The sequence below is a fragment of the Malus sylvestris genome, chromosome 13 (genome assembly GCF_916048215.2).
Source record: "Malus sylvestris chromosome 13, drMalSylv7.2, whole genome shotgun sequence".
In the NCBI taxonomy this organism is placed as follows: Eukaryota; Viridiplantae; Streptophyta; class Magnoliopsida; order Rosales; family Rosaceae; genus Malus; species Malus sylvestris.
Genome location: NC_062272.1, coordinates 29,746,193 through 29,884,314, shown reverse-complemented (window position 1 = coordinate 29,884,314; position 138,122 = coordinate 29,746,193). Strand labels below are relative to the sequence as shown.

The window sequence follows — 138,122 nt, the reverse complement described above, 5'->3', positions numbered from 1 at the left end:
AACCTAGGGTTTTAATTTCTGTTTTCCTTTAAATAAACCTCCTTGTTGCAACCACAAAACATTCCACACACATCCAGACAACTCCATTCACGCCAGATTTCATCTCTCACCTTTGCCGTGCCCAACCTTCACCCAAATCCATATCTTCTGACCCCAAACCTTCCTAGCCGTGCCATACACCCATCCTAGACACCTTCCCACCATTCTCCATCATCCAAAACCCATCCAAACCATCTTCATACCTTGTGCCGTAGCAAGAAGGAAGAAGGAGTGCTCTTGAATGTGCTTGCTAGTCTCTTGCAGATTGCTGGAACTTTTAGGTGTAATCTTTCTTATGTTTTCAATGTTTCAATTCAATCAACTTTGTGTTGTGAGTATGAGGAACTAAACCCCCTTAGTTGGGGGGTGATTCGAAACCATGCACATGCTTGCAATATGATTTGATTACATTCAGTTGTTATTTCATAAGTTGTGGATTCAATTCGTTCATCTACTTGATTGATAACTTATTTGTGTATGTTGATTGATAGGAGCATATTTATGCGCCTTAGTTAGCTAGTTCTTATGCATCTTTGTTATGTTTTCTTCGTTAAAGTAGTCTTTTAAGCTACTTTCATGTGTTTTCAGGTTTAAAGGACATATTACATGAAATGATGCAATTTGGAGCTTTTGGAGCAAAATGTGAGATTGGATTAAAAAGGACATGCTTGGAACACAAGGTTGGGATGGAATTGAAGAGTTGAAGATTTGAGGTTTCCTACTTGAAGTAGGAAAGCTAAGCCTAAAAGTTTCCATTTTGGGTCGATCTTTCCTAAATCGGAATTGGCAACCAAAGTTTCTAAAAGTTGGAAGTTTCTATTCTTGGAGGTTTCCATTTTCGAGAGTTTCTATTCTTGGCGTTGGGCTTTTAGATGACCTAAACCCAAATTTCCTTGTGGACCTTCAACCCATGCCGAACCCTAGGGCCTAATCATCTAAAATCTGCCATGTTAAACCCTAGTCCATTCCTCCTAAACCCAAGCCGCACCTTTCCACCTAGAAGCCCTATTTTACAAACCCTAAACCCTAGTCCACTTAAGTGCCGCACCTAACCCTAGCCCATTATTAAAAATCTGATTTCATTAGGGTTTCTAAGTGCCTATATATACCACCCTTACACCCTAGCCGCACACGCTCTCCCTCTCCATATTCAGAAATTCGTCAAAACCCTATTCCCCACTCTGCCGCAGCCTTCATCCATTCCAGCCACCATTCTCCACCTCTATACACCATCCTACACCTCCATACACCACCCACACACCTTGCCGCACCCCCATACCATCCTAATTCCCTTCCTACATCAAAAATCACATCCAAAAACCCCCAAAACCATCTCTGCCGCAGCAAGGAGAAGAAGAAAGAGGAGCTTTCTGTGCAGATTTCAAAGTGGACTTCTTTGGCATTTTAGGTGTAATCTTTCTTATGTCTTCGATGTTTCAATTCAATAAACTTTGTGTTGTGAGTATGAGGAACTAAACCCCCTTAGTTGGGGGGTGATTCGAAACCATGTACATGCTTGCAATTTGATTCGATTACATTCAGTTGTTATTTCATGAGTTATGGATTCAATTCGTTCATCTATTTGATTGATAACTTATTTGTGTATGTTGATTGAGAGTGCACGCTTAGTTTTCATGCATGAATATGATGCTAGATTATGAGGGAGTTTCACCTAATAGTTACAATCTTATAATCACAAGTAGAGAAGATCGCTTGAAAACGATCGCGTTGAATGAATTCTTAGCATAAGTTTCATGCAATTCATAGTAACAAATGCTTCGTCAATGCTTATGTTTTTCATAGAACGTAATGATTCTTGCTTGTATCTCTATTATGCAATTCATGTAGGGAATGTTTTGGGTTGTCGTATGCAATCATCCAACTTAATAACTTGTGGAAAAACTGAGGGTTAATTAGTGCAATTCACGGTTAACTTGGGGCGTTGAGTATTCATAATTTATCGGAAGAACAACTGAAAATCGTTTTGTTTGCAAGTGTGACATGTGTGGAGAAGAACCTCCTAACTAGCCTTTTATCCATCTATTTCACCAAAATCGTTTTTACAATCTGTTTAGTTTCAAGTTTCTGTTTTGTTTTCAATTTTAGTCCAAAACAATTCCCCCTTTAATTTGAAGTCTTAGATTAGTTAGAAAGTGTTTTGATTTGTGTTTCTAGGTATTTTGATTCAAGTTTTCATCAAATTTCGTCCAAATTAGTGTAGGTGCTCAAAACTGCCCAGAAAGTGGTTTTTAGGCAGTTTTGAGCCTTCTAGTTGCTGTTTTAAGTTTTAGGTTTGTTTAAGTGTTTTAACTTTTAGTTTTGCATTCTTTGAGTCTAGTTTAGTGTTTTTAACTTTGTTTTTGAGTGTTTAAGTCAGTTTCCAAGCGTTTAGCAATCCCTCCTAATCCCCGGTCTAGAACGATCCCTACTTACATCTTTGCTACAATTTGACAAAAAGAGGGTTTAATTTGTGTGCTTTATCTATTTCGCATCATTGATTGAGAGTGCACGCTTAGTTTTCATGCATGAATATGATGCTAGAATATGAGGGAGTTTCACCTAATAATTGTGTATTTTAATTGCAAAGAAACAGGAAATGACCCTTTCCCTTGCACGGCAAGGAAGAGGAAAGGCAACGAAAGGGAAGGAAAAGGTGGAGAGGTGCGGCACTACCTTGAATGGTGCAAGGAATGTGTAATTTGTGTCCTAGAATGCTTAAAAGGCCTTCAAAGTTGCTGGAACCTAGGGACAATTAGGATTAGGAAAGGTCAAACCAAAATAAGAAACCTTGGCTTAACTTTCCTAATCCTTGTTCTTCTAGGAATCCTCATGTGATTAGGAATCCATCTTCAATTAGGAATCCTTCGTCAATTAGGAATCCTTCGTTGATTAGGAATCCTAATTTCTTCAAGTCTTCAATTCATCCATTCCTTTTGCTCCAAGCATGTGATAATCATTCCAAGCTCCATTTTGCTCCAAAAGAATCCAAAATGCACATGATTGCATACTTTGTCCTTAAAACCTGAAATTGCACGAAAATAGCTTAAAATACTAAAACTACTAAGTACTAGCAACGTAAATGCAAGGAAACAAGCTAATTAAGTGATAGGAGCATATTTATGCGCCTTAGTTAGCTAGTTCTTATGCATTTTCATTATGTTTTCTGAGTTTAAAGTAGTCTTTTAAGCTAGTTTCATGTGTTTTCAGGTTTTAAGGGCATATTACATAAAATGATGCAAATTGGAGCATTTTAGAGCAAAATTGAGCTGGAATGGAGTGTATGCATATGGAGCACAAGGAATGGACGAGTTTGAAGGTCAAAGGAGCCTAAGAGATGAAGAAATGAAAGTGAAGAACAAAGAATGCAGAAGTGGAAACCAAAGTTTCTAAAGTTGGAAGTTTCTATTCTTGGAGGTTTCCATTTTTGAGAGTTTCTATTCTTGGCTTTGGGCTTTTAGATGACCTATTAGACTTGGGCCACACCTTTCCCCTTTCTAGAAACCCTTTGCCTTGCCTTGCAAGGCATTCTAGAAGGCCCATCCTTTACCCTATCCATCCAGCCGCACCCTAGGCCTTTTCCCATTAAAAATCTGATTGTTTTAACCTAGTTTCTGATGGATTTGGGCTTCTAGAAACCCTAATCTGATTTGCTAGGGTTTTTAAGTGCCTATATATACTCATTAAACCTTTTGGCCGAAAATATCAACTCTCACATTCATAAATCACGCCAGAAATATGTCCCACATCTCTGCCACAGCTTCCGACCACCATTCACCATAATTCCTACCTAAAAACAACCCTAGCCGCACCACCCATCAACCCTAGACCTTTCCATACCATTCCCCATCCATTCTACACCATAAATACCACCCAAAACCTGTTCTAAACTTCTCTGCCGCAGCAAGGAAGAAGGAGAAATCGTTGATGCGCTTGCTACCAAGTTGGAGCGTTCTAGGTGTTTTCTTTCTTTGGATTTTAATTTCTAAATTTATGTATCGTTGCTTTGCGAGTATGAGGAACTAAACCCCCCCTTGGCTAGGGGGGGATTCAAAACCATGTTTATGCTTGCTATATGATTTGATTACTTCTAATTGCGTTTCATAAGTTGTGAATTCAATTTACTTATCTATATGAATTAAAACTGGTTTGTGTATGTTGGTTAAGAGGGCCCGCTTAATTTGCATGCATGAATTTGATGCTAGGATATAAGGGAATTTCAATTAATTGTTATGAACTTATATTCACAAGTAGTAAAGGTTGTTGATCACAATCGTGTTAAGTAAATTCTTGGCATAAGTTTCATGCAATTCATAGTAACAAGTGCCTCGTCAATGCTTATGGTTTTCATAGAACTTAATGATTCTTGCATGTGTCTCTATTATGCGCTTTCATGTAGGGAACTTGTGGGGAGTGCTTTGGATTGTCGTATGCAATTCGTCCAATTCAATAACTTAAGGAAAATCTGAGGGTTAATTTAAGCGGACCTAATTAACTTGGGGCGTTGAGAATTGATGGTTTATTGAGAAGCAATTGGAAATCGTTTTGTATGCAAGTGTGACATGTGTGGAGAAGAACCCCTTAGCTAGCCTTCCATCCATTCACTTTAACCAATTTCGTTTTAAAATCTGTTTAGTTTAGTTTACTTGTTTTGTTATTAAATTCGTCCAAAATCAATCCCCCTTTACTTTGTTGAGTCATATTAGTTAGAAATCAATTTAGTTTGTGTTTTTAAGAGCCTTGAGTCAAGTTATACCTTAATTTCGTCCAAATTAGTTTAGGTGCTCAAAACTGCCCAGATTGTGATTTTAAGACAGTTTTGAGTGTTTCTGGGCTGTTTTGAGTCGTTTGGTATGTTTTGGTGTTTTAAAGTTTAGTTTTGCATTCTTTGAGTCTAGTTTAGTGTTTTAAACTTGTTTTTACGTTTTTGAGTCAGTTGCAAGTGATTTAGCAATCCCTCCTAATCCCCGGCCTAGAACGATCCCTACTTACATACTTTGCTACAATTGATAAAAAAAGGGTTTAATTTGAGTGCTAGTTAATATCATATCAAATTTTGGCGCCGTTGCCGGGGATTAGCAACTTTGCTAATCCCTTGGATTGTTTTATTTCTGTTTTAATTCGTTCCAGATTCTGAGTTTGTTTTGTTTTCTTGTTTTAGGTACTAGTTTATGACTCGGAGTTCTCATCCGGCTCGTGAACACATCTTGGACTTTGACAACGATTTTGAGCGAGAGTTGAGACGAAAGAGGAAGAATCCCGAACCTAGTGAATCAAGTTCAAATTCAGAAGCCGAAGTTGAGTTTGCAGAAGAGGAACCCACGGCAAGAGTGGGTGAAGTAGAGGCAGTTATGGCACAAGACAATCGTACAATCAAGGAGCTTTCGGCTTCGGGATTGGACAATGCCGCACCCCTACGCATCCAATACCCCGCGGCTGCCCAAGGAAAGACCGAAGAATTCGAGTTGAAGTCAAGTTTGCTACACCACATTCCGAAGTACCATGGGTTGTCCATGGAGGATCCTAACAAGCACTTGAAAGAATTCAAAGTGGTGTGTTCAAGCATGACCCCCATCAATGTTGATGGAAGTATTTTGAAGATGAAGGCCTTTCCCTTTTCTCTCTTAGAAAAGGCGAAAGATTGGTTGTATGAATTAGCTCCCGGAACTGTCACATCTTGGGAGAGCATGAAGCGGGCCTTTTTGGAGAAGTTCTTCCCAACTTCTCGAGTCATCCTCCTACGGAAAAGGATAAGTGGAATTCAACAAGATGTAGGTTGATGTGAAATATATAAGCACTCAAATTAACCCTCTTTTTATCAATTGTAGTAAGTATGTAAGTAGGGATCGTTCTAGGCCGGGGATTAGGAGGGATTGCTAAATCACTTGAAAACTGACTCAAATACGTAAAAACAAGTTTAAAACACTAACCTAGACTCAAAGAATGCAAAACTAAACTTGGAAATACCAAAACAAACCAAAAGACTCAAAACAGCACCAAAACACTCAAAACTGCCTTAAAAACACAATCTGGGCAGTTTGAACACTAGACACAAACTTGGACGAAATTAGGTTTTAACTTGACTCAAAACACTTAAAAACACAAACTAACTTGACTTCTAACTAATATGACTCAACAAAGAAAAGGGGGATTGATTTTGGACGAATTTAAAAACAAAACAAAACTTTGTAAACTAGAACAGATTTTAAAACGAATTTGGCTTAAATGAATGGATGGAAAGCTAGCTAAGGGGTTCATCTCCACACATGTTACACTTGCATTCAAAACAATTTCCAATTGCTTTTCAATAACCCATGAATTCTCAACGCCCCAAGTTAATTAAATCCGCTTAAATTAACCTTCAGATTTTCCTAACGTTATTGAATTGGATGATTGCATACGACAACCCAAAGCATTCCCCACAGTCCCCTACATGATTGCATAATAGAGATACAAGCAAGAATCATTAAGTTCTATGAAAACCATAAGCATTGACGAAGCACTTGTTACTATGATTGCATGAAACTTATGCCAAGAATTTACTTAAGACGATTGTGATTAACAACCTTTACTACTTTTGAATATAAGTTTATAACAATTAGGTGAAATTCCCTTACATTCTAGCATCAAACTCATGCATGAAATTTAAGCGTGCACTCTCAACCAACATACACAAATCAGTTTTAATTCATATAGATAAGTAAATTGAATCCACGACTTATGAAACGCAATTGAAAGTAATCAAATCATATAGCAAGCATAATCATGGTTTCGAATCCCCCCCTAGCCAATGGGGGTTTAGTTCCTCATACTCGCAAAGCAAAGATACATAAATTTAGACATTAAAAACCAAGGAAAGAAAACACCTAGACGATCCAATTTGGACAGCAGGTGCATCCACGAGTCTCCCTTCCTCCTTGTTGCGGCTCTTGGACTTTGGACAGGTTCTTTGGGGTTATGGATGATGTAGAATGGATGGGGGATGTGTGATGGTGTTTAGGGTTGATGGGTGGTGCGGCTAGAGATGATTTAGGGCAGAAAATATGGAATATGGTGGTGGAAGGGTGCGGCTAAGAGCAAGGAATGATTTCTGGCGTGAATTGATGTGTATGAGAGGTGGTGATCTGATCTAGGGGTTTATATGAGTATATATAGGCACTTAAAACCCTAGGGTAATCAGATATGGACTTGGATAACCCAAATCCACAAGGAAATAGGTTTAAACAATCAGATTTTGCAAAGGAAAAGGCCTCCTAGGTGCGGCAGGTAAGGGATAGGGTGGATAAGGCTTCTAGAAAGCCTTGCAAGGCAAGGAAAACAAGTTCTAGAAAGGGATAGGTGGGGCACCTTATGTGTGCAGGGATAGGGCTTCTAGAAATCTAATTTTAAGCATTCTAATCTAGTTAGGAACCCCACTTTGCAGCTAAAATATCACTCAATTCAGATTTGGATAAGATAGGATAGGATAAGGTTTGTTTGGATAAGATAAGCTAAGATAAAGTTATGGATGATGTTTTGGATAAGATTTCTTCACTTGAGCTGATTTTTTGACTTTAATTCTCCTTCGTCAAGTAGGAAACCTTGCTTGAGTAGGAATCCTCATCCTTCTAGGAATCCATCTTTGACTACGAATCAATCCTTAGCTAGGACTCCTCCGTTCATTAGGAATCCTTCTTCAATTAGGAATCCTTCGTTGATTAGGAATCCTTCTTCAACTAGGACTCCTCAAATCTTCAAATCTTCATTCTCGTCCATTCCCTTTGCTCCAAGTATGTGACTTCCATTCCAAGCTCTATTTTGCTCCAAAAGGCTCCAAATTGCATCATTTTATGTAATATGCCCTTAAAACCTGAAAACACATGAAACTAGCTTAAAAGACTACTTTAAACTAAGAAAACATAACAAACATGCATAAGAACTAGCTAACTAAGGTGCATAAATATGCTCCTATCAAAGGTGAATCTTTTCCTACTTATTATGAACGTTTTAAATCTCTTGTTGCCTCTTGTCCACAGCATCAAATGAAGAAGGAACTTCTTCTACAATACTTCTACGAGGGGCTTCTACCAATCGAACGTCAAATGCTAGACGCCTTAGCAGGAGGAGCCTTGGTGGACAAGACCCCCACGGCAGCAAAGACTTTGATTGCCAATCGAGCGTTGAACGCTCAACAATACGAAGGTGTTGGGCAAAGGACAAACCCACGGCAACACCAAGTGAATGAGGTAAGTGCCATCTCCGAACTTCAAAATCAAATGGCTAACCTTACTACTCTTCTTTCTCAGGTTGTGGAAGGACCAAAAGTACAAAATGTAAGTGCTTGTGGCGTGTGCTCCATGCAAGGACACCTTACGGACAAGTGCCCACAATTGATAAAGAATGGAGGGTGGGAGACCCTCAATGCCTTGGGTCTTGGGCAGCCATATCAACAAAGAAGTGATCCCTTCTCTAATACCTACAATCCCGGTTGGAGAGATCATCCAAACTTCAAATGGCGAGAACCCCAACAAGGCCAACAACAAAGCACATTTAGGTAACAACCCCCGGGTTTCTATCAAAAGCCATTTGCACCCATACAACCTCAAGCACAACCTACCCAAACCAATTCAGGTTCGTCCATTGATGATGATCAGATTTTTCAATTACTAACTTCTATGGCGCAGGGTATGCAAAATTGAGACAAAAGGATGGATGAGTTGGAGAAGCAAGTAGGGCAGATTGCGGAGTTCATGGGCCAATTTCGAGAGCAAGGCAAGTTGCCAAGTTCAACCGTTGTCAATCCGAGGGGAGGATTCGAAACTGCCAAGGCCATCACACTAAGGAGCGGGAAAGAAGTAGGAACTGAGCCACAACCATCGAAATCTTCCCCCAAGGAGGACAAGAAGTTGCAATTTGAGGAGGAGAACCAAGCAAAGGCCACAACAAGGGTAGAAACACCCTTGCCGCAACCACCCAAGCATTCCAATTCGGCCACCATAGGTAAGGAAGGTTCAATTCAAGTTAATTCTAATGTCATTCCTCCGAATGTACCGTTTCCTAGCAGATTTTTTCAAGCCAAGAACGAAGAAGAGGAGAAAGATGTTCTCAAGACATTTAGGAAGGTGCATGTCAATATCCCACTCCTTGATGCTATAAAGCAAATCCCGAAGTATGCCAAGTTTTTGAAGAAGCTTTGTACAACAAGGAAACGGATTCGGGAGAAAGAGGTGGTACACGTAAGTGAGAATGTATCTGCATTGTTGCAAAGAAAGTTACCACCTAAATGCAAAGATCCAGGTAGTTTCACTATCCCTTGTGTTATTGGCAATACGAGGTTTGATCATGCTATGTTAGATTTAGGTGCATCTATAAATGTCATGCCATATTCTGTTTATGCATCTATGAATCTAGGAAAGCTTAAAAATGATGGAGTTATTATTCAATTAGCTGATCGATCTAATGCATATCCCAAAGGAGTGTTGGAAGATGTTTTGGTGCAGGTAGACCACTTGATTTTTCCTGCAGATTTCTATGTGCTTGATATGGAGGACTCAACCCACTCTCCACCATCACCACTCTTACTTGGACGACCATTCATGAAAACGGCTCAAACCAAGATTAACGTGGCCAAGGGAGCAGTAACTATGGCCTTTGGTGGTGATATGATTAACTTTAGGATTTCTGAATTGGTTGAGAATACTAATGATGTTCGTTCTTGTTGTGCTATTAATGTAATTGAAAATATAGGGCAAGAATGTTCAACACTAGTCAAGAAGAATGTACCACAACCCACCATCGAGAAAGGAATTGGAGTGAACAACAAAGAGTGCACGGCCCCAACCTTGAAATCACCAAATCTGGCCGCGTGCAACACTTGTGCATCTGTCCATAGTGCTACCACTTCTTTGCCGTACAAAGGTAAGCCACCTATTCCAATTTCGATTCCCATTTCAACTAATAGGTTGTTACCTTGTATGGTGCAGGTACCTAATTGAAGTCAACTTGGTGAGCATCGTCCGGCTGCAAGACGTTAAAGAAAGCGCTACTTGGGAGGCAACCCATGCATTCGACAAAGGAGGACCTAGAGAGCACTCCAATTCCAGATTTGCGTTCCTAAACCCTGCTCTTTGTTGTTATTTCGTTTCTGCCATGTTAGATTGTTTAGTTGCTGTTTTCTTTGTTTGTTGGTTATTTGTGTTAGTTTATGCTTGAAACATTGAGGACAATGTTTGATTTAAGTGTGGGGGGGTAACCAAAGTGTTTTGATACAAATTCGTAGGGTTTTATCACCCATAATTTCAAATGTTGTTCCTTGCTGTTTTTAGGTGTTTTTAGGCTGTTTTGGTGTGTTTGAGTATGTTTTGACATAAAAATTCGAAAACCCCATAAAAATTTGAAAAAAATGTTTTGAAAAACCCAAAAAGAGTCGTTTCAAAGTTGTTTTGTGTGTTTGTTTGTGTCTTAGGGTACCTTCCAACACAATGATGAGGATTCGGTTTTTAATTGCATGACTGTTAAAGAGAGTTGTAAACATGGATGAAAGTTTGATTTACTCTTTTGTTTATGCTTGGTTGTGGTTATAACTTTTGGATTCACATGTAATCATGAAGGAAAAATCAGTTTTTGTAGCATGCTTGAAGGAAGGAACTCAAACTAACGCTACAACCTTGTGAGACTTGAGCCTAAACGTTTATTTGGAGAGTTAAAATCTGTGCATTATTGTTTTCTAAAGTCGTTGCATGATCTCATTATTCTTTGCTTGGTCGCTACTTAGAAAGCGTTTCATCATTTAGTTCCAAATGCTAGAACTCATGCCCATTTCATTCAAAGCATGCTATTGATTTGCATAACACATATTCAAGATGAAGTTGTGTAGTTACCACCACCAAAGCCAAATTGCCGTGTGCCCTACCTCATTTTTATGTTTAAGTTAACCCCATTGAGCCTTTTTAGCCTACATTATTTGTTAACCCATGTTATCCTCACCTAGCCTAGATTAGGACCATCCATACCCTTGTTCTTGAAGCATAGTAAAGCATGATTCAAATTGAATTCCTTTGGATTAATGTTTGGCAGAAAGCAAGTGTGGGGGAAGAGATTCTAGTGAATTTGTGTGCCATAGGCACGGCTTGAAAGAAAAAAAAAAGAAAAAAAAAAGAAAAGTGTGAAAAGTATGAAAAAAGAGTTGAAAAGATGTGAAAAAGAGTTCTTAAGTATTGTTTGTTGAAGAAAGGGTCCAAAACATTGAATTCGACCCTAAGTATTGCTTTATTCTTCCCTTTGTGTTCAAAGTTGATTTCTGCAGTCTAAGTGAATTCTAAGTTTCAATTTCATTACTTTGCTTGCTATTGCTTTAAGAACGTTTGTTATCCCTATCCTTCATTTGTTAACCAATACCCCAAGCCCCATTACAACCCTTGACTTCAATCTTGAGTGTTATATGTTTCAATTTGTGGAGTTTGAATTTGGTATGAGCATATGGTGTCACTGGTTCTCGCATCTAAGTAGTAGCATTCCATTCATGAGATCATATCCAAACATGCTTATTAACTCCAGAAATTGCTTTCTTTGTGATACATATATGTGAGCGTTCGTTTTCATATCTACATCAATCTTCTCACATATAACTAGTATAGGGTCTATAGTTAGAAAATATGAGTGAAAATTGAGTGCATATCTTGTAAGGAATTGAGTGATTTCTCTAAGGCATGTTACTACATTCAAAACATTGTTTAAATTGGTTAATTGTGAACTAGTAAGTGGTGACTATGATTAAGTATGTGGTCAAGTGTAAAGATGACTCAAATATGTGGGGATGATAATTTTTAACATGTCATGTGCATTGGAAATCCCTGAGGCAAATGTTGGAAGGTTTAGGTTGTGTTTTATTTGTTTTGTTTCGTTTTATTTCTTTGTTTTGCTCGAGGACTAGCAAAAGCTAAGTGTGGGGGAATTTGATAGGAGCATATTTATGCGCCTTAGTTAGCTAGTTCTTATGCATTTTCATTATGTTTTCTGAGTTTAAAGTAGTCTTTTAAGCTAGTTTCATGTGTTTTTAGGTTTTAAGGGCATATTACATAAAATGATGCAAATTGGAGCATTTTAGAGCAAAATTGAGCTGGAATGGAGTGTATGCATATGGAGCACAAGGAATGGACGAGTTTGAAGGTCAAAGGAGCCTAAGAGATGAAGAAATGAAAGTGAAGAACAAAGAATGCAGAAGTGGAAACCAAAGTTTCTAAACTTGGAAGTTTCTATTCTTGGCTTTGGGCTTTTAGATGACCTATTCGACTTGGGCCACACCTTTCCCCTTTCTAGAAACCCTTTGCCTTGCCTTGCAAGGCATTCTAGAAGGCCCATCCTTTACCCTATCCATCCAGCCGCACCCTAGGCCTTTTCCCATTAAAAATCTGATTGTTTTAACCTAGTTTCTGATGGATTTGGGCTTCTAGAAACCCTAATCTGATTTGCTAGGGTTTTTAAGTGCCTATATATACTCATTAAACCTTTTGGCCGAAAATATCACCTCTCACATTCATAAATCACGCCAGAAATCTGTCCCACATCTCTGCCACAGCTTCCGACCACCATTCACCATAATTCCTACCTAAAAACAACCCTAGCTGCACCACCCATCAACCCTAGACCTTTCCATACCATTCCCCATCCATTCTACACCATAAATACCACCCAAAACCTGTTCTAAACTTCTCTGCCGCAGCAAGGAAGAAGGAGAAATCGTTGATGCGCTTGCTGCCAAGTTGGAGCGTTCTAGGTGTTTTCTTTCTTTGGATTTTAATTTCTAAATTTATGTATCGTTGCTTTGCGAGTATGAGGAACTAAACCCCCCCTTGGCTAGGGGGGATTCAAAACCATGTTTATGCTTGCTATATGATTTGATTACTTCTAATTGCGTTTCATAAGTTGTGAATTCAATTTACTTATCTATATGAATTAAAACTGGTTTGTGTATGTTGGTTAAGAGGGCCCGCTTAATTTGCATGCATGAATTTGATGCTAGGATATAAGGGAATTTCAATTAATTGTTATGAACTTATATTCACAAGTAGTAAAGGTTGTTGATCACAATCGTGTTAAGTAAATTCTTAGCATAAGTTTCATGCAATTCATAGTAACAAGTGCCTCGTCAATGCTTATGGTTTTCATAGAACTTAATGATTCTTGCATGTGTCTCTATTATGCGCTTTCATGTAGGGAACTTGTGGGGAGAGCTTTGGGTTGTCGTATGCAATTCATCCAATTCAATAACTTAAGGAAAATCTGAGGGTTAATTTAAGCGGACCTAATTAACTTGGGGCGTTGAGAATTCATGGTTTATTGAGAAGCAATTGGAAATTGTTTTGTATGCAAGTGTGACATGTGTGGAGAAGAACCCCTTAGCTAGCCTTCCATCCATTCACTTTAACCAATTTCGTTTTAAAATCTGTTTAGTTTAGTTTACTTGTTTTGTTTTTAAATTCGTCCAAAATCAATCCCCCTTTACTTTGTTGAGTCATATTAGTTAGAAATCAATTTAGTTTGTGTTTTTAAGAGCCTTGAGTCAAGTTATACCTTAATTTTGTCCAAATTAGTTTAGGTGCTCAAAACTGCCCAAATTGTGATTTTAAGACAGTTTTGAGGGGGCGTTTGTTGCGCCGGACTGTCTTGGACTGGACTAGCTGCAGGGACTAAGCTGGACTGGCTTAGACTAGACTAAGCTGGACTAACTTAATGAAGCGTTTGGTGCAGTGTCGAACTAAGAAGCAGAATAATTAATAAATTATAATATTATTTTATTTTATTCATATCAATTAATATTTTATCATTAATTTATATTTTTCTTTTAGGATATTTCTGCCTTTCTCTCGAAAGGTCTATCATTTTCCATTCCCTCTCCCTTGTTTTCTATCCCTTTTTCTCCGGCCAACCGTCCCTCTCCCGTCTCTCTTTTTTCCCCCTATTTCTCCATGTTTTCTTCTTCAAAGGAGGAAGCCAATTCTGCACCTGATTTCATTTGGATCCAAAGATCAACATGTATTTCTTTTTGTTTCTCACATCTCTTTTACTCAAAAATCCCAAATCAAGTTCTAATAGAATTTATGATTTCCATCTCCAAATTCGATTTAGTTTATGCCTACGGATTTATGGAGAAGAGCATTACAACCCAAGGTAATAATTTTCTGGGTTTATCGCAGATTATGGTGTTTTCTGTATTTGGGATTTAATCTGATTTGGTGGCTGGAGAACAGCTCATGTACAAAGGAGAAGGCCAGATTTGGTGATTGGGTTCGTTGGATGATGAGGGCGACGCCACAGACGACGTAGGCGCTAGAGACGGGATTAGCAATCCTCCAGTTTTGGACCGGCCTCGCTAAGAATAGCTAGGGAAGGTTTTAGTCGGAGCGAGTCCGACTTAACGTCATTAAAGATAGTCCTTGTTTGCGCCAAACACGGGCTAGGACTCCTATCTAAGGCAGTCCAGTCCAGTGAGACTTAAAGAGTCCAAACAAACGTGCCCTGAGTGTTTCAGGGCTGTTTTGAGTCTTTTGGTTTGTTTTGGTGTTTTAAAGTTTAGTTTTGCATTCTTTGAGTCTAGTTTAGTGTTTTAAACTTGTTTTTACGTTTTTGAGTCAGTTGCAAGTGATTTAGCAATCCCTCCTAATCCCCGGCCTAGAACGATCCCTACTTACATACTTTGCTACAATTGATAAAAAGAGGGTTTAATTTGAGTGCTAGTTAATATCATATCATTAAGTCGCATAAATATGCTCCTATCAGATATGCCCAAAGTGCATCATCTAACCGTAAGCTCCAATCCTTCCTTGTAGGCCCAACGGTCTTCTCTATAATTTGTTTGATCTCACGGTTGGAAACCTCGGCTTGGCCATTCGTTTGAGGATGGTAAGGTGTAGAAACACTATGGTTGACATTGTATTTCCTCAATAATGCCTCTATGGTCCGGTTGCAAAAGTACGATCCTCCATCACTTATGATGACACGTGGCATGCCAAATCTTGCAAAAATGTTAGTTCTAATAAAATCTGCAACCACTTTAGAGTCATTAGTCCGGGTGGCTTTAGCTTCCACCCACTTCGACACATAATCAACCGCAAGCAAAATATACATGAAACCATACGAGGAAGGAAAGGGACCCGTAAAATCAATTCCCCAAACATAAAAAATTTCAACATTAAGGATAGAAACTTGCGGCATTTGATCCATAGCACCTATGTTACCCATTCTTTGGCATTTATCACATGTTAAGCAGAAAGTTCTAGCATCCTTAAAGATACTAGGCCAATAGAACCCACATTGTAACACCTTAAGTGCTGTTCTTTGTGTGCCAAAGTGACCACCACATGCATATGTGTGACAAAAACTTAAAATTGAACGAAATTCAGAATCATGCACACATCGACGTACAATCTGATCCGAGCAAAATTTCCACAAATATGGATCATCCCACACATAAAACCGTGCATCATGCCTAAGTTTATCACGTTGGTGCCTAGTGAAAGTGCTTGGAATTTGTTTTGACACCAAAAAGTTCACCAAATCGGCATACCAAGGCTCACTAACCTTTATGGACAGCAATTGTTCATCGGGGAATGTCTCAACAATGGGTAGGGACTCCTCATTATGCACCATGCGGCTTAGGTGGTTGATAGGAGCATATTTATGCGACTTAGTTGGCTTGTTCTTGTGCATTTATGTCGTGTTTCCTTAGTTATTTTAATGTTTAAAGTCATTTTCGTGTGTTTTCAGATTTTAAGGACAAAGTAGGCAAGAAGATGCATTTTGGAGCAAAATGGAGCTTGGAATGCATGTCACATATTTGGAACCAAGGTTTAGACGAAATTGAAGACTTAAAGAGGTTAAGAATGTGAAGAATTAGTGTACAAAGGATCAAGAACTCAGCCACAAAAGGACACACATCCTTGCCGTGCAATCCACATAGCATTCCCTTTGGATTCCCATGCATGCTTAATCATCCTTGTCCCCTAAAATATTTCTGATTTCATGCCTCAATACACTCAATTATCACACTCAATTGCTGCATACCTCTTGTTCCCTTCACCCATCAGATTTCACAACCATTCCATGCACCAATTGATGCTCCATCATCCACATTTGGGATCCAATGCCTTGTGCAACACATGTTGCAGCACCTTTAACTAATTTCTGAAACATTTCACCTCCCCTTTTCATTTCCATGCAATGAACACAATCATTCATGCTCCCTAGCTGAAATACCACTCCAATTTACCCTCCATACTTTGCATCATTGCTCCATTTTCATCCTTGGACCATTGCACACCACAAATTCACCCTCCTTGCTGTGCATTTCCCCACTGCCTAATCTGATTCTCTAGGGTTTTTGGGGCCTATATAGACATGTTTACAACCCTTGGGAAAGGGTTGAAGCTCCCATATTCATCATTCATGCAGAAAATTCGTCCATACTCACCCTAGGCAGCAAAACACCCCAAAAACACCATTCTAGTGCCCAGAAAACATAACAGCCACTCCACCTTATTCCACCATCTTTGCCGAGTTCTCTACCACCCTCCAACCATCAAACACTCCTCCACACTCACCCTAAACCTTTCCATACCATTCCCCATCCATTCTACACCACAAAACTACCCAAAACCTGTCCATAACCCAATCTGCCGCAAGCAAGGGAAAGGAGGAATCTTGGATGCACTTGCTGCCAAGTTGTAGCATTCTAGGTGTTTTCTTTCTTTGGATTTTAATGTCTAATTCATGTAATCTTTGTTTTGCTTTAAGTATGATTGGCTAATTTCGTTTTTGGCTAAGGGTGTATTCAAAACCATGATTATATATGTGAAATGAGTTGATTACTTCCAGTTATTGTTACATAAGTCGTGAATACAATTTGCTTAACCATTTGATTTAGAACTTATTCTTGTATGTTGATTGAGAATGCACGCTTAATTTGCATGCTTGAATTTGATGCTAGGATATAAATTTGTTTCACCTAATCGTTATGAATTTATATTCGTAAGTAGTGAAGGTCGCTAGTCACGATCGTGTTAAGTAGATTCCTGGCAAGAGTATCATGTTTTTCATAGTTACGAATGCCTTGTCGATGCTTATGATTTCCAAAGAACGTAATGATTCTAACTTGTGTCTTTATCATGCTGTTCATATAAAGAACTTGTTAGGAATAATTTGTTTGCGATGCATATTCATCCAATTCAATGATCCTAGGGAAATCTGAAGGTTAATTTAAGCGGACCTAATTAACTTGGAGTGTTGAGGTTCATAACTTATTGAATTGATAACTGGAAATTGATTTACGTTGCATATATTTCATGTGTGGAGAAGAACCCCTTAGCCATTCCATCATCCATTGATTCTTCATAACTTTGTATTACAATCTGTTTCTCTTACAATCTGCCATTTAAGTTTATTTTCGTCCAAATCAAATCCCCAATTATTTTGAATTCCTAGATTAATTGGAAAGTGTGTTGGTTTATGTTTTTAGGTGTTTTAGGTCACTAGGAAACCAAAATTCGTCCAAGTTGAGTTAGAGTCCCAAAACTGCCCAGAAAGTGGTTTTTAGCAATCCCTCCTAATCCCCGGTCTAGAACGATCCCTATTTACATACTTTGCTACAATTGATAAAAAGAGGGTTTAATTTTGTGTGTTAACTTATTTTTCACATCAGTGGTCAGCCACCACGTTCTCACTTCCCTTCTTGTCACGAATCTCAATATCGAACTCTTGAAGTAGCAACATCCAACGAATTAGCCACGGTTTGGCTTCCTTTTTAGTGAGCAATTACTTCAAAGCTACATGGTCAGTGAAAACAATTACTTTAGTCCCAATTAAATATGATCTAAACTTATCTAAAGCAAAAACAACGGCAAGAAGTTCTTTTTCCGTAGTGGAATAGTTCAACTGCGCATCATTCAATGTTCGTGAGGCATAGTAGATGACATGCGGCCTCTTGTCCTTCCTTTGTCCCAAAACAGCTCCTAACGCATAATCGGACGCATCACACATAAGCTCGAAAGGTAGGCTCCAATCCGGTGGGACAATGATTGGTGCCGTAGTCAACAACTCCTTGAGTTGGTTGAATGATGCCGTGCATGCCTCATTAAACTCAAAAGTTACATCTTTTTGTAGGAGTCGGCAAAGAGGTTGTGCCACCTTTGAGAAATCTTTGATGAACCTACGATAGAAACCTGCATGACTGATAGGAGCATATTTATGCGCCTTAGTTAGCTAGTTCTTATGCATTTCCATGGTGTTTTCTTAGTTAAAGTAGTCTTTTAAGCTAGTTTTATGTGTTTTCAGGTTTTAAGGCCAAAGGATGCAAGAAGATGCATTTTGGAGCAAAATTGGGCTTGGAATGATTATCACATAATTGGAGCCAAGGTTTGGACAAATTTGAAGACTTGAAGATGATGATTCCTACTTGAACAAGGTTTCCTAGTTGAAGTAGGAAAGTGCTTACATGAAGGAGGATTCCTAGTCGACGAAGGATTCCTAATCGACGAAGGATTCCTAATCAACGAAGGATTCCTAATTGAAGATGGATTCCTAATCACATGAGGATTCTTAGAAGAACAAGGATTCCTCCTCCAACAAGGATTCCTACTTGAAGTAGGAAAGTTAAGCCAAGGTTTCCTACTTTGGTTTGATTTTTCCTAATTGTCCCTAAAAGTTTCCGCAATTATGAAGACTTTCTAAGCATTCTAGGACACAAAACAAAAGCCTAGAACCCTTTTGAACCCTTGCCGCACCCCCCTTTGCATTTCCTCTTCCTTATTTCCTGTTTTTATGCTTTAAAACACCTTCCTTTTGTGTTTTAAACCCTAGCCGAATTTCCCTTGCCCTTTCCTTTAATTTTCTGATTTATTTCCTAATTCTAGAATCCTTAGACTTAATTTCTGATTTCCTAATCAACCTAGGGTTTTAATTTCTGTTTTCCTTTAAATAAACCTCCTTGTTGCAGCCACAAAGGATTCCACACACATCCATACAACTCCATTCACGTCAGAAACCTTTCCCCTACCTTTGCCTTGCCCAACCTTCACCCAAATCCATATTTTCTGACCCCAAAACCTTCCTAGCGTGCCATACACCCATCCTAGACACTTTCCCACCATTCTCCATCATCCAAAACCCATCCAAATCATCTCCATACCTTGTGCCGCAGCAAGAAGGAAGAAGGAGTGCTCTTGAATGTGCTTGCTAGTCTATTGCAGATTGCTGGAACTTTTAGGTGTAATCTTTCTTATGTTTTCAATATTTCAAATCAATAAACTTTGTGTTGTGAGTATGAGGAACTAAACCCCATTAGTTGGGGGGTGATTCGAAACCATGTACATGCTTGCAATATGATTTGATTACATTCAGTTGTTATTTCATAAGTTGTGGATTCAATTCGTTCATCTACTTGATTGATAACTTATTTGTGTATGTTGATTGAGAGTGCACGCTTAGTTTTCATGCATGAATATGATGCTAGATTATGAGGGAGTTTCACCTAATAGTTACAATCTTATAATCACAAGTAGTGAAGGTCGCTTGAAAACGATCGCGTTGAATGAATTCTTGGCACGAGTTTCATGCTCATCATAGTAACGAATGCCTCGTCAACACTTATAGTTCTCATTGTGCTCCATGATTCTTGATTGTATCTTTATTGTGCTCATCACGTAAGGAACCTTTGAGGAATGCTTTGAATTGTTGTATGCGCTTTCCCATCCAATTCATTAACTTAAGGAGAACTTGAAGGTTAATTTAAGCGTATCTAATTAACTTGGGGTGTTGAGTTTCATAATTTATTGGAAGAACAACTGAAAATCGTTTTGTTTGCAAGTGTGACATGTGTGGAGAAGAACCTCCTAACTAGCCTTTTATCCATCCTTTTCATCCAAAAACGTTTTACAATCTGTTTTGTTTTCAATTTTCGTCCAAAACAAATCCCCCTTTATTTTGAAGTCTTAGATTAGTTAGAAAGTGTTTTGATTTGTGTTTCTAAGTGTTTTGATCCAAGTTTTCATCCAACTTCGTCCAAGTTCTTGTTAGGTTCTCAAAACTGCCCAGAAAGTGGTTTTTAGGCAGTTTTGAGTCATTAGGTTGCTGTTTTGAGTTTTATGTTTGTTGAAGTGTTTTAACTTTTAATTTTATATTCTTTGAGTCTAGTTTAGTGTTTTAAACTTCGTTTTTACGTTATTGAGTTAGTTTTCAAGAGTTTAGCAATCCCTCCTAATCACCGGTTTAGAACGATCCCTACTTACATCTTTACTACAATTTGACAAAAGAGGGTTTAATTTGTGTGCTTATTAATTTACGCATCAATGACCAAGAAAAGAACGAACCTCTCTAACTGATAGGAGCATATTTATGCGCCGTAGTTAGCTAGTTCTTATGCATTTATGTTGTGTTTTCTTAGTTAAATTAGTCTTTTAAGCTATTTTCATGTGTATTAAGGTTTTAGAGACAGAGTGAGCAAAAGGATGCAATTTGGAGCATTTTGGAGCAAAATTGGGCTAGAATGGAGTTCATGCAACTGAAGCACAAGGGATGGACGAATTTGAAGGATTGATGAAGCTAGGAATGTGTTTTGAAGTTAAAGAATTGAAGATACAAAGATTCCTAATTGAAGTGGGAAAGTGCTTAATTGAAGATGAAATCCTAGTTGAAGATGGATTCCTAGTTGAAGTTGGATTCCTAGAAGATTGAAGTTTCCTACTCAAACAAGGTTTCCTACTTGAAGAAGGGAAGTTGAAGCCAAAGAATCAGCTCAAGTGAAGAAACCTTATCCAAAACATTATCCAAACCCTATCCTATCCAATCCTATCTTATCTTATCCTATCCTAATCCTATCCTAATTTAATTCCAGCTGCATGGGGGATTTATTTTCAGATTAGGACACATTAAAATTGGTTTCTAGAAGCCCTTATCCACTCCTACAAAGGTGCCACACCTTATCCCTTGTTTTTTCTAGAAATCAGCCACAAAACAACCTTTCTAGAAGGCCTTATCCCTTGTCCTACAAAAGTGACGCCCCAAACCTTTCTAGAACTTCTAGAAACCTGATTATTCCTTTCCCCCTTGGTTTCTAAAAGCCTTAGCCTTTTCCTTCAAGGACTGTGTGTTATTATCCTATACAAATTAGGCTTTTAAATCCTTTTCCTTTGCTACATAGGGGCTGCGAATTTCAGCCTATAAATACCATCCTTTGCTGCACCATTTAGTCACCATCCTCTACCATATTTTCACTACACCATTCACCCAAACATACCTTGTGTGCCGTGAGTTTGCAAGGAGAAGAAGGAAGACAACTTGGAGCCGTGCATACCATTCAAGGAGCTTGGATTGTGGAGCGTTTCTAGGTGTTTTCTATCTTTGTTTTAATGTTTAAATTTATTTATCTTTGTTTATTTGCGAGTATGAGGAACTAAACCCCCCTTGGCTAGGGGGGGATTCGAAACCATGATTATGCTTGCTATATGATTTGATTACTTCTAATTGCGTTTCATAAGTTGTGATTTCAATTTGCTTATCTATGTGAATTAAAACTTATTCTTGTATGTTGATTGAGGGTCGACACTTAAGTTTGCATGCATGAATTCGATGCTAGGATATAAGGGAATTTCACCTAATCGTTATGAACTTATATTCACAAGTAGTAAAGGTTGTTGATCACAATCGTGTTAAGTAAATTCTTGGCATAAGTTTCATGCAATCATAGTAACAAGTGCCTCGTCAATGCTTATGGTTTTCATAGAACTTAATGATTCTTGCTTGTATCTCTATTATGCAATCATGTAGGGGACTTGTGGGGAATGCTTTGGGTTGTCGTATGCAATCATCCAATTCAATAACATTAGGAAAATCTGAAGGTTAATTTAAGCGGACCTAATTAACTTGGGGCGTTGGGAATTCATGGTTTATTGAAAAGCAATTAGAGATCGTTTTATATGCAAGTGTGACATGTGTGGAGATGAACCCCTTAGCTAGCCTTCCATCCATCCATTTAAACCAAATTCGTTTTAGAGTCTTTTCAATTTACAAAGTTTTGTTTGGTTTTCAAAATTCGTCCAAAATCAATCCCCCTTTAGTTTTAAGTGTCATATTAGTTAGAAACCCATTTAGTTTGTGTTTTTAGGTGTCTTGAGTCAAGTTTAAACCAATTTTCGTCTAAATTCTTCCCTAGTGTCCAAAACTGCCCAGAAAGTGGTTTTAAGGCAGTTTTGAGTGTTTATTTGCTGTTTTGAGTCTTTTGGTTTGTTTTAGTGTTTTAAAGTTTAGTTTTACATTCTTTGAGTCTAGTTAGTGTTTTAAACTTGTTTTTACGTTTTTGAGTCAAGTCCAAGTGATTTTGCAATCCCTCCTAATCCCCGGCCTAGAACGATCCCTACTTACATACTTGCTACAATTGATAAAAAGAGGGTTAATTTCAGTGTCAACATAATTTTCACATCACTAACCGAAGTCGGAGAGGGTAAGTGACGTACAAGATCTATTTTTGACTTATCAACCTCAATACCTTTTTCAGAGATTATATGACCTAAAACTCTGCTTTGTTTAACCATGAAATGACATTTTTCCCAATTAAGAACAAGGTTAGTTTCAACGCAACGTTTTAAAATCAAGCTAAGATTATGCAAACAACTATCAAACGAATCACCAAAAACGCTAAAATCATCCATGAAAACTTCAATTATTTTCTCTAAATAATCCGAAAATATGCTCATCATGCATCTTTGAAATGTGGCAAGTGCATTACATAAACCAAAAGGCATGCGACGATATGCAAATGTACCAAAAGGGCATGTAAAAGTGGTTTTTTCTTGGTCCTCGGGTGCTATGACAATTTGATTATAACCATAATAACCATCAAGAAAACAATAGAAAGCATAACCCGCTAACCTCTCAAGCATTTGGTCAATGAACGGCAATGGGAAGTGATCCTTCCTTGTGGTGGCGTTTAGCTTCCTATAGTCGATGCACACCCTCCAACCGGTTTGAATGCGTTGGGGAACAAGTTCATTCTCGGCATTAGCTACCACTGTCACTCCGGATTTCTTTGGTACGCATTGAATAGGCGAAACCCACCTACTATCCGAGATTGGATAGACAACTCCACAATCTAGAAGCTTTATGATCTCTTTCTTCACAACTTCCATCATAGGAGGGTTGAGACGGCGCTGAGCCTCTCGAGATGTTTTAGACCCCTCATCCAAAAGTATGCAATGCATGCACGTAGTAGGGCTAATTCCCTTGATGTCGGCCAATGTCCATCCAATTGCTGTCTTGTACTCCTTTAGCACCATCAGTAATTTACTCTCTTCTTGTGCCGTGAGTGAGGATGAAATGATGACGGGCAATGTCTCATCCTCTCCCAAGAAAACATACCTCAAGTGACTAGGCAATGGCTTAAGTTCAAGTGTGGGTGGCTGCACAACTGAGGGAAGCATTTTATTAGCCGAAATCGAACTTAAAATAGGGTCCAAAAACTTACCAGTTTGTGATGGCAATGACTCAAGGGCAGCCACCATCTCAATGATATCTTCACTAGGGGGCACGACAATGGAATCCTCATGCATGCCGTGGGTTTCCTTGGTGGCTGTTTCAATGTTTTTCATGTTCTTTCCTTGTGCAATGACCAATTCAAGTGCATCGTCCTTCAAATTGTCAAAATGGTCCTGTGCCAAAGAGTCAATTATATCAATAGCAAAACATGAATGATTTTCACTAGGAAACTTCATAGAATCAGAAAGATTGAAATTAATCACTTCCCCATCAAATTCCATCGTTAAAGTGCCATTAAACACGTCAATCTTTGTTCGAGCCGTTTTCATGAATGGCCTTCCAAGGAGGATGGGTAATGAAGGGGTATGGTCCGATTCATCCATCTTAAGTACGTAGAAATCCGCCGGAAAGATCAAATGATTAACCTGCACTAAAACATCCTCCAAAACTCCCTTTGGATAGGCATTAGATCTATCAGCCAATTGTATGATTACACCATCATTTTTTAACTCTCCTAGGTTCATAGATGCATAAATTGAATATGGCATGACATTTATAGATGCACCTAACTCTAACATGGCAGATTCAAACCTAGTATTACCAATGACACAAGGAATCGTAAAACTACCCGGATCTTTGCATTTAGGGGGCAGTTTGCGTTGCAAGATGGCTGACACGTTCTCACCTACTTTCACAACTTCCTTGGTCGACATCCTCTTCCTCGTGGTGCAAAGTTCCTTCAAGAACTTGGCGTACTTCGGGACTTGCTTGATTGCATCCAAAAGGGGTATGTTGACTTGAACTTTCCTAAATGTCTCTAGAATGTCCTTTTCAGCTTCTTCTTTCTTTGTTTGCTTGAACCTATTTGGAAAAGGAACATTTGAAGGAAAAACATTAGTAGGAACTGGATTTGACACGTTCTTACCTCTATTGGACAAATTGGATGACTTAGGATCACATAGGGCTTGCGGCAAAGGTGTTTCCACCTTTGCCGTGGGTGGTTTTTGTTCTTCCTCTTCAATCATCAACTCCTCCACCTCGTTAGAACGTGATTTGGAGTGTTGGGGTTCAGATCCTACGTGCTTCCCACTTCGCACAGTTATAGCTTTTGCAGATTCGAATCCACCTTTTGGATTGACCACGGTTGAGCTAGGCAACTTGCCTTGCTCTCGAAACTACCCCATAAACTCGGCAATTTGCCCCACTTGCTTCTCCAACTCGTCCACCTTCTTGTCCTTAGTTTGCATGCCCTGCGCCATAGAAGTTAGTAAATTAAAAATATGATCATTATCAATAGAAGAACCTGATTTTTGGGCGGGTTGTGCTTGGGGTTGAATTGGTGCAAACGGCTTTTGATAGAAACCAGGGGGTTGTTGCCTAAATGTGCTTTGTTGTTGGCCTTGTTGGGGTTCTCGCCATTTTACATTTGGATGATCACGCCAACCGGGATTGTAAGTATTAGAAAAGGGGTCATTCCTCGGTTGGTGTTGGTTGCCAAATCCCACGGATTTTGAGGGTTTCCCAACCTCCATTCTCTATCAATTATGGGCACTTGTCCGTAAGGTGTCCTTGCATGGAGCATACGCCACAAGCTCCCACGTTTTGCACTTTTGGACCTTCCACCACCTGAGAAAGCAAAGTAGTAAGGTTAGCCATTTGATTTTGAAGTTCGGTTATGGCACTTACCTCATTCACTTGGTGTTGTCGTGGGGTGCTCCTTTGTCGAACACCTTCGTATTGTTGGGCATTCAACGCTCGATTGGAGATTAATGTCTTGGCTGCCGTGGGGGTCTTGTCCACCAAGGCTCCTCCCGCCGAGGCATCTAGCATTTGACGTTCGATTGGTAGTAGCCCCTCGTAGAAGTATTGTAGAAGAAGTTCCTCCTTCATCTGATGTTGTGGACATGAAGCAACAAGAGATTTAAAACGTTCATAGTAAGTAGGAAAAGATTCACCTTCATCTTGTTGAATTCCACTTATCCTTTTTCGTAGGAGGATGACTCGAGAAGTTGGGAAAAACTTCTCCAAGAAAGCCCGTTTCATGCTCTCCCAAGATGTAACCGTTCCGGGAGCTAATTCATACAACCAATCTTTCGCCTTTTCCATGAGAGAAAAGGGAAAAGCCTTCATCTTCAATATGCTCCTGTCAACATTGATTGGAGTCATGCTTGAACACACCACCTCGAACTCTTTCAAGTGCTTGTTAGGATCCTCCATGGACAACCCATGGTACTTCGGAATGTGGTGTAGCAAACTTGACTTCAACTCGAATTCCTCGGTCTTTCCTTGGGCAGCCACGGGATATTGAATACGTAGAGGTGCGGCATTGTCTAATCCCGAAGCCGAAAGCTCCTTGATTGTACGATTGTCTTGTGCCATGGCTTCCTTTACTTCACCCACTCTTACCGTGGGTTCCTCTTCTTCAAACTCAACTTCGGCTTCTGAATTTGAATTTGATTCACTAGGTTTTCGATTCTTCCTTTTTCGTCTCAATTCTCGCTCAAAATCGTCGTCAAAGTCCAAGATGTGTTCACGAATCGGATGAGAACTCCGAGTCATAAACTAGTACCTAAAAACAAGAAAACAAAACAAGGTCAGAATCTGGAATTCATTAAAACAAACTGAAATAAAACAATCCAAGGGACTAGCAATGTTGCTAATCCCCGGCAACGGCGCCAAAATTTTGATGCGAAATATATAAGCACACAAATTAAACCCTCTTTTTATCAATTGTAGCAAAGTATGTAAGTAGGGATCGTTCTAGACCGGGGATTAGGAGGGATTGCTAAATCACTTGAAAACTGACTCAAATACGTAAAAACAAGTTTAAAACACTAAACTAGACTCAAAGAATGCAAAACTAAACTTTAAAACACCAAAACAAACCAAAAGACTCAAAACAGCAAACAAACACTCAAAACTGCCTTAAAAACACTTTCTAGGCAGTTTTGACGCCTAACACTAAATTGGACGAAATTGGGTTATAACTTGACTCAAGACCCCTAAAAACACAAACTAAATTAATTTCTACTTAATCTAACACTTTAAAATAAATGGGGAATTGGTTTTGACGAAAATTGAAAACAAAAACAAAACTTGTAAATTGCACACATTCTAAAACGAATTTGAGAAAAGTGAATGGATGGAAAGCTAGCTAAGGGGTTCTTCTCCACACATGTCACACTTGCATACAAAACGATTTCCAATTGCTTTTCGATAAACCATGAATTCCCAACACCCCAGATTAACCGTGATTGCACTAATTAACCCTCAAATTTTCCTTAAGTTATTGAATTGGATGAATTGCATATGACAACCCAAAGCATTCCCCACAAGTTCCCTACATGAATTGCATAATAGAGAGACAAGCAAGAATCATTAAGTTCTATGAAAATCATAAGCATTGGCGAAGCACTCGTTACTATGAATTGCATGAAACTTATGCCAAGAATTTACTTAACAAGATTCATGTAGAGATGTATGATGCGTTAAAAGTTAACACACAAATTAAACCCTCTTGTTGTCAAATTGTAGTAAAGATGCAAGTAGGGATCGTTCTGGACCGGGGATTAAGAGGGCTTGCTAATAACCTCTAAACTAACTCAAAAACATAAAAACAAAGTTAAAAACGCAAAACTAGACTCTAAGACTCTTAACTAGACTTATATGACTCAAAACAAGCTAAACAAACTCAAAACAGCACAATACTATCAAAAAGACTCAAAACAGACTCTAAAGAGTTATTTCGACGAATCCTAGCTTTAACTTGACTCAAAACACTCAAAAACACAAGTTTGGATAGATTCAAACCTAATTGACAAAATAAAGTAAAGGGGATTGAATTTTGGACGAAATTAAAGTAAAACAAGTAAACTAAAAACTCAAACAGAAAGTTGGATGAATTTGGTAAATTGGATGGTTGATGGGCTAGCTAGAGAGTCATTCTCTACACATGACACACTTGCATACAAATCAATCTCCAATTGCTTTTCAATAAACCATGAACCTCAACACTCCAGATTAATTAGGTACGCTTAAATTAACCCTCAGATTTTCCTTATGTCATTGAATTGGACGGGAAGAGCGCATCGCAATCAAATTATTCTACAAAAGTTCCCTACATGAAAGCCCATAATAGAGATACAATCAAAGATCATTAAGTTCTATGAAAACCATAAGTATTGACAAGGCATTCGTAACTATGAAAGCACATGATACTCCTGCCAGGAATCTACTTAACGCGATTGTGACTAGCAACCTTCACTACTTGTGAATATAAGTTCATAACGATTAGGTGAAACTCCCTTATATTCTAGCATCAAATTCATGCATGCAAACTAAGCGGGCCCTCTTAATCAACATACAAGAATAAGTTTTGCATCAAACAGTTAAGTAAATTGCATTCACAATTTATGAAATCACAACTGAAAGTAATCAATTCATAGTGCAAATATAGTCATGGTTTCGAAATTCCCCTTAGCCAAAAGGGGTTTAGCCTCTCATGTTCACAGCAAAACAAAGAGAAAATAAATTAAACATTGAAAACAAAGGATGGATTACACCTAAAAACGCTCCAACAATCCAACGTCTTGAATGACAAGCACGTCCAAGGGTCCTCCTTCTTCTTCTTTGCTGCGGCACAAGGGTTGTGAGAATGGATGAGTGGTGAATTATGGTGGTGGATGGATGTAGGTGAATTATATGGTGAAGGGTGGAACGACTGAAAAGAAGAGAGGACAGCCCTAAAGGGTGCGGCACTATGTATTTATAGGGGAGAAGGCACAGTTTTTATGTGTTTTAGGGAAAGAAATAACTTAGCTGTTTTGTCCTATAATTAAAAGTCAGAAATCAATGGAAAATAGGCAAGTAAGGTGTAGGAATTAAAGAGAATAGGAAAGGAAATTCGGCAGAGAGTGTAGGATAGATTTAGGAATGTGTTTTGAGGCACAAAATAGGTAAGAATCCTCTCCCCTTGTGCGGCAAGAATTGAAACAAAAGGGAATGTAATTTTGGGTCAGAAAATAGGTAAGAAAGAGGGATATGTGCGGAAAAAGGGAGGATCAAAACAGGAATGTGGTTTTAAGAACATAAAATAGGAAATGAGAAGATGTTTTGTGCGGCAAGGAAGGATCAAATCATAGAGAGGTGCGGCATGGACTTTTAGGGCATGTTTAGGACTTCTAGAACAAGTTATTAGGTGTCTAAACATGATTTGGAAACTCCTTTGTCGCTGGAACTTACGGACATTTAGGATTAGGAAAGGTCAAACCAAAATAGGAAACCTTGGCTTAACTTTCCTACTTCAAGTAGGAATCCTCATTTGTGTAGGAATCCTCATTGTTCTAGGAATCCTTATTCAATTAGGAATCATTCTTCAACTAGGAATCCTAGCATCTTCAGGTTTTCAATTTCGTGCATTCCTTTTGCTCCAAGCATATGCCATCCATTCCAAGCCCAATTTTGCTCCAAAAGGCACCAAAATGCACTTCTTTGCCACTTTAACCCTTTGGACCTACAAACACATGGAAATAGCTTAAAATACTAAAATAACTACGTACTAACAACATAAATGCCAAGAAACAAGCTAACTAAGTCGTATAAATATGCTCATATCAATGTACGGGCTAGCTTAAATACCATAGGTACTCTATGCATAAGTAAAACTAATCAACATTGTCAATTGAATTAATCAATGGATAGGTAAGTGAGAAGGTACTTGGTATTAGTGGTAGATTCGGTGTCTAGTGTACATCTTAGTTTTCAAGAAGTCTTTTCCTCATTATAGAGGGAAAAGAGAGAGTCACCCAAAATGGGGAACTCTCTCTTTCTTTTTACTCTATAATGACTGGCCACAAAGGAAAAGATTCACTAGCATCAATCTTCCTCCAAACTCATATGTGCTCTTTACATCTGGTCTTTGGTCTGGAGACTTAACGGTCCCATTCTTTTGATACTTGGATATCCAATTGATATCAACCAACAAGGAACAAGAAGAGCAATGGAATGAAGACGCCACTTTGGGCGATCACCTTAGTGAAAAAAAAGGGTTCTTCAATGGTATAAAATAACTGTCTTCCATTTCTCTATGATTTAAGTGGATTCTTGGTTTACCATCTACTAAGCTTTGGATGTCAAGGGAAAATGATTTGATGTTTGAGTTCATGTCATTATGCTTCCCCTTTTAATTTCAATTTTATTGCATGAGATACTCAAATGATCCTCTTCTAGACAATTTTTTTTTCCTTCATAACACCTCTCCTCTCCTCCATTGTTTTCTCATTAGTGCTAATATATATATAAAATTAGTTCCTTGTTACCTTTATTTTCACAAAGATATTCTTCAAGGAGTGTGCTATCCACACACCTCTTTTTACTTCATACGCACCCTCTTAATTTGCGGCCGTCGAAACGACTGGATTAAAGAAGATTAAAAAACATAAATTAACAAGGGATGCGTGAGAAGTAAAAATAGGGTGTGGATAGTACACGCCATTCTTCAAAGGTTTAAAACTCTCTTTAACATATACATCGCCAAATTTTCTGCACACTTTATTGAAAAAAATGGAAATGAAACACCAGAGAATCATGCTTATTATTGATATAAAAAAATGATGAAACAATTTTATTCTTCTTTACACTTAAAAGAAATTGAATGAACAAAATAATAATTAGCCTACTCTTGCTCCCACCTGAAGATGATCAGTAGTGAGATTTCCTCTTTCAATTTTTCTTTTATCTTTTGTGCATGCTTGACATGGATGCTGACCCTTCCTGCGTATTCACAGAAAAAGAAAATAAAATGAAAGAACCTACTTCAGTAAATTACAAAATAAAAGAGAGTAAATTAAACCACGAAAACATGCTCCTTTAAGTGGTGAAATCACACTGGAACATGGGTGGCATGAATGAATTGAGGTCGCTGAAGATAACATCGTCTCCATCAGCATAGCTGCTAGAATCTTGGCAGTCAAAGTAATTCTGTATGTCATCGGGAAATGTGCACTGTGACGTGCCCAACTCTGGCTGCGATGTCATGGAATCGGTGGCTGTTGTCATTTCCATCATCTCCTTGAACTTCGATGACTGAAGAAGGAGACCTAGGGCTGATGTAGCAGTGGTTGGTCTAGGCTGAGCTGTCGTCATGATTTCTCCGGGACTGTATGCAAGGTTCTGAAAGAAGCCAAGTCCACGACCTTGATCATTAGGGCTTCGAGTGACACTTGGCAATTTAGCCTCAATAGCAGTAGGGTTAGGCCGACCGGTATTGTCGTCGTTGTTCGGACCATTAGGTTTTAGCCATTTGATGTAACGGCTGAGGTCAAAGTTTGTGACAGCATTGAGCCCACGGTACTCTATAGCCGCCATGTCATATGCTGTTGCGGCTTCTTCTTGGGTAGCTGGTAACATTTAAGATACAGGGATAATGTCAGTTTAATCATTATTTATCTATTAACGTAAAGTTATTTTCGTATATGTAAGATTCAATAACAAAAAAGTTCCTATGTATTTAAGTAGATCGCTATATACGGGGACGGATTTGTGGCACCAATTTTTTTACACAATTTTTTATAAAAGTTTTTGTGAAGCTCACTTCATAATATAACTTAATGATCTAAATTGTCTATCTTCAAGAATATCATTCATAAATCATCCTTGCAAAAATAGTTTAACGATCTAAATCGTCTATCTTTTGGTAGACATGATCTTGAGGGAAGACCTAAAAGATAGACGGTTTGAATCGTTGGAATACAATACAGAGTGAGCCTAGCAAATGAGGACTCACCAAAATATTTACATGTATTTGATGCAATCACGATTAACAGATAGATATAATACAAAATATATAATTTCCCCACCTGCTTAATTTATTGCATATGTTTATTTATATTGTTTTTTTATCTACATTAAGGGGTTGAGAAAGTAGTCTAAACCTTAAAATGGGCTAACAATAATATGGTTCAAAATCGAATTTAAGACCTCTCACTTACAAGTGAAGATAAATACTATTAGACCGTAATATTAAGTGACGTGTTTATTTATGTTGTTGAATAAAAAGATTAATTATCTGTGATCAAAGAAACAAAAAAGTTGTCACTTAGTACTACCATATGTCCCGAGATAGAGGTACTTGTTCCCAAAGACTCGTCCAATTCGAGCTTCCCATCTTCCGTTGTGATGATGTCTGCTCATAAATAAAATAAGAGCAAGGAAAATAAAAAAATCATTCTAGTATGTATACCAAAAAAAATTCGGACTAGGTCTTAATTTATACCTTGCAACACCTCTATATTTGGAAACTCCCCGAGAAAAACCACTGCTCTTCCTGCAAATTCATCACAAAACAAATAAGAGCTCATTAATCAACAGTTGTTTATTATTCTCAAGTCTACTAGCCTCAGATGTTGAAGATTAGTTACCTTCTCAATGATCCAATATATTCCTCTCTTGATTGAGCTTCCATTTCTTTCAATTCTTTTGGATATGTCGACAACTACATTAACCGTAAGTGATATTATTTCTTAGTTAATTTCTTTCTTGATTTCCATTTTGTAAGATCACCCAAATAATATAATTAAGGATAAAATTAATTTACCGGAAAGTTGAGAATGGTATCTTGACCCCAGTACTTAAGTGCTGCTAAGTCATAAGCATGTGCTGCAGCTTCCTCATCATCATATGCGCCTGGAAAAGGATCGATTAATATATATATATATATATATATATATATCAATCAAATGAGCTTCAACAATATATATACACTACTGATTTTTCTCAGTTGGTCAAGTATCACACACACACACACACACACATATATATAAGATTGCACATAAATTAGGTGTATACGTAGTACCAATTAACTTAAATAAAACCTACCAAGGTAGACTGAATTTGAGTGCAATTCCATTCCAAGCATTCAATAGCACCAACACAAACAAAACCAAGATCGAAAGACGAAATGGTATAAGAAACCACATCAGTAAATCAGGCATGCATGTATTAAGTATAAATTCAACGACGTAGATGAAAAGTTATATTTAATTAATGGAGATGATAAGATTGTAAATACCTTGGCGGCCCTTCTTGTTTTGTGATTCATTCCAGCAATTCTTATCCCACAAATGAGCCTCGTATCGGCCAGTCCATCGGTGTCTGAATTGATAATCAAGCACGCAGCAAACCCATGCCATTTAGGGAAAAAAGTTCAATTACTGAGCAAAAGGAATTCATACAGAAATTAAACAAATATACAAATATGATTAATTGGTTTTTTGTGCAGGTACTTAATTAATCACCTGGTGACCCCACGATAAATTGAGCTACGTTGAGGAGGGGAATCCCTTGGGACACTTCTCCTTGTTCGTTTGACCTTTGTGATAGCAGTGTTATTAGCTGCAGTAGCATTATTGTTATTGTTTGCATTGGGTTTCTGGTTTTGATGAGATAACTTTGCCATGAAACTCGTATTGTACGTCTCGATTGATCGGTCGACCAAAAAAGAATAATAAGAGAAGAAGAAGGAATGTTAATGGTTGGATAATTAGCTATATTTGAGAGATTGATATGACTAAGTCCTCCATGTAAGAGGCTTATAAAGGGATATGAATAAGCATGGAGATCAGAGAGAGAGAGAGAGAGAGAGAGAGAGAGAGAGAGGGATTGGAAGAGTGTGATGAGCTGTGCCAATTCAGAGTTTGCCGGCTGTGGAGATTGTTTGTTATGGCCGTCTTTAACCGGCTTTATCTCGTATCTTCTACCTTGTCCCAACCTTAACTTATATGTTATGTTCTATTGCCATCATATTTATTTAAAATCTAAAAAGTATGTTGACATGGTAGAAACTAACACATAAATTAAACCTATAATATGCAATCATAGTATGAGTAAGTAGGGATCGTTCTATTTCGGGGATTAGAAGGGATGCAAATCAACACAAATTAAACTTATAAAACTGAAAATTAAGTTAAACTAACAACAAAACAAGACTGGGAAGTTTTTGGACAAATTTAACTAAAACAAAATTAAATGGCAGCAAGATAAAATTGTGAATGAAAGGATAGCTAAAGGATTCTTCTCCACACATGAAACATATGCATACAAATCGATTTCCAGTTATTCTTTCGATAAACCATGAATGACAATGCCCCAAATTAATTGTGAATAGCACTAATTAATTCTTAGATTTTCCTAAGTTCATTGAATTGGACTCAATGACGCAACCAAATTATTCTTCTCAAGTTCCCTAACTATGAAAAGCATGATAGAGATACATCTCAAAGATCATTAAGTTCTATGAAAATCATAAGCATTGACAAAAGCATTTGTAACTATGAAAAGCATGATATTCTTGCCAAGAATTTACTTAACTCAATCATGACTAGTGACTTTTACTACTTACAAAAATAAGTTCATAACGATTAGGTGAAATTCCCTTATATTCTAGCATCAAATCCCTGGATGGAAACTAAGTATGCATCCTTAATAAACATACAAGAATAAGTTCTCTACAAAGCAGATAAGTAAATTGCATTCATGTTTTATGGAACAATAATTGGATGTAATCAATTTATATAAAACATATGATCATGGCTTCAAATTCATCTCTAGCTAAAAAGAAACTTAGTTACACATATTCATCATAACTGAAAAGTAATCTAAAATAAACATAGAAACTTAAAACAAAGATAGAAAGAACTCTGAAAATTTCAGCAATTTCAATGGATGAATGGTAGGCATGGCAACCCCTAAATCTCTGCAGGAATTTCATATTTATAGGGGGAAATGGCTGAATCGAAGGAGGAAAGGGTTTTGGCATTTTTGAGTTATTTTAGGACTATAAAAATCAAGTAGAAAATGTTGGAATGTGATTAGGATTCCTCCTTGCAGCTGAAGATAAGATAAGATAATGTTGGATAAGATATGATAAGATAAGATAGGGTAGGATAAGATAATGTTCCTCTCCAACTAGGATTCCTCTTTCTTGTGTAATTCCTTGCCTTCCAAGCCTCAACTTTAATTTCTCCAGATTTTAGCACATGTTTAGCACCATTTAAACACAAAAAACGTTCAGCCCATATGCTATCCACACATGCTATTCAATCCAAGTCCAAAACTGCTCCAAATTGCTCCATTTAGCTATTTATTGTCATCTTTACCAACTGGACCTACAATAATACGAAAGTAACATAAATTACCAAAATAAATGGAAATTAACGAAGTAAATGCAAGGAAATAAGATAACAAGATAACAAAGTCGTATAAATATGCTCCTATCATATGCAACTAATCCTGTCTTAATCAATAGGATGATCTCTACCCTCCTCCTCCTCTCTCTCTCTCTCTCCCTCGCTCCCTCACTCCCTCCCACACGCTGGTATGTAATTTGGTATGAGAACTTGACACAGACCACCTATTGAAATATCCCACATCGACCTATCTCTGAAAAAAAAAGTTTAAATATCCCTCCCTTGCACACGTCGATATGTAATTTGGTATGACAACTTGACACAGACCACCTATTGAAATATCCCACATTGACCGTATCTCTGAAAAAAAAAGAAGAAGAGTTTAATATCTCAACCCCACTCCACTAATACCAAGGCCTTTTGTAATAAAACCCCACACCTGATGGATTGTGCAAGTGGTAATTACCAAGTTGGGAACAATATCAGTGTTGTTGGTGATGTGAAAATTACTTGACACACAAATTAAACCCTATTGTTGACAATTGTAGCAAAGATGTAAGTGATGCAAAAATTAACTTAGCACACAAATTAAACCCACTTGTTGACAATTGTAGTTGATAGGAGCATATTTATGCGCCTTAGTTAGCTAGTTCTTATGCATTTATGTTGTGTTTTCTTAGTTAAAGTAGTCTTTTAAGCTATTTTCATGTGTTTTCAGGTTTTAGAGACAAAGTGAGCAAAAGGATGCAATTTGGAGCATTTTGGAGCAAAATTGGGCTAGAATGGAGTTCATGCACATGAAGCACAAGGGATGGACGAATTTGAAGGATTGATGAAGCTAGGAATGTGTTTTGAAGTTGAAGAATTGAAGATACAAAGATTCCTAATTGAAGTGGGAAAGTGCTTAATTGAAGATGAAATCCTAGTTGAAGATGGATTCCTAGTTGAAGTTGGATTCCTATAAGATTGAAGTTTCCTACTCAAACAAGGTTTCCTACTTGAAGAAGGGAAGTTGAAGCCAAAGAATCAGCTCAAGTGAAGAAACCTTATCCAAAACATTATCCAAACCCTATCTTATCCAATCCTATCTTATCTTATCCTATCCTAATCCTATCCTAATTTAATTCCAGCTGCATGGGGGATTTATTTTCAGATTAGGACACATTAAAATTGGTTTCTAGAAGCCCTTATCCACTCCTACAAAGGTGCCACACCTTATCCCTTGTTTTTTCTAGAAATCAGCCACAAAACAACCTTTCTAGAAGGCCTTATCCCTTGTCCTACAAAAGTGACGCCCCAAACCTTTCTAGAACTTCTAGAAACCTGATTATTCCTTTCCCCCTTGGTTTCTAAAAGCCTTAGCCTTTTCCTTCAAGGATTGTGTGTTATTATCCTATACAAATTAGGCTTTTAAATCCTTTTCCTTTGCTACATAGGGGCTGCGAATTTCAGCCTATAAATACCATCCTTTGCTGCACCATTTAGTCACCATCCTCTACCATATTTTCACTACACCATTCACCCAAACATCCCTCATTGTGCCGTGAGTTTGCAAGGAAAAGAAGGAAGAACTCTTGGAGCCGTGCATGCCATTCAAGGAGCTTGGATTGTGGAGCGATTCTAGGTGTTTTCTATCTTTGTTAGAATGTTTAAATTTATTTATCTTTGTTTATTTGTGAACATGAGGAACTAATTTCTTTATAGTTAGAGGGGAATTCAAAGCCATGATCATATGTTTTATATGACTTGATTACCTCCAGTTATGATTTCATGAATCGTGAATGTGGTTTACTTATCTATTTGATTGATAACTTGTTCTTGTGTGTTAATTAAGGATGCATACTTAGTTCGCATGCATGAATTTGATGCCAGAGTATAAGGGAATTTCACCTAATCGTTATTAACTTATATTCATAAGTAGTAAAAGTCGCTAGTCACGATTGTGTTAAGTAAATCCATGGCAAAAGTAACATGCGTATCCCATAGTTATGAATGCTTCGTCAATGCTTATGATTTCCATTGAACTTAATGATCTTTGATATGTGTCTCTATCATCCGTATTCCATAGTTAGGGTCCTTGATAAGAATAATTTGGTTGTAATGCGTATCCCATTCAATTCAATGAATCTAGGGAAATCTGAGAATTAATTGGTCAATCTAGTTAATTTGGGGCATTGTCATTCATGGTTTATTGAAAGAGTAATTGGAAATCAAGTCGTATGCATATGTTTCATGTGTGGAGAAGGAACCTTCTAACTAGCCTTTCACCATCTTAATTTTCATCAAAACGTTTTTGTCAAAGTTTGTTTTCAAAGTTTCTGTTTTCAAAGTTAAATTCGTCCAAAATCAATCCCCCTTTACTTAGTTGAGTCATAGTAGTTAGAAATCACTTTAGTTTGTGTTTTTAAGTGTCTTAGGTCAAGTTAAAACCAATTTTCGTCCAAGTTTGTGTCTAGTGTTCAAAACTGCCCAGATTGTGGTTTTAAGGCAGTTTTGAGTGTTTTTGGGCTGTTTTGAGTCTTTTGGTTTGTTTTGGTGTTTTAAAGTTTAGTTTTGCATTCTTTGAGTCTAGTTTAGTGTTTTAAACTTGTTTTTACGTATTTGAGTCAGTTTTCAAGTGATTTTGCAATCCCTCCTAATCCCCGGTTTAGAACGATCCCTACTTACATACTTTGCTACAATTGATAAAAAGAGGGTTAATTTGAGTGTCAACATAATTTTCACATCGGTAGTATGAATAAGTAGGGATCGTTCTTAAACCGGGGATTAGGAGGGATTGCTAAAACACTCTACACTGACTTAAATATATAAAAAGAGGCTAAAAACACTTAACTAGACTCAAAACAAGCTAAAAACGCTCAAAACTGCCTAAAAACAATAATTAGGCAATTTCTAACTCTAACACACTTTTTGGACTAATTTTGGTTTTATATTGATTCAAAACACTTAAATATACAAACTAAACAGATTCTAACTAATTAGACACTCTAAAGTGGGGGTTTGGTTTTCGTGAATTTGAAAACAAAACAAACAGATTGTAAACTAAGCAAAATTTGGACGAATTTGGGGTAAAACTATGGATGATAGGCTAGCTAGGAGGTTCTTCTCCACCCTTAACACACTTGCAAACAAAATGATTTCCAGTTGCCTTTCAATACCCATGAATCCTCAATGCCCCAGATTAACTGTGAATTGCACTGATTAACCCTCAGATTTTCCTAATTTCATTGAATTGGATGATTGCATACAACAACCCAAAGCATTCTTCACAAGTTCCCTACATGAATTGCATAATAAAGATATGAGCAAAGATCATTAAGTTCTATGAAAATCATAAGCATTTGATAGGAGCATATTTATGCGCCTTAGTTTAGCTTGTTCTTGTGCATTTATAGTGTTTTTGCTTATCTAAGTAGTCTTTTAAGCTAGTTTTATGTGTTTTCAGGTTCTAAGGGCAAAATATGAAAAAGGATGCATTTTGGAGCCTTTTGGAGCAAAGTTGAGCATGAAATGGATGTCATATGCTTGGAGCCAAGAGGATGGACGAAATTGAAGATTTGAAGATGATGTTTCCTACTTGAACAAGGTTTCCTAGTCGAAGTAGGAAAGCGCCTAAGTGAAGATGGAATCCTAGTTGAATTAGGATTCCTAGTCAAAATGGGTTTCCTAGTTGAAATAGGATTCCTTGAAGATGAAGATTCCTACTCAAACAAGGTTTCCTACTTGATGTAGGAAAGTCAAAATCCAAATGGTCTCAAGTGAAGCAACAAAGAAGTTTTCCAAGTCCAAGAAGGAAAAGGAGTCCAAGATGAAGAAGGAATGACAAAGACAAGGTTTCCTAATCCTAATAGGCAAAGTTTCCAAGTGCAATGAGGAATCCTTATCCATTTAGGGCACCTTATCCATTTAGGATACCTCATCCTTGTTCTAGAAACCCTATCCATCCTTGCCGTGAGTTTTCCTTGCATTAGAAGGTTTCTAGAAGCCCTAATCTGCCCTATCCTCTAATGCCGCACCCTAGGCCTTCTAGAAAACTGATTTCCTTGCCTTGCAAGGCCATCTAGAAGCCTTATCCCTCTAATCCATTCCTGCCGCACCTAGGAGGACCTTTCCTACCCAAAATCTGATTGTTTTAAGCCCTTTCCTGATGGGATTTAATCCTCCAAGTCCTAATCTGATTTGCTAGGCTTTTAGGACCCTATAAATACATGGTGCCGCACCCATTCATTCACACCACCTCTCATACACATTCATTCATTCCAAAAAGTCAGAAATTCGTCCAAACACCTCTCCACACCTTTGCCGCACCATTCCCATCCCCTAAACACTACTACATCCATCCTTAACCATGTATCCATACATCTAAAGTCCCAACCTGTCCCTAAAGTCCTTTGCCGCACCAAGGAGGAGGAGAAGGAAGCTCGGAAGTTCATGCAATTCAAGTTCGCGTCGCTGGAATTTCTAGGTGTTTCTTTTCCTTTGATTTCAACGTTTAAATTCAATTCTCTTTGTTTTGTGCGTATGACGAACTAAACCCCCCGTTGGCTAGGGGGGGATTCGAAATACATGTTTATGCTTGCGTTATGATTTGATTACTTCTAATTGCGTTTCATAAGTTGTGAATTCAATTTACTTATCTATGTGAATTACATTGATTTGTGTGTGTTGGTTGAGAGTGCACGCTTAATTATCATGCATAAATTGAATGCTAGGATATAAGGAAATTTCACCTAATCGTTATGGAATTATATTCACAAGTAGTAAAGGTTGATGATCTCAATCGCGTTAAGTAAATTCTTGGCATAAGTTTCATGCAATCATAGTAACAAGTGCTTCGTCAATGCTTATGGTTTTCATAGAACTTAATGATTCTTGCTTGTATCTCTATTATGCAATCATGTAGGGGACTTGTGGGGAATGTTTTGGGTTGTCGTATGCAATCATCCAATTCAATAACGTTAGGAAAATCTGAGGGTTAATTTAAGCGGACCTAATTAACTTGGGGCATTGAGAATTCATGGTTTATTGAAAAGCAATTGGAAATCGTTTTGCATGCAAGTATAACATGTGTGGAGATGAACCCCTTAGCTAGCCTTCCATTCACCCATTTAAATCAAATTCGTTTTTACAATCTGCTCTAATTTACAAAGTTTGTTTTGTTTTAAATTCGTCCAAAACCAATCCCCCTTTGTTTTAAAGTGTCAAATTAGTTAGTAAGTGTTTTACTTTGTGTTTTTAAGTGTTTTGATTCAAGTTAAAACCCAAATTCGTCCAATTTGGTGCTTAGTGTCCAAAACTGCCCAGATTTTGTTTTTAAGGCAGTTCTGAGTGTTTTGGTGCTGTTTTGAGTCTTTTGGTTTGTTTTGGTGTTTTAAAGTTTAGTTTTGCATTCTTTGAGTCTATTTTAGTGTTTTAAACTTGTTTTTACGTTTTTGAGTCAATTCCAAGTGATTTTGCAATCCCTCCTAATCCCCGGTCTAGAACGATCCCTACTTACATATATTGCTACAATTGATAAAAAGAGGGTTTAATTTGAGTGCTAGTTAATTTTCACATCAGCATTGACGAGGCATTTGTAACTATGATTTGCATGAAACTTATGCCAAGAATTTACTTAACGCGATTGTGACAAGCAACCTTCACTACTTAAGAATATAAGTTCATAACGATTAGGTGAACTCCCTTATATCCTAGCGTCAGATTTATGCATGAAAATTAAGCGTGCACTCTCAACCAACACACACAAATCAGTTTTACTTCAAATGGATAAGTAAATAGAATTCACAACTTATGAATCACAACTAGATGTAATCAAATCATATTGCAAGTATGAACATGGTTTCGAATTCCCCTTAGCTAAGAGGGGTTTAATTCCTCATACTCACAAAACAAAGATTATTGAATTGAAACATTGAAAACAAAAGAAAGATTACACCTAAAACGTTCCAGCAATCCTAGCTCAAATGGCAAGCCCGTCCAAGGGCTCTCCTCATTCCTTCTTGCTGCGGCACAAGGTTTGATGGCGAGTTTTGGGGGTTATGGATGGTGTAGAAGGATGGGTTTATGAAATCTGGTGAAGGATGGATTATCTCAATGGTGTGTGGCAAAGGCTTTTTATTTATAGGAGAAGGAAAGGCAAAGGGGACAAGGAAGGGTTATGACACAAAGTGAAAGGGAAAGAGAAAGTTATGACACAAAGTGAAAGGTAAAGGGAAAGTTATGACACAAAGTGAAGGGGAAAGGGAAAGTTATGACACAAAGTGAAAGGCAAAGGGAAAGTTATGACACAAAGTGAAAGGTAAAGTGAAAGGTAAAGGGAAAGTTATGACACAAAGTGAAAGGTAAAGTTTGATGCAACAAGGGGACACAGAAGGGAACACATGGCTCCAAATTCTTCCCTCCTTCATGACTTAATTCCTTCATCTTCTTAGCACATTCCTAGTCTCTTTTGGTCTTCAAATTCGTCCATCCACCTTCCTCCATGCATGTGTTATCTATTCCAAGCCCAAAACTGCTCCAAAATGCCCCAAAATACACTTTCTTGCCACCTTAGCCCTTTGGACCTATAAATACACGAAAATTGCTTAAAATAATAAAATAACTAAGAACTAACAACATAAATGCCAAGAAACAAGCTAACTAAGTCGCATAAATATGCTCCTATCAGTAAGTAGGGATCATTTTAGACCGGCGATTAACTAGGGATGCTAATCAACACAAATAAGACTCAAAAACACTAAACTAGACTCTATAGACTCAAAACTAACTCAAAACACTCAAAACAGTAACAAACAATAAAAAAACTCAATTCTAGACCTAACAAGTGATTTTGACGAAAATAAGACTTAACTTGACTCAAAAGACTAAAAGAAAATAGATTATGACTCAACTAACAAGACTTAATGAAAGGGGGATTGTTTTTGACGAATTTAAAACTTAGAACAGAAACTTTGCATAAAACACCTTATAAAAACGAATTTGGTGAATTGAAAAGGGTGGAAGGCTAGTTAGTTAAAGGATCCTTCTCCGCACATGACATATGCAAACAAACTAATTTCCAATTATTATTCCTTTAAACCATGAATGACAACACCCCAAGTTAACCGTAATAGCACAAATTAACCATCATATTTTCCTTATTTTATTGAATTGGACAGGATACGCATCACAACCAAATTATCTTTCTCAAGTCCTCTAACTATGAAAAGCATGATAGAAAGACATATCAAAGGTCATTAAGTTCTTTGAAAACCATAAGCATTGACGAGACATTCGTAACTATGAAAAGCATGATACTCCTGCCTAGAACTTACTTAACACAATCATGACTAGTGACTTTTACTACTTGTGAATATAAGTTCATAACGATTAGGTGAAACTCCCTTATACTCTAGCATCAAATTCATGCATGCAAACTAAGTATGCATCCTCAATCAACATACATAAACAAGTTTTAATAACTCAGATAAGCAAATCACATTCAAGAATTAAGAAACAATAACTGGATGTAATCAATTCATATAAAGCATATAATCATGGCTTCGAATTCACCTCTAACTAAAAAGAAATTAGTTCCACATGTCTTTAGAAATTGAAATAAACATTAAAACCAACATTGAAAGAAATTTAAAGATAGAAAGAACCAGGAACGTCCCAGCAACTTTAATGGCAGATTTGAACCCTCCTTGGATTGCAAGCCACGGCACAAAGCTCCTTCTTCCTTCCTTGCTGCGTTACTTGATGAATCTCTGGGAAATTGGCGTGAATTGTGGTGTAAAATGAATATGGGGGTGGTGGTGATTTATGCAGCACAAAGGATGTATTTATATGGCTAAAGGGTGATGCGAAATAGATAAGCACACAAATTAAACCCTCTTTTGTCAAATTGTAGTAGAGATGTAAGTAGGGATCGTTCTAGACCGGGGATTAGGAGGGATTGCTAAACACTTGGAAACTGACTTAAAAACTCAAAAACAAAGTTTAAAACACTAAACTAGACTCAAAGAATGCAAAACTAAAGGTTAAAACACTTAAACAAACCTAAAACTCAAAACAGCAACCTAATGACTCAAAACTAAAAAACCACTTTCTGGGCAGTTTTGAGAACCTAACAAGAACTTGGACGAATTTGAGTGAAAACTTAAATCAAAACACTTAGAAACACAAATCAAAACACTTTATAACTAATCTAAGACTTCAAAATAAAGGGGGATTTGTTTTGGACGAAAATTGAAAACAAAACAGAAACTTAAAACTAAACAGATTGTAAAACGTTTTTGGATGGAAAGGATGGATAAAATGCTAGTTAGGAGGTTCTTCTCCACACATGTTACACTTGTAAACGAAACGATTTTCAGTTGTTCTCCCAATAAATTATAAATACTCAACGCCCCAAATTAACCGTGAATTGCACTAATTAACCCTCAGTTTTTCCACGAGTTATTAAGTTGGATGATTGCATACGACAACCCAAAACATTCCCTACAAGTTCCCTACATGAATTGCATAATAGAGATACAAGCAAGAATCATTACGTTCTATGAAAAACATAAGCATTGACGAAGCATTTGTTACTATGAATTGCATGAAACTTATGCTAAGAATTCATTCAACGCGATCGTTTTCAAGCGACCTTCACTACTTGCGATTATAAGATTGTAACTATTAGGTGAAACTCCCTCATAATCTAGCATCATATTTATGGATGAAAACTAAGCGTGCACTCTCAATCAACATACACAAATAAGTTATCAATCAAATAGATGAACGAATTGAATCCACAATTTATGAAATCACAACTGAATGTAATCAAATCATATTGCAAGCATGTACATGGTTTCGAATTACCCCCCAACTAAGGGGGTTTAGTTCCTCATACTCACAACACAAAGTTTATTGAATTGAAACATCGAAGACATAAGAAAGATTACACCTAAAACGCCCAACAATTCCACTTTGAATTTCTGCACGTCAAGCTCCTCTTTTCTTCTTCTCCTTGCTGCGGCAGAGAAGGTTTAGGGGATTTTTGGATGTGATTTTGGTTTAGGAAGGGAGTTAGGATGCTATGGTGGTGCGGCAAGAGGTATGGGTAGTGTATGGACGTGTAGAATGGTGTATGGAGGTGTAGAGTGGTGGCTGGATTAAAGGAATGGCTGCGGCAAGGAGGGGGAAGTGGCTGGTGTGATGGAGAAGTGGCGGCTAAGAGATATTAGGGTGATGGTGGCTGCGGCAAGGTGGGGAAATAGGGTTGGATGAATTTCTGAATTGTGCATGTATGATCCCTGCGGCAAGGTGTGTGGAAATATATATATAGGCACTTAAAAACCCTAGCAAATCAGATTAGGGTTTCTAGAAACCCAAATCCACCAGAAAAATAGGTTAAACAATCAGAATTTTAGTGAGAAAAGGGCCTAGGGTGCGGCAATTAAGTGGGCTAGGGTTAGGGCTTCTAGAAAGCCTTGCAAGGCAAGGAAATAGGTGTTCTAGAAGGGGAAAGGTGCGGCTGGATAGTGGGAATGTGGATAGGGCTTCTAAAAAGCCCAAAACCAAGAGAAACTAAGCCCTAACCCACGGCAAGGATGAGAAAATATTCTAACACCTTTCTTTGTGTCTTCCAACGCTTCGGAACCTTCTAATGTTGCTCAAACGCAAGGCCATTCCGGTTTAGGAAAGATCAACCCAAAATGGAAACTTTTAGGCTTAGCTTTCCTACTTCAAGTAGGAAACCTCAAATCTTCAACTCGTCAATTTCATCCCAACCTTGTGTTCCAAGCATGTCCTTTTCAATCCAAGCTCACTTTTTGCTCCAATAGCTCCAAATTGCATCTTTTCATGTAATATGTCCTTTAAACCTGAAAACACATGAAAGTAGCTTAAAAGACTACTTTAACGAAGAAAACATAACGAAAATGCATAAGAACTAGCTAACTAAGGCGCATAAATATGCTCCTATCAAATTCCCCCACACTTCAACAAACAATACTTTGGAACTCTTTTTCCCAACTTTTCAACTCTTTTTCCATACTTTTCATATTTTTTTTTTTTCATTTTTCTTTTCTTTGTCGTGCCTATGGCACACAAAATCACAAAAGAAATACTTCCCCCACACTTGTTTTCTGCCAACATAAATCAAAAGGAATTCAATTTGAATCATGCCTTACTATGCTTTAAGAACAAGGTATGGATGGTCCTAATCTAGGCTAGGTGAGGAAAACATGGGTTAACAAATAACGAAGGCTAACAAGGCTCAATGGGGTTAAAAACCTACAAATCACAATGACATAGGGCACACGGCTTTTTGGCTAAGGTGGTGGTCACTACACAACTTCATCTTGAATGTGTGTTATGCACATCAATAACATGCTTTGAATGAAATGGGCATGAGTTCTAGCATGTGGAACTAAATGATGAAACGCCTTCTAAGTAGCAACCAAGCAAAGAATAATGAGATCATGCAACGACTTTAGAAAACAAAGAATGCACAGATTTTAACTCTCCAAATAAACGTTTAGGCTCAAGTCTCACACGGTTGTAGCGTTAGTTTGAGTTCCTTCCTTCAAGCATGTTACAAAAACTGATTTTTTTCTTTTATGATTGCATGTGAATTCATAGGTTATAACCACAACTACGCATAACAAAGAGTAAATCAAACTTTCATCCATGTTAATCACTCTCTTTAACAGCCATGTAATTACAAACCGAATCCTCATCATTGTGTTGGAAGGTACCCTAAGACACAAACAAACACACAAAAACAACTCTATTTGGGTTTTTAAAACAAAATTTTCAAATTTTTATGTGATTTTCGGATTTTTGCATCAAAACACACTAAAACACACCAAAACTGCTCAAAAACACTTAAAAACAGCAAGGAACAAGTCTCCAAGTTAAGGGTGATAAAATCCCACGAATTTGCATCTAAAACACTTAGTTACCCCCCCCCAACACTTAAATCAAACATTGTCCTCAATGTTTCAAGCATAAAATCACACTAAACAAAAAGAAACACACAAACAGCAACTAAAACAACTAAAGAAGCAGATTCGAAAGAAACAACAAAGTGAAGAGTTTAGGAACGCAAATCTGGAATTGGAGTAATTCCTTGGTCTTCCTTTGTTGAATTGCATGGGTTGCCTCCCAAGTAGCACTTTCTTTTACGTCGTACAGCCGAACGAAAAGCCCATTCATTCTCCATTTGTGCCCACGGCACCCAAAGAAATATCATCCACGGTTTGTTCAACAAAGTTCTCATAATATGGCTTCAAACGGTGTCCGTTCACTTGGAATTCATGACCTGTTTTGAGACTTTGAATCTGGATGGCACCATAAGAAGATATGTTAGTAATAACAAACGGTCCAATCCACTTAGAACGTAACTTACCGGGAAACAAACGTAAACGGGAATTGAACAATAGCACTTTCTGCCCAATTGAGAATGATTTCCCACGGATCATGTTGTCATGGAAAGCTTTGGTCTTTTGCTTGTAAATACTTGCATTATCGTACGCCTCGTGCCGTATCTCATCAAGCTCATTCAATTGCAATCTCCTTTGACTTCTTGCTTCCTCGAGGTTCATGTTAAACTTCTTGATGGCCCAAAGTGCTTTGTGCTCCAATTCAACAGGAAGATGGCACGCCTTGCCATAGACAAGTCGGAAGGGGGACATCCCAATGGGTGTTTTGTACGCCGTACGATACGCCCAAAGTGCGTCATCAAGTCGTAGACTCCAATCCTTCCTCGTTGGCCCAATGGTCTTCTCTAAGATTTGCTTGATCTCACGATTGGAAACCTCGGCTTGCCCCTTAGTTTGAGGATGGTAAGGTGTAGAAACCTTATGGGTGACACTGTATTTCCTCAATAACGCTTCAATGGTCCGATTGCAAAAGTGTGACCCTCCGTCACTAATGATCACTCGTGGCATTCCGAACCTCACAAAAATGTTAGTTCTAATAAAATCTGCAGCCACTTTAGAATCATTAGTTCGGGTGGCCTTTGCTTCCACCCACTTCGACACATAATCAACCGCAAGCAAAATATATGTAAAACCATACGAAGAAGGAAAAGGACCCATAAAATCAATACCCCAAACATAAAAAATTTCAACATTTAGGATAGAAACCTGCAGCATTTGGTCCCTAACACTAATACAACCCATTCGTTGGCATTTATCACATGTTAAGCAAAAAGTTTTAGCATCTTTGAAAATGCTAGGCCAATAAAATCCACATTGTAACACCTTAAGGGCTGTGCGTTGTGTGCCAAAGTGCCCTCCACATGTGTGACAAAAACTCAAAATTGAATGACATTCAGAATCGTGCACACAACGACGTATAATCTGATCGGGGCAAAATTTCCATAAGTACGGATCATCCCACACATAAAACCGTGCATCATGCCTAAGTTTATCACGTTGGTGCCTAGTGAACTCACTTGGAATACGTTTTGACACCAAAAAATTAACAATATCGGCATACCAAGGTGCACTAACCTTAATGGACAGCAATTGTTCATCGGGGAATGTCTCCAAAATCGGCAAAGACTCCTCATTATGCACCATTCGGCTTAGGTGGTCAGCCACCACGTTTTCACTTCCCTTCTTGTCCCGAATCTCTATGTCGAACTCTTGAAGTAGCAATATCCATCGAATAAGCCGTGGCTTGGCCTCCTTTTTGGTGAGCAAGTACTTCAGAGCTGCATGATCAGTGAAAACAATTACTTTAGTTCCAATTAGATATGATCGAAATTTATCTAAAGCAAAGACAACGGCAAGGAGTTCTTTTTCCGTAGTGGAGTAGTTCAATTGTGCATCGTTCAACGTCCGTGAGGCGTAGTAAATGACATGCGGCCTCTTGTCCTTTCTTTGTCCTAAAACAGCTCCTAAAGCATAGTCGGACGCATCACACATGAGCTCGAACTGTAGACTCCAATCCGGTGGAACAATGATGGGTGCCGTGGTCAACAACTTCTTGAGTTGGTTGAATGATGTTGTGCACTCCTTGGTGAATTCAAACGCCACTTCTTTTTGTAGGAGTCGGCAAAGAGGTTGTGCTATCTTCGAGAAATCTTTGATAAACCTACGATAAAATCTTGCATGGCCAAGAAACGAACGAACCTCTCTAACCGAAGTCGGAGAGGGTAAGTGACGTACAAGATCTATTTTCGACTTATCAACCTCAATACCCTTTTTCAGAGATTATATGACCTAAAACGATGCCTTGTTTAACCATAAAATGACACTTTTCCCAATTAAGAACAAGGTTAGTTTCAACGCAACGTTTTAAGATCAAACTTAGATTATGCAAGCAGCTATCAAACGAATCACCAAATACGCTAAAATCATCCATAAACACTTCAATTATCTTTTCTACGTGATCAGAAAATATGCTCATCATGCATCTTTGAAATGTAGCAGGTGCATTACATAAACCAAAAGGCATGCGACGATATGCAAAGGTACCAAACGGGCATGTAAAAGTGGTTTTTTCTTGGTCCTCGGGTGAAATGACAATTTGATTATAACCAGATTAACCGTCAAGAAAACAATAGAAAGCATAACCCGCTAACCTCTCAAGCATTTGGTCAATGAACGGCAATGGGAAGTGGTCCTTCCTCGTGGTGGTGTTTAGCTTCCTATAGTCAATGCACACCCTCCAACCGGTTTGAATACGTTGAGGGACAAGCTCATTCTCGGCATTAGCTACCACCGTCACTCCGGATTTCTGTGGTACGCATTGAACGGGCGAAACCCACCTACTATCCGAGATTGGATAGATAACCCCACAATCTAGAAGCTTTATGATCTCCTTTTTCACAACTTCCATCATAGGAGGGTTTAGACGGCGTTGAGCCTCTCGAGTTGGTTTGGCCCCCTCCTCAAGAAATATGTGATGCATACAAGTCGTAGGGCTTATACCTTTGATGTCGGCCAATGTCCAACCTAAGGCAGATTTGAACTCCTTCAAAACTCGAAGCAATTTCTCCTCCTCTAGTGCCGTGAGGGAGGAGGAAATGATGGCAGGTAGTGTTTCATTTTCTCCCAAGAAAATGTACTTCAAATGGCTTGGCAAAGGCTTGAGTTCAAGGATAGGTGCCTGAATTATGGATGGAAGCAATTTGTTAGTCGAAATGGGAATGGACTCACGGTTAGTATACTTACCATCAAGCTTAGGTGAGGACTCAAGGGCAGCCACAACTTCAATTAGTTCTTCACTAGGGGCCACGGCATGGCCTAGTCCATGTATGTCGTGGGTTACTCTAGAATCTGCCCCCTTGGTTGTGAGTTCCATGCCTCGTGTAATGACTTTTTCAAGCGCATCGTCATTCAAATCGTCGAGATATCCCTGCGCCAAAGAGTCAATTATATCAATAGAAAAGCATGAATGGTCCTCACTGGGGTATTTAATGGAATCAGAAAGATTAAAATTAACAACTTCCCCATCGAATTCCATGGACAAAGTTCCACTATACACGTCGATCTTCGTCCGGTCCGTCTTCATGTATGGCCTTCCAAGTAGAATGGGCAGTGAAGAAACATGGTCCGATTCATCCATTTCGAGGACATAGAAATCCGCCGGGAAGACTAAATGATTAACCTGCACAAGCACATCTTCCAAAACTCCCTTTGGATAGGCGTTAGATCTATCGGCCAATTGTATTATTACCCCATCATTTTTCAATGCTCCTAAGTTCATAGATGCATAAATGGAATATGGCATAACATTTATAGAAGCACCTAAATCAAGCATGGCAGATTCAAATCTAGTATTCCCAATGACACAAGGAATGGTAAAGCTACCTGGATCTTTGCATTTGGGAGGTAGTTTGCGTTGCAAGATGGCAGACACATTCTCACCTACCTTTACCACTTCCTTAGTTGACATCCTCTTCCTAGTGGTACACAACTCCTTCAAGAACTTAGCATACCTCGGAACTTGCTTGATTGCATCTAACAAAGGTATGTTAACTTGAACTTTCCTAAAGGTTTCAAGGATATCCTTTTCTGCCTCTTCTTTCTTCGTTTGCATGAACGTACTAGGAAAAGGCACATTTGAAGGGAAAACATTAGTATGAACCGAATTTGACACATTCTTACCTTTGTGGGACAAATTGGTGATAGGAGCATATTTATGCGCCTTAGTTAGCTAGTTCTTATGCATCTTTGTTATGTTTTCTTCGTTAAAGTAGTCTTTTAAGCTACTTTCATGTGTTTTCAGGTTTAAAGGACATATTACATGAAATGATGCAATTTGGAGCTTTTGGAGCAAAAAGTGAGCTTGGAATGAAAAGGACATGCTTGGAACACAAGGTTGGGTTGAAATTGAAGAGTTCGAGATTTGAGGTTTCCTACTTGAAGTAGGAAAGCTAAGCCTAAAAGTTTCCATTTTGGGTTGATCTTTCCTAAATCGGAATTGGCAACCAAAGTTTCTAAAGTTGGAAGTTTCTATTCTTGGAGGTTTCCAATTTCGAGAGTTTCTATTCTCGGCTTTGGGCTTTTGGATGACCCATCTTTGCCTCTTGGACCTATGCCGCACCTAACCCTAACCCTAGCCCACTTAATCAGCCGCACCTAGGCCTTGTTCACATGAAAAAAATCTGATTACTTACCCTAAGCCCATGCCGCACCTAATGTTCTAGAAACCCTAGTTTTTGGTGGATTTCCTAACCCTAGCCGCACCTAAACCCTAGCCCAGTTGTCTAATCTGATTTCTTTAGGGTTTGGCTGCCTATATATATATGTTTTACCTCCCTTGGCCGAATCACAACCCTCTCCATAATCCAGAAATTAATCCTTCACGCCAGAAACCATTCCCCATCTTCAACAGAACCTATCCTTCATCATTCACCATATTTTCTGACCCAAAAGCACCCTAGCCGTCCCATACACCTATCCTACACACTTTTCCACCATTCTACACCATCCATAACCCCCAAAAACCATCACAAACCCCTGTGCCGCAACCAAGGAAGAGGAGGAAGGTTCTTAGATGTTCCTGCTGTGCAATTTAGATTGCTGGAATTTTTAGGTGTGATCTTTCTTATGTTTTAAATGTTTCAATTCAATAAACTTTGTGTTGTGAGTATGAGGAACTAAACCCCCTTAGTTGGGGGGTAATTCGAAACCATGTACATGCTTGCAATATGATTTGATTACATTCAGTTGTTATTTCATAAGTTGTGGATTCAATTCGTTCATCTATTTGATTGATACTTATTTATGTATGTTGATTAAGAGTGCACGCTTAGTTTTCATGCATGAATATGATGCTAGATTATGAGGGAGTTTCACCTAATAGTTACAACCTTATAATCACAAGTAGTGAAGATCGCTTGAAAACGATCGCGTTGAATGAATTCTTAGCATAAGTTTCATGCAATTCATAGTAACAAATGCTTCGTCAATGCTTATGTTTTTCATAGAACGTAATGATTCTTGCTTGTATCTCTATTATGCAATTCATGTAGGGAACATGTAGGGAATGTTTTGGGTTGTCGTATGCAATCATCCAACTTGATAAATTCTGGAAAAACTGAGGGTTAATTAGTGCAATTCACGGTTAATTCGGGGCATTGAGTCTTTATAATTTATTGGAAGAACAACTGAAAATCGTTTGTTTGCAAATGTGACATGTGTGGAGAAGAACCTCCTAACTAGCCTTTTATCCATCTATTTCACCAAAATCGTTTTTACAATCTGTTTAGTTTCAAGTTTCTGTTTTGTGTTAAATTTTCGTCCAAAACAAATCTCCCTTTTATTTGAAGTCTTAGATTAGTTAGAAAGTGTTTTGATTTGTGTTTCTAAGTATTTTGATTCAAGTTTTCATCAAATTTCGTCCAAATTAGTGTAGGTGCTCAAAACTGCCCAGAAAGTGGTTTTTAGGCAGTTTTGAGCTTCTAGTTGCTGTTTTGAGTTTTAGGTTTGTTTAAGTGTTTTAACCTTTACTTTTGCATTCTTTGAGTCTAGTTTAGTGTTTTAAACTTTGTTTTTGAGTTTTTAAGTCAGTTTCCAAGTGTTTAGCAATCCCTCCTAATCCCCGGTTTGGAACGATCCCTACTTACATCTTTGCTACAATTTGACAAAAAGAGGGTTTAATTTGTGTGCTTATCTATTTCGCATCAAATTTTTGGCGCCGTTGCCGGGGATTAGCAATTTTGCTAATCCCTTGGATTGTTTTTGTTTCTTTTATTTCACTTTGTTTCTGACTTTGTTTAAGTTTCTGACCTAATTTTGTTTCTTGTTTCTTAGGTACTAATGTATGACTAGAAGCTCTCAACCGATTCGTGCAAACATCTTGGATTTTGACGACGATTTTGAGAGGAAGTTGAGAAGAGTTAGAAACCAGCAAGAACACCATCCACCCAATTCCGAATCTGACCTTGAAGAAAACGTACAAGAAGAGGAGGAGGAAGCCACGGCAGGGATATTTGAAGAAGTCCAAGGCATGGCCATGGACAATCGTACACTCAAGGAGCTTTCCGCCTCGGGTTTGGATAATGCCGCACCCTTGTGCATTCAATACCCCATGGCTGCCCAAGGTAAGACGGATGAGTTTGAATTAAAGTCAAGTTTGCTTCATCATATTCCTAAATACCATGGCTTGTCCATGGAAGATCCTAACAAACATTTGAAAGAATTTGAAGTAGTTTGCTCTAGTATGACTCCCGTCAATGTTGACGGAAATATCTTGAAGATGAAAGCTTTTCCATTCTCTCTGATGGATAAAGCCAAGGATTGGTTATACGAGTTAGCTCCCGGCACTGTCACTTCTTGGGAGAGTATGAAGAGAGCGTTCTTGGAGAAGTTCTTTCCAACTTCTCGCATCATCCTCCTCCGCAAAAAGATAAGCGGAATTCAGCAAGAAGAAGGTGAGTCTTTTCCTACATATTATGAACGATTTAAATCACTTGTTGCTTCTTGTCCACAGCATCAGATGAAGGAGGAGTTGCTTTTGCAATATTTCTACGAGGGCCTCCTACCTCTAGAACGTCAAATGCTTGATGCTTCGGCGGGCGGAGCATTGGTGGATAAAACACCCATGGCTGCCAAGGTCTTGATTGCTAATAGAGCGTTGAACGCTCAACAATACGAGGGTGTAGGCCAAAGAGGACCCTCACGGCACCAAGTACATGAGGTAAGTGCAACTTCCGATCTTCATTCACAATTGGCTAATCTTACTTCTATTGTTTCACAGATGGCCGAGGGAATGAAGATGCAAGGACCTGTGGTATGTGGCGTATGTTCTATCCAAGGACATGTCTCCGAAAAATGTCCTCAACTCATCGAGAATGGCGGATGGGAGAGTGCGAATGCCATTGGGTTTCAAGGCCAAAATCAGTCAAGGCACGATCCATACTCCAACACGTATAATCCGGGGTGGCGAGACCACCCAAATTTCAAGTGGAGGGATCCCCAACAACCTCAAAACCAAGGAGGCTTTAGGCAACAACCCCCGGGGTTCTTTCCCAAAACCTACGGCCCACCCCAAAATCAAGCCCAATCCGGCCCAAGTGCCTCAGGTACGTCTCTTGACAATGATGCACTTCTTAAGATACTAACTAAGTTGTCTAATGGGCAGGAAGATCAAGCTAAGGCTATGCAAAACCAAGATAAAAGGGTGGATCAACTTGAGAAACAAATTGGGCAGATTGCCGAGTTTGTAGGTAAGTTTCGAGATCCCGGACAACTTCCTAGTTCCACCATTCCAAATCCGAAGGGAGGGTTCGAAAGTGCCAAAGCAATCACCCTAAGAAGTGGTAAGGAAGTTGGGGCAGTTCCTACATCAAAAACAGGTCATAACGAGGATGAAATTTTGCAAATGGAAGAGGAGGAATCAAGGTTGCCCACGGCAAAGGTGGTTCCACCTTTGCCGCAAGCTCCTAATGTCCCAAATCTGCCCACTTCGTCCCACAAAGGTAAGAATGTGTCCAATTCAGTTCATACTAATGTTTTCCCTTCAAATGTGCCTTTTCCTAGTAGGTTCATGCAAACGAAGAAAGAAGAGGCAGAAAAGGATATCCTTGAAACCTTTAGGAAAGTTCAAGTTAACATACCTCTATTAGATGCAATCAAGCAAGTTCCGAGGTATGCTAAGTTCTTGAAGGAGTTGTGTACCACGAGGAAGAGGATGGCGACCAAGGAAGTGGTAAAGGTAGGTGAGAATGTGTCCGCCATCTTACAACGCAAACTACCTCCCAAATGCAAAGATCCAGGTAGCTTTACCATTCCTTGTGTCATTGGGAATACTAGATTTGAATCTGCCATGCTTGATTTAGGTGCTTCTATAAATGTTATGCCATATTCCATTTATGCATCTATGAACTTAGGAGCATTGAAAAATGATGGGGTAATAATACAATTGGCCGATAGATCTAACGCCTATCCAAAGGGAGTTTTGGAAGATGTTCTTGTGCAGGTTAATCATTTAGTTTTCCCAGCGGATTTCTATGTCCTCGAAATGGATGAATCGGACCATGCTCCTTCGCTGCCCATTCTACTTGGAAGGCCATTCATGAAGACGGCCCGGACGAAGATTGACGTGTATAGTGGAACTTTGTCCATGGAATTCGATGGGGAAGTTGTTAATTTTAATCTTTCTGATTCCATTAAATACCCTAGTGAGGACCATTCATGCTTTTCTATTGATATAATTGACTCTTTGGCGCAGGGATATCTCGACGATTTAAATGAAGATGCGCTTGAAAAAGTCATTACACAAGGCATGGAACTCAAAACAAGGGGGGCAGATTGCATGCATGCCCACGGCATACATGAGTCATCTTATGCCGTGCCCCCTAGTGAGGAATTACTTGAAGTTGTGGCTGCCCTTGAGTCCTCACCTAAGCTTGATGGTAAGTATACTACCCGTGAGTCCATTCCCATTTCGACTAACAAATTGCTTCCATCCATAATTCAGGCACCTATCCTTGAACTCAAGCCTTTGCCAAGCCATCTGAAGTACATTTTCTTGGGAGAAAATGAAACACTACCTGCCATCATTTCCTCCTCCCTCACGGCACAAGAGGAGGAGAAGTTGCTTCGAGTTTTGAAGGAGTTCAAATCTGCCCTAGGATGGACATTGGCCGATATTAAAAGTATAAGCCCTACAACTTGTATGCATCACATATTTCTTGAGGAGGGGGCCAAACCAACTAGAGAGGCTCAACGCCGTCTTAACCCTCCGATGATGGAAGTAGTGAAAAAGGAGATCATAAAGCTTCTAGATTGTGGGGTTATCTATCCAATCTCAGATAGTAAGTGGGTTTCGCCCGTTCAATGCGTGCCAAAGAAATCCAGAGTGACGGTTGATATGATATTAACTAGCACTCAAATTAACCCTCTTTTTATCAATTGTAGTAAGTATGTAAGTAGGGATCGTTCTAGGCCGGGGATTAGGAGGGATTGCTAAATCACTTGAAAACTGACTCAAAAACGTAAAAACAAAGTTTAAAACACTAAACTAGACTCAAAGAATGTAAAACTATAACTTAAAACACCAAAACAAACCAAAAGACTCAAAATAACACAAAAACACTCAAAACTGCCTTAAAACCACTTTCTGGGAAGTTTTGAACTCTAAACAAGATTTTGACGAAAATAGGTTTTAACTTGACTCAAAACACTTAAAAACACAAACTAACACACTCTCTAACTAATTTGACACTTGAAAACAAAGGGGGATTTGGTTTTTACGAAATTGAAAACAAAACATAAACTTGTAAATCAAAACAGATTTTAAAACGAATTTGATTGAATTGAATGGATAGAAAGCTAGCTAAGGGGTTCATCTCCACACATGTTATACTTGCATTCAAAACGATTTCCAATTGCTTTTCAATAACCCATGAATTCTCAATGCCCCAAGTTAATTAGGTCCGCTTAAATTAACCTTCAGATTTTTCCTAACGTTATTGAATTGGATGATTGCATACGACAACCCAAAGCATTCCCCACAAGTCCCCTACATGATTGCATAATAGAGATACAAGCAAGAATCATTAAGTTCTATGAAAACCATAAGCATTGACGAAGCACTTGTTACTATGATTGCATGAAACTTATGCCAAGAATTTACTTAACACGATTGAGATCATCAACCTTTACTACTTATGAATATAAGTCCATAACGATTAGGTGAAATTTCCTTATATCCTAGCATCAAATTCATGCATGCAAATTAAGTGTCGACCCTCAACCAACATACACAAATCAGTTTTAATTCTTGTAGATAAGTAAATTGAATTCCCAACTTATGAAACGCAATTAGAAGTAATCAAATCATATAGCAAGCATAAACATGGTTTCGAATCCCCCCCTAGCCAAGGGGGGGTTTAGTTCCTCATACTCGCAAAGCCAAGATACATAAATTTAGAAATTAAAATCCAAAGAAAGAAAACACCTAGAACGCTCCAACTTGGCAGCAAGCGCATCCAACGAATTCTCCTTCCTCCTTGCTGCGGCAGAGACTTTAGAACAGGTTTTTGGGGTTATTTGTGGTGTAGAATGGATGGGGAATGGTATGGAAAGGTTTAGGGTTGATGGGGGTACGGCTAGGGATGATTTTCGGCAGAATTTTGGGACTTTGGTGATGGAAAGGTGCGGCAGAAATCAAGGTTTAATTTCTGGCGTGAATGGTTATGTATGAGAGGTGATAATCTGATCTAGGGGTTATAATGAGTATATATAGGCATCCAAAACCCTAGGGTAATCAGATTAGGGTTTCTAGAAGCCCAAATCCACCAGAAATTAGGTTAAAACAATCAGATTTTTAGTGGGAATAAGGCCTAAGGTGCGGCTAGGGTTAGGGTTTAGAGATGGGCCTTCTAGAATGCCTTGCAAGGCAAGGAAATCAGATATTCTAGAGGCCTAGGTGCGGCTAGGGTTAGGGTCCACAAGGAATTAGGGTTTAGGTCATCTAAAAGCCCAAAACCAAGAATACAAACTCTCGAAAATGGAAACCTCAAAGAATAGAAACTTCCAACTTTAGAAACTTTGGTTTCCAAATCTGAATTCTTTGTTCTTCACTTTCATTTCTTCATTTCTTAAGCTCCTTTGACCTTCAAACTCGTCCATTCCTTGTGCTCCATTAGCATACACTCCATTCTAGCTCAATTTTGCTCTAAAATGCTCCATTTTGCACTTCTTTGCATACTTCGTCTCTAAACCTGAAATTGCATGAAAATGACTTTAAACACTAAAATAACTAAAGAAAAACAACATAAATACTTAAGAACAAGCCAACTAAGTCGCATAAATATGCTCCTATCAACGGTGGTAGCTAATGCCGAGAATGAGCTTGTCCCTCAACGTATTCAAACCGGTTGGAGGGTGTACATTGACTATAGGAAGCTAAACACCACCACGAGGAAGGACCACTTCCCATTGCCGTTCATTGACCAAATGCTTGAGAGGTTAGCGGGTTATGCTTTTTATTGTTTTCTTGATGGTTATTCTGGTTATAATCAAATTGTCATTTCACCCGAGGACCAAGAAAAAACCACTTTTACATGCCCGTTTGGTACCTTTGCATATCGTCGCATGCCTTTTGGTTTATGTAATGCACCTGCTACATTTCAAAGATGCATGATGAGCATATTTTCTGATCACGTAGAAAAGATAATTGAAGTGTTTATGGATGATTTTAGCGTATTTGGTGATTCGTTTGATAGTTGCTTGCATAATCTAAGTTTGATCCTAAAACGTTGTGTTGAAACTAACCTTGTACTTAATTGGGAAAAGTGTCATTTTATGGTGAAACAAGGTATCGTTTTAGGTCATATAATCTCTGAAAAGGGTATTGAGGTTGATAAGTCGAAAATAGATCTTGTACGTCACTTACCCTCTCCGACTTCGGTTAGAGAGGTTCGTTCGTTTCTTGGCCATGCAGGATTTTATCGTAGGTTTATCAAAGATTTCTCGAAGGTAGCACAGCCTCTTTGCTGACTCCTACAGAAGGAAGTGGCGTTTGAATTCACCAAGGAGTGCACGGCATCATTCAACCAACTCAAGGAGTTGTTGACCACGGCACCCATCATTGTTCCACCGGATTGGAGTCTGCCGTTCGAGCTCATGTGTGATGCGTCCGACTATGCTTTAGGAGCTGTTTTAGGACAAAGAAAGGACAAGAGGCCGCATGTCATTTACTACGCCTCCCGGACGTTGAACGATGCACAATTGAACTACTCCACTACGGAAAAAGAACTTCTTGCCGTTGTCTTTGCTTTAGATAAATTTCGATCATATCTAATTGGAACTAAAGTAATTGTTTTCACTGATCATGCAGCTCTGAAGTACTTGCTCACCAAAAAGGAGGCCAAGCCACGGCTAATTCGATGGATATTGCTACTTCAAGAGTTCGACATAGAGATTCGGGACAAGAAGGGAAGTGAAAACGTGGTGGCTGACCACCTAAGCCGAATGGTGCATAATGAGGAGTCTTTGCCGATTTTGGAGACATTCCCCGATGAACAATTGCTGTCCATTAAGGTTAGTGCGCCTTGGTATGCCGATATTGTTAATTTTTTAGTGTCAAAACGTATTCCAAGTGAGTTCACTAGGCACCAACGTGATAAACTTAGGCATGATGCACGGTTTTATGTATGGGATGATCCGTACTTATGGAAATTTTGCCCCGATCAAATTGTACGTCGTTGTGTGCACGATTCTGAATGTCATTCAATTTTGAGTTTTTGTCACACATATGCATGTGGAGGGCACTTTGGCACACAACGCACAGCCCTTAAGGTGTTACAATGTGGATTTTATTGGCCTAGTATTTTCAAAGATGCTAAAACTTTTTGCTTAACATGTGATAAATGCCAACGAATGGGTGGTATTAGTGCTAAGGACCAAATGCCGCAGGTTTCTATCCTAAATGTTGAAATTTTTGATGTTTGGGGTATTGATTTTATGGGTCCTTTTCCTTCTTCGTATGGTTTTACATATATTTTGCTTGCGGTTGATTATGTGTCGAAGTGGGTGGAAGCAAAAGCCACCCGAACTAATGATTCTAAAGTGGTTGCAGATTTTATTAGAACTAACATTTTTGCGAGGTTCGGAATGCCACGAGTGATCATTAGTGACGGAGGGTCACACATTTGCAATCGGACCATTGAAGCGTTATTGAGGAAATACAGTGTCACCCATAAGGTTTCTACACCTTACCATCCTCAAACTAATGGGCAAGCCGAGGTTTCCAACCGTGAGATCAAGCAAATCCTAGAGAAGACCGTTGGGCCAACGAGGAAGGATTGGAGTCTACGACTTGATGACGCACTTTGGGCGTATCGTACGGCGTACAAAACACCCATTGGGATGTCCCCCTTCCGACTTGTCTATGGCAAGGCGTGCCATCTTCCTGTTGAATTGGAGCACAAAGCACTTTGGGCCATCAAGAAGTTTAACATGAACCTCGAGGAAGCAGGAAGTCAAAGGAGATTGCAATTGAATGAGCTTGATGAGATACGGCACAAGGCGTACGATAATGCAAGCATTTAGAAGCAAAAGACCAAAGCGTTCCATGACAACATGATCCGTGGGAAATCATTCTCAATTGGGCAGAAAGTGCTATTGTTCAATTCCCGTTTACGTTTGTTTCCCGGTAAGTTACGTTCTAAGTGGATTGGACCGTTTGTTATTACTAACATATCTTCTTATGGTGCCATCCAGATTCAAAGTCTCAAAACAGGTCATGAATTCCAAGTGAACGGACACCGTTTGAAGCCGTATTATGAGAACTTTGTTGAACAAACCGTGGATGATATTTCTTTGGGAGCCGTGGGCACAAATGGAGAATGAATGGGCTTTTCGTCCGGCTGTACGACGTTAAAGAAAGCGCTACTTGGGAGGCAACCCATGCAATTCAACAAAGGAAGACCAAGGAATCACTCCAATTCCAGATTTGCGTTCCTAAACTCTTCCCTTTGTTATTTATTTCGAATCTGCCTATTTAGTTGTTTTAGTTGCTGTTTGTGTGTTTCTTTTTGTTTAGTGTGATTTTATGCTTGAAACATTGAGGACAATGTTTGATTTAAGTGTGGGGGGGTAACTAAGTGCTTTAGATGCAAATTCGTGGGATTTTATCACCCTAAACTTGAATACTTGTTCCTTGCTGTTTTTAAGTGTTTTTGAGCAGTTTTGATGTGTTTTAGTGTGTTGTGATGCAAAAATCCGAAAATCACATAAAAATTTGAAAAATTTGTTTTAAAAAAACCCAAAAAGAGTTGTTTTTGTGTGTTTGTTTGTGTCTTAGGGTACCTTCCAACACAATGATGAGGATTTGGTTTTTAAGTGCATGACTGTTAAAGAGAGTGATTAACATGGATGAAAGTTTGATTTACTCTTTGTTTATGCTTAGTTGTGGTTATAACTCATGAATTCACATGCAATCATAAAAGAAAAAAATCAGTTTTTGTAACATGCTTGAAGGAAGGAACTCAAACTAACGCTACAACCTTGTGAGACTTGAGCCTAAACGCTTATTTGGAGAGTTAAAATCTGTGCATTCTTTGTTTTCTAAGTCGTTGCATGATCTCATTATTCCTTGCTTGGTTGCTACTTAGAAGGCGTTTCATCATTTAGTTCCAAATGCTAGAACTCATGCCCATTTCATTCAAAGCATGTTATTGATTTGCATAACACATATTCAAGATGAAGTTGTGTAGTGACCACCACCTTAGCCAAAAAGCCATGAATCCCCTATGTCATTATGTTTTGTAGGTTTTAACCCCGTTGAGCCTTGTTTAGCCTACGTTGTTGTTAACCCACATTATCCTCACCTAGCCTAGTTTAGGACCATCCATACCCTTGTTCTTAAAGCATAGTAAAGCATGATTCGAATTGAATTCCTTTTGATCTATGTTGGCAGAAACCAAGTGTGGGGGAAGTATTTTTCATGAGGAATTGTGTGCCATAGGCACGGCAAAGAAAAGAAAAAATTCGTGGAAAAAGAAAAAAGTGTGAAAAGTATGAAAAAACAGTTTGAAAAAAAAAAAAAAAAAAAAAAAGAGTTCCAAAGTATTGTTTGTTGAAGTAAGGGTCCAAAACAATGAATTCGGCCCTAAGGAGTTCTTTAAGTCTTCCCCTTGTGTTTTAAAGTTAATTTCTGCAATCTAAGTGAATTCTAAGTCTCAATTTCATTGCTTTGCTTACTATTGCTTGAAGAACGTTTGTTTTCCCTATCCTTTCCTTGTTAACCAACAACCTAAGCCCCATTACAACCCTTAACTTCTACCTTGAGTGTTATGTGTTTCAATTTGTGGAGTTTGAATTTGGTATGAGCATATGGTATCACTGGTTCTCGCATCTAAGTAGTAGCATTCCATTCATGAGATCATATCTAAACATGCTTCTTAACTCTAGAAATTGCGTTCTTTGTGAAACATATATGTGAGCATTCGTTTTCATATCTACATCAATCTTCTCACATATGACTAGTGTAGGGTGTGGAGTTAGAAAATCTGAGTGAAAATAGAGTGTATATCTTGTAAGGAATTGAGGGAATTCTCTAAGGCATGTTACTACATTCAAAGCATTGTTTTAATTGATTACTTGTGAACTAGTAAGTGGTGGCTTTAATTAAGTATGTGCTTGTGTAAAGATGACTCAAATCTGTGGGGATAGCAATCTTTAACATGTCATGTGCATTGGAAATCCCTGAGGCAAACGTTGGAAGGTTTAGGTTTGTTTTGGTTAGTTTGTTTCATTTCGTTTTCTTTCTTTTGTTTGTTTTGCTCGAGGACTAGCAAAAGCTAAGTGTGGGGGAATTTGATAGGAGCATATTTATGCGCCTTAGTTAGCTAGTTCTTATGCATCTTTGTTATGTTTTCTTCGTTAAAGTAGTCTTTTAAGCTACTTTCATGTGTTTTCAAGTTTAAAGGACATATTACATGAAATGATGCAATTTGGAGCTTTTGGAGCAAAAAGTGAGCTTGGAATGAAAAGGACATGCTTGGAACACAAGGTTGGGTTGAAATTGAAGAGTTCGAGATTTGAGGTTTCCTACTTGAAGTAGGAAAGCTAAGCCTAAAAGTTTCCATTTTGGGTTGATCTTTCCTAAATCGGAATTGGCAACCAAAGTTTCTAAAGTTGGAAGTTTCTATTCTTGGAGGTTTCCAATTTCGAGAGTTTCTATTCTCGGCTTTGGGCTTTTGGATGACCCATCTTTGCCTCTTGGACCTATGCCGCACCTAACCCTAACCCTAGCCCACTTAATCAGCCGCACCTAGGCCTTGTTCACATGAAAAAAATCTGATTACTTACCCTAAGCCCATGCCGCACCTAATGTTCTAGAAACCCTAGTTTTTGGTGGATTTCCTAACCCTAGCCGCACCTAAACCCTAGCCCATTTGTCTAATCTGATTTCTTTAGGGTTTGGCTGCCTATATATATATGTTTTACCTCCCTTGGCCGAATCACAACCCTCTCCATAATCCAGAAATTAATCCTTCACGCCAGAAACCATTCCCCATCTTCAACAGCACTTCATCATTCACCATATTTTCTGACCCAAAACCACCCTAGCCGTCCCATACACCTATCCTACACACTTTTCCACCATTCTACACCATCCATAACCCCCAAAAACCATCACAAACCCCTGTGCCGCAACCAAGGAAGAGGAGGAAGGTTCTTAGATGTTCCTGCTGTGCAATTTAGATTGCTGGAATTTTTAGGTGTGATCTTTCTTATGTTTTAAATGTTTCAATTCAATAAACTTTGTGTTGTGAGTATGAGGAACTAAACCCCCTTAGTTGGGGGGTAATTCGAAACCATGTACATGCTTGCAATATGATTTGATTACATTCAGTTGTTATTTCATAAGTTGTGGATTCAATTCGTTCATCTATTTGATTGATACTTATTTATGTATGTTGATTAAGAGTGCACGCTTAGTTTTCATGCATGAATATGATGCTAGATTATGAGGGAGTTTCACCTAATAGTTACAACCTTATAATCAGAAGTAGTGAAGATCGCTTGAAAACGATCGCGTTGAATGAATTCTTAGCATAAGTTTCATGCAATTCATAGTAACAAATGCTTCGTCAATGCTTATGTTTTTCATAGAACGTAATGATTCTTGCTTGTATCTCTATTATGCAATTCATGTAGGGAACTTGTAGGGAATGTTTTGGGTTGTCGTATGCAATCATCCAACTTGATAAATTCTGGAAAAACTGAGGGTTAATTAGTGCAATTCACGGTTAATTCGGGGCATTGAGTCTTTATAATTTATTGGAAGAACAACTGAAAATCGTTTGTTTGCAAGTGTGACATGTGTGGAGAAGAACCTCCTAACTAGCCTTTTATCCATCTATTTCACCAAAATCGTTTTTACAATCTGTTTAGTTTCAAGTTTCTGTTTTGTGTTAAATTTTCGTCCAAAACAAATCTCCCTTTAATTTGAAGTCTTAGATTAGTTAGAAAGTGTTTTGATTTGTGTTTCTAAGTATTTTGATTCAAGTTTTCATAAAATTTCGTCCAAATTAGTGTAGGTGCTCAAAACTGCCCAGAAAGTGGTTTTTAGGCAGTTTTGAGCCTTCTAGTTGCTGTTTTGAGTTTTAGGTTTGTTTAAGTGTTTTAACCTTTACTTTTGCATTCTTTGAGTCTAGTTTAGTGTTTTAAACTTTGTTTTTGAGTTTTTAAGTCAGTTTCCAAGTGTTTAGCAATCCCTCCTAATCCCCGGTTTAGAACGATCCCTACTTACATCTTTGCTACAATTTGACAAAAAGAGGGTTTAATTTGTGTGCTTATCTATTTCGCATCAATTGGGCAGATTTGGGGCCTTAGGGACTTGCGGCAAAGGTGGAACCACCTTTGCCGTGGGCAACCTTGATTCCTCCTCTTCCATTTGCAAAATTTCATTCTCGTTATGACCTGTTTTTGATGAAGAACCTGCCCCAACCTCCTTACCACTTCTTAGGGTGATTGCTTTTGCACTTTCGAAACCTCCCTTCGGATTTGGAATGGTGGAACTAGGAAGTTGTCCGGGATCTCGAAACTTACCTACAAACTCGGCAATCTGCCCAATTTGTTTCTCAAGTTGATCCACCCTTTTATCTTGGTTTTGCATAGCCTTAGCTTGATCTTCCTGCCCATTAGACAACTTAGTTAGTATCTTAAGAAGTGCATCATTGTCAAGAGACGTACCTGAGGCACTTGGGCCGGATTGGGCTTGATTTTGGGGTGGGCCGTAGGTTTTGGGAAAGAACCCCGGGGGTTGTTGCCTAAAGCCTCCTTGGTTTTGAGGTTGTTGGGGATCCCTCCACTTGAAATTTGGGTGGTCTCGCCACCCCGGATTATACGTGTTGGAGTATGGATCATGTCTTGACTGATTTTGGCTTTGAAACCCAATGGCGTTCGCACTCTCCCATCCGCCATTCTCGATGAGTTGAGGACATTTTTCGGAGACATGTCCTTGGATAGAACATACGCCACATACCACAGGTCCTTGCATCTTCATTCCCTCGGCCATCTGTGAAACAATAGAAGTAAGATTAGCCAATTGTGAATGAAGATCGGAAGTTGAACTTACCTCATGTACTTGGTGCCGTGAGGGTCCTCTTTGGCCTACACCCTCGTACTGTTGAGCGTTCAACGCTCTATTAGCAATCAAGACCTTGGCAGCCATGGGTGTTTTGTCCACCAATGCTCCCCCCGCCGAAGCATCAAGCATTTGACGTTCTAGAGGTAGGAGGCCCTCGTAGAAATATTGCAAGAGCAATTCCTCCTTCATCTGATGCTGTGGACAAGAAGCAACAAGTGATTTAAATCGTTCATAATATGTAGGAAAAGACTCACCTTCTTCTTGCTGAATTCCGCTTATCTTTTTGCGTAGGAGGATGATGCGAAAATTTGATATGATATTAACTAGCACTCAAATTAACCCTCTTTTTATCAATTGTAGTAAGTATGTAAGTAGGGATCGTTCTAGGCCGGGGATTAGGAGGGATTGCTAAATCACTTGAAAACTGACTCAAAAATGTAAAAACAAAGTTTAAAACACTAAACTAGACTCAAAGAATGTAAAACTATAACTTAAAACACCAAAACAAACCAAAAGACTCAAAATAACACAAAGACACTCAAAACTGCCTTAAAACCACTTTCTGGGCAGTTTTGAACTCTAAACAAGATTTTGACGAAAATAGGTTTTAACTTGACTCAAAACACTTAAAAACACAAACTAACACACTCTCTAACTAATTTGACACTTGAAAACAAAGGAAAGGGGGATTGATTTTGGACGAATTTAAAAACAAAATAAAACTTTGTAAACTAGAACATATTTTAAAACGAATTTGATTGAATTGAATGGATAGAAAGCTAGCTAAGGGGTTCATCTCCACACATGTTATACTTGCATTCAAAACGATTTCCAATTGCTTTTCAATAACCCATGAATTCTCAACGCCCCAAGTTAATTAGGTCCGCTTAAATTAACCTTCAGATTTTCCTAACGTTATCGAATTGGATGATTGCATACGGCAACCCAAAGCATTCCCCACAAGTCCCCTACATGATTGCATAATAGAGATACAAGCAAGAATCATTAAGTTCTATGAAAACCATAAGCATTGACGAGGCACTCGTAACTATGAATTGCATGAAACTTATGCCAAGAATTTACTTAACACGATTGTGATCAACAACCTTTACTACTTGTGAATATAAGTTCATAACGATTAGGTGAAATTCCCTTATATCCTAGCATCAAATTCATGCATGCAAACTAAGTGTCGACCCTCAATCAACATACAAGAATAAGTTTTAATTCACATAGATAAGCAAATTGAAATCACAACTTATGAAACGCAATTAGAAGTAATCAAATCATATAGCAAGCATAAACATGGTTTCGATTCCCCCCCTAGCCAAGGGGGGTTTAGTTCCTCATACTCGCAAAGCAAAGATACATAAATTTAGAAATTAAAACCCAAAGAAAGAAAACACCTAGAAGGCTCCAACTTGGCAGTAAGATCATCAATGATTTCCCTTTCCTCCTTGCTGCGGCAGAGAAGTTTAGAACAGGTTTTGGGTAGTATTTGGGGTGTAGAATGGATGGGGAATGGTAGGGAAAGGGTTAGGGTTAGGGTTGATGGGGGTACGGCTAGGGATGATTTTTGGGCAGAATTTTGGGATTTTGGTGATGGGAAGGTGCGGCAGAATGCAAGGGCAGATTTCTGGCGTGAATGATTGTGTATGAGAGGTGGTGATCTGATCTACGGGTTATAATGAGTATATATAGGCATCCAAAACCTAGGGTAATCAGATTAGGGTTTCTAGAAGCCCAAATCCACCAGAAATTAGGTTAAAACAATCAGATTTTTAGTGGGAAAAAGGCCTAAGGTGCGGCTAGGGTTAGGGTTTAGAGATGGGCCTTCTAGAATGCCTTGCAAGGCAAGGAAATCAGATATTCTAGAGGCCTAGGTGCGGCTAGGGTTAGGGTCCACAAGGAATTAGGGTTTAGGTCATCTAAAAGCCCAAAACCAAGAATAGAAACTTCCAACTTTAGAAACTTTGGTTTCCAAATTTGAATTCTTTGTTCTTCACTTTCATTTCTTCATTTCTTAAGCTCCTTTGACCTTCAAACTCGTCCATTCCTTGTGCTCCATTAGCATACACTCCATTCTAGCTCAATTTTGCTCTAAAATGCTCCATTTTGCACTTCTTTGCATACTTCGTCTCTAAACCTGAAATTGCACGAAAATGACTTTAAACACTAAAATAACTAAAGAAAAACAACATAAATGCTTAAGAACAAGCCAACTAAGTCGCATAAATATGCTCCTATCAGAAGTTGGAAAGAACTTCTCCAAGTACGCTCTCTTCATACTCTCCCAAGAAGTGACAGTGCCGGGAGCTAACTCGTATAACTCCTTGGCTTTATCCATCAAAGAGAATGGAAAAGCCTTCATCTTCAAGATATTTCCGTCAACATTGACGGGAGTCATACTAGAGCAAACTACTTCAAATTCTTTCAAATGTTTGTTAGGATCTTCCATGGACAAGCCATGGTATTTAGGAATATGATGAAGCAAACTTGACTTTAATTCAAACTCGTCCGTCTTACCTTGGGCAGCCATGGGGTATTGAATACACAAGGGTGCGGCATTATCCAAACCTGAGGCGGAAAGCTCTTTGAGTGTACGGTTGTCCACCGCCATGCCTTGGACTTCTTCAAATATCCCTGCCGTGGCTTCCTCCTCCTCTTCTTGTACGTTTTCTTCAAGGTCAGATTCGGAATTTGGTGGATGGTGTTCTTGCTGGTTTCTAACTCTTCTCAACTTCCTCTCAAAATCGTCGTCAAAATCCAAGATGTTCGCACGAATCGTTTGAGAGCTTCTACTCATACATTAGTACCTAAGAAACAAGAAACAAAATTAGGTCAGAAACGTACCCAAAGTCAGAAACAAAGTGAAATAAAAGGAACAAAAACAATCCAAGGGATTAGCAAATTTGCTAATCCCCGGCAACGGCGCCAAAAATTTGATGCGAAATAGATAAGCACACAAATTAAACCCTCTTTTGTCAAATTGTAGTAGAGATGTAAGTAGGGATCGTTCTAGACCGGGGATTAGGAGGGATTGCTAAACACTTGGAAACTGACTTAAAAACTTAAAAACAAAGTTTAAAACACTAAACTAGACTCAAAGAATGCAAAACTAAAGGTTAAAACACTTAAACAAACCTAAAACTCAAAACAGCAACCTAATGACTCAAAACTAAAAAACCACTTTCTGGGCAGTTTTGAGAACCTAACAAGAACTTGGACGAATTTGAGTGAAAACTTAAATCAATCATGACTAGTGACTTTTACTACTTGTGAATATAAGTTCATAACGATTAGGTGAAACTCCCTTATACTCTAGCATCAAATTCATGCATGCAAACTAAGTATGCATCCTCAATCAACATACATAAACAAGTTTTAATAACTCAGATAAGCAAATCACATTCAAGAATTAAGAAACAATAACTGGATGTAATCAATTCATATAAAGCATATAATCATGGCTTCGAATTCACCTCTAACTAAAAAGAAATTAGTTCCACATGTCTTTAGAAATTGAAATAAACATTAAAACCAACATTGAAAGAAATTTAAAGATAGAAAGAACCAGGAACGTCCCAGCAACTTTAATGGCAGATTTGAACCCTCCTTGGATTGCAAGCCACGGCACAAAGCTCCTTCTTCCTTCCTTGCTGCGTTACTTGATGAATCTCTGGGAAATTGGCGTGAATTGTGGTGTAGAATGAATATGGGGGTGGTGGTGATTTATGCAGCACAAAGGATGTATTTATATGGCTAAAGGGTGATGCGAAATAGATAAGCACACAAATTAAACCCTCTTTTGTCAAATTGTAGTAGAGATGTAAGTAGGGATCGTTCTAGACCGGGGATTAGGAGGGATTGCTAAACACTTGGAAACTGACTTAAAAACTCAAAAACAAAGTTTAAAACACTAAACTAGACTCAAAGAATGCAAAACTAAAGGTTAAAACACTTAAACAAACCTAAAACTCAAAACAGCAACCTAATGACTCAAAACTAAAAAACCACTTTCTGGGCAGTTTTGAGAACCTAACAAGAACTTGAACGAATTTGAGTGAAAACTTAAATCAAAACACTTAGAAACACAAATCAAAACACTTTATAACTAATCTAAGACTTCAAAATAAAGGGGGATTTGTTTTGGACGAAAATTGAAAACAAAACAGAAACTTAAAACTAAACAGATTGTAAAACGTTTTTGGATGGAAAGGATGGATAAAATGCTAGTTAGGAGGTTCTTCTCCACACATGTTACACTTGCAAACGAAACGATTTTCAGTTGTTCTCCCAATAAATTATAAATACTCAACGCCCCAAATTAACCGTGAATTGCACTAATTAACCCTCAGTTTTTCCACGAGTTATTAAGTTGGATGATTGCATACGACAACCCAAAACATTCCCTACAAGTTCCCTACATGAATTGCATAATAGAGATACAAGCAAGAATCATTACGTTCTATGAAAAACATAAGCATTGACGAAGCATTTGTTACTATGAATTGCATGAAACTTATGCTAAGAATTCATTCAACGCGATCGTTTTCAAGCGACCTTCACTACTTGCGATTATAAGATTGTAACTATTAGGTGAAACTCCCTCATAATCTAGCATCATATTTATGGATGAAAACTAAGCGTGCACTCTCAATCAACATACACAAATAAGTTATCAATCAAATAGATGAACGAATTGAATCCACAATTTATGAAATCACAACTGAATGTAATCAAATCATATTGCAAGCATGTACATGGTTTCGAATTACCCCCCAACTAAGGGGGTTTAGTTCCTCATACTCACAACACAAAGTTTATTGAATTGAAACATCGAAGACATAAGAAAGATTACACCTAAAACGCCCAACAATTCCACTTTGAATTTCTGCACGTCAAGCTCCTCTTTTCTTCTTCTCCTTGCTGCGGCAGAGAAGGTTTAGGGGATTTTTGGATGTGATTTTGGTTTAGGAAGGGAGTTAGGATGCTATGGTGGTGCGGCAAGAGGTATGGGTAGTGTATGGAGGTGTAGAGTGGTGGCTGGATTAGAGGAATGGCTGCGGCAAGGAGGGGGAAGTGGCTGGTGTGATGGAGAAGTGGCGGCTAAGAGATATTAGGGTGATGGTGGCTGCGGCAAGGTGGGGAAATAGGGGTGGATGAATTTCTGAATTGTGTATGTATGATCCCTGTGGCAAGGTGTGTGGAAATATATATATAGGCACTTAAAAACCCTAGCAAATCAGATTAGGGTTTCTAGAAACCCAAATCCACCAGAAAAATAGGTTAAACAATCAGAATTTTAGTGAGAAAAGGGCCTAGGGTGCGGCAATTAAGTGGGCTAGGGTTAGGGCTTCTAGAAAGCCTTGCAAGGCAAGGAAATAGGTGTTCTAGAAGGGGAAAGGTGCGGCTGGATAGTGGGAATGTGGATAGGGCTTCTAAAAAGCCCAAAACCAAGAGAAACTAAGCCCTAACCCACGGCAAGGATGAGAAAATATTCTAACACCTTTCTTTGTGTCTTCCAACGCTTCGGAACCTTCTAATGTTGCTCAAACGCAAGGCCATTCCGGTTTAGGAAAGATCAACCCAAAATGGAAACTTTTAGGCTTAGCTTTCCTACTTCAAGTAGGAAACCTCAAATCTTCAACTCGTCAATTTCATCCCAACCTTGTGTTCCAAGCATGTCCTTTTCAATCCAAGCTCACTTTTTGCTCCAATAGCTCCAAATTGCATCATTTCATGTAATTGATAGGAGCATATTTACGCGCCTTAGTTAGCTAGTTCTTATGCATTTATGTTGTGTTTTCTTAGTTAAGTTAGTCTTTTAAGCTATTTTCATGTGTTTTCAGGTTTTAAGGACAAAGTAAGCAAAAAGATGCAATTTGGAGCATTTTGGAGCAAAATTGAGCTAGAATGGAGCTCATGCACATGAAGCACAAGGGATGGACGAATTTGAAGGATTGATGAAGCTAGGAATGTGTTTTGAAGTTGAAGAATTGAAGATACAAAGATTCCTAATTGAAGTGGGAAAGTGCTTAATTGAAGATGAAATCCTAGTTGAAGATGGATTCCTAGTTGAAGTTGGATTCCTAGAAGATTGAAGTTTCCTACTCAAACAAGGTTTCCTACTTGAAAAAGGGAAGTTGAACCCTCTTTTTGTCAAATTGTAGCAAAGATGTAAGTAGGGATCGTTCTAGACCGGGGATTAGGAGGGATTGCTAAACACTTGGAAACTGACTTAAACACTAAAAAACAAAGTTTAAAACACTAAACTAGACTCAAAGAATGCAAAACTAAAAGTTAAAACACTTAAACAAACCTAAAAACCAAAACAGCAACTAGAAGACTCAAAACTGCCTAAAACCACTTTCTGGGCAGTTTTGAGCACTTACACTAATCTGGACGAAATTGGTTGAAAACTTGAATCAAAACACCTAGAAACACAAATCAAAACACTTTCTAACTAATCTAAGACTTCAAAATAAAGGGGGAATTGTTTTGGACGAAAATTGAAAACAAAACAGAAACTTTAATTAACACAGATTGTAAAAACGATTTTGGTGAAATAGATGGTTAAAAGGCTAGTTAGGAGGTTCTTCTCCACACATGTCACACTTGCAAACAAAACGATTTTCAGTTGTTCTTCCGATAAACTATGAATACTCAACGCCCCAAGTTAACCGTGAATTGCACTAATTAACCCTCAGTTTTTCCAGAATTTATCAAGTTGGATGATTGCATACGACAACTCAAAACATTCCCTACAAGTTCCCTACATGAATTGCATAATAGAGATACAAGCAAGAATCATTACGTTCTATGAAAAACATAAGCATTGACGAAGCATTTGTTACTATGAATTGCATGAAACTTATGCTAAGAATTTATTCAACGCGATCGTTTTCAAGCGATCTTCACTACTTGTGATTATAAGATTGTAACTATTAGGTGAAACTCCCTCATAATCTAGCATCATATTCATGCATGAAAATTAAGCGTGCACTCTCAATCAACATACACAAATAAGTTATCAATCAAATAGATGAACGAATTGAATCCATAACTCATGAAATAACAACTGAATGTAATCGAATCAAATTGCAAGCATGTACATGGTTTCGAATCACCCCCCAACTAAGGGGGTTTAGTTCCTCATACTCACAACACAAAGTTTATTGAATTGAAACATCGAAGACATAAGAAAGATTACACCTAAAATGCCAAAGAAGTCCACTTTGAAATCTGCACAGAAAGCTCCTCTTTCTTCTTCTCCTTGCTGCGGCAGAGATGGTTTTGGGGGTTTTTGGATGTGATTTTTGATGTAGGAAGGGAATTAGGATGGTATGGGGGTGCGGCGAGGTGTGTGGGTGGTGTATGGAGGTGTAGGATGGTGTATAGAGGTGGAGAATGGTGGCTGGAATGGATGAAGGCTGCGGCAAAGTGGGGAATAGGGTTTTGACGAATTTCTGAATATGGAGAGGGAGAGAGTGTGCGGCTAGGGTGTAAGGGTGGTATATATAGGCACTTAGAAACCCTAATGAAATCAGATTTTTAATAATGGGCTAGGGTTAGGTGCGGCACTTAAGTGGACTAGGGTTTAGGGTTTGTAAAATAGGGCTTCTAGGTGGAAAGGTGCGGCTTGGGTTTAGGAGGAATGGACTAGGGTTTAACATGGCAGATTTTAGATGATTAGGCCCTAGGGTTCGGCATGGGTTGAAGGTCCACAAGGAAATTTGGGTTTAGGTCATCTAAAAGCCCAACGCCAAGAATAGAAACTCTCGAAAATGGAAACCTCCAAGAATAGAAACTTCCAACTTTTAGAAACTTTGGTTGCCAATTCCGATTTAGGAAAGATCGACCCAAAATGGAAACTTTTAGGCTTAGCTTTCCTACTTCAAGTAGGAAACCTCAAATCTTCAACTCTTCAATTCCATCCCAACCTTGTGTTCCAAGCATGTCCTTTTTAATCCAATCTCACATTTTGCTCCAAAAGCTCCAAATTGCATCATTTCATGTAATATGTCCTTTAAACCTGAAAACACATGAAAGTAGCTTAAAAGACTACTTTAACGAAGAAAACATAACAAAGATGCATAAGAACTAGCTAACTAAGGCGCATAAATATGCTCCTATCAGATACAAAGATTCCTAATTGAAGTGGGAAAGTGCTTAATTGAAGATGAAATCCTAGTTGAAGATGGATTCCTAGTTGAAGTTGGATTCCTAGAAGATTGAAGTTTCCTACTCAAACAAGGTTTCCTACTTGAAAAAGGGAAGTTGAAGCCAAAGAATCAGCTCAAGTGAAGAAACCTTATCCAAAACATTATCCAAACCCTATCCTATCTTATCTTATCCTATCCTAATCCTATCCTAATTTAATTCCAGCTGCATGGGGGATTTATTTTCAGATTAGGACACATTAAAATTGGTTTCTAGAAGCCCTTATCCACTCCTACAAAGGTGCCACACCTTATCCCTTGTTTTTTCTAGAAATCAGCCACAAAACAACCTTTCTAGAAGGCCTTATCCCTTGTCCTACAAAAGTGACGCCCCAAACCTTTCTAGAACTTCTAGAAACCTGATTATTCCTTTCCCCCTTGGTTTCTAAAAGCCTTAGCCTTTTCCTTCAAGGATTGTGTGTTATTATCCTACACAAATTAGGCCTTTAAATCCTTTTCCTTTGCTACATAGGGGCTGCGAATTTCAGCCTATAAATACCATCCCTTGCTGCACAAATCATTCACCATCCTCTACCATATTTTCACTACACCATTCACCCAAACATACCTTGTGTGCCGTGAGTTTGCAAGGAGAAGAAGGAAGACAACTTGGAGCCGTGCATGCCATTCAAGGAGCTTGGATTGTGGAGCGTTTCTAGGTGTTTTCTATCTTTGTTTTAATGTTTAAATTTATTTATCTTTGTTTATTTGCGAGTATGAGGAACTAAACCCCCCTTGGCTAGGGGGGGATTCGAAACCATGTTTATGCTTGCTATATGATTTGATTACTTCTAATTGCGTTTCATAAGTTGTGAATTCAATTTACTTATCTACAAGAATTAAAACTGATTTGTGTATGTTGGTTGAGGGTCGACACTTAATTTGCATGCATGAATTTGATGCTAGGATATAAGGGAGTTTCACCTGATCATTATGAACTTATATTCACAAGTAGTAAAGGTTGATGATCTCAACCGCGTTAAGTAAATTCTTGGCATAAGTTTCATGCAATCATAGTAACAAGTGCTTCGTCAATGCTTATGGTTTTCATAGAACTTAATGATTCTTGCTTGTATCTCTATTATGCAATCATGTAGGGGACTTGTGGGGAATGCTTTGGGTTGTCGTATGCAATCATCCAATTCAATAACATTAGGAAAATCTGAAGGTTAATTTAAGCGGACCTAATTAACTTGGGGCGTTGGGAATTCATGGTTTATTGAAAAGCAATTAGAGATCGTTTTATATGCAAGTGTGACATGTGTGGAGATGAACCCCTTAGCTAGCCTTCCATCCATCCATTTAAACCAAATTCGTTTTAGAGTCTTTTCAATTTACAAAGTTTTGTTTTGTTTTCAAAATTCGTCCAAAATCAATCCCCCTTTAGTTTTAAGTGTCATATTAGTTAGAAACCCATTTAGTTTGTGTTTTTAGGTGTCTTGAGTCAAGTTTAAACCAATTTTCGTCCAAATTCTTCCCTAGTGTCCAAAACTGCCCAGAAAGTGGTTTTAAGGCAGTTTTGAGTGTTTATTTGCTGTTTTAAGTCTTTTGGTTTGTTTTAGTGTTTTAAAGTTTAGTTTTACATTCTTTGAGTCTAGTTAGTGTTTTAAACTTGTTTTTACGTTTTTGAGTCAAGTCCAAGTGATTTTACAATCCCTCCTAATCCCCGGCCTAGAACGATCCCTACTTACATACTTGCTACAATTGATAAAAAGAGGGTTAATTTGAGTGTCAACATAATTTTCACATCAGTAATATGTCCTTTAAACCTGAAAACACATGAAAGTAGCTTAAAAGACTACTTTAACGAAGAAAACATAACGAAAATGCATAAGAACTAGCTAACTAAGGAGCATAAATATGAGCTATCAAAGGGCATGGCATAGAGACTCTGTATTGGAGAAGAAATTAACACTCCAAATCCACAAGGAATAGGCCATCTAGAGTCAGAAACTAAAGAGAATATAGAGGGTGATGCGAAATATATTAAGCACACAAATTAAACCCTCTTTTGACAAATGTAGTAAAGTATGTAAGTAGGGATCGTTCTATACCGGGGATTAGGAGGGATTGCTAAACACTTGGAAACTGACTTAAAAACTCAAAAACAAAGTTTAAAACACTAAACTAGACTCAAAGAATGCAAAACTAAAGGTTAAAACACTTAAACAAACCTAAAACTCAAAACAGCAACCTAATGACTCAAAACTGCCTAAAAAGAACTTGGACGAAATTGGGTGAAAACTTGAATCAAAACACTTAGCAACACAAATCAAAACACTTTCTAACTAATCTAAGACTTCAAAATAAAGGGGGATTTGTTTTGGACGAAAATTGAAAACAAAACAGAGACTTAAAACTAAACAGATTGTAAAACGTTTTTGGATGAAAAGGATGGATAAAAGGCTAGTTAGGAGGTTCTTCTCCACACATGTCACACTTGCAAACAAAACGATTTTCAGTTGTTCTTCCAATAAATTATGAATACTCAACGCCCCAAATTAACCGTGAATTGCACTAATTAACCCTCAGTTTTTCCACAAGTTATTAGGTTGGATGATTGCATACGACAACCCAAAAAATTCCCTACAAGTTCCCTACATGAATTGCATAATAGAGATACAAGCACGAATCATTACGTTCTATGAAAAACATAAGCATTGACGAAGCATTTGTTACTATGAATTGCATGAAACTTATGCTAAGAATTCATTCAACGCGATCGTTTTCAAGCGACCTTCACTACTTGTGATTATAAGATTGTAACTATTAGGTGAAACTCCCTCATAATCTAGCATCATATTCATGCATGAAAACTAAGCGTGCACTCTCAATCAACATACACAAATAAATTATCAATCAAATAGATGAACGAATTAAATCCACAACTTATGAAATAACAACTGAATGTAATCAAATCATATTGCAAGCATGTACATGGTTTCGAATTACCCCCCAACTAAGGGGGTTTAGTTTCTCATACTCACAACAAAAAATTTATTGAATTGAAACATCGAAGACATAAGAAAGATTACACCTAAAACGCCCAACAATTCCACTTTGAATTTCTGACTTCAAGCTCCTCTTTCTTCTTCTCCTTGCTGCGGCAGAGAGGGTTTAGGGTGTTTTTGGATGTGATTTTGGTTTTAGAAGGGAGTTAGGAAGGTATGGTGGTGCGGCAAGGGGTGTGGATGGTGTATGGAGATGGAGAATGGTGGCTGGAGTAGAGGGATGGCTGCGGCAAGGTGTATGGGTGTGGCTGGAATGGATGAAGGCTGCGGCAAGGTGTGGGAATAGGGTTTAGACGATTTCTGATTTGTAGAATGGGAGATCTTCGGCCAAAGGAGTAAAACACATATATATAGGCACCTAAAACCCTAATGAAATCAGATTGAAACAATGGGCTAGGGTTAAGGTTTGTAAAATAAGGCTTCTAGCATGGAAAGGTGCGGCATGGGCTTAGGGTAAACAATCAGATTTTTGCATGTGAACAAGGCCTAGGTACGGCTGATTAAGTGGCTAGGGTTAGGGTTTAGGTGCGACATAGGTCCAAGAAGTAAGGATGGGTCATCCAAAAGCCCAAAGCCGAGAATAGAAACTCACGAAAATGAAAACCTCCAAGAATAGAAACTTCCAACTTTAGAAACTTTGGTTGCCAATTCCAAATTAGGAAAGATCAACCCAAAATGGAAACTTTTAGGCTTAGCTTTCCTACTTGAAGTAGGAAACCTCAAATCTTCAACTCTTCAATTCCATCCCAACCTTGTGTTCCAAGCATGTCCTTTTCAATCCAAGCTCATATTTTGCTCCAAAAGCTCCAACTTGCATCATTTCATGTAATATGTCCTTTAAACCTGAAAACACATGAAAGTAGCTTAAAAGACTACTTTAACGAAGAAAACATAACAAAGATACATAAGAACTAGCTAACTAAGGCGCATAAATATGCTCCTATCAAATTCCCCCACACTTAGCTTTTGCTAGTTCTCAAGCAAAACAAACAAAAGAAAGGAAACAAAACGAAACCAACTAACCAAAACAAAACCTAAACCTTCCAACGTTTGCCTCAGGGATTTCCAATGCACATAACATGTTAAAGATTGTTATCCCCACAGATTTGAGTCATCTTTACACAAGCACATACTTAATTAAAGCCACCACTTACTAATTCACAAGTAATCAATCAAAACAATGCTTTGAATGTAGTAACATGCCTTAGAGAATTCCCTCAATTCCTTACAAGATATACACTCTATTTTCACTCAGATTTTCTAACTCCACACCCTACACTAGTCATATGTGAGAAGATTGATGTAGATATGAAAACGAATGCTCACATATATGTATCACAAAGAACGCAATTTCTAGAGTTAAGAAGCATGTTTAGATATGATCTCATGAATGGAATGCTACTACTTAGATGCGAGAACCAGTGACATGATAGGAGCATATTTATGCGCCTTAGTTAGCTAGTTGTTATGCATTTCCATGGTGTTTTCTTAGTTAAAGTAGTCTTTTAAGCTAGTTTTATGTGTTTTCAGGTTTTAAGGCCAAAGGATGCAAGAAGATGCATTTTGGAGCTTTTTGGAGCAAAATTGGGCTTGGAATGATTATCACATAATTGGAGCCAAGGTTTGGACGAATTTGAAGACTTGAAGATGATGATTCCTACTTGAACAAGGTTTCCTAGTTGAAGTAGGAAAGTGCTTACATGAAGGAGGATTCCTAATCGAGGAAGGATTCCTAATCGACGAAGGATTCCTAATCAACGAAGGATTCCTAATTGAAGATGGATTCCTAATCACAAGAGGATTCCTAATTGAAGATGGATTCCTAATCACATGAGGATTCCTAGAAGAACAAGGATTCCTCCTCCAACAAGGATTCCTACTTGAAGTAGGAAAGTTAAGCCAAGGTTTCCTACTTTGGTTTGATTTTTCCTAATTGTCCCTAAAAGTTCCAGCAATTATGAAGACTTCCTAAGCATTCTAGGACACAAAACAAAAGCCTAGAACCCTTTTGAACCCTTGCCGCACCCCCCTTTGCATTTCCTCTTCCTTATTTCCTGTTTTTATGCTTTAAAACACCTTCCTTTTGTGTTTTAAACCCTAGCCGAATTTCCCTTGCCCTTTCCTTTAATTTTCTGATTTATTTCCTAATTCTAGAATCCTTAGACTTAATTTCTGATTACCTAATTAGCCTAGGGTTTTTAATTTCCTAATCCCTTTAAATAAACATGTTTGTGCAGCCACAAAGGGAGCCATTCATCCAGAAAATAATCCTTCACGCCAGAAACCATTCTCCATCTTCAACAGCCCCATTCCTTCACCATTCACCCAAATTTCTGCCACAAAACCACCCTAGCCGCACCACCCATCAACCCTAAACACTTCCATACATCCTCCATCCATTCTACATCATTCAAATACCCAAGAATCTGCCCATTCAGTCCCATTCACGCCAGAAACATCACCACTCTCTCTGCCGCACCTATCCTTCACCATTCACCAAATTTTCTGACCAAAAACCACCCTAGCCGTCCCATACACCTATCCCAGTCATAAACCCATCGTTCTACACCATTCATAACCCCCAAAACTCACCCATTCGTGTGCAGCAGCAAGGAGAAAGAAGGAAGGACTCTTGGATGCTTAAGCTTCATCGTTGGTGCATTCTAGGTGTAATTCGTTTTATGCTTTCAATGTTTAATTTCTTTTCCTTTCGTTTTGCCACGAACATGAGTGGCTAAACCCCTATTGGTTAGGGGTAATTTCGAAGCCATGACTATGTATGCAAGTTGATTTAATAAATTCCAGTTATGAGTTCTTGAATCGTGAATGCAATTGGCTTAACTGTGCGAGTAATAACTTATTTGTGTTTGTTAATTAGGGGTCGACACTTAATTGGCTTGCATGAATATGTTGCTAGAATATAAGGTTGTTTCACATAATCGTCACACACTTATATTCATATGTAGTGAAGGTCGCTAGTCACGATCGCGTTAAGTTCAATTCCTAACATGAGTGACATGATGTCATAGTTGCAAATGCTTTGTCAATGCTTATAGTTTTCATTGAACGTAATGATCTTTGATTGTATCTTTATTATGATGTCATGTAGGGAACTTTTGAGGAATGCTTTGGGTTGTCGAATGATGTCATCCAATCCAATAACACAAGGAAAACTTGAGAATTAACTAGTGATGTCACGGTTAATTTGGGGCATTGTCATTCATAATTCAACGAAGGAATAACTGGAAATTGAGTCGTTTGCATACTTGTCATGTGTGGAGAAAGAGCCCCTAACTAGCCTTCTACCCATCTATTTCACAAAAATCGTTTTTACAATCTGCCCTATTTCCAATCTGTTTTCTTTATTTTAATTTTCGTCAAAACAAAATCCCCCTTTATTTTAGAGTCTTAGATTAGTTAGAAAGTGTGTTAGTTTATGTTTTCTAGTGTTTTGAGTCAAGTTATAACATAAATTCGTCCAAATTTGTGTTAGTACTCAAAACTGCCCAGATTGTGCTTCTAAGGCAGTTTTGAGTGTTTATTTGCTGTTTTGGTTCCTTTGCCTTGTTTTGGTGTTTTAACTTTTAATTTTACATTCTTTGAGTCTAGTTTAGTGTTTTAACTTTGTTTTTACATCATTGAGTCAGTTTTCAAGTGTTTAGCAATCCCTCCTAATCCCCGGTTTAGAACGATCCCTACTTACATCTTTGCTACAATTTGACAAAAAGAGGGTTTAATTTGTGTGCTTATCTATTTCGCATCATGACACCATATGCTCATACCAAATTCAAACTCCACAAATTGAAACACATAACACTCAAGATAGAAGTTAAGGGTTGTAATGGGGCTTAAGGTATTGGCTAACAAAAACGGATATGGAAAACAAACGTTCTTCAAGCAATAGTAAGCAAAGCAATGAAATTGAGACTTAGAATTCACTTAGATTGCAGAAATCAACTTTTAAACACGAAGGGAGGATTCAAGCAATATTTAGGGCCGAATTCAAAGTTTTGGACCCCTTTCTTCAACAAACAATACTTTGGGACTCTTTTTCACATCTTTTCAACTCCTTTTCATTCTTTTCACACACTTTTCTTTTTCTTTTTCTTTTTCCACGAATTTCATTCTTTTTTTTTTCTTTTCTTTGCCGTGCCTTTGGCACACAATTCCTCATGAAAAACACTTCCCCCACACTTATTTTCTGCCAACATAAATCAAAAGGAATTCAATTTGAATCATGCTTTACTATGCTTTAAGAACAAGGGTATGGATGGTCCTAATCTAGGCTAGGTGAAGAAAACATGGGTTAACAAAGAATAGGTTAAACAAGGCTCAACAGGGTTAAAAACCTACAAAACATAATAACAGAGGGGATTTACGGCTTTTTGGCTAAGGTGGTGGTCACTACACAACTTCATCTTGAATGTGTGTTATGCAAATCAATAACATGCTTTGAATGAAATGGGCATGAGTTCTAGCATTTGGAACTAAATGATGAAACACCTTCTAAGTAGCAACCAAGCAAAGAATAATGAGATCATGCAACGACTTTAGAAAACAAAGAATGCACAGATTTTAACTCTCCAAATAAACGTTTAGGCTCAAGTCTCACAAGGTTGTAGCGTTAGTTTGAGTTCCTTCCTTCAAGCATGTTACAAAAACTGACTTTTTTCTTTTATGATTGCATGTGAATTCATAAGTTATAACCACAACCAAGCATAAACAAAGAGTAAATCAGACTTTCATCCATGTTAATCACTCTCTTTAACAGTCATGCAATTAAAAACCAAATCCTCATCATTGTGTTGGAAGGTACCCTAAGACACAACAAACACACAAAAACAACTCTTTTTGGGTTTTTAAAATAAATTTTTCAAATTTTTATGTGATTTTCGGATTTTTACTTCAAAACACACTAAAACACACCAAAACTGCTCAAAAACACTTAAAAACAGCAAGGAACAAGTCTCCAAGTTAAGGGTGATAAAATCCCACGAATTTGCATCTAAAACACTTAGTTACCCCCCCACACTTAAATCAAACATTGTCCTCAATGTTTCAAGCATAAAATCACACTAAACAAAAAGAAACACACAAACAGCAACTAAAACAACTAAATAGGCAGATTCGAAATAAATAACAAAGTGAAGAGTTTAGGAACGCAAATCTGGAATTGGAGTAAGTCCTTGGTCTTCCTTTGTTGAATTGCATGGGTTGCCTCCCAAGTAGCGCTTTCTTTACCGTCGTACAGCCGGACGAAAAGCCCATTCATTCTCCATTTGTGCCCACGGCACCCAAAGAAATATGATCCACGGTTTGTTCAACAAAGTTCTCATAATATGGCTTCAAACGGTGTCCGTTCACTTGGAATTCATGACCTGTTTTGAGACTTTGAATCTGGATGGCACCATAAGAAGATATGTTACTAATAACAAACGGTCCAATCCACTTAGAACGTAACTTACCGGGAAACAAACGTAAACGGGAATTGAACAATAGCACTTTCTGCCCAATTGAGAATGATTTCCCACGGATCATGTTGTCATGGAAAGCTTTGGCCTTTTGTTTGTAAATGCTTGCATTATCGTACGCCTCGTGCCGTATCTCATCAAGCTCATTCAATTGCAATCTCCTTTGACTTCCTGCTTCCTCGAGGTTCATGTTAAACTTCTTGATGGCCCAAAGTGCTTTGTGCTCCAATTCAACAGGAAGATGGCACGCCGTACGATACGCCCAAAGTGCATCATCTAACCGTAAGCTCCAATCCTTCCGTGTTGGCCCATCGGTCTTCTCAAGTACTTGCTTGATCTCTCGGTTGGAAACCTCGGCTTGGCCATTCGTTTGAGGATGGTAAGGTGTAGAAACCTTATGGGCGACACTGTATTTCCTCAATAACGCTTCAATGGTCCGATTGCAAAAGTGTGACCCTCCGTCACTAATGATCACTCGTGGCATTCCGAACCTCGCAAAAATGTTAGTTCTAATAAAATCTGCAACCACTTTAGAATCATTAGTTCGGGTGGCCTTTGCTTCCACCCACTTCGACACATAATCAACCGCAAGCAAAATATATGTAAAACCATACGAAGAAGGAAAAGGACCCATAAAATCAATACCCCAAACATCAAAAATTTCAACATTTAGGATAGAAACCTGCGGCATTTGGTCCCTAGCACTAATACCACCCATTCGTTGGCATTTATCACATGTTAAGCAAAAAGTTTTAGCATCTTTGAAAATACTAGGCCAATAAAATCCACATTGTAACACCTTAAGGGCTGTGCGTTGTGTGCCAAAGTGCCCTCCACATGCATATGTGTGACAAAAACTCAAAATTGAATGACATTCAGAATCGTGCACACAACGACGTATAATCTGATCGGGGCAAAATTTCCATAAGTACGGATCATCCCACACATAAAACCGTGCATCATGCCTAAGTTTATCACGTTGGTGCCTAGTGAACTCACTTGGAATACGTTTTGACACCAAAAAATTAACAATATCGGCATACCAAGGTGCACTAACCTTAATGGACAGCAATTGTTCATCGGGGAATGTCTCCAAAATCGGCAAAGACTCCTCATTATGCAGCATTCGGCTTAGGTGGTCAGCCACCACGTTTTTACTTCCCTTCTTGTCCCGAATCTCTATGTCGAACTCTTGAAGTAGCAATATCCATCGAATTAGCCGTGGCTTGGCCTCCTTTTTGGTGAGCAAGTACTTCAGAGCTGCATGATCAGTGAAAACAATTACTTTAGTTCCAATTAGATATGATCGAAATTTATCTAAAGCAAAGACAACGGCAAGGAGTTCTTTTTCCGTAGTGGAGTAGTTCAATTGTGCATCGTTCAACGTCCGTGAGGCGTAGTAAATGACATGCGGCCTCTTGTCCTTTCTTTGTCCTAAAACAGCTCCTAAAGCATAGTCGGACGCATCACACATGAGCTCGAACGGTAGACTCCAATCCGGTGGAACAATGATGGGTGCCGTGGTCAACAACTCCTTGAGTTGGTTGAATGATGTCGTGCACTCCTTGGTGAATTCAAACGCCACTTCTTTTTGTAGGAGCCGGCAAAGAGGTTGTGCTATCTTCGAGAAATCTTTGATAAACCTACGATAAAATCCTGCATGGCCAAGAAACGAACGAACCTCTCTAACCGAAGTCGGAGAGGGTAAGTGACGTACAAGATCTATTTTCGACTTATCAACCTCAATACCCTTTTCAGAGATTATATGACCTAAAACGATACCTTGTTTAACCATAAAATGACACTTTTCCCAATTAAGTACAAGGTTAGTTTCAACACAACGTTTTAGAATCAAACTTAGATTATGCAAGCAACTATCAAACGAATCACCAAATACACTAAAATCATCCATAAACACTTCAATTATCTTTTCTACGTAATCAGAAAATATGCTCATCATGCATCTTTGAAATGTAGCAGGTGCATTACATAAACCAAAAGGCATGCGACGATATGCAAAGGTACCAAACGGGCATGTAAAAGTGGTTTTTTCTTGGTCCTCGGGTGAAATGACAATTTGATTATAACCAGAATAACCATCAAGAAAACAATAAAAAGCATAACCCGCTAACCTCTCAAGCATTTGGTCAATGAACGGCAATGGGAAGTGGTCCTTCCTCGTGGTGGTGTTTAGCTTCCTATAGTCAATGCACACCCTCCAACCGGTTTGAATACGTTGAGGGACAAGCTCATTCTCGGCATTAGCTACCACCGTCACTCCGGATTTCTTTGGCATGCTATCCGAGATTGGATAGATAACCCCACAATCTAGAAGCTTTATGATCTCCTTTTTCACTACTTCCATCATCGGAGGGTTAAGACGGCGTTGAGCCTCTCTAGTTGGTTTGGCCCCCTCCTCAAGAAATATGTGATGCATACAAGTTGTAGGGCTTATACCTTTAATATCGGCCAATGTCCAACCTAGGGCAGATTTGAACTCCTTCAAAACTCGAAGCAATTTCTCCTCCTCTTGTGCCGTGAGGGAGGAGGAAATAATGGCAGGTAGTGTTTCATTTTCTCCCAAGAAAATGTACTTCAAATGGCTTGGCAAAGGCTTGAGTTCAAGGATAGGTGCCTGAATTATGGATGGAAGCAATTTGTTAGTCGAAATGGGAATGGACTCACGGGTAGTATACTTACCATCAAGCTTAGGTGAGGACTCAAGGGCAGCCACAACTTCAATTATTTCCTCATTAGGGTGCACGGCATGGCCTAGTCCATGTATGCCGTGGGTTACACTAGAATCTGCCCCCGTGGTTGTAATTTCCATGCCTCGTGTAATGACTTTTTCAAGCGCATCGTCATTCAAATCGTCGAGATATCCCTGCGCCAAAGAGTCAATTATATCAATAGAGAAACATGAATGGTCCTCACTAGGGTATTTAATGGAATCAGAAAGATTAAAATTAACAACTTCCCATCGAATTCCATGGACAAAGTTCCACTATACACGTCAATCTTTGTCCGGGCCGTCTTCATGAATGGCCTTCCAAGTAGAATGGGCAGCGAAGGAGCATGGTCCGATTCATCCATTTCAAGGACATAGAAATCCGCCGGGAAAACTAAATGATTAACCTGCACAAGAACATCTTCCAAAACTCCCTTTGGATAGGCGTTAGATCTATCGGCCAATTGTATTATTACCCCATCATTTTTCAACGCTCCTAAGTTCATAGATGCATAAATGGAATATGGTATAACATTTATAGAAGCACCTAAATCGAGCATGGCAGATTCAAATCTAGTGTTCCCAATGACACAAGGAATGCTAAAGCTACCTGGATCTTTGCATTTGGGAGGTAGTTTGCGTTGCAAGATGGCGGACACATTCTCAACTACCTTTACCACTTCCTTAGTCGACATCCTCTTCCTAGTGGTACACAATTCTTTCAAGAACTTAGCATACCTTGGAACTTGCTTGATTGCATCTAACAAAGGTATGTTAACTTGAACTTTCCGAAAGGTTTCAAGGATATCCTTTTCTGCCTCTTCTTTCTTCGTTTGCATGAACCTACTAGGAAAAGGCACAATTGAAGGGAAAACATTAGTATGAACCGAATTTGACACATTCTTACCTTTGTGGGACAAATTGGGCAGATTTGGGGCCTTAGGGACTTGCGGCAAAGGTGGAACCACCTTTGCCGTGGGCAACCTTGATTCTTCCTCTTCCATTTGCAAAATTTCATCCTCGTTATGACCTGTTTTTGATGTAGGATCTGCCCCAACTTCCTTACCACTTCTTAGGGTGATTGCTTTTGCACTTTCGAAACCTCCCTTCGGATTTGGAATGGTGGAACTAGGAAGTTGTCCGGGATCTCGAAATTTACCTACAAACTCGGCAATCTGCCCAATTTGTTTCTCAAGTTGATCCACCCTTTTATCTTGGTTTTGCATAGCCTTAGCTTGATCTTCCTGCCCATTAGACAACTTAGTTAGTATCTTAAGAAGTGCATCATTGTCAAGAGACGTACCTGAGGCACTTGGGCCGGATTGGGCTTGATTTTGGGGTGGGCCGTAGGTTTTGGGAAAGAACCCCGGGGGTTGTTGCCTAAAGCCTCCTTGGTTTTGAGGTTGTTGGGGATCCCTCCACTTGAAATTTGGGTGGTCTCGCCACCCCGGATTATACGTGTTGGAGTATGGATCATGTCTTGACTGATTTTGGCTTTGAAACCCAATGGCATTCGCACTCTTCCATCCGCCATTCTCGATGAGTTGAGGACATTTTTCGGAGACATGTCCTTGGATAGAACATACGCCACATACCACAGGTCCTTGCATCTTCATTCCCTCGGCCATCTGTGAAACAATAGAAGTAAGATTAGCCAATTGTGAATGAAGATCGGAAGTCACACTTACCTCATGTACTTGGTGCCGTGAGGGTCCTCTTTGGCCTACACCCTCGTACTGTTGAGCGTTCAACGCTCTATTAGCAATCAAGACCTTGGCAGCCATGGGTGTTTTATCCACCAATGCTCCCCCCGCCGAAGCATCAAGCATTTGACGTTCTAGAGGTAGGAGGCCCTCGTAGAAATATTGCAAGAGCAATTCCTCCTTCATCTGATGTTGTGGACAAGAAGCAACAAGTGATTTAAATCGTTCATAATATGTAGGAAAAGACTCACCTTGTTCTTGCTGAATTCCGCTTATCTTTTTGCGTAGGAGGATGATGCGAGAAGTTGGAAAGAACTTCTCCAAGTACGCTCTCTTCATACTCTCCCAAGAAGTGACAGTGCCGGGAGCTAACTCGTATAACCAATCCTTGGCTTTATCCATCAAAGAGTATGGAAAAGCCTTCATCTTCAAGATATTTCCGTCAACATTGACGGGAGTCATACTAGAGCAAACTACTTCAAATTCTTTCAAATGTTTGTTAGGATCTTCCATGGACAAGCCATGGTATTTAGGAATATGATGAAGCAAACTTGACTTTAATTCAAACTCGTCCGTCTTACCTTGGGCAGCCATGGGGTATTGAATGCACAAGGGTGCGGCATTATCCAAACCCGAGGCGGAAAGCTCCTTGAGTGTACGGTTGTCCACCGCCATGCCTTGGACTTCTTCAAATATCCCTGCCGTGGCTTCCTCCTCCTCTTCTTGGACGTTTTCTTCAAGGTAAGATTCGGAATTGGGTGGATGATGTTCTTGCTGGTTTCTAGCTCTTCTTAACTTCCTCTCAAAATCGTCGTCAAAATCCAAGATGTTTGCACGAATCGGTTGAGAGCTTCTAGTCATACATTAGTACCTAAGAAACAAGAAACAAAATTAGGTCAGAAACTTAAACAAAGTCAGAAACAAAGTGAAATAAAAGAAACAAACACAATCCAAGGGATTAGCAAAATTGCTAATCCCCGGCAACGGCGCCAAAAATTTGATGCGAAATATATTAAGCACACAAATTAAACCCTCTTTTCACGAATGTAGTAAAGTATGTAAGTAGGGATCGTTCTATATCGGGGATTAGGAGGGATTGCTAAACACTTGGAAACTGACTTAAAAACTCAAAAACAAAGTTTAAAACACTAAACTAGACTCAAAGAATGCAAAACTAAAGGTTAAAACACTTAAACAAACCTAAAACTCAAAACAGCAACCTAATGACTCAAAACTGCCTAAAAACCACTTTCTGGGCAGTTTTGAGAACCTAACAAGAACTTGGACGAAATTGGGTGAAAACTTGAATCAAAACACTTAGAAACACAAATGAAAACACTTTCTAACTAATCTAAGACTTCAAAATAAAGGGGGATTTGTTTTGGACGAAAATTGAAAACAAAACAGAGGCTTAAAACTAAACAGATTGTAAAACGTTTTTGGATGAAAAGGATGGATAAAAGGCTAGTTAGGAGGTTCTTCTCCACACATGTCACACTTGCAACCAAACGATTTTCAGTTGTTCTTCCAATAAATTATGAATACTCAACGCCCCAAATTAACCGTGAATTGCACTAATTAACCCTCAGTTTTTCCACAAGTTATTAGGTTGGATGATTGCATACGACAACCCAAAACATTCCCTACAAGTTCCCTACATGAATTGCATAATAGAGATACAAGCACGAATCATTACGTTCTATGAAAAACATAAGCATTGACGAAACATTTGTTACTATGAATTGCATGAAACTTATGCTAAGAATTCATTCAACGCGATCGTTTTCAAGCGACCTTCACTACTTGTGATTATAAGATTGTAACTATTAGGTGAAACTCCCTCATAATCTAGCATCATATTCATGCATGAAAACTAAGCGTGCACTCTCAATCAACTAGCCAACAATTCCACTTTGAATTTCTGACTTCAAGCTCCTCTTTCTTCTTCTCCTTGCTGCGGCAGAGAGGGTTTAGGGTGTTTTTGGATGTGATTTTGGTTTTAGAAGGGAGTTAGGAAGGTATGGTGGTGCGGCAAGGGGTGTGGATGGTGTATGATAGGAGCATATTTATGCGCCTTAGTTTAGCTTGTTCTTGTGCATTTATAGTGTTTTTGCTTAGTAAAGTAGTCTTTTAAGCTAGTTTTATGTGTTTTCAGGTTCTAAGGGCAAAGTATGCAAAATAATGCATTTTGGAGCCTTTTGGAGCAAAGTTGAGCTTGGAATGGATGTCATATGCTTGGAGCCAAGAGGATGGACGAAATTGAAGATTTGAAGATGATGTTTCCTACTTGAACAAGGTTTCCTAGTCGAAGTAGGAAAGTGCCTAAGTGAAGATGGAATCCTAGTTGAATTAGGATTCCTAGTCAAAATGGGTTTCCTAGTTGAATTAGGATTCCTTGAAGATGAAGATTCCTACTCAAACAAGGTTTCCTACTTGAAGTAGGAAAGTTAAATCCAAATGGCATCAAGTTGCAGCTACAAAGAAGATTTCTAAGTCCAAGAAGGAGAAGGAATCCAGAATGAAGAAGGAATGACAAAGACAAGGTTTCCTAATCCTAATAGGCAAAGTTTCCAAATGCAATGAGGAGTCCTTATCCATTTAGGATACCTTATCCTTGTTCTAGAAACCTTATCCATCCTTGCCGTGAGTTTTCCTTGCATTAGAGGGTTTCTAGAAGCCCTAATCTGCCCTATCCTTTAAGTGCCGCACCTATCCCTTCTAGAAACCTGATTTCCTTGCCTTGCAAGGCCATCTAGAAGCCTTATCCACCTTATCCCTATCCAGCCTCACCTAGGACCCCTTTTCCCTTGCAAAATCTGATTGTTAGACCTATTTCCTTGTGGATTTGCGTTATCCAAGTCCATATCTGATTACCCTAGGGTTTTAAGTGCCTATATATACTCCTATTAACCCCTAAATCAGATCACCACCTCTCATACACATTCATTCATTCCACAAATTCAGAAATTCGTCCAAACACCTCTCCACACCTTTGCCGCACCATCTCCATCCCCTAAACACCACAATTCAGAATTCACTCCAGAAATTCGTCCAAACTCTCTCCACACCTTTGCCGCACCATTCTCTTCCCCTAAACACTACTACATCCATCCATAACCATGCATCCATACACCTAAGGTCCTAAACTAGTCCCTAGACCCTTTGCCGCACCAAGGAGGAGGAGAAAGAAGCTCGGAAGTTCATGCAATTCAAGTTCGCGTCGCTGGAATTTCTAGGTGTTTCTTTTCCTTTGATTTCAATGTTTAAATTCAATTCTCTTTGTTTTGTGCGTATGAGAACTAAACCTCCCCTTGGCTAGGGGGGGATTCAAAATACATGTTTATGCTTGCGTTATGATTTGATTACTTCTAATTGCGTTTCATAAGTTGTGAATTCAATTTACTTATCTATGTGGATTACATTGATTTGTGTGTGTTGGTTGAGAGTGCACGCTTAATTATCATGCATAAATTGAATGCTAGGATATAAGGAAATTTCACCTAATCGTTATGGAATTATATTCACAAGTAGTAAAGGTTGATGATCTCAATCATGTTAAGTAAATTCTTGGCATAAGTTTCATGCAATCATAGTAACAAGTGCTTCGTCAATGCTTATGGTTTTCATAGAACTTAATGATTCTTGCTTGTATCTCTATTATGCAATCATGTAGGGGACTTGTGGGGAATGTTTTGGGTTGTCGTATGCAATCATCCAATTCAATAACGTTAGGAAAATCTAAGGGTTAATTTAAGCGGACCTAATTAACTTGGGGCATTGAGAATTCATGGTTTATTGAAAAGCAATTGGAAATCGTTTTGTATTCAAGTATAACATGTGTGAAGATGAACCCCTTAGCTAGCCTTCCATTCACCCATTTAAATCAAATTCGTTTTTACAATCTGTTCTAATTTACAAAGTTTGTTTTGTTTTAAATTCGTCCAAAACCAACCCCCCTTTGTTTTAAAGTGTCAAATTAGTTAGTAAGTGTTTTACTTTGTGTTTTAAAGTGTTTTGATTCAAGTTAAAACCCAAATTCGTCCAATTTGGTGCTTAGTGTCCAAAACTGCCCAGATTGTGTTTTTAAGGCAGTTTTGAGTGTTTTGGTGCTGTTTTGAGTCTTTTGGTTTGTTTTGGTGTTTTAAAGTTTAGTTTTGCATTCTTTGAGTCTATTTTAGTGTTTTAAACTTGTTTTTACATTTTTGAGTCAATTCCAAGTGATTTTGCAATCCCTCCTAATCCCCGGTCTAGAACGATCCCTACTTACATACATTGCTACAATTGATAAAAAGAGGGTTTAATTTGAGTGTCAACATAATTTTCACATCAGTGTATGGAGATGGAGAATGGTGGCTGGAGTAGAGGGATTGCTGCGGCAAGGTGTATGGGTGTGGCTGGAATGGATGAAGGCTGCGGCAAGGTGTGGGAATAGGGTTTAGACGATTTCTGATTTGTAGAATGGGAGATCTTCGGCCAAAGGAGTAAAACACATATATATAGGCACCTAAAACCCTAATGAAATCAGATTGAAACAATGGGCTAGGGTTAAGGTTTGTAAAATAAGGCTTCTAGGATGTAAAGGTGCGGCATGGGCTTAGGGTAAACAATCAGATTTTTGCATGTGAACAAGGCCTAGGTGCGGCTGATTAAGTGGCTAGGGTTAGGGTTTAGGTGCGACATAGGTCCAAGAAGTAAGGATGGGTCATCCAAAAGCCCAAAGCCGAGAATAGAAACTCACGAAAATGGAAACCTCCAAGAATAGAAACTTCCAACTTTAGAAACTTTGGTTGCCAATTCCAAATTAGGAAAGATCAACCCAAAATGGAAACTTTTAGGCTTAGCTTTCCTACTTGAAGTAGGAAACCTCAAATCTTCAACTCTTCAATTCCATCCCAACCTTGTGTTCCAAGCATGTCCTTTTCAATCCAAGCTCATATTTTGCTCCAAAAGCTCCAACTTGCATCATTTCATGTAATATGTCCTTTAAACCTGAAAACACATGAAAGTAGCTTAAAAGACTACTTTAACGAAGAAAACATAACAAAGATGCATAAGAACTAGCTAACTAAGGCGCATAAATATGCTCCTATCAGAGGGCGCGGCAGGTATTAGAACTTCTAGAAGGGATGTTTCAGCACATATTTCTGAACCTAAAGGGACAAGGATACACGGCATAGGTTTTAGAGAAGGATTACAAGTCCTAAATCACCAAGGAGAAGGCATATATGCGGCACATAAGGGGTAAGGGTTCTAGAATATGAAATATGTATTGTAAATGCATAAATATTGATCGAAAATTAACTTAACACACAAATTAAACCCTCTTGTTGACAATTGTAGTATGGATAAGTAGGGATCGTTCTTAAACCGGGGATTAGCAGGGATTGCTAAAACACTCTAAAATGACTCAAATATATAAAAATAGGCTAAAAACACTCAAAACTGCGTAAAAACACCAACTAGGCAGTTTCTGACTCTAAACACAATTTTGGACGAATTTAGGGTTTTGGCTTGACTTAAAACACTTAAAAACAAAAACTAAACAGATTTTAACTAATTAGACACTCTAAAGTAAAGGAGGATTTGGTTTTGGACGAAAATAAAGTAAAATAAAGCAAGAACTATAACTAGACAGATTTGCACGAAATTGGTTGAATTAGATGGATGATGGGCTAGCTAGAGAGTTATTCTCCACACATGACACACTTGCATTCAAATTGATTTCCAATTGTTTCTTTCAATAAACCATGAAACTCAATACTCCAGGTTAACTGTGACAGCACTTTTTTAACCTTCAAGTTTTCCTTAAGTTAATGAATTGGATGGGAAAACACATACAACAATTCAAAACATTCTCTAAAAGTTCCCTACGTGAAAAGCACAATAAAGGTACAATTAAAGATCATTAAGCTTCATGAAAACTATAAGTATTGACGAGGCATTCGTAACTATGATACTTTTGCCAATAATTCATTTAACGCGATCGTTTATAAGCAACCTCCACTACTTGTAAATATAAGTTTGTAACTATTAGGTGAAACTCCCTTATATTTTAGCTTCAAATCCCTGCATGAAAACTAAGTGTGCACTCTTAATAAACATACAAGAATAAGTTATCAATCAAATGGTTATGCAAATTGAATTCACAACTTATGAAATAACAATTAAAGGTAATCAATTCAATATGCAAGTATAATCATGGTTTTGAATAGCCCCCTAGTGAAGAAGGGCTTAGTTCCTCATAATCCCAAAACAAGGATATACAAATTTATACATTGGAAACAAAAGAAAGAAAACACCTAAAACGCTCCAATGATCCAAATTGGACAACAAGCACATTCAAGGATTCTCCTTCTTCTTCTTTACTGCGGCATAAGGTGTGGTTGATGGTTTGAAGGGTTGTTTGTATGGAGGAATGGATGGGAACAGGTATGGTGGTGTTTTGGATGGATAAAGGTTAGCAAAGGTGTTTGGAAAGGTTTCTGATGGTGTAAGGATGCGGCTAGAGTGTATGGAGTGATATGATATTAACTAGCACTCAAATTAACCCTCTTTTTATCAATTGTAGTATGGAATGTAAGTAGGGATCGTTCTAGGCCGGGGATTAGGAGGGATTGCTAAATCACTTGAAAATTGACTCAAAACGTAAAAACAAAGTTTAAAACACTAAACTAGACTCAAAGAATGCAAAACTAAACTATAAAACACCAAAACAAAGCAAAAGACTCAAAACAGCAAACAAACACTCAAAACTGCCTTAAAAACACTTTCTGGGCAGTTTTGAACACTAAGGAAGAATTTGGACGAAAATTGGTTTTAACTTGACTCAAGACACTTAAAAACACAAACTAAATTGATTTCTAACTCATATGACTTAACAAAGTAAAGGGGGATTGATTTTGGACAAATTTAAAAACAAAACAAGTAAGCTAAACTAAACAGATTTTAAAACGAAATTGGTTAAAGTGAATGGATGGAAGGCTAGCTAAGGGGTTCTTCTCCACACATGTCACACTTGCATACAAAACGATTTCCATTTGCTTCTCAATAAACCATGAATTCTCAACGCCCCAAGTTAAATAGGTCCGCTTAAATTAACCCTCAGATTTTCCTTAAGTTATTGAATTGGATGAATTGCATACGACAACCCAAAGCTGATAGGAGCATATTTATGCGCCTTAGTTAGCTAGTTCTTATGCATTTCCATGGTGTTTTCTTAGTTAACGTAGTCTTTTAAGCTAGTTTTATGTGTTTTCAGGTTTTAGAGACAAAGTATGCAAGGAAGTGCAAAATGGAGCATAATTGAGCTAAAATGGCGTTTTTACTTATGGAGCACAAGGAATGGACGAGTTGAAGGTCAAAGGGAGCTTAAGAAATGAAGAAATGAAAGTGAAGAACAAAGAATTCAGAATTAGAACCCAAAGTTTCTAAAGTTGGAAGTTTCTATTCTTGGCTTTGGGCTTCTAGATGACCCATCCTTACATTCTTGGACATTGCCGCACCATAGGCCCATCTCTAAACCCTAACCCTAGCCGCACCTTAGGCCTTATTCCCACTAAAAATCTGATTGTTTTAACCTAATTTCTGGTGGATTTGGGCTTCTAGAAACCCTAATCTGATTACCCTAGGGTTTTGGATGCCTATATATACTCATTATAACCCCTAGATCAGATCACCACCTCTCATACACAATCATTCACGCCAGAAATCTGCCCTTGCATTCTGCCGCACCTTCCCATCACCAAAGTCCCAAAATTCTGCCCAAAAATCATCCCTAGCCGTACCCCCATCAACCCTAAACCTTTCCCTACCATTCCCCATCCATTCTACACCCTAAATACCACCCAAAACCTGTTCTAAACTTCTCTGCCGCAGCAAGGAGGAAAGGGAAATCATTGATGATCTTGCTGCCAAGTTGGAGCCTTCTAGGTGTTTTCTTTCTTTGGGTTTTAATTTCTAAATTTATGTATCTTTGCTTTGCGAGTATGAGGAACTAAACCCCTCTTAGTTAGGGGGTGATTCGAAACCATGTACATGCTTGCAATATGATTTGATTACATTCAGTTGTTATTTCATAAGTTGTGGATTCAATTCGTTCATCTACTTGATTGATAACTTATTTGTGTATGTTGATTGAGAGTGCACGCTTAGTTTTCATGAATGAATATGATGCTAGATTATGAGGGAGTTTCACCTAATAGTTACAATCTTATAATCACAAGTAGTGAAGGTCGCTTGAAAACGATCGCGTTGAATGAATTCTTGGCATAAGTTTCATGCAATTCATAGTAACAAATGCTTCGTCAATGCTTATGTTTTTCATAGAACTTAATGATTCTTGCTTGTATCTCTATTATGCAATTCATGTAGGGAACTTGTAGGGAATGCTTTGGGTTGTCGTATGCAATCATCCAACTCAATAACTCGTGGAAAAACTGAGGGTTAATTAGTGCAATTCACGGTTAATTTGGGGCGTTGAGTATTCATAATTTATTGGAAGAACAACTGAAAATCGTTTTGTTTGCAAGTGTGACATGTGTGGAGAAGAACCTCCTAACTAGCCTTTTATCCATCCTTTTCATCCAAAAACGTTTTACAATCTGTTTAGTTTTAAGTTTCTGTTTTGTTTTCAATTTTCGTCCAAAACAAATCCCCCTTTATTTTGAAGTCTTAGATTAGTTAGAAAGTGTTTCGATTTGTGTTTCTAAGCGTTTTGATTCAAGTTTTCACTCAAATTCGTCCAAGTTCTTGTTAGGTTCTCAAAACTGCCCAGAAAGTGGTTTTTAGGCAGTTTTGAGTCATTAGGTTGCTGTTTTGAGTTTTGTGTTTGTTCAAGTGTTTTAAACTTTAGTTTTGCATTCTTTGAGTCTAGTTTAGTGTTTTAAACTTTGTTTTTATGTTTTTAAGTCAGTTTTCAAGTGTTTAGCAATCCCTCCTAATCCCCGGTCTAGAACGATCCCTACTTACATCTTTACTACAATTTGACAAAAAGAGGGTTTAATTTGTGTGCTTATCTATTTCGCATCAAAAGCATTCCCCACAAGTTCCCTACATGAAAGTGCATAATAGAGATTCAAGCAAGGATCATTAAGTTCTATGAAAATCATAAGCATTGACGAGGCACTCGTAACTATGAAAGCACATGATACTTATGCCAAGAATTTACTTAACGCGATTGTGATCAACAACCTTTACTACTTGTGAATATAAGTTCATAACAATTAATTGAAATTCCCTTATATCCTAGCATCAAATTCATGCATGCAAACTAAGCGGGCCCTCTTAACCAACATACACAAACCAGTTTTAATTCATATAGATAAGTAAATTGAATTCACAACTTATGAAACGCAATTAGAAGTAATCAAATCATATAGCAAGCATAAACATGGTTTTGAATCCCCCCGTAGCCAAGGGGGGGTTTAGTTCCTCATACTCGCAAAGCAACGATACATAAATTTAGAAATTAAAATCCAAAGAAAGAAAACACCTAGAACGCTCCAACTTGGCAGCAAGCGCATTGATGTGATATTAACTAGCACTCAAATTAAACCCTCTTGTTGACAATTGTAGTATGGATAAGTAGGGATCGTTCTTAAACCGGGGATTAGGAGGGATTGCTAAAACACTTCTAAACTGACTCAAATAACTAAAAACAAGTTACAAACACTTAACAAGACTCAAAGAATGCAAAACTAAATTTTAAAACACTAAAACAAACCAAAAGACTCAAAACAGCACAAAAACACTCAAAACTGCTTTAAAAACACTTTATGGGTAGTTTTGAACTCTAACACTAATTTGGACGAAATTGAGTTATAACTTGAACCAAAACACTTAAAAACACAAACTAAAGTACTTTCTAACTAATATGACTCAATAACGTCAAGGGGGTTTTGATTTTGGACGAAATTAAACTTGCAAAACAGATTGTAAATTGAAAACAGATTCTGGACGAATTTGGATCAAACTATGGATGATGGGCTAGCTAGACAGTTCTTCTCCACACATGACACACTTGCATACAAACCAATTTTCAGTTGTTCGTTCAATAAATCATGAAACTCAACACCCCAGGTTAATTAGGTCCGCTTAAATTAACCTTCAAGTTCTCCTTAAGTTATTGAATTGGATGGGAAAGCGCATACAACAACTCAACACATTCTTCAAAAGTCCTTTACGTGAAAAGCACAATAAAGATACAATCAAAGATCATTAAGCAACATGAGAACTATAAGTATTGACGAGGCACTCGTTACTATGATGAGCATGAAACTTATGCCAAGAATTCATTTAACGCGATCGTTTATAAGCGACCTCCACTACTTGTGAATATAAGTTTGTAACTATTAGGTGAAACTCCCTTATATTCTAGCATCATATTCATGCATGAAAACTAAGCGTGCACTCTTAACAAACATACACGAATACGTTATCAATCAAGCAGTTAAACGAATTGAATTCACAACTTATGAAATCACAACCAAAAGTAATCAATTCATATTGCAAGCATGAACATGGTTTCGAATTACCCCTAACTAAGAAGGGGTTAGTTCCTCATAAACGCAAAACAAAGATACATAAATTTAGACATTGAAAACAAAGAATGAAAACATCTAGAAACGCTCCAACAATCCAACATCTTGAATGGCAAGCACGTCCAAGGGTCTCCTTCTTTCTTCTTTGCTGCGACACAAGGGTGTTTGGTGATGATTTGTGGTGAATTGTGGTGGTGGATGGGTGTAGGTAGGTTATGGTGAAGGGTGAAATGTGGAATGGCTGATTAGAAGAGCCCTTTATTTATAGGGGAAGGAAGGGCTACGAATTTGAAGTGGTTTTAGGGAAGGATTTATGTAGGAAAAGGAATGTGATTTTGGGTCAGAAAATAGGCAAGAAAGGTGCAGGAATTAAAGAGAAAAGGAAAGGGAAATTCGGCAGAATTTGTAGGACAGATTTAGGAATGTGTTTTGAGGCACAAAATAGGTAAGAATAGATGTAGGGTGCAGCATAGGGTTTTAGGGAAAAAGAAATACGTTTTAGGACATAAAATAGGAAGGAGAATCTCTCCCTTGTGCAGCAAGGGATGGAACAAAACAGGAATGTGGTTTAGGTGTAGAAAATAGGAAAGAAAGGTTGTGTCTTGTGCAACAAAGAACTAGAAATTAAAGGGATGGTGCGGCAATATCTAGGGTAAGTTCTAGGACTTCTAGAAACATGTAATTAGGCAACCTAACATGTTTTGAAACCCTTTTGTGGCTGGAACATAGGTGAGGAAGGATTAGGAAACTTCCAAGCCAAGAATAGAAACTTTCAAGAATGGAAACCTCCAAGAATAAAAACTTCCAACTTTAGAAACTTTGGCTTCCAATTTTGAACACTTCGTTCTTTATTTGTCTTGAATCCAATTCTTCACATCATCATTCAATCCTATGCTCATTTGATCTTCAATTTCGTCCATCTTCTTACCTCCAAGCATATGCAATCCATTCGATGCCCAAAACTGCTCCAAAAGGATCCAAAATGCACATGTTTGCATACTTTGTCCTTAAAACCTGAAATTGCACGAAAATAGCTTAAAATACTAAAATTACTAAGTACTAGCAACGTAAATGCAAGGAAACAAGCTAATTAAGTCGCATAAATATGCTCCTATCACGCATCAACGATTTCTCCTTCTTCCTTGCTGCAGCAGAGAAGTTTAGAACAGGTTTTGGGTGGTATTTATGGTGTAGAATGGATGGGGAATGGTATGGAAAGGTTTAGGGTTGATGGGTGGTGCGGCAAGGGGTTGTTTTTGGCAAAAATTTGGGAGAATGGTGGTGGAAGGCTGCGGCAAAGGGCAAGGCAGATTTCTGGCGTGAATTGTGAATTATGAGAGGTGGTATCTCAACCAAGGGGTGAATGAGAGTATATATAGGCACTTAAAACCCTAGGGTAATCAGATTAGGGCTTCTAGAAAGCCAAATCCATCAGGAAATAGGTTTAAACAATCAGAATTTGCAAGGGAAAAGGCCTAAAGGTGCGGCAGATTAGGTGGGAAAAGGATTGGCCTTCTAGAATGCCTTGCAAGGCAAGGAAAAGGGTTTCTAGAAAGGCTTAGGTGCGGCACCTATGGAGAGTGTTCTAGAACCTTCTTTTGTGTCCAAAAATGATTAGGAAACCTTCAAAATATCTGGAACTTAAGGCCATTTAGGTTTAGGAAAGATCAACCCAAAATAGGAAACTTTAGGCTTAACTTTCCTACTTCAAGTAGGAAACCTTGTTTGAGTAGGAATCTTCATTCTTCTAGGAATCCATCTTCAACTAGGAATCCCTCGTTGATTAGGAATCCTTCTTCAATTAGGAATCCCTCGTTGATTAGGAATCCTTCTTCAATTAGGAATCCTCAAATCTTCAAATCTTCAATTTTGTCCAAACCTTGTGTTCCAAGCATGTACTTTCCAATCCATGCTCACTTTTGCTCCAAAAGCTCCAAATTGCATCATTTTAGGTAATATGCCCTTTAAACCTGAAAACACATGAAAGTAGCTTAAACGTCTATTTATACTAAGAAAACATAACGAAAATGCATAAGAACTAGCTAACTAAGGCGCATAAATATGCTCCTATCATGGAGATGATGAATCCTCCTGATTCCCAGGGCAAGGATGTTTATTTAAGGCCTTTAGGGTAATTAAGGCTAGGAAAATAATTTAGGTAACAGGAATTAATTCAAAACTTAAAGGGAAATAGGAATTAAAGTCAAAATCCTAAGGAAAAGGTAAGGAAGGTGCGGCTGGGTTTAGGAAAGAAAGGGAAAGGCTTTTAATTGAAAAGGGAATGTGATTTATGGCCGAAAATAGGAAAGAAAGGTGATGCTTTGTGCGGCAAGGCTTCAATGGTATCTAGGACCGTTTGGTTTGTGTCCTAAAATGCATAAGAGACCTTCAATGTTGCTGGAACTTAAGGACATTTAGGATTAGGAAATGTCAAACCAAAATAGGAAACCTTGGCTTAACTTCCTACTTCAAATAGGAATCGATCTTCAATTAGGAATCTTTGCATCTTAAGGCCTTCAATTTCGTCCATCTCCCTTGCTACAAGCATGTGATATTCATTCCAAGCACAAAATTGCTCCAAAAAGCTCCAAAATGCACTTCTTTGCTTCTTTAATCCCTTAGACCTACAAAGACAGGAAAATGGCTTGAAATACTAATTTAACTAAGAAATAACAACATAAATGCACAAGAACAAGCTAACTAAGTCGCATAAATATGCTCCTATCAATTATCCCTTATAAATGGCTGGTATTAAGACACAAACTGATTTGGATAAGATAAGATAGGATAAGGCTAGATTAGGAAAGGATAAGATAAGATAAGGTTTGTTTGGATAAGATAAGGTTGGATAAGGTTTTGGATAATGTTCCTTCTTTTGAGCTGATTCTTTATCTTCTTTGTGTTGGATTTATTTCTTCAACTCTTTAGCACATTCCTTGACATCTTTGGTCTTCAAATTCGTCCATCCATCTTGCTCCACTTGCAAGCTATCCATTTGATGCCCAAAACTGCTTCAAGATGCTCCAAATTGCACTCTCTTGCAAACTTTGTCATTTGGACCTACAAACACACAAAAATAGCTTAAAACACTATAATAAGTAAGAACTAATGACATAAATGCAAGAAAACAAGCTAATTAAATCGCATAAATATGCTCCTATCAAATTCCTCTACACTTAGCTTTTACTAGTCCTCGAGCAAAACAAAGAAAACAAAATAAACAAAACATAACCTAGACCTTCCAAAGTTCGCCTCAAGGATTTCCAATGAAACATGACACGTTAAAAATCACTACTCCCACATATTTTAGTTATCCTTACCCTCGAGCACAGTCACCACTCACTAGCTCACATTTAATCAATTAAAACAACATTTTGAATGGAGTAACATGCCTTAGTGATGTGAAATATTCTAACACTCAAATTAAAACCCCATGATTGTAGTATATGAAACTAGGGATCGTTTTAGGCAGGGGATTAGAAGGGCTGCTAATCTACACAAATTAAACTCTAAAACACTAAACTAGACTCTTATAACTCAAAACTGACTCAAACAACTTAAAACAGCACAAAACAAGCAAACTGACTCCAAACTAACACTAAGGATGACTTTGGACGAAAATTGGTTTTAAATTGACTCAAAACACTTAAAAACACTTGAAAACACAAATTGGACAGATTCTAACTAACTTGACACAACAAAGTCAAGGGGATTGGGTTTTTTTACGAATTTAAAGTAAAACTAAACAGATTTATGATAGGAGCATATTTATGCGACTTAGTTAGCTTGTTTTCTTGCATTTTCATAGTGTGTTTGTGTTTATTATAGTGTTTTAAGCTATTTTCGTGTGTTTGTAGGTCCATATGACAAGGTTGGCAAGAAAGTGCAATTTGGAGCATTTTAAGGCAGTTTTGGGCACCAAATGGATAGCTTGTGAATGGAGCAAGATGGATGGACGAATTTGAAGTTCAAGAGGCTAGGAATGTGCTGAAAAGAGTGAAGAAATAAATCCAAGACAAAGAAGACAAGGAATTAGCTCAAAAGAATGAGTCATTATCCAAAACCTTATCCAACCTTATCTTATACAACCAAACCTTATCTTATGCACTCAATTAACATGTTCATTTGAGCAGCATCTATGGCATGCAATTAACATTTAAAGGCGGAATCATGCATGTATGCACTCAAAAACAAAACATTACCCATGAAATTCAAATTCTAGTAGAAAGGTGAACCAAGACTCAACTCAAGAACAAAGTGAGTTGAGATATTTTATACCTTGTTGATTCCTCTTTGCATAAGCAAAAGCTAATCACCCAAGGAGAGGGCCTTCATTCCTTGCTTCTTAGTTCCATCGATTTCTCGGAGGAGGATGGTAGAAAGGATTCTCCAAGTTCGCAAAATTGAGAACCTCTAATTTTTTCACACCAAGGAGGGACTTGAAGAAGAGATGAGTGACCTTGGAGGAAGAGAGATTGCTAGCTAATCTCCCCCAAGGGGGCCGGCCTCTTAGAGAGAAAAGGAGAGCATTGTGTTCTCATCCTTTCCCCAAAAGAAAACCCTAAGGAAGAAATGGCTATAAAGTTGTCTTTATACCACCTCACAATGGAGTGGCAAACTTGGATTTAAAGCAAGTTCACTACCCTCCTCTATTTGGCCGGCCTTAAGGGTTATTGGGCTTTCAAGCCCTTTGTTTATTCAAGTTGTCATACAAGTTGAGTTAATGGGCTTGACATTCAAATCCCATTGGGCCTTGCAGCCCCCAAAACTAACTCGAGGTCTTTAACGAACTTTATTCGTTTGATTAACATATTAATTAATCCTTGCCATAAATAATTAAACCATTTAATTATCCTTACTCATCTTCGCTGCTTCTTCAATCTCTACCTTACACGGTGTACAATCCATTAGGTTCCTTTTAGCGAGGCAGTGGGCGATTATAACTCTTTCAAATCGATTGTGAATTGAAACTTACTTTCAATTCTCCCTTTAGTGATTATACACGTTTAGGGCTTCCACAAACCATGAGTGACACCTAGCAGTATGTCATGGTTACCCAAGCTAATCAGAAGAGGTGGAGAACCTATTAAGTTTAGGATTACAATGCAATATGGTCTTTCTCTAATACAATACTCTTGACCACATTGTTTGGTTTGATAGTTTAATCATGTCTACTATCCAATGTGATTTATTTACTTATATGATTACCTTGAATGTGATTTGGAACGACTTCCTGATAGGAGCATATTTATGCGCCTTAGTTAGCTAGTTCTTATGCATTTCCATGGTGTTTTCTTAGTTAAAGTAGTCTTTTAAGCTAGTTTTATGTGTTTTCAGGTTTTAAGGCCAAAGGATGCAAGAAGATGCATTTTGGAGCTTTTTGGAGCAAAATTGGGCTTGGAATGATTATCACATAATTGGAGCCAAGGTTTGGACGAATTTGAAGACTTGAAGATGATGATTCCTACTTGAACAAGGTTTCCTAGTTGAAGTAGGAAAGTGCTTACATGAAGGAGGATTCCTAATCGACGAAGGATTCCTAATTGAAGATGGATTCCTAATCACATGAGGATTCCTAGAAGAACAAGGATTCCTACTTGAAGTAGGAAAGTTAAGCCAAGGTTTCCTACTTTAGTTTGATTTTTCCTAATTGTCCCTAAAAGTTCCAGCAATTATGAAGATTTTCTAAGCATTCTAGGACACAAAACAAAAGCCTAGAACCCTTTTGAACCCTTGCCGCACCCCCCTTTGCATTTCCTCTTCCTTATTTCCTGTTTTTATGCTTTAAAACACCTTCCTTTTGTGTTTTAAACCCTAGCCGAATTTCCCTTGCCCTTTCCTTTAATTTTCTGATTTATTTCCTAATTCTAGAATCCTTAGACTTAATTTCTGATTTCCTAATCAATCTAGGGTTTGAATTTCTGTTTCCCTTTAAATAAACCTCTTGTTGCAGCCACAAAACATTCCACACAACCCCATTCAGTCCCATTCACGCCAGAAACATCACCACTCTCTCTGCCGCACCTATCCTTCACCATTCACCATATTTTCTGACCAAAAACCACCCTAGCCGTCCCATACACCTATCCCAGCCATAAACCCATCATTCTACACCATTCATAACCCCCAAAACTCACCCATTCGTGTGCAGCAGCAAGGAGAAAGAAGGAAGGACTCTTGGATGCTTAAGCTTCATCGCTGGTGCATTCTAGGTGTAATTCGTTTTATGATTTCAATGTTTAATTTATTTTCCTTTCGTTTTGCTACGAACATGAGTGGCTAAACCCCTATTGGTTAGGGGTAATTTCGAAGCCATGACTATGTATGCAAGTTGATTTGATAAATTCTAGTTATGAGTTCTTGAATCGTGAATGCAATTGGCTTAACTGTGCGAGTAATAACTTATTTGTGTTTGTTAATTAGGGGTCGACACTTAATTGGCTTGCATGAATATGTTGCTAGAATATAAGGTTGTTTCACATAATCGTCACACACTTATATTCATATGTAGTGAAGGTCGCTAGTCACGATCGCGTTAAGTTCAATTCCTAGCATGAGTGACATGATGTCATAGTTGCAAGTGCTTTGTCAATGCTTATAGTTTTCATTGAACGCAATGATCTTTGATTGTATCTTTATTATGATGTCATGTAGGGAACTGATGCGAAATAGATAAGCACACAAATTAAACCCTCTTTTTGTCAAATTGTAGCAAAGATGTAAGTAGGGATCGTTCTAGACCGGGGATTAGGAGGGATTGCTAAACACTTGGAAAACTGACTTAAAACTCAAAAACAAAGTTTAAAACACTAAACTAGACTCAAAGAATGCAAAACTAAAAGTTAAAACACTTAAACAAACCTAAAAACCAAAACAGCAACTAGAAGACTCAAAACTGCCTAAAAACCACTTTCTGGGCAGTTTTGAGCACTTACACTAATCTGGACGAAATTGGTTGAAAACTTGAATCAAAACACCTAGAAACACAAATCAAAACACTTTCTAACTAATCTAAGACTTCAAAATAAAGGGGGAATTGTTTTGGACGAAAATTGAAAACAAAACAGAAACTTTAATTAACACAGATTGTAAAAACGATTTTGGTGAAATAGATGGTTAAAAGGCTAGTTAGGAGGTTCTTCTCCACACATGTCACACTTGCAAACAAAACGATTTTTCAGTTGTTCTTCCGATAAACTATGAATACTCAACGCCCCAAGTTAACCGTGAATTGCACTAATTAACCCTCAGTTTTTCCACAAGTTATTAAGTTGGATGATTGCATACGACAACCCAAAACATTCCCTACAAGTTCCCTACATGAATTGCATAATAGAGATACAAGCAAGAATCATTACGTTCTATGAAAAACATAAGCATTGACGAAGCATTTGTTACTATGAATTGCATGAAACTTATGCTAAGAATTCATTCAACGCGATCGTTTTCAAGCGATCTTCACTACTTGTGATTATAAGATTGTAACTATTAGGTGAAACTCCCTCATAATCTAGCATCATATTCATGCATGAAAACTAAGCGTGCACTCTCAATCAACATACACAAATAAGTTATCAATCAAATAGATGAACGAATTGAATCCATAACTTATGAAATAACAACTGAATGTAATCGAATCAAATTGCAAGCATGTACATGGTTTCGAATCACCCCCCAACTAAGGGGGTTTAGTTCCTCATACTCACAACACAAAGTTTATTGAATTGAAACATCAAAGACATAAGAAAGATTACACCTAAAATGCCAAAGAAGTCCACTTTGAAATCTGCACAGAAAGCTCCTCTTTCTTCTTCTCCTTGCTGCGGCAGTGAGGGTTTAGGGGCTGTTTGGATGTGATTTCGGTTTAGGGATGGATTTGGGATGATATGGTGGTTCGGCAAAGGGTAAGGGAGGTGTATGGTGGTGCGGCACAGTGGGGTAGGTTGCTGGAATGGATGAGTGGCGGCTGGAATGGATGGATTTTGGGTGATGGTGGCTGCGGCAAAAGGTGGGGAGAAGGAGAGATGATTTTCTGATTTTGTGGAGAGGGGAAGATGTATGCGGCTAGGGTGTAAGGGTGGTATATATAGGCACTTAGAAACCCTAATGAAATCAGATTTTTAACAATGGGCTAGGGTTAGGTGCGGCTTGGGTTTAGGAGAAATGGACTAGGGTTTAACATGGCAGATTTTAGATGATTAGGCCCTAGGGTTCGGCATGGGTTGAAGGTCCACAAGGAAATTTGGGTTTAGGTCATCTAAAAGCCCAACGCCAAGAATAGAAACTCTCGAAAATGGAAACCTCCAAGAATAGAAACTTCCAACTTTTAGAAACTTTGGTTGCCAATTCCGATTTAGGAAAGATCGACCCAAAATGGAAACTTTTAGGCTTAGCTTTCCTACTTCAAGTAGGAAACCTCAAATCATCAACTCATCAATTCCATCCCAACCTTGCGTTCCAAGCATGTCCTTTTCAATTCAAGCTCACTTTTTGCTCCAAAAGCTCCAAATTGCATCATTTCATGTAATACGTCCGCTAAACCTGAAAACACAAGAAAGTAGCTTAAAAGACTCCTTTAACGAAGAAAACATAACAAAGATGCATAAGAACTAGCTAACTAAGGCGCATAAATATGCTCCTATCAAATTCCCCCACACTTAGCTTTTGCTAGTCCTCGAGCAAAACAAACAAAAGAAAGGAAACAGAACGAAACCAACTAACCAAAACAAAACCTAAACCTTCCAACGTTTGCCTCAGGGATTTCCAATGCACATGACATGTTAAAGATTGTTATCCCCACAGATTTGAGTCATCTTTACACAAGCACATACTTAATTAAAGCCACCACTTACTAATTCACAAGTAATCAATCAAAACAATGCTTTGAATGTAGTAACATGCCTTAGAGAATTCCCTCAATTCCTTACAAGATATACACTCTATTTTCACTCAGATTTTCTAACTCCACACCCTACACTAGTCATATGTGAGAAGATTGATGTAGAAATGAAAACGAATGCTCACATATATGTATCACAAAGAACGCAATTTCTAGAGTTAAGAAGCATGTTTAGATATGATCTCATGAATGGAATGCTACTACTTAGATGCGAGAACCAGTGACACCATATGCTCATACCAAATTCAAACTCCACAAATTGAAACACATAACACTCAAGATAGAAGTTAAGGGTTGTAATGGGGCTTGGGGTGTTGGTTAACAAGGAAAGGATAAGGAAAACAAACGTTCTTCAAGCAATAGTAAGCAAAGCAATGAAATTGAGACTTAGAACTCACTTAGATTGCAGAAATTAACTTTAAAACACAAGGGGAAGACTTAAACAACTCCTTAGGGCCGAATTCATTGTTTTGGACCCTTACTTCAACAAACAATACTTTGGAACTCTTTTTCTTTTTTTTCTTTTCAAACTGTTCATATTTTTTTCTTCAATTTTTCTTTTTCCACAATTTTTTTCTTTTCTTTTCTTTGCCCCTATGGCACACAATTCCTCATGAAAAACACTTCCCCCACACTTATTTTCTGCCAACATAAATCAAAAGGGAATTCAATTTGAATCATGCTTTACTATGCTTTAAGAACAAGGTATGGATGGTCCTAATCTAGGCTAGGTGAGGAGAACATGGGTTAACAATTAACGAAGGCTAACAAGGCTCAATGGGGTTAAAAACCTACAAAACATAATGACATAGGGGATTCATGGCTTTTTGGCTAGGGTGGTGGTAACTACACAACTTCATCTTGAATATGTGTTATGCAAATCAATAACATGCTTTGAATGAAATGGGCATGAGTTCTAGCATTTGGAACTAAATGATGAAACGCCTTCTAAGTAGCAACCAAGCAAAGAATAATGAGATCATGCAACGACTTAGAAAACAAAGAATGCACAGATTTTAACTCTCCAAATAAACGTTTAGGCTCAAGTCTCACAAGGTTGTAGCGTTAGTTTGAGTTCCTTCCTTCAAGCATGTTACAAAAACTGATATTTTTTTTTCTTTTATGATTGCATGTGAATTCATAAGTTATAACCACAACTAAGCATAACAAAGAGTAAATAAAACTTTCATCCATGTTAATCACTCTCTTTAACAGTCATGCACTTAAAAACCAAATCCTCATCATTGTGTTGGAAGGTACCCTAAGACACAAACAAGCACACAGAAACAACTCTTTTTGGGTTTTTAAAACAAATTTTTCAAATTTTTATGTAATTTTCGGATTTTTACTTCAAAACACACTAAAACACATCAAAACTGCTCAAAAACACTTAAAAACAGCAAGGAACAAGTCTTCAAGTTTAGGGTGATAAAATCCCACGAATTTGCATCTAAAACACTTAGTTACCCCCCCACACTTAAATCAAACATTGTCCTCAATGTTTCAAGCATGAAATCACACTAAACAAAAAGAAACACACAAACAGCAACTAAAACAACTAAATAGGCAGATTCAAAATAAATAACAAAGGGAAGAGTTTAGGAACGCAAATCTGGAATTGGAGTGATTCCTTGGTCTTCCTCTGTTGAATTGCATGGGTTGCCTCCCAAGTAGCGCTTTCTTTTACGTCTTGCAGCCGGACAATGCTCCTTTGAAGGTTATTGAACCCCACGACATGGAGGGGTGTTTCCTCAACACCTTGTCCTTCGAACCACTTCATGCATTGGGTCCTTGAATGGAATGGGATAATGATCCTTTCGTAGTGTCGTGTTGTGCTTCTCTAAATCAACACGAACTCTCCCACCATATTGACTTTGATTAGGTACCTGCACCGTACAAGGTAACAACCGATTAATTGAAATGGGAATTGAAATTGGATCAGGTGGCTTACCTAGGTGCGGCATAGGAGTGGGAGTACAATGGACAGATGCACAAAGGTTGCACTCGGCCAAATTTGGTGATTTCAAGGTTGAGGCCGTGCATTCTTTGTTGCTCACTCCAATTCCCTCCTCGATGGTAGTTCGAGGTGCATTCTTCTTGACTAGTGTTGAACATTCCTGCCCTATATTTTCAATTACATTAATGGCACAACAAGAACGAACATCATTAGTATTCTCAATTGATTCAGGAATCTTAAAGTTAATCATATCACCACCAAAGGCCATAGTTACGGCTCCCTTGGCCACATCAATCTTGGTTTGAGCCGTTTTCATGAATGGTCGTCCAAGCAAGAGTGGTGATGGTGGAGAGTGGGTTGAGTCCTCCATATCAAGCACATAGAAATCTGCAGGAAAAATCAAATGGTCTACCTGCACCAAAACATCTTCCAACACTCCCTTGGGATATGCATTAGATCGATCGGCTAATTGAATTATAACGCCATCATTTTTAAGTTTTCCTAGATTCATAGATGCATAAACAGAATATGGCATGACATTAATTGATGCACCTAGATCTAGCATAGCATGTTCAAATCTTGTATTACCAATTACACAAGGGATTGTGAAACTACCTGGATCTTTGCATTTAGGTGGTAGCTTCCTTTGCAACATTGCAGAGACATTCTCGCTTACATGTACCACCTCCTTCTCCCTAATCCGCTTCCTCGTTGTACAAAGCTTCTTCAAGAACTTGGCATACTTCGGGATTTGCTTGATTGCATCCAAAAGAGGTATGTTAACTTGAACTTTCCTAAATGTCTCTAGAACATCTTTTTCCTCCTCTTCATTCTTGGATTGCAAAAATCTGCTAGGAAAGGGCACATTGGGTGGAATAATGTTAGAATTAACTGAACTTGGACCTTTCTTACCTAGGGTGGACGGATTGGAGGACTTAGGATCAATGGTTGCTTGCGGCAAAGGTTGCTCCACCTTTGCCGTGGGTTGCTTTGGGTTCTCCTCTCCAGATTTCAACGTTTCATCTTCTTTGGGACCTGATTTTGGTGGTGTAGGACCTGCCCCAACTTCTTTTCCACTCCTTAGCATGATTGCATTTGCGGTTTCAAAGCCTCCCTTTGGATTTGGAATGGTGGAACTAGGGAGTTGTCCGGGATCTCGAAACTTACCTACAAACTCGGCAATCTGCCCAATTTGTTTCTCAAGTTGATCCACCCTTCTGTCTTGGTTTTGCATAGCTTTAGCCTGATCTTCCTGCCCATTAGACAACTTAGTTAGTATCTTAAGAAGTGCATCATTGTCAAGAGACGTACCTGAGGCACTTGGGCCGGATTGGGCTTGATTTTGGGGTGGGCCGTAGGTTTTGGGAAAGAACCCCGGGGGTTGTTGCCTAAAGCCTCCTTGGTTCTGAGGTTGCTGGGGATCCCTCAACTTGAAATTTGGGTGGTCTCTCCACCCGGGATTATATGTGTTTGAATATGGATCGTTCCTTGGTTGGTTTTGACCTTGAAACCCAATTGCATGGGCGCTTTCCCATCCACCATTTTCAATCAACTGTGGACATTTTTCAGAGACATGTCCTTGGATGGAACATACGCTGCATACAGTTGTTCCTTGCATCTTCATGCCCTCGGCCATCTGAGACACAAGAGAAGTAAGATTAGCCAATTGTGAATGAAGATCGGAAGTCGAACTTACCTCATGTACTTGGTGCCGTGGGGGTCCTCTTTGGCCTACACCTTCGTACTGTTGAGCATTCAACGCTCTATTCGCAATCAAGACCTTGGCAGCCATGGGTGTCTTGTCCACCAATGCTCCCCCCGCCGAAGCATCAAGCATTTGACGTTCTAGAGGTAGGAGACCCTCGTAGAAGTATTGCAACAGTAACTCCTCCTTCATCTGATGCTGTGGACAAGAAGCAACAAGTGATTTAAATCGTTCATAATATGTAGGAAAAGACTCACCTTCTTCTTGCTGAATTCCGCTTATCTTTTTGCGGAGGAGGATGATGCGAGAAGTTGGAAAGAACTTCTCCAAGAACGCTCTCTTCATACTTTCCCACGATGTGACAGTTCCGGGAGCTAACTCATATAACCAATCCTTGGCTTTATCCATCCAAGAGAATGGAAAAGCCTTCATCTTCAAAATATTTCCGTCAACATTGACGGGAGTCATACTAGAGCAAACTACTTCAAATTCTTTCAAATGTTTGTTAGGATCTTCCATGGACAAGCCATGGTATTTAGGAATATGATGAAGCAAACTTGACTTTAATTCAAACTCATCCGTCTTACCTTGGGCAGCCCTGGGATATTGAATGCACAAGGGTGTGGCATTATCCAAACCTGAGGCGGAAAGCTCCTTGAGTGTACGATTGTCCATGGCCATGCCTTGGACTTCTTCAAATATCCCTGCCGTGGCTTCCTCCTCCTCTTCTTGGACGTTTTCTTCAAGGTCAGATTCGGAATTGGGTGGATGGTGTTCTTGCTGGTTTCTAGCTCTTCTTAACTTCCTCTCAAAATCGTCGTCAAAATCCAAGATGTTTGTACGAATCGGTTGAGAGCTTCTAGTCATACATTAGTACCTAAGAAACAAGAAACAAAATTAGGTCAGAAACTTAAACAAAGTCAGAAACAAAGTGAAATAAAAGAAACAAAAACAATCCAAGGGATTAGCAAATTTGCTAATCCCCGGCAACGGCGCCAAAAATTTGATGCGAAATAGATAAGCACACAAATTAAACCCTCTTTTTGTCAAATTGTAGCAAAGATGTAAGTAGGGATCGTTCTAGACCGGGGATTAGGAGGGATTGCTAAACACTTGGAAAACTGACTTAAAACTCAAAAACAAAGTTTAAAACACTAAACTAGACTCAAAGAATGCAAAACTAAAAGTTAAAACACTTAAACAAACCTAAAAACCAAAACAGCAACTAGAAGACTCAAAACTGCCTAAAAACCACTTTCTGGGCAGTTTTGAGCACTTACACTAATCTGGACGAAATTGGTTGAAAACTTGAATCAAAACACCTAGAAACACAAATCAAAACACTTTCTAACTAATCTAAGACTTCAAAATAAAGGGGGAATTGTTTTGGACGAAAATTGAAAACAAAACAGAAACTTTAATTAACACAGATTGTAAAAACGATTTTGGTGAAATAGATGGTTAAAAGGCTAGTTAGGAGGTTCTTCTCCACACATGTCACACTTGCAAACAAAACGATTTTTCAGTTGTTCTTCCGATAAACTACGAATACTCAACGCCCCAAGTTAACCGTGAATTGCACTAATTAACCCTCAGTTTTTCCACAAGTTATTAAGTTGGATGATTGCATACGACAACCCAAAACATTCCCTACAAGTTCCCTACATGAATTGCATAATAGAGATACAAGCAAGAATCATTACGTTCTATGAAAAACATAAGCATTGACGAAGCATTTGTTACTATGAATTGCATGAAACTTATGCTAAGAATTCATTCAACGCGATCGTTTTCAAGCGATCTTCACTACTTGTGATTATAAGATTGTAACTATTAGGTGAAACTCCCTCATAATCTAGCATCATATTCATGCATGAAAACTAAGCGTGCACTCTCAATCAACATACACAAATAAGTTATCAATCAAATAGATGAACGAATTGAATCCATAACTTATGAAATAACAACTGAATGTAATCGAATCAAATTGCAAGCATGTACATGGTTTCGAATCACCCCCCAACTAAGGGGGTTTAGTTCCTCATACTCACAACACAAAGTTTATTGAATTGAAACATCAAAGACATAAGAAAGATTACACCTAAAATGCCAAAGAAGTCCACTTTGAAATCTGCACAGAAAGCTCCTCTTTCTTCTTCTCCTTGCTGCGGCAGTGAGGGTTTAGGGGCTGTTTGGATGTGATTTCGGTTTAGGGATGGATTTGGGATGATATGGTGGTTCGGCAAAGGGTAAGGGAGGTGTATGGTGGTGCGGCACAGTGGGGTAGGTTGCTGGAATGGATGGATTTTGGGTGATGGTGGCTGCGGCAAAAGGTGGGGAGAAGGAGAGATGATTTTCTGATTTTGTGGAGAGGGGAAGATGTATGCGGCTAGGGTGTAAGGGTGGTATATATAGGCACTTAGAAACCCTAATGAAATCAGATTTTTAACAATGGGCTAGGGTTAGGTGCGGCTTGGGTTTAGGAGAAATGGACTAGGGTTTAACATGGCAGATTTTAGATGATTAGGCCCTAGGGTTCGGCATGGGTTGAAGGTCCACAAGGAAATTTGGGTTTAGGTCATCTAAAAGCCCAACGCCAAGAATAGAAACTCTCGAAAATGGAAACCTCCAAGAATAGAAACTTCCAACTTTTAGAAACTTTGGTTGCCAATTCCGATTTAGGAAAGATCGACCCAAAATGGAAACTTTTAGGCTTAGCTTTCCTACTTCAAGTAGGAAACCTCAAATCATCAACTCATCAATTCCATCCCAACCTTGCGTTCCAAGCATGTCCTTTTCAATTCAAGCTCACTTTTTGCTCCAAAAGCTCCAAATTGCATCATTTCATGTAATACGTCCGCTAAACCTGAAAACACAAGAAAGTAGCTTAAAAGACTCCTTTAACGAAGAAAACATAACAAAGATGCATAAGAACTAGCTAACTAAGGCGCATAAATATGCTCCTATCAGGAACTTTTGAGGAATGCTTTGGGTTGTCGAATGATGTCATCCAATCCAATAACACAAGGAAAACTTGAGAATTAACTAGTGATGTCACGGTTAATTTGGGGCATTGTCATTCATAATTCAACGAAGGAATAACTGGAAATTGAGTCGTTTGCATACTTGTCATGTGTGGAGAAAGAGCCCCTAACTAGTCCATCATCCATTTAAAACCCCAAAAACGTTTTCAAAATCTGTTTTACTTTGCAATCTGTTTTATCAAATTTATTTTCGTCCAAATCAAATCCTCATTTACTTTGAAGTCTTAATTTAGTTAGAAAGTGTTTTGGTTTATGTTTTTAAGTATTTTGAGTCAAGTTGTCACCCAATTTCGTCCAAATTAGTGTAGGTGCTCAAAACTGCCCAGAAAGTGGTTTTTAGACAGTTTTGAGTCTTCTAGTTGCTGTTTTGAGTTTTTGTTTTGTTTTAGTGTTTTAAACTTTAGTTTTTCATTCTTTGAGTCCAAATTAGTGTTTTAAACTTTGTTTTTAAGTTTTTAAATCAGTTTTCAAGTGTTTAGCAATCCCTCCTAATCCCCGGTCTAGAACGATCCCTACTTACATACTTTGCTACAATTGTCAAAAGAGGGTTTAATTTGTGTGCTTAATATATTTCGCATCACTTCCTAAATCTCATTCATACTCTGGCCAGAGATTCTTAATCATATCATAGAGTATTATCCTTCAAACGGTTTGAAGGTTAGAGATCCCTTGTTGCGCATTCACTTGCCTCCATGGCTAAGGGCACATTTCCAACAATCTCCCACTTGCACTAGAGCCAATCAGCTTGGTCATCAATGATGATACCTCTTCTGTAGTCAATTCAAAAATGGCTGAGTAGTAGGCCTAGACAATGGATATCTATATGTTATTCATAGAAGTGATAGGAGCATATTTATGCGCCTTAGTTAGCTAGTTCTTATGCATTTCCATGGTGTTTTCTTAGTTAAAGTAGTCTTTTAAGCTAGTTTTATGTGTTTTCAGGTTTTAAGGCCAAAGGATGCAAGAAGATGCATTTTGGAGCTTTTTGGAGCAAAATTGGGCTTGGAATGATAATCACATTGATGCGAAATATATTAAGCACACAAATTAAACCCTCTTTTTGTCAAATTGTAGTAAAGATGTAAGTAGGGATCGTTCTAGACCGGGGATTAGGAGGGATTGCTAAACACTTGGAAACTGACTTAAAACTCAAAAACAAAGTTTAAAAACACTAACTTAGACTCAAAGAATGCAAAAGTAAAGGTTAAAACACTTAAACAAACCTAAAACTCAAAACAGCAACTAGAAGGCTCAAAACTGCCTAAAAACCACTTTCTGGGCGGTTTTGAGCACCTACACTAATTTGGACGAAATTTGATGAAATTTTGAATCAAAATACTTAGAAACACAAATCAAAACACTTTCTAACTAATCTAAGACTTCAAATTAAAGGGGGATTTGTTTTGGACGAAAATTTAACACAAAACAGAAACTTTAACTAGCACAGATTGTAAAAACGATTTTGGTGAAATAGATGGATAAAAGGCTAGTTAGGAGGTTCTTCTCCACACATGTCACACTTGCAACAAAATGATTTTCAGTTGTTCTTCCAATAAATTATGAATACTCAATGCCCCAAATTAACCGTGAATTGCACTAATTAACCCTCAGTTTTTCCATAAGTTATCAAGTTGGATGATTGCATACGACAACCCAAAACATTCCCTACAAGTTCCCTACATGAATTGCATAATAGAGATACAAGCAAGAATCATTACGTTCTATGAAAAACATAAGCATTGACGAAGCATTTGTTACTATGAATTGCATGAAACTTATGCTAAGAATTCATTCAACGCGATCGTTTTCAAGCGATCTTCACTACTTGTGATTATAAGATTGTAACCATTAGGTGAAACTCCCTCATAATCTAGCATCATATTCATGCATGAAAACTGAGCGTGCACTCTCAATCAACATACACAAATAAGTTATCAATCAAGTAGATGAACGAATTGAATCCACAACTTATGAAATAACAACTGAATGTAATCAAATCATATTGCAAGCATGTACATGGTTTCGAATCACCCCCTAACTATGGGGGTTTAGTTCCTCATACTCACAACATAAAGTTTATTGAATTGAAACATCGAAGACATAAGAAAGATTACACCTAAAACGCCCAAGGATTCCACTTTGAATTTCTGACTTCAAGCTCCTCTTTCTTCTTCTCCTTGCTGCCGCAGAGAGGGTTTAGGGTGTTTTTGGGTGTGATTTTGGTTTTAGAAGGGAATTAGGATGGTATGGTGGTGCGGCAAGGAGTGGGGATGGTGTATGGAGGTGTAGAATGGTGGCTGGAGTTGTAGAATGGCTGCGGCACAGAGTGGGAAGTGGCTGGACGAATTTCTGAATTATGGAGAGGGTGATGGTGGCTGCGGCAAGGAGGTGTATGGGTGATGGTGGCTGCGGCAAGGTGGGGGAATAAGGGTTGGATGGTTTCTGATTTGTGGAGAGGGAGCGGATCGGCCAAAGGATGTAAAACACATATATATAGGCACCTAAACCCTAAAGAAATCAGATTAGACAATGGGCTAGGGTTAGGTGCGGCTAGGGTTGGAAATCCACCAGAAAATTGGGTTTCTAAAACATTAGGTGCGGCATGGGCTTAGGAGAAATGGATTAGGGTTTAACATGGCAGAAATTGAATGATTAGGCCCTAGGATGCGGCATGGACTTAGGGTTCACAAGGAATTAGGGTTTAAGTCATCTAAAAGACCAAAGCCGAGAATAGAAACTCACGAAAATGGAAACCTCCAAGAATAGAAACTTCCAACTTTAGAAACTTTGGTTGCCAATTCCGATTTAGGAAAGATCAACCCAAAATGGAAACTTTTAGGCTTAGCTTTCCTACTTCAAGTAGGAAACCTCAAATCTCGAACTCTTCAATTTCATCCCAACCTTGTGTTCCAAGCATGTCCTTTTCATTCCAAGCTCACTTTTTGCTCCAAAAGCTCCAAATTGCATCATTTCATGTAATATGTCCTTTAAACCTGAAAACACATGAAAGTAGCTTAAAAGACTACTTTAACGAAGAAAACATAACAAAGATGCATCAGAACTAGCTAACTAAGGCGCATAAATATGCTCCTATCACACATAATTGGAGCCAAGGTTTGGACGAATTTGAAGACTTGAAGATGATGATTCCTACTTGAACAAGGTTTCCTAGTTGAAGTAGGAAAGTGCTTACATGAAGGAGGATTCCTAATCGACGAAGGATTCCTAATCAACGAAGGATTCCTAATTGAAGATGGATTCCTAATCGACGAAGGATTCCTAATTGAAGATGGATTCCTAATCACATGAGGATTCCTAATTGAAGATGGATTCCTAATCACATGAGGATTCCTACTTGAAGTAGGAAAGTTAAGCCAAGGTTTCCTACTTTGGTTTGATTTTTCCTAATTGTCCCTAAAAGTTCCAGCAATTATGAAGACTTTCTAAGCATTCTAGGACACAAAACAAAAGCCTAGAACCCTTTTGAACCCTTGCCGCACCCCCCTTTGCATTTCCTCTTCCTTATTTCCTGTTTTTATGCTTTAAAACACCTTCCTTTTGTGTTTTAAACCCTAGCCGAATTTCCCTTGCCCTTTCCTTTAATTTTCTGATTTATTTCCTAATTCTAGAATCCTTAGACTTAATTTCTGATTTCCTAATCAACCTAGGGTTTTAGTTTCTGTTTTCCTTTAAATAAACCTCCTTGTTGCAGCCACAAAACATTCCACACACATCCATACAACTCCATTCACGCCAGAATTCATCCACCATCCCTAACCGCACCTATCCTTCACAAAACTCCATAGTTTCTGACCCCAAACCCCCCTAGCCGTGCCATACACCCATCCTAGACACTTTTCCACCATTCAACCTCATCCAAAACCATCCCAAACCTGCTACATTCATTCAAAATTCCAGAAACCCTAGTTCTATAATCTGCCGCACCTTCCCACCATTCTTGCCGAGCTTTCCACCATCTTCCATCCATCCACCACTCATCCACACTCATCCTACAACCCTTGCCGTGCCTCTACACCCCCCAAATTCCATTCTACGTCATCAAAACAATCCAAGAAGCATCACCATACAATCTGCCGCAAGCAACAAAGGGGACAGATTCTCTACAATTGTTTGGCTTTTCAATCTGAGTTGTTGAACGATTTTAGGTGTTTTCTATCTTATATTTCAATGTCTAATTCATGTAATCTTTGTTTTGCTTTAAGTATGATTGGCTAAATTCGTTTTGGCTAAGGGTGGATTCAAAACCATGATTATATATGTGAAATAAGTTGATTACTTCCAGTTATCGTTGCATAAGTCGTGAATACAATTCGCTTAACCGTTTGATTTAGAACTTATTCTTGTATGTTGATTGAGAGTGCACGCTTAATTTGCATGCTTGAATTTGGTGCTAGGATATAAGTTTGTTTCACCTAATCGTTATGAATTTATATTCGCAAGTAGTGAAGGTCGCTAGTCACGATCGTGTTAAGTAGATTCCTGGCAAGAGTATCATGCTTTTCATAGTTACGAATGCCTTGTCGATGCTTATGATTTCCAAAGAACGTAATGATTCTAACTTGTATCTTTATCATGCTGTTCATATAGAGAACTTGTTAGCAATAATTTGTTTGCGATGCATATTCATCCAATTCAATGATTCTAGGGAAATCTGAAGGTTAATTTAAGCGGACCTAATTAACTTGGAGTGTCGAGGTTCATAACTTGTTAAATTGATAACTGGAAATCGATTTAGATTGCATATATTTCATGTGTGGAGAAGAACCCCTTAGCTATTCCATCATCCATTGATTCATCACAATTTTGTCTTACAATCTGTTTTCTTTACAATCTGTCCATTTAGTTTATTTTCGTCCAAATCAAATCCCCATTTATTTTGAAGTCCTAGATTAGTTAGAAAGTGTGTTGGTTTATGTTTTTAAGTGTTTTGGTACAAGTTAAAACCCAAATTCGTCCAATTTGGTGCTTTGTGTTCAAAACTGCCCAGAAAGTGTTTTTAAGGCAGTTTTGAGTCTTTTAGTTGCTGTTTTGAGTTTTTGGTTTGTTTTAGTATTTTAAACGTTAGTTTTGCATTCTTTGAGTCTAATCTAGTGTTTTAAACTTTGTTTTTGCGTTTCTAATTCAGTTTTCAAGTGATTAGTGCCCCTAGTTAATCCCCGGTTAGAACGATCCCTACTTACATCATTACTACAATTGTCACAAATAGGGTTTAATTTGTGTGTCAACATAATTTTCACATCAATCATTTTATGTAATATGCCCTTAAAACCTGAAAACACATGAAACTAGCTTAAAAGACTACTTTAAACTAAGAAAACATAACAAACATGCATAAGAACTAGCTAACTAAGGCGCATAAATATGCTCCTATCAAAGGCTCGCTTCATACTCTCCCATGATGTGACAGTTCCGGGAGCCAACTCATACAACCAATCCTTGGCCTTCTCCAACAAAGAAAAGGGAAAAGCTTTCATCTTCAATATGTTGCTATCCACGTTCACCGGTGTCATACTTGAGCATACTACTTCGAACTCTTTTAAGTGCTTATTGGGGTCCTCCATTGATAACCCATGGAACTTGGGTATATGATGTAGCAAACTTGACTTCAACTCAAATTCATCGGTCTTCTCAGGGTCTGCCCTAGGGTATTGGATGCAAAGAGGGGCTGCATTGGCCAAACCCGAGGCAGAAAGCTCCTTGATGGTTCGATTGTCTACTGCCATGGTTGGTACTTCCTCTTCACACCTTGCCGTGACCTCCTCTTCAACCTTAACTTCTTGCTCTTCTAATTCAGATTCGGGACTAGGAGGATTAGACTTTTGCCACCTCTTTTTCCTTCTCAAAGTCCTCTCAAAATCACTGTCAAAGTCGAAGATATGCTCACGAACAGGTTGTGAGCTGCGGGTCATAAGCTAGTACCTACACACAAGAGCAAACAAAGATAGTAACCAACTTACTAGACTCGGCACAAGTAAGGAAATAAGGTGCCTATACACGGCACAAAAACAAAACACACCCACGGTGCAAAATTAAAACAAAACAGAAACTAAACAATTTAAACAAGACTCAAGACAAGGGATTAGCGACTTTGTCAACTGATAGGAGCATATTTATGCGCCTTAGTTAGCTAGTTCTTATGCATCTTTGTTATGTTTTCTTCGTTAAAATAGTCTTTTAAGCTACTTTCATGTGTTTTCAGGTTTAAAGGACATATTACATGAAATGATGCAAGTTGGAGCTTTTGGAGCAAATTGTGAGCTTGAATTGAAAAGGACATGCTTGGAACACAAGGATGGGATGGAATTGAAGAGTTGAAGATTTGAGGTTTCCTACTTGAAGTAGGAAAGCTAAGCCTAAAAGTTTCCATTTTGGGTTGATCTTTCCTAAATCGGAATTGGCAACCAAAGTTTCTAAAGTTGGAAGTTTCTATTCTTGGAGGTTTCCATTTTCGTGAGTTTCTATTCTCGGCTTTGGGCTTTTGGATGACCCATCCTCACTTCTTGGACCTATGCCGCACCTTAACCCTAATCCTAGCCCATTTAATCAGCCACACCCTAGGGCCTAATCATTTAAATTCTGCCAAGTTAAACCCTAATCTATCTACCCTAAGCCCAAGCCGCACCCTAGGCCTTTTCCCATGCAAAAATCTGATTGTAAACCCTAATTCCTTGTGGATTTTCTAACCCTAGCCGCACCTAAACCCTAGCCCATTGTCTAACCTGATTTCTTTAGGGTTTTAGGTGCCTATATATATGTGTTTTACATCCTTTGGCCGGACATGACCCTCTCCATAATTCAGAAATTCGTCCAGCCACTTCCCACTCTGTGCCGCAGCCATTCTACAACTCCAGCCACCATTCTACACTTCCATACACCATTCTACACCTCCATACACCACCCATACCCCTTGCCGCACCACCATACCATCCTAACTCCCTTCTAAAACCAAAATCACATCCAAAAACACCCTAAACCCTCTCTGCCGCAACAAGGAGAAGAAGAAAGAGGAGCTTGAAGTCAGAAATTCAAAGTGGAATTCGTGGGCGTTTTAGGTGTAATCTTTCCTATGTCTTCGATGTTTCAATTCAATAAACTTTGTGTTGTGAGTATGAGGAACTAAACCCCCTTAGTTGGGGGGTAATTCGAAACCATGTATACGCTTGCAATTTGATTCAATTACATTCAGTTGTTATTTCATAAGTTGTGGATTCAATTCGTTCATCTATTTGATTGATAACTTATTTGTGTATGTTGATTGAGAGTGCACGCTTAGTTTTCATGCATGAATATGATGCTAGATTATGAGGGAGTTTCACCTAATAGTTACAATCTTATAATCACAAGTAGTGAAGATCGCTTGAAAACGATCGCGTTGAATGAATTCTTAGCATAAGTTTCATGCAATTCATAGTAACGAATGCTTTGTCAATGCTTATGTTTTTCATAGAACGTAATGATTCTTGCTTGTATCTCTATTATGCAATTCATGTAGGGAACTCGTAGGGAATGTTTTAGGTTGTCGTATGCAATCATCCAACTTAATAACTTGTGGAAAAACTGAGAGTTAATTAGTGCAATTCACGGTTAATTTGGGGCGTTGAGTATTCATAATTTATTGGAAGAACAACTGAAAATCGTTTTGTTGCAAGTGTGTCATGTGTGGAGAAGAACCTCCTAACTAGCCTTCTACCCATCTCTTTCACTAAAATCGTTTTTACAATCTGCCCTATTTCCAATCTGTTTTCTTTATTTTAATTTTCGTCAAAACAAAATCCCCCTTTAATTTGAAGTCTTAGATTAGTTAGAAAGTGTTTTGATTTGTGTTTCTAAGTATTTTGATTCAAGTTTTTCATCAAATTTCGTCCAAATTAGTGTAGGTGCTCAAAACTGCCCAGAAAGTGGTTTTTAGGCAGTTTTGAGCCTTCTAGTTGCTGTTTTGAGTTTTAGGTTTGTTTAAGTGTTTTAACCTTTACTTTTGCATTCTTTGAGTCTAGTTTAGTATTTTAAACTTTGTTTTTGAGTTTTTAAGTCAGTTTCCAAGTGTTTAGCAATCCCTCCTAATCCCCGGTTTAGAACGATCCCTACTTACATCTTTGCTACAATTTGACAAAAAGAGGGTTTAATTTGTGTGCTTATCTATTTCGCATCAAATTTTTGGCGCCGTTGCCGGGGATTAGCAAATTTGCTAATCCCTTGGATTGTTTTTGTTTCTTTTATTTCACTTTGTTTCTGACTTTGTTTAAGTTTCTGACCTAATTTTGTTTCTTGTTTCTTAGGTACTAATGTATGACTAGAAGCTCTCAACCGATTCGTGCAAACATCTTGGATTTTGACGACGATTTTGAGAGGAAGTTAAGAAGAGCTAGAAACCAGCAAGAACACCATCCACCCAATTCCGAATCTGACCTTGAAGAAAACGTCCAAGAAGAGGAGGAGGAAGCCACGGCAGGGATATTTGAAGAAGTCCAAGGAATGGCCATGGACAATCGTACACTCAAGGAGCTTTCCGCCTCGGGTTTGGATAATGCCGCACCCTTGTGCATCCAATACCCCGTGGCTGCCCAAGGTAAGACGGATGAGTTTGAATTAAAGTCAAGTTTGCTTCATCATATTCCTAAATACCATGGCTTGTCCATGGAAGATCCTAACAAACATTTGAAAGAATTTGAAGTAGTTTGCTCTAGTATGACTCCCGTCAATGTTGACGGAAATATTTTGAAGATGAAGGCTTTTCCATTCTCTTTGATGGATAAAGCCAAGGATTGGTTATATGAGTTAGCTCCCGGAACTGTCACATCGTGGGAAAGTATGAAGAGAGCGTTCTTGGAGAAGTTCTTTCCAACTTCTCGCATCATCCTCCTCCGCAAAAAGATAAGCGGAATTCAGCAAGAAGAAGGTGAGTCTTTTCCTACATATTATGAACGATTTAAATCACTTGTTGCTTCTTGTCCACAGCATCAGATGAAGGAGGAGTTACTGTTGCAATACTTCTACGAGGGTCTCCTACCTCTAGAACGTCAAATGCTTGATGCTTCGGCGGGGGGAGCATTGGTGGACAAGACACCCATGGCTGCCAAGGTCTTGATTGCTAATAGAGCGTTGAACGCTCAACAATACGAGGGTGTAGGCCAAAGAGGACCCCCACGGCACCAAGTACATGAGGTAAGTTCGACTTCCGATCTTCATTCACAATTGGCTAATCTTACTTCTCTTGTGTCTCAAATGGCCGAGGGCATGAAGATGCAAGGACCAACTGTATGTGGCGTATGTTCCATCCAAGGACATGTCTCTGAAAAATGTCCACAGTTGATTGAAAATGGTGGATGGGAAAGCGCCCATGCAATTGGGTTTCAAGGGCAAAACCAACCAAGGAACGATCCATATTCAAACACATATAATCCCGGTTGGAGAGATCACCCAAATTTCAAGTGGAGGGAGCCCCAACAACCTCAAAACCAAGGAGGCTTTAGGCAACAACCCCCGGGGTTCTTTCCCAAAACTTACGGCCCACCCCAAAATCAAGCCCAATCCGGGCCAAGTGCCTCAGGTACGTCTCTTGACAATGATGCACTTCTTAAGATACTAACTAAGTTGTCTAATGGGCAGGAAGATCAAGCTAAAGCTATGCAAAACCAAGACAGAAGGGTGGATCAACTTGAGAAACAAATTGGGCAGATTGCCGAGTTTGTAGGTAAGTTTCGAGATCCCGGACAACTCCCTAGTTCCACCATTCCAAATCCAAAGGGAGGCTTTGAAACCGCAAATGCAATCATGCTAAGGAGTGGAAAAGAAGTTGGGGCAGGTCCTACACCACCAAAATCAGGTCCCAAAGAAGATGAAACGTTGAAATCTGGAGAGGAGAACCCAAAGCAACCCACGGCAAAGGTGGAGCAACCTTTGCCGCAAGCAACCATTGATCCTAAGTCCTCCAATCCGTCCACCCTAGGTAAGAAAGGTCCAAGTTCAGTTAATTCTAACATTATTCCACCCAATGTGCCCTTTCCTAGCAGATTTTTGCAATCCAAGAATGAAGATGAGGAAAAAGATGTTCTAGAGACATTTAGGAAAGTTCAAGTTAACATACCTCTTTTGGATGCAATCAAGCAAATCCCGAAGTATGCCAAGTTCTTGAAGAAGCTTTGTACAACGAGGAAGCGGATTAGGGAGAAGGAGGTGGTACATGTAAGCGAGAATGTCTCTGCAATGTTGCAAAGGAAGCTACCACCTAAATGCAAAGATCCAGGTAGTTTCACAATCCCTTGTGTAATTGGTAATACAAGATTTGAACATGCTATGCTAGATCTAGGTGCATCAATTAATGTCATGCCATATTCTGTTTATGCATCTATGAATCTAGGAAAACTTAAAAATGATGGCGTTATAATTCAATTAGCCGATCGATCTAATGCATATCCCAAGGGAGTGTTGGAAGATGTTTTGGTGCAGGTAGACCATTTGATTTTTCCTGCAGATTTCTATGTGCTTGATATGGAGGACTCAACCCACTCTCCACCATCACCACTCTTGCTTGGACGACCATTCATGAAAACGGCTCAAACCAAGATTGATGTGGCCAAAGGATTAGTAACTATGGCATTTGGTGGTGACATGATTAGTTTTAAAATTTCTGAATCCATTGAGACTCCTAATGTTGTTCATTCTTGTTGTGCCATTGATAAACTTGAAAAGATAGGCCCGGACCGTTCAGCACCAAGCACAAAGGATGCGTCAAGAACCATGCAAGACGAGGGAATTGGAGTGGAGTACAAGGCCCATACGGCCACTGCCCTCAAAGTGCTCACAGTGGCCGAAGGCACCATGGGGAAGAACGTGTACCTTGCTGCCACTTCATCACATCACATAGGTAAGCCACCTAATCCAAATCCAATTCCCATTAAAGTTGATAGGTGGTTCCCTTCTATGGTGCAGGTACCCAAGCAAATCCCCGATGGTGGGCGCATGTACATGAACCTTAGGCAACACAACGCACCCATCAACAAACATCACTATCCATTACCGTTCAAAGATGCAATGTATGAGAGTGCCGTGGGCTCCAATGGGGCATGATCATGCTTTTTGTCCGGCTGTACGACGTTAAAGAAAGCGCTACTTGGGAGGCAACCCATGCAATTCAACAAAGGAAGACCCAGGAATCACTCCAATTCCAGATTTGCGTTCCTAAACTCTTCCCTTTGTTATTTATTTCTAATCTGCCTATTTAGTTGTTTTAGTTGCTGTTTGTGTGTTTCTTTTTGTTTAGTGTGATTTTATGCTTGAAACATTGAGGACAATGTTTGATTTAAGTGTGGGGGGGGGGGTAACTAAGTGTTTTAGATGCAAATTCGTGGGATTTTATCACCCTAAACTTAAAGACTTGTTCCTTGCTGTTTAGATGCAAAAATTTGGTGCGAAATAGATAAGCACACAAATTAAACCCTCTTTTGTCAAATTGTAGTAGAGATGTAAGTAGGGATCGTTCTAGACCGGGGATTAGGAGGGATTGCTAAACACTTGGAAACTGACTTAAAAACTCAAAAAGAAAGTTTAAACCACTAAACTAGACTCAAAGAATGCAAAACTAAAGGTTAAAACACTTAAACAAACCTAAAACTCAAAACAGCAACTAGAAGGCTCAAAACTGCCTAAAAACCACTTCTGGGCAGTTTTGAGCACCTACACTAATTTGGACGAAATTTGATGAAATCTTGAATCAAAATACTTAGAAACACAAATCAAAACACTTTCTAACTAATCTAAGACTTCAATTAAAGGGGGATTTGTTTTGGACGAAAATTTAACACAAAACAGAAACTTTAACTAGCACAGATTGTAAAAACGATTTTGGTGAAATAGATGGATAAAAGGCTAGTTAGGAGGTTCTTCTCCACACATGTCACACTTGCAAACAAAACGATTTTCAGTTGTTCTTCCGATAAATTATAAATACTCAACGCCCCAGATTAACCGTGAATTGCACTAATTAACCCCCCAGTTTTTCCACGAGTTATTAAGTTGGATGATTGCATACGACAACCCAAAACATTCCCTACAAGTTCCCTACATGAATTGCATAATAGAGATACAAGCAAGAATCATTACGTTCTATGAAAAACATAAGCATTGACGAAGCATTTGTTACTATGAATTGCATGAAACTTATGCTAAGAATTCATTCAACGCGATCGTTTTCAAGCGATCTTCACTACTTGTGATTATAAGATTGTAACTATTAGGTGAAACTCCCTCATAATCTAGCATCATATTCATGCATGGAAAACTAAGCGTGCACTCTCAATCAACATACACAAATAAATTATCAATCAAATAGATGAACGAATTGAATCCACAACTTATGAAATAACAACTGAATGTAATCGAATCAAATTGCAAGCATGTACATGGTTTCGAATTACCCCCCAACTATGGGGGTTTAGTTCCTCATACTCACAACATAAAGTTTATTGAATTGAAACATCGAAGACATAAGAAAGATTACACCTAAAACGCCCAAGAATTCCACTTTGAATTTCTGACTTCAAGCTCCTCTTTCTTCTTCTCCTTGCTGCGGCAGAGAGGGTTTAGGGTGTTTTTGGGTGTGATTTTGGTTTTAGAAGGGAATTAGGATGGTATGGTGGTGCGGCAAGGGGTATGGGTGGTGTATGGAGGTGTAGAATGGTGTATGGAAGTGTAGAATGGTGGCTGGAGTTGTAGAATGGCTGCGGCACAGAGTGGGAAGTGGCTGGACGAATTTCTGAATTATGGAGAGGGTGATGTTCGGCCAAAGGATGTAAAACACATATATATAGGCACCTAAAACCCTAAAGAAATCAGGTTAGACAATGGGCTAGGGTTTAGGTGCGGCTAGGGTTAGAAAAATCCACAAGGAATTAGGGTTTACAATCAGATTTTTGCATGGGAAAAGGCCTAGGGTGCGGCTTGGGCTTAGGGTAGATAGATTAGGGTTTAACTTGGCAGAATTTAAATGATTAGGCCCTAGGGTGTGGCTGATTAAATGGGCTAGGATTAGGGTTAAGGTGCGGCATAGGTCCAAGAAGTGAGGATGGGTCATCCAAAGCCCAAAGCCGAGAATAGAAACTCACGAAAATGGAAACCTCCAAGAATAGAAACTTCCAACTTTTAGAAACTTTGGTTGCCAATTCCGATTTAGGAAAGATCAACCCAAAATGGAAACTTTTAGGCTTAGCTTTCCTACTTCAAGTAGGAAACCTCAAATCTTCAAATCTTCAATTTCATCCCAACCTTGTGTTCCAAGCATGTTCTTTTCATTCCAAGCTCACTTTTTGCTCCAAAAGCTCCAAATTGCATCATTTCATGTAATATGTCCTTTAAACCTGAAAACACATGAAAGTAGCTTAAAAGACTACTTTAACGAAGAAAACATAACAAAGATGCATAAGAACTAGCTAACTAAGGCGCATAAATATGCTCCTATCAGTACCCAAGCAAATCCCCGATGGTGGGCGCATGTACATGAACCTTAGGCAACACAACGCACCCATCAACAAACATCACTATCCATTACCGTTCAAAGATGCAATGTATGAGAGTGCCGTGGGCTCCAATGGGGCATGATCATGCTTTTTGTCCGGCTGTACGACGTTAAAGAAAGCGCTACTTGGGAGGCAACCCATGCAATTCAACAAAGGAAGACCCAGGAATCACTCCAATTCCAGATTTGCGTTCCTAAACTCTTCCCTTTGTTATTTATTTCTAATCTGCCTATTTAGTTGTTTTAGTTGCTGTTTGTGTGTTTCTTTTTGTTTAGTGTGATTTTATGCTTGAAACATTGAGGACAATGTTTGATTTAAGTGTGGGGGGGGTAACTAAGTGTTTTAGATGCAAATTCGTGGGATTTTATCACCCTAAACTTGAAGATTTGTTCCTTGCTGTTTTTAAGTGTTTTTGAGCAGTTTTGGTGTGTTTTAGTGTGTTTTGAAGTAAAAATCCGAAAATCACATAAAAATTTGAAAAATTTGTTTTAAAAACCCAAAAAGAGTTGTTTTTGTGTGTTTGTTTGTGTCTTAGGGTACCTTCCAACACAATGATGAGGATTTGGTTTTTAAGTGCATGACTGTTAAAGAGAGTGATTAACATGGATGAAAGTTTGATTTACTCTTTGTTTATGCTTGGTTGTGGTTATAACTTATGAATTCACATGCAATCATAAAAGAAAAAAATCAGTTTTTGTAACATGCTTGAAGGAAGGAACTCAAACTAACGCTACAACCTCGTGAGACTTGAGCCTAAACGTTTATTTGGAGAGTTAAAATCTGTGCATTCTTTGTTTTCTAAGTCGTTGCATGATCTCATTATTCCTTGCTTGGTTACTATTTAGAAGGCGTTTCATCATTTAGTTCCAAATGCTAGAACTCATGCCCATTTCATTCAAAGCATGTTATTGATTTGCATAACACATATTCAAGATGAAGTTGTGTAGTGACCACCACCTTAGCCAAAAAGCCATGAATCCCCTATGTCATTATGTTTTGTAGGTTTTAACCCCATTGAGCCTTGTTTAGCCTTTTCTTTGTTAACCCACATTAACCTCACCTAGCCTAGTTTAGGACCATCCATACCCTTGTTCTTAAAGCCTAGTAATGCATGATTCGAATTGAATTCCTTTTGATTTATGTTGGCAGAAAACAAGTGTGGGGGAAGTATTTCTTTTGGTGATTTTGTGTGCCATAGGCACGTGTGGAAAGAAAAGAAAAAAAAAAAAAATTCGTGGAAAAAGAAAAAATGAAGAAAAAAGTGTGAAAAGTATGAAAAAAGAGTTGAAAAGATGTGAAAAAGAGTTTCAAAGTATTGTTTGTTGAAGTAAGGGTCCAAAACAATGAATTCAGCCCTAAAGAGTTGTCTAAATCTTTCCCTTGTGTTTTAAAGTTAATTTCTGCAATCTAAGTGAATTCTAAGTCTCAATTTCATTACTTTGCTTACTATCGCTTGAAGAACGTTTGTTGTCCTTATCCTTTCCTTGTTAACCAACACCCCAAGCCCCATTACAACCCTTAACTTCTATCTTGAGTGTTATGTGTTTCAATTTGTGGAGTTTGAATTTGGTATGAGCATATGGTGTCACTGGTTCTCGCATCTAAGTAGTAGCATTCCATTCATGAGATCATATCTAAACATGCTTCTTAACTCTAGAAATTGCGTTCTTTGTGATACATATATGTGAGCATTCGTTTTCATATCTACATCAATCTTCTCACATATGACTAGTGTAGGGTGTGGAGTTAGAAAATCTGAGTGAAAATAGAGTGTATATCTTGTAAGGAATTGAGGGAATTCTCTAAGGCATGTTACTACATTCAAAGCATTATTTTGATTGATTACTTGTGAATTAGTAAGTGGTGGCTTTAATTAAGTATGTGCTTGTGTAAAGATGACTCAAATCTGTGGGGATAACAATCTTTAACATGTCATGTGCATTGGAAATTCCTGAGGCAAACGTTGGAAGGTTTAGGTTTTGTTTTGGTTAGTTGGTTTTGTTTTGTTTACTTTCTTTTGTTTGTTTTGCTCGAGGACTAGCAAAAGCTAAGTGTGGGGGAATTTGATAGGAGCATAGTTATGCGCCTTAGTTAGCTAGTTCTTATGCATCTTTGTTATGTTTTCTCCGTTAAAGTAGTCTTTTAAGCTACTTTCATGTGTTTTCAGGTTTAAAGGACATATTACATGAAATGATGCAAGTTGGAGCTTTTGGAGCAAATTGTGAGCTTAAATTGAAAAGGACATGCTTGGAACACAAGGATGGGATGGAATTGAAGAGTTGAAGATTTGAGGTTTCCTACTTGAAGTAGGAAAGCTAAGCCTAAAAGTTTCCATTTTGGGTTGATCTTTCCTAAATCGGAATTGGCAACCAAAGTTTCTAAAGTTGGAAGTTTCTATTCTTGGAGGTTTCCATTTTCGTGAGTTTCTATTCTCGGCTTTGGGCTTTTGGATGACCCATCCTCACTTCTTGGACCTATGCCGCACCTTAACCCTAATCCTAGCCCATTTAATCAGCCACACCCTAGGGCCTAATCATTTAAATTCTGCCAAGTTAAACCCTAATCTATCTACCCTAAGCCCAAGCCACACCCTAGGCCTTTTCCCATGCAAAAATCTGTTTGTAAACCCTAATTCCTTGTGGATTTTCTAACCCTAGCCGCACCTAAACCCTAGCCCATTGTCTAACCTGATTTCTTTAGGGTTTTAGGTGCCTATATATATGTGTTTTACATCCTTTGGCCGGACATGACCCTCTCCATAATTCAGAAATTCGTCCAGCCACTTCCCACTCTGTGCCGCAGCCATTCTACAACTCCAGCCACCATTCTACACTTCCATACACCATTCTACACCTCCATACACCACCCATACCCCTTGCCGCACCACCATACCATCCTAACTCCCTTCTAAAACCAAAATCACATCCAAAAACACCCTAAACCCTCTCTGCCGCAACAAGGAGAAGAAGAAAGAGGAGCTTGAAGTCAGAAATTCAAAGTGGAATTCGTGGGCGTTTTAGGTGTAATCTTTCCTATGTCTTCAATGTTTCAATTCAATAAACTTTGTGTTGTGAGTATGAGGAACTAAACCCCCTTAGTTGGGGGGTAATTCGAAACCATGTATACGCTTGCAATTTGATTCAATTACATTCAGTTGTTATTTCATAAGTTGTGGATTCAATTCGTTCATCTATTTGATTGATAACTTATTTGTGTATGTTGATTGAGAGTGCACGCTTAGTTTTCATGCATGAATATGATGCTAGATTATGAGGGAGTTTCACCTAATAGTTACAATCTTATAATCACAAGTAGTGAAGATCGCTTGAAAACGATCGCGTTGAATGAATTCTTAGCATAAGTTTCATGCAATTCATAGTAACGAATGCTTCGTCAATGCTTATGTTTTTCATAGAACGTAATGATTCTTGCTTGTATCTCTATTATGCAATTCATGTAGGGAACTCGTAGGGAATGTTTTAGGTTGTCGTATGCAATCATCCAACTTAATAACTTGTGGAAAAACTGAGAGTTAATTAGTGCAATTCACGGTTAATTTGGGGCGTTGAGTATTCATAATTTATTGGAAGAACAACTGAAAATCGTTTTGTTGCAAGTGTGTCATGTGTGGAGAAGAACCTCCTAACTAGCCTTCTACCCATCTCTTTCACTAAAATCGTTTTTACAATCTGCCCTATTTCCAATCTGTTTTCTTTATTTTAATTTTCGTCAAAACAAAATCCCCCTTTAATTTGAAGTCTTAGATTAGTTAGAAAGTGTTTTGATTTGTGTTTCTAAGTATTTTGATTCAAGTTTTTCATCAAATTTCGTCCAAATTAGTGTAGGTGCTCAAAACTGCCCAGAAAGTGGTTTTTAGGCAGTTTTGAGCCTTCTAGTTGCTGTTTTGAGTTTTAGGTTTGTTTAAGTGTTTTAACCTTTACTTTTGCATTCTTTGAGTCTAGTTTAGTATTTTAAACTTTGTTTTTGAGTTTTTAAGTCAGTTTCCAAGTGTTTAGCAATCCCTCCTAATCCCCGGTTTAGAACGATCCCTACTTACATCTTTGCTACAATTTGACAAAAAGAGGGTTTAATTTGTGTGCTTATCTATTTCGCATCATCAACCCTCGGCAACGGCGCCAAAATTTAATGCGAAAAATAACTAAACACACAAATTAAATCCTATTTGTGACAATTGTAGTAATGATGTAAGTAGGGATCGTTCTAACCGGGGATTAACTAGGGGTGCTAATCTAATATAAATTGATTCAAAAACACAAAAACTAAACTTAAAGACTCTAACAAGACTACTATGACTCAAAACAGATTTAGAGCACTCAAAACTGCCTAAAACAATCAAATTGACTCAAAAAGAAACTAGAACTTGATTTGGACGGAATCCAAAGTGTTTATTACTCCAAATGCTTAAGAACACAAAATAACACAGATTTGAATGACTAAGACTCAACAAAATATGGGGGAATTGTGTTTGGACGAAATTAAATTAATTTGGCAGATTGTAAAGAAAACAGATTGTAAGACAAAATTGTGATGAATCAATGGACGATGGAATAGCTAAGGGTTTCTTCTCCACACATGAAATATATGCAACGTAAATCAATTTCCAGTTATCAATTCAATAAGTTATGAACCTTGACACTCCAAGTTAATTAGGTCCGCTTAAATTAACCTTCAGATTTCCCTAGAATCATTGAATTGGATGAATATGCATCGCAAACAAATTATTCCTAACAAGTTCTCTATATGAACAGCATGATAAAGACACAAGTTAGAATCATTACGTTCTTTGGAAATCATAAGCATCGACAAGGCATTTGTAACTATGAAAAGCATGATACTTTTGCCAGGAATCTACTTAACATGATCCTGACTAGCGACCTTCACTACTTGCGAATATAAATTCATAACGATTAGGTGAAACAAATTTATATCCTAGCACCAAATTCAAACATGCAAATTAAGCGTTCACTCTCAATCAACATGCAAGAATAAGTTCTAAATCCAACGGTTAAGCAAATTTTATTCACAACTTATGCAACGATAACTGGAAGTAATCAACTTATTTCACATATATAATCATGGTTTTGAATACACCCTTAGCCAAAACAAAATTAGCCAATCATACTTAAAGCAAAACAAAGATTACATGAATTAGACATTAAAATCCAAAGAAAGAAAACACCTAGAATGCTCCAACTTGGCAGCAAGTGCATCCAAGATTTCTCCTTTCCCTTGCTTGCGGCAGATTGGGTTGTGGACAGGTTTTGGGTAGTTTTATGGTGTAGAATGGATGGGGAATGGTATGGAAAGGTTTAGGGTGAGTGTGGAGGAGTGTTTGATGGTTGGAGGGTGGTGGAGAACTCGGCAAAGAGGGTGGAAGAAGGTGGAATGGCTGTTATGTTTTCTGGGCACTAGAATGGTGTTTTTGGGGTGTTTTGCTGCCTAGGGTGAGTGTGGACGAATTTTCTGTGATGAATGATGAATATGGGAGGTCATCCCTTGGCCAAGGGGTGTAAACAAGTATATATAGGCCCCAAAGACCCTAGAGAATCAGGTTAGGCAATGGAGGAAATGCACAGCAAGGAGGGTGAATTTGTGGTGTGCAATGGTCCAAGGATGAAAATGAAGCAATGATGCAAAGTATGGAGGGTAAAATGGAGTGGTGTTGCAGCTAGGGAGCATGAATGATTGTGCACATTGAATAGAATTGAAAAGGGAGGTGAAATGTTTCAGAAATGAGTCAAAGGTGCCGCCACATGTGTTGCACACGGCATGGGATTCCAAAGGTGGCTGATGGAGCATCAATTGGTGCATGTAATGGTTGTGAAAGTTGTATGAAATCTGATGGGTGAAGGGAACAAGAGGTATGCAGCAATTGAGTGTAATAATTAAATGTATTGAGGAATGAAATCAGAAATAATGTAGGGGACAAGGGTGATTAAGCATGGCATGGGAATCCAAAGGGAATACAATGGTGTTTGCACGGCAAGGAGGGTGAATTTTGGAGTGACACCCTATTGTGGCTGAGTTCTTTATCCTTTGTACAATAATTCTTCACATTCTTAGCCTCTTTAGTCTTCAATTTCGTCCATCCACCTTGCTCCATGCATTTGCTATCCATCCAAACCCGAAACTGCTCCAAAGGCCTCCAAAATGCATCTTCTTGCATACTTTGTCCTTAGAATCTGAAAACACACAAAAATGACTTTAAACACTAAAATAACCAAGAAAACACAACGTAAATGCACAAGAACAAGCTAGCTAAGTCGCATAAATATGCTCCTATCACCTAGCAAGCCTTCCATCCATTCAATTTACTCAAATTCGTGCAGATTTCATTAGTTCTTTAATTTACTTGTTTTGTTTTCAAATTCGTCAAAACCAAAACCCCCTTTACCTTGTTGAATCATATTAGTTAGAAACTGATTTAGTTTGTATTTTTAAGTATTTCAAACCAAGTTAAAACCAAAATTCATCCAAAAGTGTGTTAGAGTCCAAATCTACCTAGTTTGTGTTTTTAGGCAGATATAAGCGTTTTTAGCTTGTTTTGAGTTCTTTCAGTTTATTTTGAAATCTTTGAGTCTAGTTTAGTGCTATTAACTTTGTTTATATGTTTTAAAGTCAGTTTAGAGGTTATTAGCAAGCCCTCCTAATCCCCGATCCAGAACGATCCCTACTTACATTCTTTACTACAATTGATACAAGAGGGTTTAATTTGTGTGTTAAGTAAATTCGCATCTGATAGGAGCATATTTATGCGACTTAATTAGCTTGTTTCCTTGCATTTACGTTGCTAGTACTTAGTAATTTTAGTATTTTAAGCTATTTTCGTGCAATTTCAGGTTTTAAGGACAAAGTATGCATACATGTGCATTTTGGAGCCTTTTGGAGCAGTTTTGGGCATCAAATGGATTGCATATGCTTGGAGGTAAGAAGATGGACGAAATTGGATTCAAGACAAATAAAGAACAAAGTGTTCAAAATTGGAAGCCAAAGTTTCTAAAGTTGGAAGTTTCTATTCTTGATAGTTTCTATTCGTGGCTTGGAAGTTTCCTAATGTGAAAATTAAGTTGACACACAAATTAAACCCTATTGATGACAATTGTATTAATGATGCAAGTAGGGATCGTTCTAGACCGGGGATGAACTAGGGATGCTAATCAACAAATATAAGATAAAAAACACTAAACTAGACTTTATAAACTTAAAACTAACTTAAAACACTCAAAACAGCAAATAACAATAAAAAAAACACTCAATTCTAGACCTAACAAGTGATTTGGATGAAAATAAAACTTAAAAGACTCAAAAGACTTAAAGGAAACAAGTTTTGACTCTAAAAACAAGACTTAAAAGTAAGGGGTTTGGTTTTGACGAAATTGAATTTTTAAAACATAAACTTTGTAAACAAACTTTAAAGACTCACGAAATTGATGAGATAGAATGGTGAAAGGCTAGTTAAGGGGTTCCTTCTCCACACATGAAACATATGCATACGACTCGATTTCCAGTTACTGTTTCAACAAACCATGAATGACAGTGCCCCAAATTAACTAGATTGCACCAATTAATTCTCAGATTTCCCTAGATTCATTGAATTGAATGGAATACGCATTACAACCAGATTATTCTTATCAAGGACCCTAACTATGGAATACGCATGATAGAGACACATATCAAAGATCATTAAGTTCAATGGAAATCATAAGCATTGACGAGGCATTCATAACTATGGAATACGCATGTTACTCTTGCCAAGGATTTACTTAACACAATCGTGACTAGCGACTTTTACTACTTATGAATATAAGTTAATAACGATTATGTGAAATTCCCTTATACTCTAGCATCAAATTCATGCATGCAAACTAAGTGTCGACCCTCAATCAACATACATAACATGTTATCAATCAAATAGATAAGTAAACCACATTCACGATTTTATGAAATCATAACTGGAGGAAATCAAGTCATATAAAACATATGATCATGGCTTTGAATTCCCCTCTAACTATAAAGGAATTAGTTCCTCATGTTCGCAAATAAACAAAGATAAATAAATTTAAACATTGACATAAAGATAGAAAACACCTAGAAACGCTCCAACAATCCAAGCTCCTTGAATGGCATGCACGGCTCCAAGAGTCTCCTCCCTTCTCCTTTGCAAACTCACGGCTGATGCGAAATATATAAGCACACAAATTAAACCCTCTTTTTAACAATTGTAGCAAGTATAGGGATCGTTCTAGGCCGGGGATTAGGAGGGATTGCCAAATCACTTGAAAACTGACTCAAAACTTAAAAACAAAGTTTAAAGCACTAAACTAGACTCGAAGAATGCAAAACTAAAGTTTAAAGCACTAAGATAAACAAAAAGATTCAAAACAGCAACCAAAAGACTCAAAACTGCCTTAAAAACACTTTCTGGGCAGTTTTGAGCACAAACACAAATTTGGACGAAATTGGTTTACCACTTGAATCAAAACACTTAAAAACACAAACTAAAGTGATTACTAACTAATCTAACACTTTGAAATAAATGGGAGATTGGTTCTTGACGAAATTTAAAACTAAACAAAAACTTTAAGAACTGGCAGACTGTAAAACGAGATTGATTAAATTGAATGGATGAGAAGCTAGCTAAGGGGTTCTTCTCCACACATGTTATACTTGCATACAAAATGATTTCCAATTGCTCTTCGACACACCATGAATTCCCAACACCCCAGATTAACTGTGAATTGCACTAATTAACCCTCAGATTTCCCTAAAGTTATTGAATTGGATGAATTGCATACGACAACCCAAAACATTCCTCACAAGTCCCCTACATGAATTGCATAATAGAGATACAAGCAAGAATCATTAAGTTCTATGAAAACCATAAGCATTGGCGAGGCACTTGTTACTATGAATTGCATGAAACTTATGCCAAGAATTTACTTAACATGATTGTGATCAACAACCTTTACTACTTATGAATATAAGTTCATAACGATTAGGTGAAACTCCCTTATATCCTAGCAACAAACTTATGCATGAAAATTAAGCGTGCACTCTCAACCAACATACACAAATTAGTTTTAATTCATAGAGATAAGTAAATTAAATTCACAATTCATGAAACGCAATTGGAAGTAATCAAATCATATAGCAAGCATAAACATGGTTTTGAATCCCCCCCTAGCCAAGGGGGGTTTAGTTCCTCATACTTGCAAAGCAAAGATACATAAAATTAGACATTAAAATTCAAAGAAAGAGAACACCTAAAACACTCCAACTTGGCAGCAGGTGATGCGAAATAGATAAGCACACAAATTAAACCCTCTTTTTGTCAAATTGTAGCAAAGATGTAAGTAGGGATCGTTCTAGACCGGGGATTAGGAGGGATTGCTAAACACTTGGAAACTGACTTAAACACTAAAAAAACAAAGTTTAAAACACTAAACTAGACTCAAAGAATGCAAAACTAAAAGTTAAAACACTTAAACAAACCTAAAAACCAAATCAGCAACTAGAAGACTCAAAACTGCCTAAAAACCACTTTCTGGGCAGTTTTGAGCACTTACACTAATCTGGACGAAATTGGTTGAAAACTTGAATCAAAACACCTAGAAACACAAATCAAAACACTTTCTAACTAATCTAAGACTTCAAAATAAAGGGGGAATTGTTTTGGACGAAAATTGAAAACAAAACAGAAACTTTAATTAACACAGATTGTAAAAACGATTTTGGTGAAATAGATGGTTAAAAGGCTAGTTAGGAGGTTCTTCTCCACACATGTCACACTTGCAAACAAAACGATTTTCAGTTGTTCTTCCGATAAACTATGAATACTCAACGCCCCAAGTTAACCGTGAATTGCACTAATTAACCCTCAGTTTTTCCACAAGTTATTAAGTTGGATGATTGCATACGACAACCCAAAACATTCCCTACAAGTTCCCTACATGAATTGCATAATAGAGATACAAGCAAGAATCATTACGTTCTATGAAAAACATAAGCATTGACGAAGCATTTGTTACTATGAATTGCATGAAACTTATGCTAAGAATTCATTCAACGCGATCGTTTTCAAGCGATCTTCTCTACTTGTGATTATAAGATTGTAACTATTAGGTGAAACTCCCTCATAATCTAGCATCATATTCATGCATGAAAACTAAGCGTGCACTCTCAATCAACATACACAAATAAGTTATCAATCAAATAGATGAACGAATTGAATCCATAACTCATGAAATAACAACTGAATGTAATCGAATCAAATTGCAAGCATGTACATGGTTTCGAATCACCCCCCAACTAAGGGGGTTTAGTTCCTCATACTCACAACACAAAGTTTATTGAATTGAAACATCGAAGACATAAGAAAGATTACACCTAAAATGCCAAAGAAGTCCACTTTGAAATCTGCACAGAAAGCTCCTCTTTCTTCTTCTCCTTGCTGCGGCAGAGATGGTTTTGGGGGTTTTTGGATGTGATTTTTGATGTAGGAAGGGAATTCGGATGGTATGGGGGTGCGGCAAGGTGTGTGGGTGGTGTATGGAGGTGTAGGATGGTGTATAGAGGTGGAGAATGGTGGCTGGAATGGATGAAGGCTGCGGCAAAGTGGGGAATAGGGTTTTGACGAATTTCTGAATATGGAGAGGGAGAGAGTGTGCGGCTAGGGTGTAAGGGTGGTATATATAGGCACTTAGAAACCCTAATGAAATCAGATTTTTAATAATGGGCTAGGGTTAGGTGCGGCACTTAAGTGGACTAGGGTTTAGGGTTTGTAAAATAGGGCTTCTAGGTGGAAAGGTGCGGCTTGGGTTTAGGAGGAATGGACTAGGGTTTAACATGGCAGATTTTAGATGATTAGGCCCTAGGGTTCGGCATGGGTTGAAGGTCCACAAGGAAATTTGGGTTTAGGTCATCTAAAAGCCCAACGCCAAGAATAGAAACTCTCGAAAATGGAAACCTCCAAGAATAGAAACTTCCAACTTTTAGAAACTTTGGTTGCCAATTCCGATTTAGGAAAGATCGACCCAAAATGGAAACTTTTAGGCTTAGCTTTCCTACTTCAAGTAGGAAACCTCAAATCTTCAACTCTTCAATTCCATCCCAACCTTGTGTTCCAAGCATGTCCTTTTTAATCCAATCTCACATTTTGCTCCAAAAGCTCCAAATTGCATCATTTCATGTAATATGTCCTTTAAACCTGAAAACACATGAAAGTAGCTTAAAAGACTACTTTAACGAAGAAAACATAACAAAGATGCATAAGAACTAGCTAACTAAGGCGCATAAATATGCTCCTATCAGCAGGTGCATCCAAAGTTCCTCCTTCTTCCTTGCTGCGGCAGAGAGGTGTTGGACAGGGTTTGGGTGGTTTTTATGGTGTAGAATGGATGGGGAATGGTATGGAAAGATTTAGGGTTGATGGGTGGTGTGGCTAGGGGTGATTTTTGGCTGCTTTTGGAGAGAATGGTGTTTGAAAGTTGCGGCCAAGGAGCATGGATAAAAATCTGTTCTGTTGATGAATATGGGAGGTGGTATTTATAGGCTTGAGAGAGGACCACTCCATTTCCTTTGCATGTGCAGCTTGTGTGGGTGTGAGCTGTCATGTTTCCCCTTTACATTTACACACACATGCTTCATCATTACAAAACACACACATTTTCTGACATGTTTTCCTTTACATTTACACACACATGCTTCATCATTTCAACCACCAAACACCCACATTTTCTGCCCATGCCGTGTGCTCCATGTGTTTGCTGCCATGTTCTTTTCTTTGCCATGTGTTTTCTGCCATGTTATCATCCTAGCTATTACACTTAAACACACACATGTTCTTTGCATCATTTCAGCCACAAAATAAGCACAATTCCTTCCCCTTTGCCGTACCTTTCTTCCACTTTGCATGTGGGTGTCTTTGCATGTGTTTTGTGGCAGAAATGTTGTGTAATGATGAGGGGTTGTTGCTGCATTTGTGTGAAGGATGATTCCAGCTCCTCTTTGCATGTGTGTGATGCCATGTTTCATCCTAGTTGTTACACTTGCACACACATCATTTCAGCCACAAAACAAACACAATTCCTTCCCATTGCCGTGAGTTTGCATGTGTATGAGTTGTCATTGTTTACCCTTGCATTTGCACACACACACTTGCACACACATATGCCCAAAACGTCCATCCTCATGCATGCAATCCATTTCAGCCCAATTTTGATCCAAAATGCACCATGATATGATATTTAACTAGCACTCAAATTAAACCCTCTTTTTATCAATTGTAGCAATGTATGTAAGTAGGGATCGTTCTAGACCGGGGATTAGGAGGGATTGCAAAATCACTTGGAATTGACTCAAATACGTAAAAACAAGTTTAAAATACTAAACTAGACTCAAAGAATGCAAAACTAAAATCTAAAACACCAAAACAAACCAAAAGACTCAAAACAGCCCCAAAACACTCAAAACTGCCTTAAAAACACAATCTGGGCAGTTTTGAACACTAGACACAAAATTGGACGAAAATTGGTTTTAACTTGACCTAAGACACTTAAAAACACAAATTAAACACTTACTAACTAATTTTGACACTTTAAAACAAAGGGGGATTGGTTTTGGACGAATTTAAAAACAAAACAAACTTTGTAAATTAGAACAGATTGTAAAAACGAATTTGAATTAAATGGGTGAATGGAAGGCTAGCTAAGGGGTTCATCTCCACACATGTTATACTTGCATACAAAACGATTTCCAATTGCTTTTCAATAAACCATGAACTCTCAACGCCCCAAGTTAATTAGATCCACTGAAATTAACCTTCAGATTTTCCTAACGTTATTGAATTGGATGATTGCATACGACAACCCAAAGCATTCCCCACAAGTCCCCTACATGATTGCATAATAGAGATACAAGCAAGAATCATTAAGTTCTATGAAAACCATAAGCATTGACGAAGCACTTGTTACTATGATTGCATGAAACTTATGCCAAGAAACTTAACGCGATTGAGATCATCAACCTTTACTA

At 38.3% G+C, this 138,122-nt stretch overlaps 1 protein-coding gene and 1 long non-coding RNA gene across 2 annotated transcripts; both read right to left on the bottom strand.

The window, feature by feature from the left end:
- Nucleotides 1-30,246: 30,246 nt before the first annotated feature.
- On the bottom strand, nt 30,247-33,012 carry LOC126597067 (AP2-like ethylene-responsive transcription factor At1g16060). The gene is made up of 8 exons (XM_050263836.1): nt 32,829-33,012; nt 32,603-32,685; nt 32,410-32,418; nt 32,129-32,217; nt 31,953-32,026; nt 31,808-31,858; nt 31,641-31,717; nt 30,247-30,932 (listed from the first exon to the last, which is right to left on the bottom strand). Exons 1-8 carry the CDS (start codon nt 32,987-32,989, stop codon nt 30,403-30,405), a joined length of 1,074 nt encoding a protein of 357 aa, XP_050119793.1. The 5' UTR covers nt 32,990-33,012; the 3' UTR covers nt 30,247-30,402.
- Nucleotides 33,013-38,765: 5,753 nt separating this feature from the next.
- Nucleotides 38,766-88,632, bottom strand: LOC126597074 (uncharacterized). The gene is made up of 3 exons (XR_007614128.1): nt 88,463-88,632; nt 88,325-88,384; nt 38,766-38,955 (listed from the first exon to the last, which is right to left on the bottom strand). It is a non-coding gene; the product is annotated as an uncharacterized LOC126597074 (long non-coding RNA).
- Nucleotides 88,633-138,122: the final 49,490 nt, after the last annotated feature.

Excerpts from the sequence above, each read along its gene's own strand:
- LOC126597067 (XM_050263836.1), bottom strand. The coding sequence starts at position 32,989 with ATGGCAAAGTTATCTCATCAAAACCAGAAACCCAATGCAAACAATAAC. Across the intron at positions 32,686-32,828 it reads ATTTATCGTGGGGTCACCAG|ACACCGATGGACTGGCCGAT; the intron begins GTGATTAATTAA and ends TTATCAATTCAG. Across the intron at positions 31,859-31,952 it reads TATATTGGATCATTGAGAAG|GAAGAGCAGTGGTTTTTCTC; the intron begins GTAACTAATCTT and ends ATGAATTTGCAG.